Source organism: Simochromis diagramma, unplaced genomic scaffold, assembly GCF_900408965.1.
Source record: "Simochromis diagramma unplaced genomic scaffold, fSimDia1.1 OVJJ01000343.1, whole genome shotgun sequence".
NCBI classification, from domain to species: domain Eukaryota; kingdom Metazoa; phylum Chordata; class Actinopteri; order Cichliformes; family Cichlidae; genus Simochromis; species Simochromis diagramma.
Genome location: NW_024386831.1, coordinates 635,917 through 780,095, shown reverse-complemented (window position 1 = coordinate 780,095; position 144,179 = coordinate 635,917). Strand labels below are relative to the sequence as shown.

Below are 144,179 nucleotides of genomic sequence, written 5' to 3'. Positions count from 1 at the left end.
AAATGCTGCACTGAGGTCTAACAGGACAAGCACAGAGATGAGTCTACTGTCAGAGGCCGAAGATCATTGGTACTTACTGGTTGTAACACTTCACTACCACTGCTTTGGTGCTATGCTGAAAAATACATCTTGACTGAAATTCTTCAAATAAAAATGAGACTAATAATGTAAACAAAACAGCAATGAGAAACTTTTTAGCAAGTTTGACATAAGAAAGCATTCCTGTATTTAATACTCAGTTCACGAAATCCCTGCTTTTTGCAGCGCACAAATTCTGACAGGATAATGTCTGCAAACTGTTAACAGAACGCAGCTGACCTGTAACTACAGTATCTGCTCATATCTTACTTATGTATTTTTGTTTGTTTTGCTGGATTACAACATAATTATAATACCATACAGGAGACAAGAAGGAACAAATCTTCTTATCAAAATAACTGTGCAGTCAAACATGACATACAGATGGAAAATATGCTTCTATAAATATGGCAGTTTATCTAATCAGGTGACGGTGACATGATAGCTCATAACAAACTGAACATAAATACGGGTGTTTTCAAATTATATCATGCTAACTTGAAATCAAATAAGTCGGAAAAGATGAAGCGCAATCTTTGGTTTTGTTATAAAAAACAAATACTTTTGAACTTCGTTTTAAGAAATCACAGAACTTTTCCCACCTTTTGTAGTGAATGTGTTATGTGATATATGGGAAAAGCATTGAGGATAGAACTACAAAGAAACTTTGAAATGGGAATTCACAGAAAAGAAAATACTTTTAGAAATTCCCGTTGTGTAGCTCTTCTTTCATGTTCACCACAATACCCTTATCAAGTCTTCCTTCAAGCTCACACAGAAGTATCTCAGGGAATCAAGGGAAATTCTATTTGCCACCCAAAACTGCCAGGTGTGGCTGTATGCTGCTGGGAATGCACTACATACAGTTAGGTGCATAAATATTTGGACAGAGCCCATTGGTTCTGTACATCACCACAATGAATTTTAAATGAAACAGCTCAGATGCAGTTGAAATACAGACTTTCAACTTTAATTTTGTTCGCTGAACAAAAAGATTGCATAAAAACGTGAGGAACTAAAGCATTTTAAACACACACACAATCCATTCATTTCAGGGGCTCAAAAAAAATTAAATAAGTGAAAAAAATGTTCATTTCTATTACTTGGTTGGAAACCCTTTGCTTGCAATGACAGCCTGAAGTCTTGAATGTCACCAGAAGCTGGGTTTCTTCCTTTTGAATGCTGTGCCAGGCCTTTACTGCAGTGGCTTTCAGTTGCTGTTTGTTTGTGAGCCTTTTCTGTCCAAAGTTTAGTCTTCAGCAAGTGAAATGCATGCTCAATTGCATTCAGATCAAGAATATTCCACCTCTTTGCTTTAATAAACTTATGGCTTGTTTTGGCTGTGTGTTTTGAGACATTGTTCAACTGTATTATGAAACGCCGCCAGATCAATTTGACTGCTTTTAGCTGGATTTGAAGAGACATTATGTCTCCCAACACCTCAGGATTTATTCAGCTGCTTCTGTTCTGTGCCACATTATCAATAAATACTAGTGTTCCAGTGCCACTGGCAGGCATACATACGCAATCCATCACACTGCCTCCGCCGTGTTTTCCAGATGATGTGGTATGATGCGGATCATGAGCTGTTCCACGCCTCCAGGTCTTTTTGCGTTGCCGAGTTCACCAGTGCTTTCTCGCTTTCTTTCTCAGGATGTACCAAACTGTAGATTTTGCCACTCTTAATATTGCAGCAATTTATTTTATGTTTTTCTGTTTTCGCAGCTTAAGGGTGGCCTGTTTCACCTGGATTGAGAGCTCCTTTGACCGTAAATCTTCCAAATGAAAGCACCACACCTCACATCAACTCCAGGCCTTCTATCTGCTTAATTGATAATGACATAACAAAGGAATTGCCCATACCCATGAAATACCCCTTGAATCATTTGTCCAATTACTTTCAGTCTCTTTCAAAAAAAGGACTGCACATGTTAAGGACCTGAAACTCCCAAATCCTTTATCCAATTTGAATGTGGATACCCACAAAAGGTGAGTCTACACATTACTTTTTTATATAACTGTAATCAAAATATGTTTCAGTAAACAGGAAAAAAAAAAAAAGCTTGTGTCAGTGTCCAAATATATATGGTTGAGGAGGAACAATATATGGACTGTAGTGCTCTGAACATGTGTTTGACTATGAAACTCTTGATCTTGTAAGTGAGCCATGGATCTAAAGAACCTTGGTACTCTATCAAGTTTGCCATTAAACTTTATATGATAACAACTACTGAATCATGAGTTGGTTATCGTGGTTACAGTCTGAGGTAACCCATCACTATAACCCCATTTTGTAACACTCACTCATAACTCCACACACGGCATTAAAATTCTACTGAGGCAACATGTTAACTTTGTTACCTGTGGTGTTAATACAAAATCCTTGACCCAGAGTGTATGCCAATTCTAGCCAAACAGCCAAAGCTTGATATTCAAAAGCTATCAAAACAGATGAACATCCATTTATTCGGTCACAATAATTTCAGTTAAGATCACAAACTGAAAAAATAGTCAAAATCAAGTTAATTTATATGGCACGAAGTCAAAACTACAGTCAATTCAAGGAGCTAAAGTGACTTCATCAAAGTTTATTAAAAAAGAAACATGTCTTTTTATTTGATTTGATTTTATATATTTAATTTTAATCACAATTCAACTAATCATTCAATCAATACACTGAATGAAAATGAAGTGAATTGAGATACACTGTCTTTCAAGGAAAAGTGGAGGAAAACAGAATGCAGCAGCATGGCAAAGGACACCTATGAAAGCAGCTTTGGTGAAACTGTAGTAGTTTATGTCCAGTCCCAGGATTGGACCAGTTTTATATAAATTAAAAACAAACAATATTTGCACTGAAGTCTTTCAGATTTGGTTGTTATTAGCTTTGATTTGTTCTCGTATATGTGGACTTAATTCAGCTCAGGGAAAAGTCCTGTACTGTCACATTATGCTGTCTATTCAGCTCGTGGCAGGCCTTTGAACAGCACCTGGGATGAGGCTACACTCAGAGCTATAAAGAAAACACCTGGCATGCCTCTGTCCTGAATAACATCACACACGTAGATGTTGTCATTGGACTGCATCAGGCCAGCTGGTACAATAGTACTGTTGTCACCATATAAAAGGCAGCTTATCTTCTTTCACTTTATTCAATCACAGCAACAAATCTCAGCTGAACCTTAGCTGAACAATCACACCAACAAAGTGGATTAGAGCTGGTCCAGAAACAGTGTGATGGCATTTGAATTAAAGCGCATTTCATCTACTCTTTAGTGTTATACAAACATCTTTACACTCCAGAAGAACAAGTGCAAACATCTGCGTGGAAACAGAGAATTTATTGCTCCTTTATTTACACTGTTGCTCATTACATCGACATGTATAGTTTTACAGTACATGGATGTGAGTCACGTGTTTGTCCATGAGGACATCACCTGGTAGCTTGCTTTTCTCTGACAGGACGTGTTCTCACTTGCCGGCTATCCCCTGAGTTTTGGTTACGCCCTTGCAGATCTATCTGGAAGGGTTTCCTCGCTTTGAGCCCTCTGGAAGTAAACACACAAATATGCAGTTTGTGAAAAAATAGAGAGAGAGGGGACATCCAAACACAGCACTGGGAGCTTAATCATATGATGAAAAAAAGAGATGTCAGCCCTTGGGCCTCTCACTCTGGAATATTCAAAAATAGCAAATGCTGCTGCTTGACTACAGAAAATCACACTAAATAGAACATGCTTCTACCTAGCAACAGTGAAAGATGAGCATTTTTTATTATGCACACAGTGTTGGACGTAAGCATTATGTACATACAGCTGGACTTTAGTTGGCTAAAGTAGCCTCGGGCAGCAGATGGTATAAGGGAAATGTAGACGTTTGGCCTTAAACTGTAATCCTCGTCTCTTTCATCACATGCACGTGAACACACTGAATACTTGGTTTCTGCTTTATTCTGTGTCTGGGCCACTTGTCAGATGTAAAGCTGTCATATAACACGAGAAATAGGCAAAAACAAGGAAAGAACAGATCCCTCTCAGCTGCACCATCAGTTACAAAATCCGACACTCGCTGCTGTTGTTATTGTGACCTTAGTTCAGTTCTTAACTGAGTATCCAAAAATCTATATTTAACAGATTTAAGGATGTTTTTAGTTCTTTTGGTCTGCAAATCCCGTGAAAACACAGACTTAAAACCAATGAATGTGACCCACAAAAAAAACCCATCCCATGATTCTGTTTTAAAAATAAAAGAACATCCGATTTTAACCCTGTGAGGTCTTAGTCATGATTCAAACTTCAAATCAAAAGGTATTTTGTGGAAGAAAATGTAAATGTTTTAATGTGATTCATTTTTTGCAGAAAAACTGCATGTTTTGATAGTCAAGGGTGAGGTTAAGCACAGATAGTGATAGAGAACTCAAAAAGTCCTTAATCTCCTTTTCTGATGCTTGACTTGGTGTATACGTGCACCAAGTGGCGACAAAATTGAGAGCTAGAGAATGTCAGTGTAATGGTGGAAAAAACTGTAGATGCTGTATTGTCCACTTGAGGCTGTCTCAATCGTCAATCCAGGTCATCGGCGGCCAAATTAGAGTTAGACTGATTAACATCCAGCTTCGTGGAAAGGTGGATGCCAATATTTGTGTGACTTCATTTGAAATCTTTCTTTTAGTTACTGAAAATTGTTTATTTTATCTTTAAATGCCCAACTTGCATAGAGATATTAGATATCAGTCTCTGTACCTGTACTGAGTTTTAAAGCAGATTAGTATTTATGGTCACAAAGAAACATTTAATTTTAAATGATCTTAAAGCTTAAAAATAGCCAGGAGGACTTTAAATCAGAGACTCTTTCATCACTGAAACTGCAGAAGTATTTCTTTGTGTTAAAGTGTAATGGAAAAGTAGGAATAAAAATCCCTGTCCATAGATGACATTTTCCTAAGAGAAAAGCATCTGTGTTGGATCAAGTTTTTACATACAGAGGATTTTTTCTGTTCATTTTTATGCCTCAGTGGTAATTGAGATTTAACCATAACCAAGCTAACGTCAAAGAAAAATGTATTTTGGATGAACCATTTAATCCAAGAAGTGCTCTGTCCAAGTCCAGGTGGAGGTCAAAGCACCCGGGATGGCTTTAAAGTTCCTGCCCAAATCCAGCTATAACATTATCTCAAACCACTGAAACACCCTACTGGACTGATTGTAGGGCACATAATGTCCTCTTCCTGACATTGTACAAAGGTATATCCCCAGGTCTGCTGTGCAAACACTGCTTTTGTGTAACATTTCCCTCAACCTTTGCTTTTAGGAGGAAATGTTATCCTGTTAAAAGCAATCTGCAAAAACAATAACATTGGGACAATTATATTGTTTTTAAGATTGTGTGTTTAAGATTCAACTTTATTAATAGGAAGAAATCCCAGTTTCCCAAGAAAAGAGATATGGATTCAAAATAATAATGTTTTAAATGTTTGGAAACATTCCCTCAGACCTTTGAGACAGCAAATAAATGATTGCTGGGATACTTCCTGTATAAAAGTCTAATGGGCTAACAGTTCAAAATGAGAACATAAAGACACCAAAGGCTATGCTGTAGAATCTAAGAAGTACTGTTTCTATGAAATGTGTACATGCTCGTTAAAATAGCCACAGTGGAAAGCAAATAGAAGAACCAGCTGTCAGAGAGAGCAGGGAGGTGCGGTTAGGTTTATAAAGAGAGCCCAGTGGGTACATATTGAGGAAGACAAAAACCACAGAAACTATTGTGAGCTCCACCACATTTATTCTCAACAGCAACCTCAATCCATCGTGTAACATGGAAGTGTCACATATTGCATTTCCTCTGATGTCCACTTTAGATTGTGGCAGTGAGTCACTCCCCTTAGGCTACCTTTTTAGACTGCCACAAAAAAGTACCAAACAAGTTTTTTTTTATTTTCAACACATGCAACTCAATTATTTGGATACTCGTAAAGCTCAGAGACTGCAGTACTAATGGCGGTGGCCTCTTTGACTGACAGGTGGATTTTGACAAAGGCAGCTGTAGCTGCTAACTGTTTCCTAGGCTTCACCTCAACACAGCTTTGCCTTGATGTAATTATCTGACCATTAATATGGCTGCTGTGGTGCATTGTACTAACATTATATATATTTTATTTATTGCAAATATAAACAGCAGTCTCCTCAAGCTAGCGTAGCTTAACTGTAGATATTTTTTACTTCCCTTAATGAGAATGATCAGAGGGGATTTTCACATTAATCTGTCATTTAGGTGTTAATACATTTCAGCCATTATGGAGGTGACTGAAAGTAGAGATGCATGTTTTTCATTTTGCATGACATCAAAGTTTTAGTTCTGCTGTGGTAGCTTTGCAAACACTGTTTAAACAGCAGGTAGGTATATACTGGGCATCATATCCAAGAGTAAAAAAAAGTTTGAATCACTAATACTCAAAAGCTCAGTTCGTGTTGAATTGTCAAAGCTGCTGTTTTGCTCTTGTAACTACAAGGTGTCAGATGATCAATGATCAGGTTTGATACTAAAGCTTAAACCCAAGTCACAATCTTTTCTTAATCCTAACCAAGTTATTTTTAGTGCTTAAACCTAACTAGCCAATAAAAGCAAAGACAAAAAAACATGTTATATACTACTTTTGTAGTATATTTGATTTTTAAATTTAGATGCTTTCAATGGAAACATCCCCACTGTAAGGTAAGGTAATGTAAGGTTTGCATAACTAGCCATTATATTATGTAGTATTTATAGTAATGTTCCCTGCTTTAAGTTTTAATATGACTCAGGAGGCTGTGACAACATTCAAGCCTGGTCTGAAGGTCACCGTATGCTGCCATGTGGGCACAGGTAGCACTCTCAAAAATGTATGAAGTAAAGCATGGTGCATTCCCAAACTAAATCTCTTTCTTCTTTTTTTCCTTTTTCCTTTTTTTAACAGCCAAACTCATAAACAAAGTCAGCTCACAGGCATAAATGCCACTGCTGCTGTTCTTCTCACTCAAAGCTCGCATTTATGAGCATGCAGTTAATTTCCTCAGAGCAGATTTTCCCTCCGCTTTGAAGTGGAAACAATATAATTTTTTGTGCATTCCTAATAACATCACTTCTAGTTTGGTGACTTTACATAAAAGGTGTTTGTGTACACAGCACCGTGCGGCAGGAGGCCCTTTTTATGGCAGAATAAAACAGGCTCGGCCCTCATGGGTTTTTTTTACAGCTGATGGCTGATCCCGAAACCCCGTGTTTCAAAGCTTCTTGAGCCCCCCCCCCCCCCCACCTCAACTACTTCTCCTCTACAGGGCTGATTACAACAGGGCCCCATTTGTGCTATCTTCTTTTAAACACCACTAAAATCTTTTACATTTCCTCAGCAGGTTCTTGAAATTCAGCTGAGTACAGTGCATTCCCCCAGAGTCTCCTTCTGTCAGGTTTTCAGATGGTGACCTCTCTGCTTTCACTTTTTTAGCCTTGCTTTAACGCTAGCTAACCTTGAGGAGATAACCAAAGAGAAAATAAGCTTTGGTTACCTTGTTTGTTTTCCTGGGTTCCCTTTTGGCTGTTTTTGACATATAATAAGGGTGCCTTTATGTAGAAACTGTTACGAGCACACGTCCCAGTTGCCTGAAAGTATGTTGAACTCCCTCCATCCTATTTCCAACCTCTTATTACCTCCATGTGCCTTCTTCAACATCCCTACATTGCTTCTCTTCTTGCCACTTATAACTCCATACCACCCTCTCATTCCTTTTCTCAGTCCGTTCCTTCCCTCTCTACTTATTTCCTCCTCTTTTCTACCCTTCACTCATTCCCTACATTCTTCCCTTCTGCCTCTCCCTCTTTCACTCTCTTTTTGCAATTCAGTCAATCTTCAGTCCCCTCCACCCCACAGTACACCACCCTCTTCTGACATACTCCCTCCCCTGCCCTCTGTCCCATTTTCTATATTTTCTCCTCCAGTTCTGGCCTCCGCACCCACATGACCAACATCATGAGAAAACCCTCATGACAGTACACTCTGCCAACTCTGCCATCCTGTTACACCCCAGGAGCAAAGAACACTTTTTGCACAAAGCTTCTCTGGTGAGTATTGTCTAACCTCAGTTCACTCTGAAAGAAAATACAGCTTGCTTCCAGCAGGATCTTTTCAAAGATCATTTTATGGGGATCCAGATCTTCAGCTGCACGTTTTTCCCAAGGAGCTAGAATTCAGTTTCTCAACTACAGGTCAATGAACTGTCCAAAAATTCGCTATTTACTACGACAAATAAAGAGTTTACTGAGCCAGTCTACTGTGTATCAGTTGTGAACAAGGCGTCCATTGCAGCAATGTGCGATGATGTCACTCCCAACTTGTCATTTTTCAGTATGAACAGCCAGCTTTGTGGAAGGGCATATTTTAAGCCAAACTCCAGTCCTTTCCTAACCCTAACCAACTACTTTAGGTCCTTAGTCTTAGTATGAGAACAACACAAAAATCAAAGGCAAGGGAAACCTGGCTAATAATCTTAGCTCATGCTGTCACAATCATTCAACTTCCTACCACAGACTTTGTAGGTCTGTAACACGGACCGTTATCCCTCAGTGGCTAATATGGACACAGCTGGTACTAAGGCACAGACACCAGAATATACCTTGTACACAATGGTGAGATGCCCTGTGTTGAAAAAATGTTGTTTGACTTGATTTGCAGGATATAGATCAGACAGGCAGCAGTACAGTAGTTAGCAACAAGGTTCCAGGTTCAAACCCTGGGTTCAGATCCAGCCTGGGGCCATTGTGTGCAGAGTTTGCATGATCTGAGATCTGTGTGAGTTCTCTCTTGGTACTGTCATGTCAAGACATGTATGGAGTTATGTTAGCTGGTGAATTTTAAATTGACCGTAGGTTTGAATGTTTATAGATTTGTGTCCAGATATACCGGTTATATTCCAATATAAAGGTTCTGGTTAGAATCTGAATGTAACTAGTTAATGTGAATTACTGTGCTCGTAGATAGCAAGAAATTTGCAAGTTTCACAGATTTATCACAGTTAACTGTTGTATTATCACAAACAGATTGTGTGTAAATGCCTGCTTGCCCTATTTAATCACAAACTGATAGTGTAGCAATATAAGAATTGCTACATGAAGTGTGAATTTTAAACTCCATAGAAATAGATAGATAGATAGATAGATAGATAGATAAACAGATGAAAAACTTCAAAATGCAATCAAATTACTCAATACTACACCACACAGAGCTAAAAATAAATCGCCTTTTTTATAGTATTCATCATGATAATAAAAGGCCACCATTTACACATTTTATTGCCTTTTCAGCCCAGTTATTATCATCAGTATTAAGAGTGTTAAGTGCTCCAAGTACAAGGGTGCAAGTTCTGACAACGGTCTCTCAAAAGGTGTGACAGAATTTGATACAGCAGTGTTCAGAGGCGTGGGTGTTAACCACTGCACACTGTGAGGCATTTCTAGCATGAATGCAGCCTACCATTAGCCTAGCAGTGAAGATAATACAACTTCCTCTATCCACATGTTAGAACCTGACAGCCAATTGGAGTCATAAAAGTCCAGAAGGTTCCCATAGCCAACAGTTCACACCAGGAAGACTGTTGTTAATGTTAATGAGGTGTGATGGCAGGCTGCTTGGTTGTCAAGGTCAAGGCTAGCGCTGCTAACAACACACAGCAGCAGTAGTATCAGGGTATGAGACAATACACCTCGATATAACAGAGGTCAAACTGATTCCGCTAATGATGACTTTAATAAAAACAATAAAAAGACCAGAAAAAAATGACTGAAGACTATTTTAAATCACTTTCTTTGGTCTTTTATTGTATCAAATGAATGCTTCAAATGACCTGTTTACACCGGCTGTTGCTCACCTTTCTAGATTTCCTTCTTTCTACAACGAGATTAAAATCAGGTTTTTCTTGTAGGACTTGCACAACTTCTGCAGTAAAGGATGAAAGGTCTACATGCACGTCTTTATTGCTCAGAAGCAGCTTATACCTATATAAATTACTGTATATATACTGTATATAGTATGTATACTGTAAATGTGACTGTGTACTTACTATCCTGCATGTTTCTATTAGAGTTTTCAACAACTTTAAGATGAGCTTGTTTATTTTGTCTGTGTTATAAAATCCAAATCTCACACTTTCACTCTATCATATCATATATGGCAAAGAAATAGTAAGAAAAAAGTAGAGGCAGTCACTGCCTATTTTTTGTAGCATATTTAACGCATCTGTATCCTGGTACATTCTATATTTTTATCCAGTTAATTATTACTGTATTTTGTGGGATTTTTTTGTTTTTGTAACTGAACATCATAAAGTTGTATTTGTGTTTTGTCACTATAAACATTTAAATGAGGGATAAGATTTGGGAATGATCAAAAGCAATAAACTCTCTGTGCAGCAGATCATTTTCATGCTCTGTCTAAGACCCAGAAATGATCGGTCTTCTCAACACATCTCCCATGGGGGAGACTTGTTTATGGAAGAACGTTACTAGCGGCTGATGGCCAACAAGAGTTTCATGCATTGAGTTTGCAGGAAGGTTGCAGTATTGACCAAAAGAGGAAACAGAAGGGACAAGAGTAACTACCCTAAAACCATATGGAGAAAGCTAACTGTGGTTTACATGCTTTTAGACAGACATGTATTCACATATTATCTATATATATATGTATATACACTGTGGAGATAAGTGCTGTGGGAGTTCCATAGCAGACTGATGATATTTATATAAATACTCAGGAGGCCAACACAGTCCAGGTTCCTGATGTGGCTTCAGAAAAATCACAGGGCCTGGGCAGCAGTGTAGTCTTATCTTTCGTCACGGCAACCCCACGACACATCCTGACAAGGTCAGGTCACATATTTAACCTCTGACCCCTCCACTACTGTTGAGTTTTGCTGAGAACCACTCCAGAAAGGATAGAGGGATACCCAGAGCGGATAGCACAGAGGCAGAGAGTGTGTTTATGTCCGTCCCAGTCCAGTGTAAACTGCTTGGATGCTGTCTGTCACTACAGCCCAGTAACACGGTTGTCCTGTTTTTACTGTGCCATTTGTAGCTGTTATGAAACTGCTTTTAGAGGACGGGGCTATGAAAACTTCCCATATACTGAAGCAGGACCCGGGAGATTTACGGTGCTCTGAAGAGATGGAGGTAGCTTGTGAAATTACATCTGTTTGTAGGAGGAAACAACACTGCATGTTTACTAGAGGCCAGAGATTCTCCAGACTGATAGAACTGATAGGAAGTGTTCTCCTTGCTGACAATGAAGATATCTCTGGTTCTTCCAGATGGACAGTGGAGGCTGCTCTCTAGCAGGTGCTGAAAGGCCAAAACCCTCCTTTTAAGCACTATACAGCCTTGGATTTCAAACCATTAAAAACTTCATTTATCAGTGCCTTACTCACTGCTAAAACTAGAGTGGTTAATTGATTCAGAGTGCCTTTAAGTAGGCCATCAAGTTTTACAATTAATAGATTGAAATTCTGTAAATCAGCATAAATAATGAGAGCTGAAGAAAAACTATAATGAATCCTGAAAGGGAAAAGTTTATTTGAAAGTAAGTGGACAATATAAAGCAATGTTGGATACATGCTCAAAGGTTCAAAAGGTCAAAAATAAAATATCCAAGTAGGTGAGTAAGTTGGACACTACCTGAAAGGTCATGACCTCAGGATCAAAAACAAAGCTCTGCTAGTCAGCTGTTTGAAATAAATATTTTATGTATTAAAATGTGCAACAGAGTGTGAAGAAAAGAAAACATAAACTGAATTCAATTTATTAAACTTGCACATTAACATTATTTTTCATTTCACACTAAAAGCTAATCATTTAAAATCAAGTATTTATATGATCTAAGAGTTAGGAAAAGTCAGTCTGCCATCTGTAGTTTTTTTTTTTTTTAAATCCTTTTTTTTGACTGTCTCTTAAAATGAATCCACTGAATACAAGCGATTTTACTCGTGCATAGAATGAAGTAAAGGTATGAGCAAAAATTGACAGGTATCCTCATCATCGGTACAACAGCTGTATCGCTCCTCAGACTGCACCACTAAATGTGTCAGGATCATGTCCTATTTTACGCTCCAAACGTCCTCATTGAGCTTGAGAAAATGTTTCATCTAGTTTAGTCTGCTGCTGCGCTGCTTATTGCCGTACGCACATTGTATAAATAAAGTGAAATATCGCTCACGATATCACTTGAGCCTGTCAAAGGTAAAGATTATAAAAGCAATGGGTTTAGCAGACGTCTGTAGCCCACCCCTCATATCTGTGTCCTTGTCAGAGGCCTGAGTCCTGACGTCAAATATCATTGCTTTACATATCTGTAGTTTTTGCAGCCACAATATTATCCATCCCACGAGCTGGCTGACTGAGATAACCCTGCTGACATAATCAGTTATTTTCCCATGCTCAAAGTTGTCCCAAAGCCTCACAAGATATTTACATTAGTTTCCAAAAGCTAAATACTTCTGTGAGTTACAACTTATCACACATTTATGAGTAAAATCTGAAACATTAGAATTGCTTATGCAAACCGTTACAGTAAGAAACAGTAACAGTATGATTCCTTCGGTCTTTTCCTCAAACAGTATTAGATGTCATCTCAACTGGAGTCTGAAACTGACTCCTGATATTAGAGACATTTACAAGAGTGAGAATCAAGGAACTTGAATGGACTGGTGCACTAAAATTCCAGTTTGTATGCCCACATGCACAGCAACATGAGTTTACAATGACCAACAATAGTGAGAGTGACTGATGGGGAAAGTGAATTCTTTGATGATGCATAGCTGTGTACCATGTGCAGAGCAGTGAAAGTGACTGACAGAGCACTAGTGACCTGTTTAACATTAAAGTTAGGTTCATATGCTGTTGTCACCTATTTGGCATAAATACCTGAAGTCTTAAAACACACAAAAACATTTAAAAAATCACATGAAAGTTCATTTGGAACGTAGCATCTTGAGCATTTGGTGAAAATACAACCTAACCCTAACCATGGCTAAGCCCTTATGCAACTGCAAGACTATACAACAAGTTCCACTCATCACAGAGAGAGTAATCGATTAAGAGGCACTGAGGTTTATTTTGCACATTATCTGTGTGGAGAGGTGTGTAGATAATAAACATGATTGTCTGACAGAGGTTTGGTGGAGAGGATCTAATATTGATGGTAATGTTGGTAATGGTTTTCTGCTATAAAGGCATCTCTGGAACTGAAAAAAAAAGATTTTTTTTTTTTAAATAAAATCATCTTATGAATGTTTTTCTTAGATTTACTTTAGGAAATAATTCAAGTCTGACTTAAAAGACTTGAATCGTGGCGATCGTGGCTCAAGAGTTGGGAGTTCACCTTGTAATTGGAAGGTTGCTGGTTCGAGCCCCGGCTCGGACAGTCTCGGTCGTTGTGTCCTTGGGCAAGACATTTCACCCTGTTGCCTACTGGTGGCCTTCAGAGGGTCTGGTGGCGCCAGTGTCCGGCAGCCTCGCCTCTGTCAGTGCGCCCCAGGGTGGCTGTGGCTACAATGTAGCTTGCCATCACCAGTGTGTGAGTGTGTGTGTGAATGGGTGGATGACTGAACGTGTAAAGCGCTTTGGGGTCCTTAGGGACTAATAAGGCGCTATACAAATACAGGCCATTTACCATTTAAAAGAAGCCCCATAAAAACATTAACTACACGTTCAAACTACAAGTATCCCCCCAAAACATCATATGTTCTAATTTTACAATCTTAATGTTAAGAATGATCTGCTGTGGATTTCTACAGTGGACTGAATTCAATTACTGACACTGTGTCGAGTGACTTTCTGTCCACCCTTCAGATGTCCTCAGATTTTCTTTCTCTGAAACACACTTCATGTGTTTCTCATTTCCAAATCACCTCACAGTATACACAGTGCATACCTTCCAACTTACCACAGTCGGTTGCATCATTCATATCCTATGTGTTTTTGCATTCATGTCATCCTGTAACCAGTTTTATTCAGACCTCTGCTACCTACACCTGTCAGCATGTCCAGCTGCCTGGAAGCTTACAACTGCTTATTTCTCCATTTTTTTATTCTATTTTTTTAATATATGTATCATACGCTCCCACTCTCACAAAAGTTAAGATGCTCTGTAAAATTTAAATAACAACATAATGCAGTGGTTTACATTGCAAGTCTTTTTTTAAATTCAGAACATAAGAAACACATCAAATGTTTAAACTGAGAAAATGTACCACTTTAACAAAAATATGAGCTAATTTTGTACTTGATGCTAGACATTTTTCCCACTGTCTAGCATCCTTCCGTTAACCACGTCTGGGAACTGAGGAGACCAGCTGCTGGACTTTTGGGAGAAGAATGTTTTCTTATTCCTTTTGAAAATTCCCAACGGAGAATTCAAGCTGCTCAATAGTCTTGGGTCTTCTTTGTCATACGTTTAATTCCATGGTGTTCCAAATGTTTTCCGTTGGTGAAAGGTCTGGACTGCAGGCGGGCCCATTCATGAGCCTTGAGTCTTCTACTATGAAGGTATGCTGTTGCAATAGGTCCAGTATGTGATTTAGCATTGTCCTGCTGAAATATCCGAGCTCTTCCCTGAAAAAGACTTCATCTGGATCGGAGGATATGATGCTCTAAAACCTTTGTATGCCTTTCAGCACTGATGATGCCCTTCCAGAAGCACAATGTGCGGTTCTCTACTGCATATGGAATTGGTAGGGAACAGTTCTCTACTTTACTCATGAGGTTTAGCACAGAGAAAATGGCAGTTTCATTTTTGCGTGATAGTATGGTGGCCCTGAAGGGCCAAACGGACTACAACGCAAGAAAACACCAGCAATAAGAAAAATGCTGCAAAAGCACACAACACACAGAAATAGGAAAAACAAAAACAGAAAAAAGAAAACAGAAATAGGAAAAAACAGATTTCCAAAAGCACAAGGGAAGTGTTTCTGGCGAGACAATAACATGACGGACCAGTTGCAGGAACCAAAATATGCTAAGAATTGCGCTAGGAGACACTTAAATGAAGTGGAGGATCAATGGGTTTTGTGAGGAAAGATAAGATGAGAGGTAAGTGTGTTAGATTAACTATTAGCCTAAAAATCAGTATTATATGAATCATGAGATTAAAACACACTTACCTAGCATGTTTTGGTTCCTGCAACTGGTCCGTCGGGTTATTGTCTCCCCAGAAACACTTCCCTTGTGCTTTTGGAAATCTGTTTTTTCCTATTTCCATTTTTGTTTTTTCTATTTCTCATTTCTTTTTCTCTATTTACATTTTCTTTTGTCCCATTTCCGTTGTGTTTTGTGTGCTTTTGCAGCGTTTTCCTTATTGCTGGTGTTTTCTTAAGTTGCAGTCCGTTTGGCCTCTCAGGGCCACCGTATGATAGAGCTTTAAACTGTATTTGTGGATAGCAACAGTGTTCACAGACAGTGATTTCATAAGTGTTTCTGGGCCCATGCAATGATTTCCATAACAGAATCATGCCTGTTTTTAATGGAGCGCAGCATTATTCTGAAAATGTTGCACAATTTGTAGACTTGCAAGTCATTGCATTCTGTGTTCATATATATTTTAAACAGCATCTCAACTTATTGGAGTTGGGGTTATACTAGTTCTCTATATTTGACTCCTAATACTTCTACTCTTGATGCAACATTGACTTGAATCTGGGCTGTCTTGTTGATTAGTAGTGCATTACATACATGTGGTTTATAGATGAGCTTCACTTTCTCCCTTTTTAGCACCAGGTTTTCTTCAGCATCACCTCAAATTTTCATTGTTTGTATCTGCAGCCAGTAGATTTTCCCCCCATTCAATATTTTTATATCTGACAGCTGCCAAAGCCTTTCTAGAACCAAACCCAAAAAAATGAAGTAAAGCAGAGAAACGTCTGAAAACACAAGGTCCGTGCCCATGTCATTCTTCTGAACTCCAGATTAATCGTCCAAAGAAAACACGTTCCACTTCTCTCTTCATCATCTCAAATCTCACAGCCAAAGAATGTCCAGTTGTTTATATCATCATTTCTAAGTGATGAAACTTGTAAACTGGAGCACATTCTTTGCTAACACACTCACATTCAGAAATAATATTATGAGAAGAAATATGCTCTAGGTACTCTCATAACCAAGTACTGGTAGAAAGTAAATTCTTTTGTAGCTTCAAAGGTTCTATGATATGCTGCCTGACAAATAAATTCCCTGTGGTATGCTTCACTTGTTAATCTTTTCAATGATACTCATGAATATTTATTACAGGCATTAGTGCAAAGTGAGACATGTGCTATGATATTATACATAGAGTCAGATTTCTCTATCATGTCTCTCTCACTCTGCGGTAAACTGAGTTTGAGTTTGCAGGCTGTGGGAACAGAAATGAATGGCTGTCTCTATGTGTGTTAGCCATGCTCCACAATACAACCACTTGGCAACCATTTGTTTTGAGTCTTCCTATCACAGACGAGTTATGCTCATTGGTGCAGAATGATTAAGACTGACTGTGACATGTTGACAATTTGTTTGTGTTTATAAATTAGACGGCAACTACTTGCAAACCTTCACCAACACCAATCTGTCTACAAATGACCCCAGTTTGTAGACAGTGGTCTGAGGTGGACCACAATTGTTTGGAGACTAGTTACCTTCAACCAGGCACCTTCTGCATTTGCCTTCAGGTTAAAAGCGGTTGAGGGTGTTGCATGCTCCACCTCTGAGCAACCAGGTTGTGACTGCAACTACTTGCAATCGGTTGCTGAATCCAGAAGGATAGTTACAGGGTGGTTGCTGTCCTTGTATTACTTTAGTGTGAAAGAGCAAAAAGTGGGAGAAAATTGAAGGTAGGTAAATTTGCTTGAGTTTATAGTTATTTAACATAAATATGAAATTACTCCCAGCTCTGCACTGCAACCTTTTCCCAAAAAAGTTCCCTTAGAACTAAAAAGTAAAACAGGTTTCTCTGTCAGCACAGAGTGTTTGTGTCTTGGTGCACTTCTAGCAACAATAGTGAGACTGGTGTCACTTTCAAGTCACATACAGAAACTTGACATCACAGTGTATCACACCGGGTACACCTATAAGCATGCTTTTACTGCCTGAATCTAACCACAAACAGCAAGTGAAAGTTAAGTAGCAAAGCATGGCATAAACCGCAGTCTGCAGGTTCTCACTATCAGTTATAATTATTATAATTATCAGTTGCAACTTCATAGTATTCATAGAATATTCATGGATGGTTTTCAAATTAAGTAAACCTACCAGATCATTGGCTTGGTTAATGTCAAGCTTTTTGAAGAAGAAGAAGAAGAATTTTCTACTGAAAAGACGAATGAGACTTTATTTGAAATGTAACACCTTGTGTTTTATGAAAATGTGTCTATTTAGTATGTCCTAACCCTGACCTAATCTGGGTTGCTTAAGAGGTTAAGGAAATTGGCATGCTATTCACGATCGCAGCCTGAGTTAGGTGGGTTTTGTACTTCCTTTTTTACTTCGGTACCATGCAGCACCATCTTCCACATTTTCCTAAAGGGACTTCCAATGTGTCCAAGTGTAACACTATGGGTTCCTTACCAGGCAAAAGAGTTGAAAGATGGTGTGAGTAAGAATGCGTTGGCTCAACATGTCTTGCTCTTCTCTGAAGACATCAGTCTTTCAGCTATGCTAGCCCCCCAAGTCAGGTGCCAGGCAGACTGTTCATCCAGGCCAAGTTACACTCATTGCTCCTCTACTAACACATTCCAGTTTAAAGTCCGGGCAACGTTCAAAGGAACCAAGCAATTACAGTGCAGCCGCCTGCGTCACTTTTTTGTTTACTTCCAAAATGTTCTGAAGTCTTTAAGCCTTTTGAAGTATTTTCCTTGTGCTAGGGGCTCCTCTTTCTCTCAGGGTAGGAAACTAGCTGTGAGCAATGTGCAAAGGTCCAGATGTGTGCCATATTACCAACTCACTCCTGACTGGGCTGCAGTTTCCATTACAGTCACCTTGACAGAGGGATCATACAATGGTCACATGTGTTGAGCGTGTGAGAACTGTTGAAATCTGTTTTCACACAGATTTTATCCCCCCAAAATCACAAAGGTAAGAAAAAAACAATAAAAAGAAAATGCAATTAAGCTGCTGGAGTACTATAGTGATTTATGGTAAGTATAAAAAACAGTGATGTTTGCACTACAAATGTTTCTGTCCTGCAGAGGTGTTTGGCAGTCTACTGAGGTTACCCTACTGTGGATTATTATGTGATCAAACAGTTCTGGGAACAAGTCCATAAAAATAAAAAGCCTTGCCCGATTTAAATTTGGCCAGTCTCCTGTTCAAAGGTCATCTTTATGGAATGTCCAGACAGCTTCCAGCACATCTGTACCTTTAGATCTCTCCCTGGCAGTCCTGTCCTGACCACATGCACCGTGGCCTCTGAGATTTCACCACAGACCTCAAAGTTGTGCAGAAATCAACCAACTTTTCTCTAAGACTAGTCTGAATTTCATGTAGTGGATCATTACTGATGGTGAGAGTTTGCAAATTTTGCAGGTGGTCAACCAAGCAGTCTTTAGATAAGGATTTTTCAAGCCAGAACACAGCATGTCACAGGGAAGACTGAGACCAGAAGTATACTCTTCATTATTTTCTTCTCAACGTATATTGGTTGGCACACTGTGAATCCTTCCTCTTAGGGTCAGGCAGTGCCAAGCTTTCCCACCAACCTAATACATCAGATTTGCTTCTCAGTGACTTTTTTAAACTTTCTCAAAATCAAATTCAAGTTGAAGAACACAAAAGAAGAGATTCACTGCAATATAACACCAGAGAGCAGGACAACCACTACAAATATAAAAATTGTCCAGAGGTCAATGTGAAGATGAGCTTGAATTAGAACGTTAAGTTTTTTTTATTTTTATGGGTTTATTCTTCAAATACTTGTGGAAATGAAATATGAGTCTGTATGAGTTGATTTAGTTGAACTAGATATTTTATTAATTTATTATAAATGAGGTCGGTATACCCAGATAAATCAGCAGATGTATTTTGCAAATTATTACAATTTCAGATTTTTCAGGAATCATTGAGTTACTTCTATTGAATACACATAAAAACTTGCATTTTGCTCCAGCACAGCTATATACTCAAATACAAGTATAACCAATTTTCTTCTGAATCTCAAATACAGTGCTTTAAGGCTAATAAAGGTAGCCTGAATGTTCCTCCAAATGGCACTATGCATTTATTGGTTTAAGCTTCCCCCCAGCTGGACATGCTTGCGCTACTTCCTCATCAAGGCTGCCAGGAAGGATGCTAATAAGGTGCCCATCCAAACTCAACAGGTTGCTTATTGTAAAAGCAGCATATATTCCTTCCTTCCTCACAACCTTTCCTGTTCTCGGGACAGGCAGACAGTCTGTGAATAAACATCATGATCGAATTCTCACTCCCTAGACCTCATCACCATGACAAAGCTGGAACATACTGTAGATCTGGTGATAAACTAAAGAGGAGCTATTCTACTTTTCTCGATTCTCTTCATAGATCTATTGTTCAAATGATCATATTACACATGATCAAAGTTTTCAGTAAGTTAACAGACTGCTCCAAACATTCAGTTTATCTCAGTTTTTTCTAGTTTTGGATGCATGTGATGTCATAGATAGAGAATATTCCTCGTATGGCCATTTCAGCCACATAAGCAACACCTTCCTGCAATTCTTTTTTTCTTGAGAAAGAGAAAAATATTCACATAGAGCACAGTTCATAGATTGTCTTGAGGCAGAAATTACTAAACACTGAAGGCCACAATCACATCATTTACAAGAGGCAGTCACATCTCTGGTGTTTCTGGTTGTGGGTAACAGTATCAGCAGGCTATGCAAGATAGCCCAGATGCCTTTGTCTGTTATGGGAATGCTTTAGGAACTTATGGCAAATTATATAATCTAGCTATTGTGTTCCACTCCTGTCCCAGGGTCCACAGCTAGTTCCTTTCACGTTAGGTATCTACAGTGGTTGCTACAAGTATGTTTACCAAATCAAGCATAACATTAGTTCAGACATGCCACAAAGTGAAACTCAACTGTAATTTCAGCAAATCAGCCGATACCCTCCTACACATAAAGTTGTCGCATCTCATTCAGTGTGCGCCATTTAACTTTCCATACCTGCAGTTTCTACACCCCAGGTCATATACAGAGGTCTCAACGATTCTGTCTTGGCCTTAAAAACAAAAACAAAAACTAATTTTATGTTCCTTTTACATATTTCATGCCCTGCAAAAAAACGAAATAAACAAAAGTGATATGGCTTCTTTGAGTAATTTGATCTAGACGATTACTTTTTGGAAAAACATTGCTATGTCACTTTTTTCCACCAGACACTATTTGTTGTTTGTTTTTTGGTCTGCACATAATTGCTGAACATTATGTGCAGCAACCCATCCCCACCCTAGCTCTTCCTTTCATCTTGTGTCTGAATCGGTGTCATATCTGTTATCACTGATGCCTGCACATGGAAGGGTGCAGAGGTGTGGTCTGCTCTCCTTTGCTTTCCATGTCTGCACGTGACAAGGTGGAGAGGTCACCAGAACTGAGTCATAATATCAAACATGAATTACTGCAGAGGGTTTTTTTTTTTACTTTTGATCTCAGATATGAAGAAGACAGATGCTTCTTCTGCTGATAAGCAACACAAGCACAAAAGGTTTTACTCTGCTTACAGGTCACTTCAGCTGAAAGAATTATTCTCTCCCATGATAACTCTTCTTTCTCCTGTGAGGTGACAGACATTTGCTCATAAACACTTTGTTAGCCTATAGGAGGCCCCCCGCCCCTGGCCAGTTCAGGCTAGCTGCTCTCAGTGAATGAAACCAGAGAAATGGCAATGCTCATGGGAGCAGGGTTAGTGACTCAAAGACAACCATTCACGAAGAACACACTCCTCTCAAGGGTGTAAGTCATACAAGTAGCACACATTCTCTGTTGTTACCTACATGGAGTTATTACTATGGACACTTTGATTGATTATTTTAGAAAGCTTAGTACACAATACCTGACTTTTATTGACTTTTGAGAGGCTGCAGTTTGTTTAAAATGTCATGCATTCATCGTTTTTGGACATTGGCTGCATTTTCCCTCATATTCAATCCAGTCCATTCCTGACCATTTTCAAAGGAATGTTTTTTTGTTCATTAAGCCACTTAACACTGACCTATGAATCATTCATGTATAAAAAAGCCTCGTAACTCAATAGATGAACAAGATAAACTTTTAAATAGCTGCTATCAGCCTGTCCTAAAAACACATCATTTGTTCTATTATTTATTTTATTTATTTATATAGCGCCAAACCACAACAACAGTCGCCTCAAGGCACTTAATCCTATAAGGTAGACCCTACAGTAATACATACAGAGAAAAACACAACAATCATATGACCCCCCATGAGCAAGCACTTTGGCGACAATGGGAAGGAAAAACTCCCTTTTAACAGGAAGAAACCTCCAGTAGAACCAGGTTCAGAGAGGGGCGGCCACCTGCACTCATTACTTTAGTTGAATGGTACCTAAGACTAAACAGTTTGACAGGAATAAAATAATATTTTTGCGCTTACAAGGTGATTCCCAAAGAGCTATTGGCGCAAAACTTGACATATATCAACATGGTGTGCAGTGAGTGCTTGGAAAAATATAAGTAAACTGGAGAAGTGGAGAACAAAAGCTTCAGGTTTTAAGTTTTCAGCATGACGATGATCCCAAACACACTTCCAATGCTATAAAAGTAACTGTAAACAACACTATCAGTCATGGATTGGCCTCCCCAGAGCCTGGACCTCGACATTATTGAAGCGGTGTGAGATCGTCTTGGCAGAGAACAGATCAAAATGCAGCCAGCATCCACAGAAAAGCTTTAAATTTCCTTTAAGACACCTGGAGAACTATTCCTGAAGACTACTTACAAAAATTACAGGCTTGGCTGAGAGAGTTCAGTTCATGTTTCAATAAATCACTGCACCCATTTCCCATTTCCTAGGGTATATCAAGACTTTTAAACTGTAATGCATAAACTTCTGTTATATACCGTTTGAGTACCACACACACATATTAGTGAAATACTTAAATCCAATAATTGTATAAAAATAAAAATTATATAGTTAACCATCAGCTGTTCCATAAAATAATTTATTAAAACTGCAAGTCTAAATTTTCCTTTTAAAATCCTCTTTATCGCCTGTCTATTCAGATAATGGCTCAGCTATTGTTGTGGCTACAGCAAATCATGTAAAGGCCTTAATCTAGCTATTATCATAATCTGGATTTTCACCGCAATCAAGTTGTTTGTGAATGTCCCGTGTGAATACTGCTTTTAAGCAATATTCTCATGTTCGACTGAAATAACCCCGCCGCCTGCTGCCTGTCCCCTGCTGCCCTTCCAAAATAACATCACACACTAATCAATATGAATGCTAAAACACCATAATCTCCACCACCACCCCCTCCCTCCCTCTCTCTCTCTGAGTGCTTTCTCTGGGCATCCAGTGCCCACTTGTCAGTGTCCTGCACCTCACGTGGTCGTTTAGCACACATTTAACACATTAAACAATTAGGCTCTAACAGAGGCTGACACCCCCTCACTCCCCCTCCACCCATGTTCAACAGTGGAAAAGCACATATGTCAGAGTGCACGCGGACAGAAAAGGAAGCAACAGCATGCTGAACATAACCATGGTAGATGGTTAAAGGCAAACATACATGCACAATGCCCACAGTTTATGAGCATTAAATTTACCAAACAAAGTGGGAACAGGCAGGCCCGGGGACAGGTGCAAAGGGGGTGGGGGGTGGGTTGGTGGAGGAGAGGGAGGATGAAGAGAAGGGAATAAGCTCTCAAAAAATATTTAAATTGTACATTAGCTTCAAGTCTAGTCACTATAATGAGTGGAATTAATTATAGCTGTCATAAAAACACACACTAGCTTCAATAAAATTAGCCAAAGCACAATGTGTGTCGTAAAATGCCAGAGATGTACTGTTTCTGCATATTTTAAACACACAAAAATAAAGTCTTAATGCTTTCATGATACAGTTTCTCATTAATATGCTCCTCTTTTGCAGTGCGGATGGCGTCCGAGCTTCTGGTCCCACCAGCTGCCAGCAGTGTCACAGGGTTAGTGGGCCCTTGAGCCACACAGATAATCAGCTTTATTAGTGCTGCCGCTAAAACCAATTTAAGAGCAGACTAGAGGGATCAGACGGGCCAGCTGTCCACACCAGCGCCTCGGCAGGCACCCTGGCCCCGGCCCACACAAAACACCAAAACAACAACAACTGCGAGCGCTGCCAATTCAACTGTGTGAGCAGGCTTATTACCATATTTGCAACCCTGGCCCAGAGCATGAAAATAAAGCCACACACATGACAAATTCTGTTATTCTCGATACATTTTGGTCAATGCTTATTTAAAGTGTGATTATTTTGGTTGATTTTTTTATATTCCAGGTTTTTCTGGTTTCAGTTTGGCCACAATTCAACCTATTTTATTCTCTCACACATCGAGTCAGTGTTCCTGGTATTTCCACACGGCACCTGAGTCATCAACACAGCAAAACATCCTCACCTCATTAACGACCCTCTGACCCCTACAGGGACCAGCCTCATTACCTCATTGCGTTTCCTGTCTACCTACAGTCTATCTCCCAACTTGCCTTCACTGCTAATTACAGAGTGGCGAAAGGAGGCTAACTCCATATTAGTCAGGCCAACACGCTTTACAACACGCTCCAGGCACGATTTTAGCCTTACGTCACGTTTGTGTCTGGGTTGACGAAGAGACAGAGGACGTTAATCTGGCCTGGTCACAGTTTTAGTCACAGTTGCATCCTTTACACAGCCCCAGATCTCGTTCTTCAAGACCAGATTAGCCGCAAAATAACAAGTGAAAACAGGAAGAAGAAATAGATGGTCTTGCCAATAGCAGGGCACCAGGACAGTAGAGAGATTCTCTCACAAGTGCCTCGGTAATCTGTTTCAGTCAAAATCAATCATGAAAAATCTCACATTCTTGGTAAATCTGGGATATTAACAGGTTGTCTAGTGTTTAGAAACCTGTGTTGTCTTTCTTGAGTTTGTCTTTAGAAATTACCGTAACATCACCATTAAACATTAGGTTAAGTGCTTTAGGTTTCAGATTGTGTGTCATAGAAGATGTTCACTAGCTTAAATGAATTCTGTACACTCAGGCAATTAACATTACTTGTGTTTCTATTCATGAATGAAGCAAGCCCTCCCCAGCTAAGCTGAAGGTGACACCTAATTCCTAGTCCTGAAAAGATCTGTTTTGCCAAATGTAAGTGTGTATGGTAAAAAATGTTCTAATGTTTTAATCAGTGGACAGATGCTTTACAATTAATGCTACTCCTGCTTTTGTTAAGGATCTGCAGAAAATAAATGTGAAATTTGCATCTCGGTTCAATGGTAATATAAGCTGCTTTGATATTAGAGTTGAAATTACAATTGATATAAGAGCTGATGTCAGTTTAAAGGCAGTAAAATGTAGGTTTTTTTCCAAAGATTTTTGAAAAGGTGTGAAAAATACAGACAATTCCACACCCACTATACACCGTAAAAAAAAAAAAAACCCCCAAAAAACCAGTAATATTCCGGCAGCTGGGGCGCCAAAATAATACCAGAAAATACCAGAAAATAACTTTCTCATGAAAATACGGTTATTTTCAGTAATGACAATACAGTTTGTTGCCCTAATTTTACATGGGATTTTGCCTTTTTCAAGTGCTTTTAAACATTAAATTAGGAACATTTTAATGTGATTAAACAATGAAATTACCTATAAACAAGGTCAATGAATGCGGCAATATGAATAATAATACTTAAATGTACAGAAATATACAGTTAACAATTGGTTTAAATGATAATGGATTGCATTCATATAGCACTTTTCGAGACCCTCAAAGCGCTTTACAATTCCACTTCATAATTCCCCTCTGGCCATCACCAGTAGGTGGTAGGTGAAGTGTCTTGCCCAAGGACACAACGACTGAGAGTGTCCGAGCCGGGGCTCAAACCGGCAACCTTCTGATTACAAGGCGAACTGCCAACTCTTGAGCTACGATCGCCCTAAATAACAATAATAATTATTATTATTTGATGTAAAAAAAAGTTATATATTTTTTCCATAGCATTACGTTTGAATTTAACAGTTCAATCTTTCAAATAATGGACAAATATTTGTGAAATTATGATACATTTGTGAATGTATTTTAACAATCTAAATATGCATATGTACAGACAAATACATTTAAAAAACAAGAAAATTATGTTTTATTACATTTACAGTGATTTTACATTAATTTACATTTGAAATTTAAAATCACATTCTATTGATGTAAATTTAATGATATTCTAGAAGAACAGTACAAAACTGTAAAATTCACAGTAAAATACTTTTATATTACAATTTTTTTTTACAGTGTACCTGAAATCATGCATTTAAACAAAGGAGGAAGAACAAGAATCATTTTTTCCTTCTCTCTCTCTCTAAGTAGGAAGAAATATACTCATGCTTACTATAATAGGTATATCTTATCAACTGCTCATAACTGCAAATATTTAATCGGCCAATCAAATGTCAGCAAGTCAGTGGGATAGGCATGTAGACATAATTATAATGTGGCATGGTTGTTGGTGCTGGATGGGCTGGTCTGAGCATTTCAGTAAATGCTGATATGCTCAGATTTTCCCCAAACGACCATCTCTAAGCTTTGAATGGTCTGAAAGACAGAAAATATCCAGTGAGCAGCAGTTTTCTCGGAGAAATGCCGTGAAAAAAAGTCAGAGAAGAGCGGCCAGACTGCTTCAAGCTAATAGGAAGGCAACGATAATTTCAGTAACTACTTATCACAACGAATGTATGCAGAAAAACACCTCTGAATGCAGAACACATCAAACCTTGAAGCAGATGCAGCAGCAGAAGACCAATCCTGGTGACACCCCTAAATCGTAACTAAGAACAAGAATGAGGCTCCAGTTGACACAAGCTCACCAAAACTGGACAACAGAAGCTTGGAAAAATGTTGTCTGGTCTGATTAGTCTGTAGTCTCTAAGCAGCTAAAAAATTCTGATGCTATCATGTCAACATGGATGAAAGTTTCTTAGGAATTTTTCCAGCACCTTGTTGAATTTTTGCCATTAAAAGAATTAAGTTCTGAAAGCCAAAGTGACTCCATCCTGGTACTAGCAAATTGTACTTAATAAAGTAAGTGTAGCTGGCATTTTACTTTGTTTACTTTGCTTTGTGACAATCCTTCAATATCTGCCAAAGTAAGCACTATGTTATATGCATATCTGTCAGGAACCCACAGGAATCTACAACTTCAGTTACATATGAACACCTGATAAGTCCCAGGAGGAATGCAGCATTGCATGGCATCATGTGAATGATCTACGTGTGGGTCCATGCACACACACAGAGAAGCCTGTTTTTCAGTGTGTGTCTGTGTGGATGTGTAATTCTGCATGTCCAAGCATGCGGACTTTTCTTCAGCTGCAAGTGTGCATGGCATATATTTAAATATATATATATATATATATATATCTACATATATATATCTACATATAGATAGATAGATAGATAGATAGATAGATAGATAGATAGATAGATAGATAGATAGATAGATAGATAGACAGACAGATAGGTGTGTGTGTGTGTGTGTGTGTGTGTGAGTGAGAGAGAGAGAGAGAGAGAGAGAGAGAGAGAGAGAGATCTGTGTGTGATCAAGACTGGGAGCATAGATCGCACTTAATGTGCAATTAACGGCTGTTTAAACAGCCTCCGTAAATGTTTAATGGTGCAGCCTGTACCCGATTGAAAGAGAAGCATTGAAAGAGAATGCAAAAAGAGGCCACCAGGGGCCTCAAGGGCCCCCCCTTGACTTGCATTTAATGTATGGAAGAAGGCAGTCATTATCAGCCTTACAATGACACAATTCACTCTGGTTGTGTGTCCAATATCCCATTTGGATTGTATCAGGGCCCCAGTCCTGCCGATGGCTATCTAATTGGAAGAGTTAATCAAGAGTTAATGTCAGAAGAATTGAAGTGTTTGTGCCTTTTCTTTCAAAGACTGATTCCTCTACAAATCCAGTGGAGCAGAGCCAGAAGAAAGGTTATGTTCAGACTGGATCTAACAGAAAAAACAGAAGATGGGGTTTTTGGTTAAATCTTTGGTATGACTCTTTCCATTTTGAGCTAATATTTCTGTGCTTTAGCTTTTCCTCCCCATCATAGCTCAGAAGTAGTCTGATAAATTGTTTCCAGAAAAATTAAGAGAATGCATGTATGATGTGTTTTTTTATTTATTTTATTTTTGTTATTTTAATGATCTTGACCTGCAAAGTGTGAAGCACAATGTGTCAAATTTTTATGTTCAGATAAGCTAAGGCTAGAAACAGCTTTAAATGCTTTAAATGTTTAACTTTAAACATGGTTTTGAGGTCAAGACAACTTCTTTCCATATGAATGTTTTAGACAATTTTCTGAAATAATCTTCATGTATCTTAATACATCAGTAAACATGTAACATTTGTGTTTACTATTTTGTAATCATTTAGTCTATCTAGTAGCCCTTAAATATTTACTGCCAAAAGCTACTAAGAGAACCTGCTTGTCCAAGGCACTACTGATAGCTGGAATTCAAGAAAAGCATGATATTTTTGGAAGTAACCAAGAAGCACTGAGATTTCTCTCCCTTCTCTCCCAGCTCTCTCCTCTCTTCCTGTGTCTAAATAAAGGTGAACTTGAATCATACAACTTCGGCTGCATGCAAACAGCAATAACCTTGTCCTTCATTTGTCATTATCACTGGGAATTTGTGTGGCTGTTAAGTCTGACATCATTAGCCATTTACAGCTCCAAACGCTCTTTCAGTTCCCAAAGGTAAACACTGAGGTACCATGCATCCATCTATTGACTTTCTTAACTGCTTGGGCAGGAACCTACCCCAGCTGACATAGGGAGAAAGGTAGCTGCACCCTGAACAGTTTGCCAGTCTACCGCAGACCCAATACACAAGGACAAATCCCCATTCACACCTACAGCACATTTCACATCAACAGTTAACCTAAGAAGCATGGATTCATATTGTGCAAGGAAGTAAACATACCTGGAGATAACACAAGTGTTTGAGTCACGAGTTTGAGCCACTATACTGCCATCCCATTAAAATAATTTCTGTTCCAATTAAATGATCACTGAGGTCTAAACAAAGACACAAAAGCTAAATAGCAAAGTTGTTTTGTGAAGTTGGGTTGGTTTACAGTATAATGATGTGCTATATTGCTATAAAGGTTACTTTCTGCTGCTCCCTTGACACTAGGGGTCACCACAGCAGGTAGCCCTGCATGTTTATGCTGGAAGACTTTTACATCAGCTAGCCTTGCCGACATGACCCCATGTTTCTGTTTGGAGCAAACCACCAACATTTCACTTGCCACTTCACTATGGAGCACCATCTACCAAACATACACTTAAGGAAATCGCTATGGTAACTCTAATATAAACACATTAGCACAGTTATAAAGGGAATGAGGGTTAAATGCTGAGGATCCCTGATGAACAGAGACAAACGGCATCATGTAACAGAAAGAAGATTCTGAAGAACTGAACAAACTTCAGCCAAGAAAACATCTGATAGTGAGTAATTTCAGCCACAGAGTGTGACTCAAAATCCTGATGCTAATTTTAATTTTCACAATGAAGCCTTGGTCTGTGGAAGATTTATTTATTTATTTAAAACTGAGCTTAAATACTATGCACATGAACAGTGCTGATAGAAAGCTGGTGATGCTGAAAATGACCAATCAATAGTTTTAGGGGTATCAAAAAAAGATGAGAGTGCGATCCAACACAGGAGACTGTCAGACTGTAAATGGGTCAATACATCAGAGTGCAGAAACCTTGCTGTGTGCTCAACACGCCACAACTTTCTTATAAGCTGTGAATGCAAATTAAATTAAACTGTCTTGTCATTATTGTCAGATATAGTACAAAAATGTATTTTAATTCAGATTCCCACAGGTGCCAGTGTTCACTCTATGTAAACTTTGTCATCAATACAGGGATACTATTTATACTTCTTAATACCAGTTGTTTCGTACAACATGAAAGTAAAAATAGGCCCTCTGGCCATTGCTTCTGAGCATAAACACACACAGGGCCAGTAGTGTGTGGAGCACAGTGACTGGTGCATTTAAGAGGGCAGGACTCCCTCCACTCAGCGCTCTAGGGGAGCACAGTGATTTACTGTTCCTCTCAGCGGTGCTATAAACGCTGCTCCATTCCTTAATGAGCCACTGACATGCCGCATGTTTCCAGCGTGTTTTCCTTTGGCTCAGTGGGGACGGCTGCCTGATTGCTGGCCCCATTAAGAGGGCATTCCCACTGACACCAGCGCATGCTTTCAGCCATACGCACTCAGGCATTACAAGCAATCAACTAAGGCTGGGTAATAAGGGGTGTCTATACAGCACCTGCTGTGCCACTGGTTGAAAACAGAGCCAGGAGGTGATGCATGCATTCAGACAACTTAGCATTATTAACAGTGTACTCCAGTCATAAGAGGCCAGAAAGGCACTTAGTCTAGCAACAGAAACCAACTTATATCTCCTATAATGACATGATTTGATGGCTCGTTTTAATTTTTTTTATTTATTTTTTTCTGTAGAATCAATGCAGTGGCTCAGGTATGCATTGGTCAAACCAGCACTTAACACACTATGCATACTGTTATGAAAAGTATTCCACTCACCAGGTATGTGTTGAAACCCTAAGTGCTGCTGCTCCAGTGTTTTTTATAATCCGGTGGAGTTGAAAAATAGCTAAAGGAAAAGAAAAAATCTTCCTTGTGAAACCTGCCTCCAAACACACACAGTCCAAGAACTTGCCACACAGCCACTCTAGAAGCCAATCCAACAGAAAGACAGGTGGTGACTGACTAGCAGCTGCCAACACAACAGCTGATACCCAATATCTGCTCACCGCAAGTTGCAGCTGGACCAATGGGATGTAGCAACAACCGTTGCTGGGTCAGCTCAGGTTTATGCTAAAGCCCAAGACTTCACTCTGAGGACCACAGATCCCAGTGTGCTCCAGTTTGTCACTCCTGCGTGACCAAATCCTCTCTCTAGGTCTGTCTGGACCTGCCATGCAGAGCCGCCAGTCCCAAGGATGCTGTCCAGACAGCATACGACTCTCGCTCACGCTCTCCTCATAAGGCTGGATTACTCTTTAACCACCTGGCCAGAAGCAAAGCACACTGAGCAAGTTTAAAATCTGTCTGCTGTGAATGTAGTATTCGGGAAACACATTTTCTATAAATCTGAAAACGAAAGAGCATTCCCTATAAATATATTATGTGTACAGTAATTTGTGTTATATTTATATGTGAATATCTCAGGTTTTCTTAGTATCACACTTGTATCCACTTTATGTATATCAGCTTTTTCTAGCCTATGCAAATAAAACAGTGTAATTAAATAAAGCTATTAAAAGCAATAACTAAAAAAAGGAACACAGGGCACATGAATTGTTGTTTACTATGATGCAGAATTGGTAAAATGTAAAAATCAACTGAACAAGCATTAAGAGACAGAGAGCAGGGTTTTTGCCTTTGCTCTCACAGTACATGAGCTAATCCACCCTTTTACAGACGGGCTGCTGCTTTGTCTATTTTACCTTCACATATTTTAGAGTTAAACAGGTCACCACGCAAGCCTGTGACACCTTTTCAGAAATTCTGAAGCTACATTTTTGTCCCTCAGAGAGATTTAATCACACTTATGATGTCTCTCCCCCAGAGGGACAGATGTTGGATCTCTTCCCACTGTGCATCTTTAGGAACCACATGGAAATTAATAAAACCCAGCAGGAAAACATCTACTGACTCTGGTCAACAAAATATGATGTGCAGCTGTTTACACTGAAACAAGTACTGTTCAGGTTCAGTAGAAAGCAATAGCAATAATCAGCTGCAACTGGGCATCTGTCACAGACGTTTTAACAAAGTAAACTTTTGTTTGCAACTTGAAATCTTCTGCCCGGTTTGTGTAAATGTAGTTAGTAACATACTCAAAAAGTCAGACTTCACAGAAGTTTTAGATTTTTCCTCTATTAAACATTTTTTTATGTTTAAATTGGTTAGAATGTGAAATGTTAACCAGATGTTAATGTGAACGACTCAAGATGAATTAATTAAAAAGAAAAAAGAAAGAAAGCAAAGAAATCAAAGAATGTGAAGTTGGTGCTCCAAATGCTTCAGTGTCTCCTATCAAGAAAACCGCCAGTATATCACAAACTACACATACAGACAAATAAGGAAGACTGATATGGCTTCACATATGATTTAAATAGAGACCACATTAGAGAGGAAGCAAAACAAATAATGTGTCTCAATTCGCATGCTTCCGTTGGTATGCTTTCATGTTGTACAGTACATGGCTTTTGGTAGTGTTGCCTTTCATCCAACATTGTCAAGACGACCTGCTGAAGTTCAAAGCAAGCATCAGAATGGGGAATAATGGCGATTTAAGTTACTTTGAACATGGCATGGTTGTTGGAGCCAGATGGACTGGTTTGAGTATTTCAGAAACTGCTGATCTGCTGTGATTTTCCCACACAATCATTTCTACATACATACCTTCTGATGGCTGCTTCCACCAGGATAACATATTTGCTTGGTCTCCCCTGTCTTTCTGCTATGTAGTTAAGATGGCAACCACTGGGAGTGCAAAACGTGTACAGTACTACAGTGTCAGCGTTTTGTGTACACAATCTGGGTGCTTGTAGATCACTTCATGTTATCTTATTTAATAGTGTGAATGTACAGGGTGGGCCATTTATATGGATACACCGTAATAAAATGGGAATGTTTGGTGATATTAAAGTCCTGTTTGTGGCACATTAGTATATGTGAGGGGGCAAACTCCTCAAAATGGGTGGTGACCATGGTGGCCATTTAGAAGTTGGCCATCTTGGATACAACTTTTGTTTTTTCAATAGGAAGAGGGCCATGTGACACATCAAACTTATTGGTAATGTCACAAGAAAAACAATGGTGTGCTTGGTTTCAACATAACTTTATTCTTTCATGAGTTATTTACAAGTTTCTGACCACTTATAAAATGTGTTCAATATGCTGCCCATTGTGTTGGATTGTCAATGCAACCCTTTTCTCCAACTCTTCACACACTGATAGCAACACCGCAGGAGAAATGCCAGCACAGGCATCCAGTATCCGTAATTTCAGGTGCTGCACATCTCGTATCGTCACACCATAGACAATTGCCTTCAGATGACCCCAAAGATAAAAGTCTAAGGGGGTCAAATCGGGAGACCTTGGGGGCCATTCAACTGGCCCATGACGACCAATCCACTTTCCAGGAAACTGTTCATCTAGGAATGCTCGGACCTGGCACCCATAATGTGGTGGTCCACCATCTTGCTGGAAAAACTCAGGGAACGTGCCAGCTTCAGTGCATAAAGAGGGAAACACATCATCATGTAGCAATTTCAAATGTCCAGTGGCCTTGAGGTTACCATTGATGAAGAATGGACCCACTATCGTTGTACCCCATATACCACACCAAACCATCACTTTTGTTGTTCCAACAGTCTTGGAGGGATCCATCCAATGTGGGTTAGTGTCAGACCAATAGCGGTGGTTTTGTTTGTTAACTTCACCATTCACATAAAAGTTTGCCTCGTCACTGAACAAAATCTTGTGCGTTGAACTGAGGGTCCTGTTCCAATTTTTGTTTTGCCCATTCTGCAAATTCTGTGCGCTGATCTGGGTCATCCTCATTGAGATGCTGCAGTAGCTGGAGTTTGTAAGGGTGCCATTTGTGAGTAGCTAATATCCGCCGAAGGGATGTTCGACTAATGCCACTCTCCAGTGACATGCGGCGAGTGCTACACTGTGGGCTCTTGCTACACTGTGGGCTCTTGCTGAATGAAGCTGGGACAGCCACTGATGTTTCTTCATTAGTGACAGTTTTCTTGTGTCCACATTTTGGCAAATCCAACACTGAACCAGTTTCACGAAACTTAGCAAGCAGTTTGCTAACTGTAGTATGGGAGATGGGTGGTCTCGTAGAGTGTCTTGCATTGAAATCTGCTGCAATGACCCGGTTACTGCATTCACCAGATATCAACACAATTTCGATCCGCTCCTCACGTGTTAACTAGGGGTGCAACGATATTCGTATCGATATTGAACCGTTCGATACAGTGCTTTCGGTTCGGTACGCATATGTATCGAACAATACAACATTTGTAATTTATTTTATCAATTTTCCTTCTGACGATGCTGTCTGTGTTGAGCGCTCAGTGAATCTGTGTTCGACTACTCCGCCTAGGCTGCACTGTCGAGCGCAGATCCACTGAGCGCTCAACACAGACAGCATAGTCAGAAGGAAGAGCGCAGGGCAAGCTAGCGAGACAGAAGTTAAGCTCTACTTGCAACAGGCAAATTGAACCTCATTCAGATCTGGCGTTTGGAATTATTTTGGTTTTCATGTGACGTATGACCCTGAAGGTAAGCGAGTCATGGACTAAAGTAAAACAGTATGTTGGATGTGCCATGCAATGCTCAGTTACATTGGTGTGAACTTGTGTGTTAGCGCAGTTAGCTCGTTAACGTGTTTGCCGTCTAGCCCCATGCACGGAGCGATCGGCGGTAGCTCGTTAACGGAGATTTGCCGTGTTGTGGCGTTAAGGTCATTTCAACGAGATTAACCTGAAAGCACTAGTGGGAACACAACGAATATGACTGCACATTTACGCCGACATCATCCTAGTGCAAAGACAAGTGGAAGCAGACAAAAAAAAGCAAGCATGCTACTAACTTTAGCCGAGTCATTTAGACAGCTGTTAGCACATGATTCTCCTTATGCTGCTGAGAATATAGCCCAGAAGAAGCGGATAGTATAGCTTTTATTTTGGAAAGAGACATTTCTCTGTAACAAACTCTCTTTTCCAAAGATGAGTGATTCCTCAATCAGATACAGGGCTCGCAATATCGCTAGCCCGACGTCCCGGAGCTAGCGATTTTTTCAGTCGGGCTACCAAAATCTATCTCTTCCCTGCCTGTCGGGCTATTGTAGGAAAAATATATGTCAATGCTTTTGCATTCTTTCAGAAATGTAGCTGGGCAATTATGTCATTGGCATCGGTGAGCCACTGTCAATATGTGACATATTGAAGTCGCGTTTGAATTTGCGCTTGTTTTTTTGCTTTCACTTTGCAATCGTGCGAACTGTGTATAGAGAGCGACAGCACTGATCTGTGAGTGATGATAATTTGTGCACCAATTCCTCTGACATCGTCTTATTAATCGTTAGCTTACTATGCAAACATGACAAGTGAAATCTCCCGCAGCAAGCTTAAACATGTGAGAGGTTGATCGCGCAGAGAATCGCTGAGCTTATGTGAGTGAGCGTGTAAAAGCATTTCAGTTCTGCTGAGCCAAATAAGACAGGTCAGGGTGAAGAAGTGACAGCCAAAGAAAAGCTTACCACAAAACGGAGAAGTTATGACAAATCAGACTATAAGGCAAAAAGAAAGTGCAGCTTTATGGTTTCATGGACAAAAGAATTTCTGTGGCTGCAATATGATGAGCTAAATAACCAGGGCTGCACATAAGTGGTCCGCAGGTGCGCATTCGCTGTCAAAATAAAAAACACGCACAAGAGTTAGGGTTAAATTTAAAAACTGTACTTTTGAGTTAAAATATATATTTATAATTTTAATAAATGACAAATTAAAAATGCATGAACATTTTTTTGTATCGAAAAAATATCAAACCGTGACACCAAAGTATCGAACCGAACCGAACCGTGAATTTTGTGTATCGTTGCACCCCTAGTGTTAACCTCTTCGACATGTCAATGGCTGTGAACAAAGAGAAACTTGTAAATAACTCATGAAAGAATAAAGTTATGTTGAAACCAAGCACACCATTGTTTTTCTTGTGACATTACCAATAAGTTTGATGTGTCACATGGCCCTCTTCCTATTGAAAAAACAAAAGTTGTGTCCAAGATGGCCAACTTCTAAATGGCCACCATGGTCACCACCCATTTTGAGGAGTTTGCCCCCTCACATATACTAATGTGCCACAAACAGGACTTTAATATCACCAACCATTCCCATTTTATTACCGTGTATCCATATAAATGGCCCACCCTGTATTTATGCTTTCAAATAAGCAAGTATGCAAACTGAGACACAGGAGATGGTTAGCTAGCGAGCTAGCAGCTTTGCTGGATGGCCAGCAACTGGTCTGCATTAAGGATGAGTACCGGTATCGGTTCTGACATAAACGGTAGTAACCAGACCGAAAAGCAGCACACATTTCGGTGCTTTATTTCTGTGCTTTTTTTTTCTTGAGATGTCATACACTTTGGATTCTAGCCAATCATTTTACCTTTCCAAGGATAGTAGGCAGGCCCAGGTACGTACGTTCTTTTAGAGCAGAGCTAAAGATTAAAAATGCCCAAGGCGAAGCAGTCAAAAGTCTGGCTGTACTTCACAGCAAAAGATGTAAACTCAGCAGCCTGCAACAAGTGCTTAAATGTGATACTGTGCAAAGGAGGTAACACCTCATATTTGATGAAACACCTGGCGACGCATAGTGTTTTTTTAAAAGCAGAGGAATGCACTGTATTTGATAGCTTGCTGCAAGAGCTCATACCGAGCACATCTACTGCAGGTGTGGTGCCTGTTATCGGACCCGGAGTTAGCAACATACCCCAAGAACCCGAAGAGGAGAGTCTTGGCCCCTAGCCCTGCCAGTGTAGCAGAAATGATGACGGATAATGATGGCAGCAGCAGCCGTTCTTCTCGGTGTGAGTAGCTTAATGTTGTTTGTGTGTAATTTACATTGAGTAGGCTAACCACATTATTAAATTAATGCATGTAAGGTGAACTAGCAAACACCGTCGTAGTTACATGCGGCTGTCTTCTTGTTTGATGGCAGATGCTCCCTTCACCCTGGCCAAAAAAGCTAAAATGACCAAAGGAAAAGTGGAAAACAGCTAAACATGAGAGGTTTTTGGACAAAGTTTGTGTCTTTTCCATTGTTTAAGCACTACTTCCAGCCAAGAGTGATACCATATATGCCCTATAGCTGCAGAAAAGGCTAACATTGTTATCTTTTTACAAAAAAACAGCTAAACATGAGAGGTTTTTGGACAAAGTTTGTGTTCTCCATTCTTTAAGCACCGGTTCAAGCACCGTTTAAGCACCGGCACCGTTTCAAAAGTAACAGTTTGGCACCGGTATCGGATAAAACCTAAACGATATCCATCCCTAGTCTGCATTAGCAGGATAATGTTAGCAGGCTAATGTTAGCGGAATATGCCTTTTTTATTTTATTGAAACTCAAATTTATTTTGATTTTCAACAAAATAAACCACCTTCTGTTTAAAGAATATTTTTTAATCACAGCCCGAGTGATTTTTTTTATTAACCTGAGGACGACAAACTCAATTTTATCTAGTCTGGGCAAACATTAGGTTGACCGATGTTGCAAGTGTAAGACTAGTGTTAAGATTAGCAGTCAGGGACCTTTGTTTGGTTTGGGGATCTTATACGAGGTACCACAATTTCATCCTAACCTCTAAACTCTAATTAAATCCGAACCTCTATGAGACAACGAGAAAATAGACACTTATAATGTTATAGTGTGTGTGTGTGTGTGTGTGTGCATGAGTGCATGTGACCATCCATAAATGTAGTTATATGTGTTTGTACATAATAAAAGTGTGCATGGACTCTCCGTGTGACTGTGTGTGAAAGCTTACACCTGCTGGTCCTCAGGGGGGTAATAAACACTACCATGACACATGAGGAGTTACTGTGTATTGAAATCTGAAATATGTGTCACATCATAACCAAAACACAGAACAATGCCTTTATAATTCACATGTTATGGATACTACAGGGACACAAAGGAACAAGAAGCCAAATAATCACAATATAGGCGATATAAGCTGAGTTCCATTTCACAGCAAGGACCTCTCTGGCCTCTCACACGATTGGAACAAAGAGACAGAATGTATTAAATGAAAAGCACTGTACTCCAAAAAAGGCTGAAAAAATAAGGCCTACATTCATGTTGGATGACATACGTATTTTATTTTTATCAGAGGTGTCACTGACTGTGGAAAGATTAAGAAATTACTGTATAATCTGTAACTACAACAAGTGAGTTTTTCCATGACACCACTGATACCGGGAGGGCCCCCACTCTAATTTTCAACCAAACATCCCAAGGTCCAACACAGTGAAACCAGCCCCAGGCAAAAATGACTGTAGGAGAAACTATTTTCTGTTGCCCTGGTATCACCAGCACAGAGCTAATAGATAGCAGGTGAAGGATGAGAATGAGCAATGTCAACACTGCAATCGGAGCTCCCCTTTGGCATGCCTCCAGACCTGCTTAGCTCTTTAAATCAAGTGGTACTTTAGGGCTCAGCAATGCCAACATGTGCACGTGGGGAGGGACCACTGCAAGATATCCAACTCCATCATTTAGTTTTCATTTAAGCCTCCTCATGTGGAACAGATTGTCGTGTGTATGCGGAATATCTAGAGAAACTCCCTGCAAAGATACACCAAACTCAGCTCAGCAAAGATTGAAGAGTGCGGACCATACTGGATTAGCTGGATGCTGGGACACTACTGGAGGTTAAACAGCAGAAACAGAGCACAAGTGATTATGGGAGAATTTATGCATTAGTGAATGTTACACTGCAGGCATGCTTGAAAATGACCCATGTCTTTTCCTAATCACTTTTTCCCTATCTCAGTTGAAAACAAAGTGAAGAAAAAGTAGGAAGGAGAATCGGACTTCATTTCATTCAGCTATTTATGACGCAGGAGCAGCTGTATTTGACGTGAGTCTGTCGTGACTAAATTACAATCCTCCAAAGACTGACTACATTTGGGCTACTGCATGAAGAGTCTAGCTCCATGTTTGAAGAGTCTTTCAGATACATACAAAGGCAAGCCAGTGATAAAGTCACTGGGAGCATGGTGAATGGTAACATTAATTACCACACTGTATGTCCTAGAGCATTTAAAAATAGAATGGGAGGGAGAGCCTTCAGTTTTCAGGCCCCTCTTCTGTGGAACCAGCTTCCAGTTTGGATTCGGGAGACAGACACTATCTCTACTTTTAAGATTAGGCTTAAAACTTTCCTTTTTAGTTAGGGCTGGATCAGGTGACCCTGAATCCTCCCTTAGTTATGCTGCAATAGACGTAGGCTGCCGGGGGATTCCCATGATGCATTGAGTTTTTCCTTTGCAGTCACCTTTCTCACTCACTATGTATTAACAGACCTCTCTGCATTGAATCATATCTGTTATTAACCTCTGTCTCTCTTCCACAGCATGTCTTTATCCTGTTTTCCTTCTCTCACCCCAACCGGTTGCAGCAGATGGCCCCGCCCCTCCCTGAGCCTGGTTCTGCCAGAGGTTTCTTACTGTCAAAAGGGAGTTTTTCCTTCCCACTGTCGCCAAAGTGCTTGCTCATAGAGGGTCATATGATTGTTGGGTTTTTCTCTGTATCTATTATTATAGCATATACGGTACAATATAAAGCGCCTTGAGGCAACTGTTTTTGTGATTTGGCGCTATATAAATAAAATTGAATTCAAGTTGAATTTGTATTCTATTTTTATCTTATTGTATATTTATTTTATTTTATTCTACTGTATATAGTATTTTATTTTATTTATTTTATTCTACTGTATATAGTATTTTATTTTATATAGTATAGTATTTTATTCTATTCTGTACAGTTGTGTACTGTATTTATTCTTATTGTATTCTAATTTTTGCCTCATAACTTTTGCACTGTCCACTTCCTGCTGTGACAAAACAAATTTCCCACGTGTGGGACTAATAAAGGTTATCTTATCTTATCTTATCTTAAGTCAATTCAATTGAAATTGAATATCTACATTTGGACAACTGGCCTGTTTATAAACAGAACACACCATGACATGAAATCTAATTATTTGCAGATATTAAATATTTCACAGTTAAGTAGCTAAGGTGCTGCTTCATGCTGCCTGAAGGCTATTTACATGTGGAAACATAGCCTGCTGCAGAGTCTGCACTTAGTAAAAAAAACAAAAAACATTCCACTTCATTATCAGTGCTGGAATAAAAAAAACAATACAGCAGTTATGCTCCAACCTTCACTTAACTTAGGTGATTTTATTATAGGTTATTATCTTTTTTGTAGTATTTCTGAATCCAAGTTAAAAGCATGTATAAGGTATAAAAGACAGTCATTTTTTCATGGTCTGAGAAGTGAAGGCGATGCGGAAGTGCCCAAAGCTTGTATTCTTTTTAACAACCACCAGGGGGTGACTCCAGGCGTACAGAAGTCCAGGGTTACTTGTACAGAAGTCTATTTGGAATCCTCAGCTCATTTGCTCTGTGACCACACTCGATACTTTACTGATGAATTTACAGCCTCAGCTGCTAGTTTCAGTTCATAATGATTAAAAGATGAAGTTGATTTTCTAAATTATTATCCAGAAGATGCACATGAGCATGCACATTGTGGTGGTTTTTGTGGAGCCATTTCCCACTGTGCTGCGTTTTGCACATTTGAATTTTGTGAAGGAGACACTCTCATGACTCATCAATTGACGCCAATGACTAGTCAACTGACACATTTTCGGATCGACTCAGATCGCTTGAAACCCCGGTCAAGTAGGTCTTATAAAAGTACCTGGAATCAGGTCCTCCCACCTACTGGCAAACCCTAAAAACTGAGTCAAGCCAAGCCAAACCAAACCAAGTAGATACTAAAGGAAAAGGGCTAAAAGATGGTCTCCATGCTCACACTGAAGTTTCATAACAGGACTTCAATAATTCATTAGCTAATGGGTGATGTCACAGTGGCCACATCCACCCCCTACTCTGTCAGCAGCAAAAAAAAAAAAAAGTAGTTATGAGAAGAAAGTGTTACAAAGTAATGCTTGTGAATTTTACAAACTATTTAACATTCAGATCAGGATGTTCTAGTGCAGCGGTCCCCAACCTTTTTTGCGCCACGGACCGGTTTATGCCCGACAATATTTTCATGGACCGGCCTTTAAGGTGTCGCGGATAAATACAACAAAATAAAACTAGTACCGGTACTGAAAAAAAGAAAATTTATTCATAACACACGTGAAAAGACCCAGGAAAACTGAGTAAACGATAAAAACGATAACAAAATAACACTGAAAAACGATAAAAAACCCTGAAATCTATACATTTCACACCTGAGCCTCAACTCTCGCGGCCCGGTACCAAACGACTCACGGATCGGTACCGGTCCGAGGCCCGGGGGTTGGGGACCGCTGTTCTAGTGTATCCCAGATTTAAGGAGTTAATAAGGGTACCACTGAAGCACTTTCATGTAGTGTAACAGATTTCAACCAGCTCCAGCTATGGCTGCAGATACCTATGGGTCACTCCATTCAGTTTTCAGTCAACTGTAACCCTAGTGTTTGTTAAAGGACTTTCAAAAATACAAAGGATGCCAAGAAGTATCATCATGCGGCATTCAGGGAAACATTCAAAAGATCTTGGCATATGACGCGAATCCAAATAGTTTAGACTTTAAAAAGCTCTCAAATTTCTTAGAGGTGAAGCTAGTGTAATCTGAAAACATGCCAAGGAGACTAGAATGAATAAGAATCACTAAGGAAAGATTTTATATAATAAAAGGCCCTCTAGCAGAGGCATACATATTCATGCTGGCTCAAACAGATGATTTAGAGGAACAAAAAGCCTCTTCTGCAGAAGGCTCATGACTGACCTTTAACATCCAGCTTTAGCAGAAAGCAGCTTTGTAGAAAGACTGCAGTTATGACAAGGTGTTTGTTCTGAGTAATATATCACTGTAGCGTGTGATATAAGCTGGATCTTCTCCAATATGTCAAAACTGATAACTGATACTTCAGTTTGAATTTCATTTTAGGGAAAAAAGAAGGGAAGCACAGGCAGCCCAGTGTGGAGGGTTGAACAGGTGATGAACAACAAACGTGCTTGTGTGTTCTGTAAACTACTAATTAATAATTAATATTCATATAATATCCAGTATTCACTAATTAGAGGTATGTCTTGTGGATTTTTTTTTTAAATAGTAGCAGCTACACAGATTGTCTGGTAAAGTTTCAGCCCATTTTATGACACACAAGAAAAATGAGCACAGCTCTTCATGAATCGTGGCACCTTTGAGCTTTTGATACAACTCCAACTGTAAACTGCTCTTTGGTTGCTGGCTTGTAGCTGGAGACCCAGGTCTTCATGAGTGATGATGGTCAGAAAGCAACATAATTTTGGACAACCTTTTGTTAAAAAGGTTGCGTCTTTGCAAAGTTTTTGCAAAGATGCAAGTTTGGTCTTGTTTATTTGAATTAAGGTGCAGAGATGACAATGTTTCAGTTAAGCAGCAATTTGTTTTATCCAATAACTGAAGAAAGACAAAGCAACAGACAGCAACTCCTGGAATTAGTCATAAGGTGATATAAGAAACAAAACAAATCATCCATTTAATTATACTTAATTGGTAGTGCGAGCTTGTTGTTAGTCCAGTGTTTCTGGTACAGCTGGCATGATGAACATGACAGGATCGCCAGTGGCGACAGGCAGACAAAGAGAGAGACACACACGTTAAGACTAAGCAAGCTTGAATGTAGAAAGAAATGTAGAAGGGAAACTGAGACGTGAGTTTATTTTGGATGATGAGTGATTGGTGTTTTTTTCATTTTTTTTAATATAACATCAGAAGTGATAGCAGTCAGGAGATCACCTGATCAAATTTCATGGAGCCGGGCCACACTGTTCAGGCAGGCTCATGTGTTTCATACATCTTCCATTCATTTCTGTCCAAGACCTCCCTCATAATAAGCGGTCCATAATCACCGGGCATAAAGTCACACTGTGAGACAATAAGACTGTGCTATACGTGCTTGCTACACTACACTACACTGCTGCCTGTATTTAGCAAGGGATTATTAATTTTCTTTAAATTCCTCAAGCTTCAGACTGCTCTAAGTGCTGGGTTGGGTTTTTTTTTGTTTGTTTGTTTGTTTTACTCTGGCTTAACATGATGTCAAAGAGATGGGATGACCCACGTTTGGTGATCTCAAGCACAGAAACTCCACCCACTGGTTTGACAATGAAGGGCAGCTAGCCAGGAGAAAGTTGCCTAAAAGTGGAAGGAGGTTCCTTCAAACAGGATGAACAGGATAATAGATGGCATCAAGATCTAAAATAAATTATCATTATTTTTGAGCTGTGAATCATACAAAGTTAGAGTTCTAGAATAAAAATATGGAAAGAATAGTGAGCAGTAAAAGTCTGTTTCAAATGTTGTGTTTAACAGTGTCCACTAAGCTTATCTTAGATTTGTTCCAGATGAACACCTGATGAATTTCACTCACCAAATTAAAATACAGATTTCAATAAAAAATTGTAATCTTCAAAAATAGAAACTGGCTGCTACATTTAGCTAGAATCACAAACCTTGGTGTTCTTTTCCATCCACTATCAGGGCTTCACATCTAAATTTTCATTTCCATCTTAAAATATGGCTGCTGCACTGCCATTCCTCTCTCTGAGCACAGTTAGACCCAAGTATGTGATACACTGAACATTCCAAGATGAAACAATTTGCTTTAGTGCGTTACATGATGCATATTAAGGACTGGAATAGTTAACAATTGTTTCTCATGGAGTTTCGAATGTGGGAGAAGTGGTTTAAAGACCTGAACTACCTGAAGCAAAACCCGGCAAACAAGACTGCTGACTCAGAGCCTTTCTGATCTGGACTGGTGCAGCATCTGCAGTGATGTGGGTGCTGTACTGATCTGTGGAAGCTGTGGATTATGGTCCATCTATTGCCCTGCTGTATGTCTTTTCCTATGACCACGAGCTAGTGGCTGAAAGAATACATTTGTGTATCTAAGTAGTTGAAATCAGCTTCTCCGGATCCAGACAAGAGGCAAAAAAATTGATGGATGTGTGGATAACTGGAATGGTTAAATCTGAATGGGAGTGTGACTAGGCCAAAGTGTTTGCCGGATGCATTTTTTGACCTTATGACATCACCTGAATTACTATGGATTAGGGATCAACACAGACATTCAATCTGCAGTATTACAGCAGCATTATAAAAGAGTAGCTGAGTCCTGAAATGGACTTAGTCAGATCACATATTTGAACTTCCTTCTGAGGACATTCAACACTCGTCATCGTCAGGGTGGTGATGCCCTCAATATAAGAACAGCATCACTGTCATCATCATCATCATTAGTGAAAACAGAAGGCCGTGTTCATGAGGACAGTTAACTTCAGCTCGGCGGAGGAAATCCAAAACAACATTTCCATCTGCCTGTGCTCGGGTTACAATGTGTCCTTGTGCTCTCTAATCCACGTGTTTGTCTGGAACATGTCCCGCCTCATAAATCAGACTGTTCAGGCACAATCATTCTACTTTGCTGAAAAAAACAGAAAGCAAAGTGAGAGAAGATGGAAGGTGAAAAGCTGAAGAAAGAAAACAGAGTTGGCAAAATGAAGGCAAAGCATGATAACAGACAAAAGTATAATACAGCTTAGTGCGATGGATTCCCCTCATTCAGCTCAATATTTTTAGAAAGACTGTAAATCCTCTGTCCCCTCTGAATGATATCAGGCAGGGTTACTCTGCAGTTTGATTTAGGTGGATTACTGGACTGGGAGTTGGCGGTGGGTGTGCTGATGGAGGGCCGTCTGTTTGGAAGTGTGTGAGAGATGGTACAGTATTCACTGATGCCATTATGACTGCAGAGTTTAGGACACTGCAGAGATCATGCTGTCTAGACTGGTAGTGCTATAATGGGATTCAGGCAGATTACTGTGATTACACTTGTAGTTGTAAAGCAGGGCAGCTTTCTGGGTAGCCAGAAGGTTCCAGTTTCATTCACTGATGAGCCAGGTTGAATTCCTCAATGGCGAAGGCACATACTACAAGGAGGACTTCCCTTAAACAATGAAAAAGGTGTTTCTTCAGATAATCAGACTTGTTAGAAAACATTTGATGCATCTTGGCATCTGGTGCCAATGTTTACAGCCTGCTACATAAAACTGTTGTAGCCCCTATAGCTAATCTGCCCCTTCATAATAATTGTACAGTGGGAGAGTATTTTTATTACTCACCTGTATAAACTGTGTTAACACTTAAAGTTTGCATTATTAGGGCTGTAACCTCTTTGAATGGTTCATGGCTGTAGCTACTAGCTATCTGTTAGGCTTCACCTCAGATAATTAGGACCATGTTTATGCTGTTGGAGCCTTTTGGTGGTGGTTAATTGTTCTAACAGGCCATCAAAATTCTGAGTTCCAGTTTTGCTTAATGAAATTCAAAGATTTTATTTGTATGTTACTTACCAAGTATCTTTGTCTACATGATGCTCTCATACAGTGAATGGATGCACCTTGAAAAATTCATCCAGTTTGCAATTCTAAAATCGTCTATCTTTGATATCATTTATGGTTGCTCCACTTGTGAAAAAATATCAGAATGTCTTCGAAATTGAACTTCTTTAAGCTTCAAATTGTGCTTGTTAAACTTTAATCTTTTTCCTGCATCCTCTATTAGCTGCACATGAATTTTAAGTTCCATGATTGGATCCATAACCACGCCTCCAATATGTTTGAATGTAGATGTTCATTTTTAATACTGCGGTGACCCCTCCCACTCTGTCTACCTTTAATCTTACACCACTGTTTGTTTTCCAGGCACTAGAACTTGAGTTGGAGCTGGGAGGGTCCTCTGCTCACACATCTGAGCAGGGTTCCATAAAGGCATGAAGGACTAAATCTCTCTCTCTGTCTCTCTCAGCCAGGCCTCCTGGATTCCCCTCATTTTATTTTCCATGGTTTGGTTTCCTGCCACAGTCAACGAGCAGCTTGAGGTGGCTCGTGTTTAGATGAATATTCCTACGCAACTAATATTGAGTCAATGTGTTGACATTTTGACTTGCCTCTACGTGTTCTACTGTAACACAATATTCAGTTCCAGCCGGAAAACACAGTGGAAAATATGAGCTCTGGTGAAATATGCTAAGTGTCAATCCAGTCTTCTAAAGCTGTAGGGGGAAAAAGTGTCATATAGTTACTTAGGAAACATTTAACAAAGCAATGCAAAAACTTCTTCAGATTATCCACAAAACTTGCTATCAATATCCATTTCATTTGAAATTGTTTCAAAGAGCACCACAGAGGTCCAGTTCCTCAGCGACCCTGAGTCGTTGAGAGGAAGCCTAGCAAACAGCTAGCCGCTATAGCTGCCTCTGCCATCATCCAGCTGTTAGCTAAACTTTAAGCTTTAGCAATATCCACAAATAAACTGAGCTGTTATGTCCATAAGCACTAAGTCACTTCTGGACACTGGAGTAATGTCACTGAATTTTCCAGCCCTGGAGGTTGCTGCTTGGATACCATAAGAGGTAAGTGAGAAATACCCTCTGACCCTTTAAGGCTAAAGTAAACGCAACAGCTAAAGCTAGCGTGAAGCCACTTTCTCACAAACACACACAGACACATGACACTCAGGTGAGCGACTTACAATGACTCTTGCCAAGCAACGGTCTTAAGATTCCTAAATGAGGTCGTCCAGCTTCCCGTGGCCCTCGTGCATGCTGATTGGACAGCCTGTCGGCAACTACGGCGATGAGGTAAATAGGGTTAGGACAGTGGAAACGGTTAAGTCAGAAATTACATGAAGTTCCAGACGATGCCCCAGACAATGCTCCTGGTCTTAAAGATGTCTGCGGCCCACATGTCAAGTTGTCTGAGGATTTCAAAACTGCCCCTTCACTCTGGCTTCTTGCTTTAAGGGGAATAACTTGCTTGCTTCAAAGCAACTGATTTCTCACTATAAAAGATCTTTTGTTAAAAGAAATACCTGGTAACACACAAAATGCCACATGTAGGTAATGTGATCAGGGGCTTGTGTTTGCTTTGTGTATTCGTATCAGACACCAATACCGCATGCTTAAGTCACTGCAGGCTGATCTCTCTGCCATCACTCAAAATAATCCCTCAAGATATTTTTTCACCTACATACTTCAAATGGAAATGTTCCCCAAACATCATTAGTTGAATGGCTGTCTGCACAGGTGTACATAAGACTCAAAGCATGGTCATTTGGGCTTTGACTCAGGAGGTTTTAAGTGCGCTCTTGAAGCAAATCCCATTTGTTACTCCATCAGATGCTAAAGGGTGTTTTTACAGTAGACCTGCAACTGTTGACAATACAAGGCCTGTTGTCTGTCATCATCACTCGCCCGTCTGAGAATGATACCAGTCACCCAATACTCTGTCACTTTTAAGCTCATCTAATGGTACTTCAAAGCACCTTTACTTAATCACCAAACCTAAAGCGAGATCCCACAACAAAAGCAGGAAACAGTGGGGAAACTCCCCAACCTCTGACCTTTTCCCTTATGAGACTCCATATGAGGAATTAAAGCTCTCAGATGTGGCACACATGAACCCCTTATTTCTGTCCCCATCCCCCAAACCCAAGCCTGTGAGCTTTTCTTGAATTTAACTGTAACCTCCCTATATGACAAGGGCTGCAGATGGAACCAAGGAGGGGGCAGTCATGGCAACTGGATCATATCTGAGAGAGAACAAGTGGACCTCTGGAGACCACAAGGCACAGATTTCAGAGAGAAGTCAAAGGCATTAAGGCCAAGTCCAATTTCCTTGTCTGTCTGGACACTCGAGGTTCCCAGACGGTTTGGTCATATGGAAAAAGCATACGGGTCTTTGATTTGAGAGGAAGCACCAAGCTAGCTACTCATAGAGGTTTACTATGTAATATATCACAAGCTGGTTATAATAAAGGGGGAAAGACATGTCAAAAAGAATAGCCTTGATCATACGTCTGCAGAGTGTTTAGGTACCGCCATTCGGACAGGTGTCTGAGAGCTCTTGCATGAAGTTCAGATTGGAAAAGTAGAAAACTAACAGCACAACTACAGTTTAATGTCAAAGGCTAGCAGTCCCTGTAACAGGAAGATTTTTCTGTAATATGCACAACTCACAAAACAAATTGAAAATATTATCATGAATGTTGTGTAAAGATACTGTTTAACATTTTCTAATATAAATATAATTGATTACAGAGGCCTTTCCAGCAGTGTGTGATGCTTCTATTGCATCAGAAGTGGCTAGTGTCACAGAGATACAGACAAGGTGTGTGTAGGTATCAGTGCTTCGAAATACTGGGCACAACAATTTTCAGTGCCTAGGTCCTGCCTAGGTTCCACTAGAAGTTGCCTAATTCAACAGACATATGGACATGAATCACCACAGTACTCTCACTTATGGTGAACCTTTGTTATAACAGATTATAACAGATTCTTCACCATTTAAGGACGCCAAGAGCAATTTGAAGTGCTTGGCATCTCCTCAGCCAACAGAATGAATTGGATGACTAAAAAAACAATCTAATTTTAAGTAGTCAAAATATGAAATATCTGGGACAAATCATAAAGATGGGCAGAAGAAGAAAAGTCACGAGGCAACCAGAGAACTGAAAGAGTTACAAAAAGGAAGTCAAAAAGCAGGCCGATATGGGAGAGCGATGTAGAGATGAGGGAGAGTTTATTCCTCTCCCCTCCTCTGCTGTCCTTTTATTCTCTGAGGCTCAGACCACAGATGTGTATCTGGATCTGATCTGCATCTTTTTGGACTGATCCCTCGCCGGAGTTCCTCAAACCAACCCTCTGTGTTTGGGCAAGCTTGAAAGAGCGCTGATAGTATTCAAAGTGTCATGACAAGAGAGTGACGCACACAGCCACAGAGCGTTATCTCGTCATCGGCAGCTGCAAGTGGAGTCCCAACGCATGCCCGCCGTCTCACATTTCTTCAGCAGCGATCCCAAATGCAAGACAGACCATGAAAGGCCCTTCATAGGTCAATGGCTAGGTGATTTATGAGACAGTGAAGTACCGCACAATGACAACACAGTGTGCATGTCACCTGAACAGATGCCTTAGAGGTCCTGAAATATTATCAGTTGCATCTCAGTCATACCCCTGAGCCATGGATACATAGAGAGATAAAATCCCCAAGTCTTGCAGAAAGCTTTAAGAAGCAACCAGCTGATAAATTCATTATGCTAATGTGAGCGTGTGGTTGGTCTAATTTCAAGCAGACTGCTCTAGTCGGAGAACAACAGGATGCAAGTTTAGACCAACCAGGACGTTTTCCTGCTTTATTGTTAGCACAACTATCACCACACAGAATGGAAAAACTCAGCGGATATCTCTGAAAAAAAAGGCCTCTGGTAAAGATGTGCCTCACTCATATCAGCACCACAGATCAGTAAGAACTGCGGGGAGGTCTTTCACATACAAGGCAGATGATTGTTCCTTTTACTGCAGTTTTTCTAAGCAGTGTTTGCGCTGGTTAGATACGCACAGAAGTGATTCAACAATATTAACATTTATTTTGTGATGTTCTATATGTTACTTCTACTTGTTTCTACTTGTATTCTTGGTCATTGTGTATTTTTTAGTTCATTTTGATTCCCTTTTAAATCATTTTTAATTTATCACATTTTAATCACTTTGAATCACTTGGACACTCTGTTTGTTTTTGGCTTTTTTTGTTTGGTTGGGGTTTTTTTTGTTATTTCATGTATTTTTAGCCACTCGATGCAATCATTTTCCATCTCTGCACTTGTTTATTGTCTCTTTGAGCTTATTTTCATCCCCTTTGGGCTGAAAGTGAAGCTGAGCGATCATGTAAGCATTTAGAAATCCATCCATATTAACTTGGGTGCACTCAAAACTAACTTGTTCATACATGTGTACTCTGACCGTGCCTTAAGGGGGTCAGTGCTGATACCTGTTATGAACAGATGAACAGCCACACTTGACCTCTGTGAGATCAAAGCCATCATTGGTAATAGCTCTTACCCAAACCTAACACTGAAAAAAGACAAGGATCTTTTTGGAAAAACTGTAAAAAGTCATTCAGGGATGTCAGTTACAATTATCATTATGATTAATGCAATCTATCCATCTTTTTTGGCTTATCCAATTCCAGCTGTCCTAAGTCAAGAGGAAGGGTGCATCCTGGACAGGTCACCAGTCAGATGAAGAGAGACATGCTATCCTTCACTGTCATATTCACACCTATACCCACTTTAAACCTAACATGCATGTCTTTAGACTGTGGGAGGAAGTTCAAGTGCCTGCGGAGAACCTACACAGGCACAGGGAGAACATACAAACTCCACAAAGAAAGACCCCAGGGGACACTTGGACTCAAACCCAAGATCTTCTTGTTGTGAGACACCAATATTATTATATTTTTTTGTCCCTGGGATAGCATGTCTTAGGGGAATAATTTCTAAAGATGAAAAAATACATATTTTTTTTATTTAGACAATTTTCATTTTCATTTTTTATAGCTAATTTATTATTTTTGTAATTTTAATACATTTGTCTGACACAGATTTCTCTTGTAAACTAGACATTGAGTCTCAATGGGAGTAGCTGTATAAGTAAAAGTTAAATAAATAAAAAAAATATTCTGTATAACACAGGGTTAGGGTCAGAACCAGTAAAGGCTTAGATCTCACAGAGGTAAAATCAACCAGGTTATTGATGCCCATCTGAGTTAGGGTTGGGTTTAGTTTTAGCTATCTAATGAATCGGCCAATTTTTCAAAACTAGGACATTTTAAATGAAATCTAATAAAGTTTGGCATTACAGTTATTCTGATAAAAGCTTTTTAATTTACAAAGTATGGAAAAATTCTATAAAAAGGGGGAAAAGTTCAAACTACAGAGGCATGCTGGTCTGGTTGTGGATCTTGGAGAGTTGCAGCAGTGCGTCTCAAACTTTCCATGTATGCCCCACTTCAGAACCTAAAAGATGTCAACCGCCCACACCTCATTAATAACAAAAAAGGAGCAAATACCTTCCAAAAATAAAAAGTTTTACTTCATATTTCTCTCCCGATTGTCTACAGCCAAAATTTTGGCAACGACTGAGAATAAAAACACTTATGTGTGTGCATAGAGCAGCAACACAGTTCCAAGATTGGAAAAACAGAAAGTTTTCACACATTCAGAGATGGTGTATAAAAATACTTTTTTAGTAGTTTTATAATTATCTGTTAAAAACCAATCGTATAATGTTTTTTATGGGCTACAACTATCAAAACATAAAAATCAACTGGCAGATAATTTTCTGAATCAGTGACTGAAACAGCTATTGCAAAAACTGATCACCGATGCCTCCTTGTGTTGACCGCTCATAGTGCAGCTCACACTTGAACACAACCCTTAAGTGAGAACCTAAACCAAGCTACAGCAGTAAAATGACGTTTATTACTTCTATAAAAAACTCTGGCTCCAGCTGTAAACCCTCCTCTAATGTGTGATTTTCCTCTTTACCGTAACAGCAGTGGGACTTTTTACTGGATCATTTGGCGACATCACAGAACTCCCTCACCGATTCCTCCCATGAGAGTGACTGTTCATGTGTGATTAGTGGTCAGCGTGTATGTTGGTGCTCTTTCACAGGCTCTGCACTGCACGCTACCGTGACTCGGGTGGCCAGACCGGGTCGTGATTCACAGAATTAGCTCCACTTACAGTTACAGCTACTGTATCAGCGGCAATCTGTGGTTACCGGTCTGGACCTCAAGTGGCCAGAACTACTTTCTCATGGTGCTCAAAGGGGATGTGAAGGAAAGTCCCAGACAGAGTCATATCCGAAAGTGATTGTTCCTGTGGCAGCTCGCTTAGCATTTGAAGTCTTAAAACATAAAGATGACTTGTCTCCACCTGCTGAACTTGCATGGCCTGAAACAATGACATCTTCTTCACCACTTCTCCCAGTTGAGCCAACAAAATGCCTGGGCCGGATGTTAGAGACCGGGTCCTTTGAGGTTGACCGTGACTCACTGAAATGGGGCAACACCCTCCCTCCCCCGTCTCTCGCTCCCCTCCCACAGCTTTGAAGTGGTGGCAGATTGTGCACAAACAACATAAACCTCCCTGCGACAAACCCTGCGATTTACCACCCAAGGCAAGGAAATGGCCACTAAGACAGATCCATTCAGTTTATAGGGTTGTTTTGTAGCTTTCGTACCTCCGGACGGACTCTCCTTTGTCACAGCCACTTTGAGATCTGTGGTAATGAGGATTCCCAAAGAGGGACTGCGAGAAATGACCTCTCCAGGTGCCTCAATGTAGCTTTGGGACAGTTTTGTCACAGATAAATACACACACTCTCACCGCTGTGCTTGACACCTCCAAAATATTGCAGTTAACTGCTGCTTCTTCAGGTTCAAGGTTCACCCACATGTGAAATCCAGAGCTGATTTACTAACAGTCCTGATAAAGGCTGCAAAGAACTAGATATATTTTTACACCACAATTTTCACTTAAAATTGAGTCAGAAGTATAAACAATTGTGTACCTCTATCAGAAGTATAAGGTGTACTTTGTACTCCACAACAGTTAGTTAACTAACTAAACACTATGGAGTACACCCAAAATAACAAGGACAACATAAACGCTCTAAACTTTACTTCAGCGAAGGAACTGAGTACAGGTAGCGCGTTCCGTCGATTATGCCGTGGCACTGGAAGATTACCAGGGCTCCGATCCACCTGCGGGTGGGCAATCATTAAGCTCCTGTCTATGCATTCAGGTTTGTGCTTATTGTTTTTTTTTTAAAACAAAAGGAAGAAACACTGACTCGCAAAACTGAAAACATCAGATTTACTTCAAATTTTACAGTGATGATGTATCTCCTGTGCTGGATGACGCACTTGTCTTTTCAGTGTGTTACAGTTCTTTGTTTCTTGTATCTTGCCATGATTCTCAGACCCACTTTTTATCAGCTCTGTTCATGTGCAGCAAGTCTTCAAGCTCAGGTTTTAGAAACCCTCAGTTTAACTACAGCCCATGGGCTCACAAAATATATCAACAATTAGGAAAAGACTATTTTCAGTCTGAATCAGTTGAGACATAGGTTTTGTTTCCAGTCTGATGTCAAGCTCTTCAAAGATTTCTACTGATTTTTAACCGAAAACATTGCAACACTTTGGAGGACCACTAGAGGGAAGCACTTTCCTAATTATTCAAGGCACAGTTTCCCTACATCTATTGTGACTCACTGAATGCATTACACATTGTGTGTGTGTGTGTGTGTGTGTGTGTGTGTGTGTGTGTGTGTGTGTGTGTGTGTGTGTGTGTGTGTGTGTGTGTGTGTGTAATACTGGCCAGCTCTTTTTGCTTCTAAAAACCCATCAAATGTTCCAGTAAAAGAAAGAAAACTACACATCCACATTAAGGGCTGAATATTTAAACATAGGTCAAAAGGTCAAGGTCATGTGATACTGTGTTATATGGTTTTAAAACAGTATTATTTTAATTTAGTCCTACTAATCTAATCAAATTTCTTCTATCATAAGCAAAATGATCAGAGTAAGAAACTATTTTAAAACGTGTTATTTTTAATTTCTTTTTCTCAGCTTATTTGCATCATTAGTGTGTTTATAATAACCTGAACCTTCCGACTGTGCACAGATGACGCTGGAGGAGGTCCAGTGACTGAAGGAGGAGCTCAGCGATGGCAGATAAGAGGACAAAGCGGCCCCTGTACTCCAGCAGAGGGCTGCCTCACTTAAAGCCAGTACCTCATGAAGTCCACCTTGTTTTATGGAGCTGGGAGGATTGAACATGTCACATGTTGCACAGATTTTAATGCCCTCTCTGTTAGTGAAGGCAATAAACTGATTTTAAATGCAACATTAAACTCTGTTCAAAGCAAACCTTTCTATTTGCTTTCATTTTCGTGAACTATGCTGAATATTCTGTACAGATGTGTCTGTTGAAAATGGGCTTCAGTGATAACAGAAAAGTGAGGAGACCACACTTTAAATATCTGAACAATTACACTTTTTCTGTTCTTCAGACTGCATGTAACACACTTAGTTTGGATGAGACAAATAAGAGACACTTTTGTTATCCCGAAATTTGATAAATTCATTGTTAAAGGAGACAAAACCCCATGTGAAGCAGGATAAAGTAGAAGAGTTAAATAAATTAAAACACAATATGACAAAACAAAAGAGCTCATTAACGTAAAATGACTCATTTTATTCTAAAATAAAAGGTGAACAACAAATAAATGCAATAAAATGATTCAGAATAATGTAATATAAAACAATATAGTCTAGCCCTATTGGGATTCGATTTTTTAGTATTTTGCCCATGAACTAAAACCAGTTTAGCTCATTGGTTCAGCTACCAGTTTTATCAACTATCAATAAGAAGAGACAACACCTATGATGTTATGTAAAGGTAAGATTTGTGCATTTGGGCTGAATACAGCCCACAAAACAAGAAACAGACATAAAAAGTGAGTCTATTTGTTCATGTTCAGTGACACAAATTGTCCATGGACAGATACTTTCTAACTGATGCATTTCAACAACATATAATGTGCTGTCCAGAGAAAGCACCATGGTTCACGTAACCACGGTAGCCAAGAAAACAGACCTTTAAAAGGAGTGGCAACTGTGATGAATCTCTAAACCTAACTACATTGTTACAGCGCGTAATCCGAACCAAGTAATTTTTAAAGGCTACACCAAGCAACATATGTTTACCATTAAAAAAGTTATTCATTTTTCAAAATTAATAACATATTAAAAAAATAATAATAAAGGATGAATGAAAATTGGTCAAATGTGTGACTCAACCCCCTACGAACTTTTGGCCATTAAAAAGTGAAAAATATTTTGGGCACATAAACACAAAATAGTTCATATGTGACTGAATAGATGAGAAGTCATGTTCAGGGAGATGAAAAAATGTATGTTCAGAGATACAAATCAATAGATTTAACTATAACTATTTGAAAACTGCTGTGAGACTGCGCTGGTTTGTTGTGTTGCAGAGATGTACTCCCTGTGTAATGCCACTTGGAACCACAGGGTGGTGCAGTGAGTCATGGCAGTGTTAGTCAAGCATCCTTTATCTCAGCACTGGGACAGAATTTATGCTGCTTTAATACTGAGCTGACGGGTAACCATTAGAAACCTTCTTTCAAATAATAATTTTAAAACAATTATTATTATTCTTTAATAATGAAATTTTAACTTTGATACGACATAGATTTCTAAATATTTGTATATTTATCAGACAATGTGTTTTAGCCACAACTTTTACTGTGTATTTAAAAAACATTAACTTGACTTGTTTCACAGATCTTAGGCTTATTACTTTTTTCTTCATTATGTAAAACAATGCAGAAAAGTTGACGTAATGATGAATAATCTTAAATATATAATGCTGCAAAACATCTCGGAGTGATTTTTTTCTAACAGTGAAATCAAAATAGCAGCATGATTGAGCAATGGATCACCGACCTGCCAAGTTATCAGTAAGAAGTAAAGACAAACGCTGAGTTTCTATTACGCAGACACTGACCTTCAGATCAAACTGAAATCCACCAGATTGGCCAACAATTTCATTTAAAGCAACATGTGACCTATAAACACGGGCAAATAATAAGCTGAACCATCACGGGCTGCAGGGGTCATCACTAAAGAATGCATGAGCTAATACGATCAAACTATGATCTTGTGGTCAGACTTTGAATCCTTTGCATGTCTTCACCTCACCTCCTTCCTTTTATACTTGTTCCCTCTTTGATTCTCTGTCCAAAAGCTTTGGTGTTCGATCTCTGCCGTTACATTCTTCTGCTGTAATCAGGGGAAAAAAACACTCATTAAAATTCCTGCCTGTGAGAGTGTAGTAGCACGGGAGAGAGGCCTGACACTGGCATTCACCCTCTTTTGAGGACACATACAGGCACAGAGGACGCTCATGTGCACAGGCTGGTTTTCACAGTGGCCACTCAGGCATGATGCAGGCGCAAAGAGAGAATGCCACAAAAGGTGGCACCTTGAGCCCCAAAACTAGCTAGGCCTGACAGCCCTCCTGTGACTCCGTCTCTCCTGGTTCTCTTTGCTCTGGAGCTGAACATGTGCGGTCAGGGTTACCTGGGATGTCCATGTTAGTGCTTGTTTCTCCCACACATGAATGGCAGGGCAGGATCACGAAAACATGCTAAAAGGCCTCTTTTATGGACTGCGTGTGTGTGTGTGTGTGTGTGTGTGTGTGTGTGTGTGTGTGTGTGTGTGTGTGTGTGTGTGTGTGTGTGGGGGCTCTGTGATTGACAGGTCCCCAAAAAACAAGAAAGCCTCGCAGGGATGAAAAGCCGATGAAGAATGAATGCATCTGTGAGTCGGTGTCTAACATCACCAGTCATTCAGCTTTGAGTCTCTGTTTACTCAACTGCTATATAGTTATAAAACTGAGTTTGTGGCTTATTGTTGGGCAGCACTGCAAGTTTCAGTCATTATGCAGCTGTACTGTTTATAAGGCTGCAGAAACCTGCAGTCAGCTCACAGTCAAGAAGTCACCACGATGAGTGATTGCATCCAGGTATTTAGTTGTTTTTTAATACACAGCAATGGCGGCTCAAAAATCTTGCAATGGCTCCCAGAAGTTAGCACCATATGCAACCCATGCCATAGAGATAGTGACACAGAAGTTTAAAATGCACTTTTAAAAAATGTTTAATGTTAATGTTTAATTAATGAAATCAAATTCACTTGTAGATTTTGGGCATGATAGTTGATGACAGACTAGGTTAGCAAACATAATAATAACCAGGAACATATAATTAATTGTGAATTAATTTATGTAAATATTATTTCATCTAACATTATGGAATCAGTAAAAAAAAAAAAAAGCTTCAAAATCTGACCTTGTTTTGTTGACCAAGTTAAATATTAGCTTGTAGACACACTTATCGTAATGTTAGTTATCACAGGATTACTTGAACCACCATGAAAAAAACTGGCAGCTAGGTAATAAATCATTTTTAAATATTTATTCTGTTACATTAATGAAAGCAGCCGGATTTCTCACTGTAATGATCAGCTCAACTATGTCAAAACTGCAGTTAAAGGTTTGTTAACACTTGCAGTTAATGTTAGAGCTTTAATATTTTATTAATTTATATACAGAGATCTAACTACATGCACTTCACTTTGGCATTACCAACTATTGTATTGCAATGTTTTTATTCACAACTAATTCCTGAAAGAAGAGCTCTGCCTCCCTATATTCACATATTCCAAATCCCTGCACAGCACTTCCGGGAACTATCTGAAGTCTATATGAACCACATGACAATCCCGCATTCTGGACCCCACTGAAGCAACTCTTCTCATTTGAGGGTCTCTGTGTGGAACCATTTTGACAGAAAACAGAATAAAAGACAGTCAACACTGAGATAAAATCACTTTAGATTTTCTTCAAGAAAACTAGACAACCATTCCTGAAGAAATTGCAAGAAAGCTACCTAAGAGAGTTCAGGCTGTGTTGTAAAGGCGGTCATACTAAATATTGACTTTCAGGCTCATTAGGATTGTACACACTCTGTTTTTGCCTCGTATGCTGTGTTTGCACACGTTTCAAAGTGGAAACACATACAAACATATAAGCATGCGATAAACTGCTGGACTTATTTTCCATTTTCTGAGTGAAATATGAAGAAATGAGTGACAGCTCAAGACATTTGTGCAGTGTTGTATGTGACTGTGTCATGAGTGGGGACAGCTCATTGGTAAACTGGTATTTATGTAACACTTTTCTACTCTTACTATCCACTCAGACTTCACACACGCGCTGCACTTCAAGTACTTTTTAACTGCCACTCACATTCTGACGCAAAGCATGCATCAGGAGCTTTGGGGTTCAGTATCTTGCTTGGGGACATTTCCAAATGCAGACTGGTGGAGACAGGGAACAACCCACTTGATGGTCTGCACAGACTGCAGAGAGGACATGAAAACTCAGTTATTATCATATTTTATTTGAAAGGGAAAACTGATGAGTTTATATATATAATTTCTGTTTTTTGTTTTCACACATTCACTGCAACACCCAGCTTTTTAAAAACAGGACTTTTAGAAATGTTGACAAGGCCGATGCTGATGGATCGAGTGTTCTTCAGACTTTAACCTGCAAGATACCTGGTACAAAGTCTGTGCACTGATGTGCGAATAAAGCAGCTAATAACCTGTTTCATTAAGCGCTCCATCAGGCAGCTTCACCTAAACCACACAGGCACTTACTGTACTAAGACTATGTCCTGCCTGTGAAAAAGGACTACTGATTCTCCTGAAATTGTCCATGCTCCATGTGTGAAAGAGTCAGAATGCACAGAGCTCTGCAGCTTCTGGTAAGCCTGTGTTAAACGCAAATTCACTTAAGACCGGAAGGTGAGGAGGCGAGCTGGAGCACGGTTCTCATTTTCTTTTGCATTATGTGGATGGTCAGGTGCTGCATGGTGTGAACTTGGGGAAAGGATGCCACGTTGGCATCCTTTCCCCAAGTTCCCACTGGGAAGTCCCACTGGGAAGCACTAGGTCCTGCATTCATGTTTCTGTAAATCTAAAATTTTTAGAGACCTTGTGACACCTTCATGGGAGCCATGTTCCTCTTTTTTTTAACAAATAAGATGCTGCCTTGGCATTTTGTGGCTGATAAAGTCAGTAAATCAGCTTCACCATGAGGCACTTCAGCATTAAAGTGGTGCTCACATGGAAAAACATCTGCTGGGGTATATATTCTAAGATTGAGGCCTTCAACTTTGGTTACTATGGGTATTTTTTATTTATTTATTTTATCATGAATCTGTACTTAAGCAGGATTTAGAGTTCAGTCTTTTTACTCTTCAGCTAAATTCAGATTTGATTAAAAGTAAACTTCGCGCACTTGTGCAGAGTGGACCTGGCTTCCCTCAGTTTCTGTCTCCTCTTTCCACATCGTCACTTTCCTTAAAAAAGAACATCTAATATTTTGAAAAAAGAACCACAAAATGAGCCTTTGAACGCTCTGCCACTGCCTGGGTTATGTGAGGTGAAATCTACTGTACATGCATCACATCATAAATGCCGTTTGTCCGCACCGTGCTGCCCCTGCTGCACCGCTCAATAAAAGGTTCCAACCAAGATGAAAAAGCCTACATGGAAGTAAACAAAGCATGAATTATGAAGATTGCCTGTTGTCTACTTTTTAAATCAACAAGCTGTGACTGGAACTACAGGCTGTGGATGTATCTGTTGCTGAATGCGCCTTTGGTTTGTTCATGATAAAAGAGCGCTTTGATAATGTGTCCACCCACTCAAAGAAATCACTGCTCCCAAAAGGGAAAATTACCAGGCGCTTATTTCTTTTCCAACATCAGCGCTTCAGCTGATGCAGATTTGCGCATTTTAAGCGTGAAGTCTAAACCCGGCTCAGATAGACACGCTTAAAGATGAAGCCTGTGAAAAACCGGGCAATAACTGAAACTTAAGCTAACTTTTCCCCCCTGCTTTCTGCAACTGCTGGATTGAGTTAGCCCGGCCCATCTGGTGCAGCAAATGGCCCAACTCACCAGGGAGCACGGGGAGTGAGAGGAGGGATGGTGAGGGGGGGAAGAGAGACAGAGAGAGAGAGAGAGAGAGAAGGAGGGGGGTCGGATTGAAAACAGATCAGCAGTCTGAAGATCTCAACAGCACCGCATGTCTCTGCAACAACTGCCGTGAGACGCACACAAACCGCGTTTGCTTCCAAACTTTTACGCGCATCAAGGAAGAAACTTAAGCATGAGGTTAGTTAGCTGAGAGCGCGCACAGCACAGCACAGCACGCACAAGCGCACCTCTTCAGGAAGATGGATTGTAAGAAAAAGTTAGACACTGCGCTCTGAATCGGGAGACGAAAGAGAGAGAGCGATCGAGAGAGAGAGAGGGGTGTAATGTCGCGCAAACTTTGCGGCTTTCCAAACTTTTCTTAACTCGGTTCATGGAGTTTTGCGTCCAGCCTGGAGAGCGTCGCTCAGTGCTGGTGCCAGCTCGGTTCTAGTTTACGGGAATCTCGACTCCTGGCACAGTCCCCAACCCCCCACCCCCGGCAAAAACACGGAGCTGGAAGAGCTTCGAGGAGAAAAAGAGACGTCAGTGAAGGTAGGAGAAGTTCGTGCAGATGCTAACTGGAGTCGCTTTAATGTTGCTGGGTTTTTTTCCCTCTCTTGTGTTAGAAAGTGTTTCACTGCTGTTCCTCCTCCTCCTCCTCTTCTTCCTCTGTTTCGGCTGCCTTGCGTGTCAGCGGCAGATGAAGCTTTTAGGGCAGCTTCACATCTCATTTGCACTTTGAACTTATCTGACACAGGAATCCAAAAAATTTTTGCTCCTGCAACTTGATCCATATGGGAAGAGATGTGATCAGAATACCCGGCGCCAATCCTCCTGCTTCACTTTTCACAGTTTAGCACTAACGTACCCAAAGTCGACTGTATTTTTTATCTTCTTTTCATTTGTTTCATTTCAAGCAAAAATAACCTTTGATATATATTTTTTTCCTGCTTCATTGTAGTTATTCTGATGTCAGCCACACGCTCCACTTTTTTAATCCTGTAATGGTACAAAGGAGCAAAAATCAAACAGTGAGCTGAGGAATGGTGGACACATCAGTGCCTTGGACTGTGGGAGATGTGTACTTATTGTTGAAAGATTCAAAGTTTACTGTTTGCTCTGCAGCCTGAGCAGTCAACAAACACTTCACGCCTTTGTGGGGCCCTTTAGCAGCTATATTTGCTGTTGGCTTTCCCTCCTATCTAACAGGCGCTGCTAATGATCTCCAAAGTCATGGGTGGACTTTTATGAGTCCCCCTTTTTTCTTACTTGCTTTGGCCTAAATGTTAGTGGGAAAGAAGCCCCGTCTTTGGTGGGAATTTTTCTAAGTCACATTTGAAAATCTGCTTTATTATTATTATTTATTTATTTGTATGTTAATGAGACACAGATTTAGGAAAATTGGGATTTTTTTGGACTTTAAGGCCAAAATGAAGCTTTTTCTAAAGAATTTTTAGATTTTTTTAAAGGTTCAGATGATGGCAGCATTTGTGATCCTTTTTTTAAAAACTGAGAAGGTTCATGTGTGTTTTTTTTGCTGCACATGATGACACTGGTGGTCAGGGCTGAGGTGATTTGCATGAGAAGAAAAAAGAAAAAGTTTTAGTGCGTTTGGCCATTGTGAGGAATGAAGAGTTCCAACAGTTCAGGCCTATGGAGAGTGAAAGGAGGGAAGAATGGATGAGCCTATTCAGCTCATTCAGCCTCAGTTTGGGGGCTCCGCTCTGTGCCGTTCATAGACCCTATAGTGGCCATGTCACTTTCATCTCTGCAGCCCCCGTGTGCTGCTGAAGCCCCCCGTTTCACACAGGCCCTATTTTATTGATCTGCTTCTTGTTTTTTGTTTTGTTTTGTTTTGTTTTGTTTTGTTTTGTTTTGTTTTGTGTGTGTGTGTGTGTGTGTGTGTGTGTGTGTGTGTGTGTGTGTGTCTTTTTTGGAAGTCTGCAGAAAATTTAATGAACCACATACTGGTAAAGGAGTCAATGTGTGTGTGTGTGCGTAGGTGTGTGTGTGTTGGAAGAAGAAGAAGAGGAGGAGGGGGTACTTTTCTTTTTTCTTTTTTTTTTTTTTAAAGCAAATACCGATGAAGTCTAGCGTACAGGGGCAGAAAGGAGGGTTTGGAGGGTGAAGTGACTCTGAGGAGGGGGAGGAGCACCCCTATACCACCACCACCCTCCTCCTCCTCCTTCTCCAACACCACAACCACTCACTCCTGCTGAGTAAACTCAAAAGTTGAAAGACAGAGAGAGAATGCCTCTCACAGTCTGCACTGTACCAATGAAGCCATTCAGCGGCCTGTCACCTCGTGATGGCACAAAGTGCAGCCAGCGTCGGGATGCAGTAGCTGTGGGGTGTGTGTGTGTGTGTGGGGCTTCTGAGGCCTCTGTGGTTGAGCGGAAAAATGTTTGCACTGGAATTTAGCTGCTGTGGATGAAGGATAGCTGCTGCTTGCTCCCTTAAGTGCCGTGTAAACCCCTGAACTGCTGCAGGGAGCGTCAGACAACACTTTGCAGACGTACTGATGAGCACTTGGCCATCAAATCTTTGAATATGTGCCTTCAATCACTTCAGTTAGTTGATTGTAATCCAGATTATAATCCAGAAAGTGTACAGAACCTCCAGAAGATGAATGCGTGGATGCTTGGCTGTTGGTGGTAGATCGGCAGAAGAAAAATAAATAATGAAAAAGCAATTTAGGCTGACAATCTGACTCCATTTAGGCTACAATTTTTAGAATAGCCATGGGAATTGGGACATGGAAAAAAAATAGGTGTCCAATTAATCTTTATGTTTATTATGCCTTTTGTTCCCCCCCCGATCTGCACTGAAAAAAAACAAGTGCAGGGAGTTCCAGGGAAAGGCTGTATTGTGAGTGTTAATAAATCAATACTTCAATACATGTTACATTTTCTAAAATGACAATATTTCAAAAATGTTGTTTTTCGCTGTTACAGCATATGATATGTAATAACAGTATGCTGATCGAACAGGCACTAGACACCTCTTTTGGAAAGTTATGTGGATTAGAAAACTCAATTCCAAGGCTGTGGAGGCACCAATAAAAAGAGTCAAGAGGAATCTGGCGATATTAGCTAATCGACACAAAACAATTACTTGATTTTATTTTATTTTTAAAAGCAGATGAAAATACAAAAGTGAGCTAAATGATTATATTAAAGGATTATGAAAAATAGTTGAGAACGACACCCATATATTCAGAGTGTGTGTGTGTTTTTGCTCCCGTTTTCACTGAGCTGGCCTCAGACTGTCATTTCAGTCTGTAACTGCATCTTTGGGCCTTTTTCATCTTCTTCTTCTTTTCTCTCTCTCCTCCGCCTCCCTTCATTTTCTTTTGAAAAACTTAAACATTACTGGCAGAGGAGCAGAAGCATGTGCACGCCTGAGCGTCGTGGACATGGTAGTGAGAGAGTCTGTGTGCGAGAGCGGGAGTCGATCTTGATGAGTCGGTCATGAAAGGCCTGTTAACTCCTGCCTGCCTGTTGCTTTATTACCGTTCGAGTTTGTAGCGAGCCAAAATGAGCCTCGGGCTACCGGGAAATGTCCTCCAGGCTCCTGACAGGCAGTCCGTCACCAGCTGCAGCTCTTTTCCCTGACTGATGAACTAAATGTAAATAGAAAACCGTGAGTCATGTTGTCCCTGCTCAGCTTTGCAAAGTTGTTTTACAGACATTAATTTTGGACCGAGTCAGGGTGAGATATTTTCAGTTCAAGTTCAAATTTTTAAATTGAACTTTAGGCCCAAGAACCTAAAATTTAAGAGCTGAAGCTAAAACCTAATCTGCTGCAGACAACATCCTTCCTTCTAAAACTTTTATTTCTTGTTGATCTCATTGACCAAAGGGTGTTTTAAACCATCTTGGCTTGAGCTGAACTAAACAGTGATTAGATTTAAGCTTTTAGGGAGAGGTGAAAGCGCACTACTGTAGGTGCACTAAGGTGCACAAAAAAGATTGAATCTTTAAAGAGAAAATTGGTTTGATTGATTGATTTTCATTATGATTGGAAGACAAATCTAAGTGAAATTTTAATATTTGAATAATCGACCAGTCTGAGCGTAAAGCAGGAAATACTCAGCTTCAGATGCATTCACACTCCATGTGCTTTAGGTGAGTGATCTGCCTGAACAGAGCGTGGAGGAGGCAGCACGCATGATGCTCTGTAAGGTTCTGGAGAAGCTCGGTTTGAAACCAGCTTTTAGTTATCCCGCTAAAATCTTCTCTGAGCACACCTTAAAACCTGAAGCGACCGTCTCTGTGAGAGTCCCATAACTGACAACTTAAGATTACTTTCTGTTTTAATTTGTTTTCACTTCAGGCTGTGGTGTCTCAGGATTTTTGTCCATTCTGAGTCTTTAATGGGTTTTTTTAATGCCATTTCCACTTATATATTTTCTTTGAGTTCTTCTGCTTATCATATCGACGTGGCCGTTATGGTTTTATTTCTCCCTCTTTTTCACGCCGTGTGGTGTGCTTTTTAAAAAAAGGGTTTTGACTTGAAATTTGAGGGGTCAAAAAGATCAGGAAACTCACAATTCTGTCTTCACGTCTGTCACGGCCATTGTGCTTTTTTAAAAATATAGAAAACGTGATATCATCAGTTTCATTATCAGTTTCTCTTTCTCTTTTAAAAGACAAAAAAAACATAATTGTTAAATATTCACATTATTGAGGGGATGATAAGTGCGATCACACACCTCTTACAGAGCAAGATGTGTGTTTGTGTGTTAGTATAGGTTTGTATGCAGGGATTAAATATATAACGACTGATTTTCACCATCACAAAAAAATGCTGTAAAATAATTAATTTGGTTTGTTTTATTTCAATTTGCTGAACCCGAAGTTAATGATTATGATTTAGAAAATAAAACATTATGAAATATGTAGTTCAAAGCTGACATGTGGACCAAGTGAGAAATATCTGATATTGTATTAATGAAATCTGTTAGACACTCTGATTTGGTGATGATGAGACTCACTGTGAGACCCGCAGCACACAGACAGACGGGGTGGGGAGGTGTGCTGAGGACTAAAATGTGCAGGGATGAATTGATGAGACTTTAATGGGCGTTTAGAGCGGCAGTAAAAGGCGGCGTGCAACCGCCATCTTTCACAGTCAGCCTGCACTTCAGACGGAGGGGAAAGTGTGCGAGCGAAAGAGAGAGATGGCCGCTTACATTCATGTGTAGAGCCCTTCACTCAATCCCGTCTCCTTTGCTTCTGGCATGGCGGGCGGCGCAGGACAATCCCCGCTTGTTTTAACACTTGTTGTTTCTCTCCCCTCGAGGCGTCCCGTTCAATTCTGACTCAAGTGCGTGAGGTTAAAGAGGCTCACATCATATCCGGGCTGGGCTCCGTCCTCTTTACACTAGAGCGGGTACGAGTGGCCACTCGAATCCCGGCACAGAAACAGAGGTCACGCCACATTCAAAAGGAGCACACATGGCCTGTGAGAACACATGTGAAAATGCAGGATAATGTAGTTTTAACAAGCCGTTTTAAGGGCTGTGCAGTAAAATAACTGACAAGCTCATTACAGGCCGATTGACCTCGTCAATCACTGCAGCCTTTCTCCTTCATCTTCAACACGATTGCGGCGGAAATAAGTTGTTTCAGGGAAACTGAGCCAAACTGAGGGTCTAACGATCGCCTTCCTCTGTCATGTAATTCTACCTCAGCCAGCTCGAGACTCTCCAAAGAGGGAGGAAAACTTAAACACATCCACTCTTGTATACATTGTACTTGGTGTGATGCACGATGTGTCATCAGCAGCAGCGGTGGACAAACACACAGCCCGGTCAAACTCTTCACAGACGCTTCTCCACTGACTCATCTCAAGCCTGGTTTCCCAAAAGTGTTTCAGGTCTAACATCATCATTGTCTATCAGCTTACAAAGGAACAATGGTGGTCACAGAGCGGGGGTCTTGCGGGGAAACCCTACCCAGGTCACCACAGGTCAGTTCATTTGCAGGAAGGGAGGGAGGGGGGGTGGGGTGGTGAAACTTATTCTATTATCTCACCGCAAGATAAACTCTGTGGACAAAGGAAAGTGACAGGTTGGATGTTTTTTTTTAAGCCGAACACTGAATATTTTAAATTTAGTCCTGTGACTAAGTGATGAAGTGTTTGTCTCTGGCTTGGATCGTTAGAAAAATGGTAGATTACCAGACATTATTAGCCTGTATCAGCTACAAGCAGTAACCTCAAGAGCTGAAAAATAAAACCAACACGGAAACATCAACAGGTGCAGTTCCTTTAACATCCACTTGAGGCTCCAGCAGTCTGTTAGTGCCCATAGACGTCCATGTGATGTCCAACTTCACATGAGAGCAGCAAGTTATTTTCCGTCTCTATAGCTAATTTTCCCCTTCGCAACAGCTTTAATTGTGTGATATTTTTAACTCACCTGTTTAAATTGTTTTGCATATTTTGCATCATTAGGGGGTGTGGCCTCTTTGACTGACAGATGGCTGTAGTTGATAGCTGTCTGCTAGGCTTCACCTCGTCCCTGACCTGGACCTCTGGATTGTGTTTATGCTGCCTGAGCCTTTTGAAGCATTTTTAATGAAATTATCGGACCAATAATATGGCTGCTGTGCGGTTATTTGTACTAACTGATATCAAAGAAGTCCAAGCTCCAGTGAAATTCTAGAATTTTATTAAACTGTGTCTGTATGCTCCCATACAGTCTACAGAGGCAGACTGCAAAGCATTTCAGCGATGATCAGGTGAAAACTTACCACTTCATTCAGATATGGTCACTTCCTGTTGTAGCTAGCATTTATAGATGTAAACAGAAAGTTTGCACCTAAACTACACTGCACTCTTCTGCACATGTAGCCCTTACAGAGAATCAGCTTCAGATATTGTCCACAGTTGCTTTTTATTAAATGTAGCACACAGCACAGAGAAATAGTCTGCCTTTGACCTGTTCACACTTTAGGAAATAGCTTTTTTTACACGGGCACAATCAAATGTTGTCAAGGTGTTTAATATCCAGACTAAAATTAGACATTTGCATTCTCATATTGTGCGTATTGTAAATAAAAAAAGGTTAAAGATTGAACTTCACATCTTTAGACTAAGTCGAACTGTCTTCCTAAAATATTTGAGTCTGTAGAAAGTGATGATGGTGTCCTGTTTATTGTGAACAAATGGAAACCACATGGGAAGGCAGAGTAATGTTTCCAAGCTCATGCATGCTTTCTTCAGTCCATGTTGCCCCCCTGACTGGCTGTGGAATCAGCTGTTAGTGCCATTGATGAGGAGGATTTCTGATTTCCCTTCACTGTATCATTGTCACTTCCTCATTAAACACCCAGCAGGCTTTTTCTGTGTGGTTGAGAGCTGTGAGATAGACTGACACAGGCTAACAGACAATGCAGTATTGTCTGTGATGTTTGCCGTTGGCCCTAATCTGATGCAGAGGCAGAGATCGGGGTTTGCGCAGAGGCCACTCGCAGCAAAATGCAGCCATCGTGCTCAAAGAGAGAGAGGAGGGGGATCTGTTTGTGCTCCTAACTCTGGGGTTTGTGTTGGGAAGGGGAGAGGGCAGGGAGTTTGTAAGTTGTGATTTACACCAGGCCCTCCCATAGCTACAAAGTCAACGCAGCCTTAAGGGCAGGGCAGCTGGGCTCCTTTTCTTACATTTCCATATGATGGGAAATATTAGATTCCACATCACGCTGAGTCAGTGCCAGGCCACAGTCTCCTCTCAGATAGAAGCCGGAGACAAGAGTCGGAGCTCAGAGTTGAGCTAGGATATAGAGACATGTGGTTGTCTTCAGCAAGTTCCTCCAAACCTTCCCCCTCCTCCCTCATTGCATTTCTGTTGCTGCCATCCTCTCCTCTCTCTCTGTGGCTTGGGTCCAAAAAGAGGTCTGCTTGTGTTTTGTAATCAGCTCATTAGAGAGAAAGTAGGATGAAAACCTCGCCGTGTTATCTTCAGGGCCCATTTTTGTTCTAATTTGTTTCACATGCAAAACTTCTGTAATGTCAGGCTGCTCTGAGCGTGAACTCGGTAATGCCAAAACATGGTTGCAGGGCAGCAGTGGATTCCAGGGTGAAAAAATTCAGGTGAAGAGGGCAGAAAAAGGTTGTTTAACAGCAAAGCGCATGTTACTGTTCATACGGGCCTGACATAAGAAGGTCACGCTCTAGGTTAAAGAATGCAGCTTCATTAAAGTGGTTTTTCTAACACTAAATCTAATCCTTGCATTTAGAGGACAGTGCCATTTGGCTCACCTTGAGCTACACATTTAGTACTTTTAGAGTTTGAAGCAGCCACATAAAAGCACACGGGAAAAGGGACGGTCCACCATTTCTACACATAAGGATCAATCGAGAACCACAGCTCAGCTTCTCAGCTTCTTGGAAAGTTTTGAGGCTCTTTCTGGAGCAGAAGAGATGTCTGAGTAATTAACTGAAAGTCTGCAATACAAACTGGGAGTGTGGAAATTAGCAGCTAATGGTGTAATTATTAGTTTTAGTGAAAATATTTAAAATAAAAAATTAAAATGCACTTTAGGTCCTGATAACTGTTACCGGTCAACTAGGATCGCATCTGAAGATGCGCTTTGACAGCTGCTTTGGATGCCTGCATAAACACACATACACAGCAAACTTCAATGGGAGTCCCTCTGCTGTGACTAAAGCTTTGACTGTGAATTGGCAGCAGCTGGCATGAGTGGCCGATGCAGACACATGCAGACTGTCAGCTATCAGACACTTCTACTAAACTCACCACAACGGCGTGGAAGCCGCACCACAGTGAAACCTGAGTGTAGCAAATGCCAACATTGGCTCGTTGGAGCGTCCGAACACAGACGTGCAGAGTGGCAGTTTAGCTGATGTCGTGGTCGAGGTCAGTGACAGCTGGAGTGGCCGAGAGTGAGTGCTAACAGCACGTTTAGGATGAATGACCCCCGGCCAAATGCTTCAGAGAGGGAGGCACGACTCAGCAGTGTGCATGGTGGCACCAGTGACAGCTGGGACTTAAAACACACATTACATGGATACAGACTCAGCTCAGCTTCATTCAGCTGAGATATGTAAGCAATGAGAACTTTCTAACTCGTCAGCTTATCAGTTAATGGTTTGATTAATGATTTGCATGCTTGTTGTAGACCAGTGTGGTGGGGCCACACTGGCTAAAATAACTTGAAAATGTTAAAAAAAAATAACTTGCTGTGAAGTTTGGCGCGGGCATAGTTGTTCCGTGAATTGTGATAAATTCAGCAGTCCTGTGACATTTCTTCTTGCAAAAAAGTGAATACTTGCAAAAATAAAAGCATTCCCACTTTGCAGCTAAGGTGTAAGGTTACACAGCAGAAGAATGCGTGGCAGATATTTTTTTGTCCCTTTTTCATGTAATCATTTAATAGAGATCAAAACAATTCAATTCAGTTTTTTAATATAGCGCCAAATCACAACAGCAGTCACCTCAAGGTGTTTTACATACTATATATTTTATAAAATAATATGGTGAAAACCCCAGCGATCAAAGGCTGACTTTGGGAATGCATTTGGTGACAGTGGGAAAGAAAAACTCTCTTTTAACAGGAAGAAAATGTAAGAATGTGAGTGACACCTAAATTTGCGCCAAACTCGTTTTTTTTTGTTTTGGTTTTTTTTTGCCTTTGACAGTGTTAGGACCATTACAAAAAAAATCACATTCATGTATCTTCCCCTCCAGCTGGTGACCGTGTACTATATAGGCCACGAGCTCCACATCTGTTTTCTGTTGGTTGAGAGAGACAAAGAGATCAACCACAGGATATTGCCTTTACTAGAAGGAAAGGTCAGGTTCAGGGGTGGAGTAAGAACTCATCCACAGGGCTTTTTTCTCTCTGCTGTTTTAGATGCCTTTTATATTACATCAGTTGTTAGCTTCTCATTACTCTGTATGATCTGCAATCCACTGGATACTTGGTCTTTGGTGAGGGATTTGGTTCCCCCAGTGTGTTGTGCACATTGTAAACATTTGGAATGGATAGTAGATTCATACAAACATGGAATGCAATAGAGAAAATAGTTCAGTAATCCCCGATTTACATGCCTGTGATTGAAAACAGGGCTCACACATATGAGCCATAGTGGTTTTAATTGATATAAGAAATTATTTGCAGGCTTCCTTTGATTCACTGCACATTAAATTGCTCTTAAAGCAAAGATCTTAAAGTAGCTCAGCCAAGTTAAGTGCTTAACCCTTAAAACAACCTTCACTCTGGCAATGAGAGAGCATATTGTGGCAATCGTCTCCTTTCTGCTTGGCTGACCTGAAGCTATACATGTGAGGCAGCCTGTGGTAATTTCAACCTCTGAATCAAACTACTGGATAACGTGCTGCTGTCAGGCCTCTCACGTCTCAACTGCTTTCATGATCCTTCAGACCTGAGCTTCAAATCCTCAAAGGGAGACATTTCTCCACACAGAAGTGATTCACCCATGGAGAATGTGTCCTGTCCTAGTCTAAACTTGTCTTTTCCCAAAGGTCTTTGTAGTCGCCGTCCATTTTGGCATATCATCTGTCAACAAAAACATTCCTAGTCTGATACAGACTGTTTTGCACTGATGGGGTACAGATTTTGCCACAACAGCATCAACCACATGAAGTAGTTTTATGGTGTTATGAAAGGAGTTGAGGGTTTGTTTAAAGGTGCCAAGGTCACATCTTCCGTTTTACAAGACATCTGCATTTTGCATGATGTCAAATATTTGTAATATTGTATCCCAAGAGTTTTTTTTTTTTCCGTTTGTAACAGATTTGTAGCTACATAGGGGAAGAATAAAGAAAAAAACAACTCTGACATGTTTTTATGTTTTTAATTTTATATGGTGGACTACAGTTGCCTTCTTATACAGATAACAGATTGAGCCACGTTGCCATTCAGTGGTCATCCCAAAGTTCAGTCTTATCCTGTTTACCTTTGATCTTCGGTCTCCACCAACTTTTAAGGGAAATGTTGGATTTTTAGTTCTTAAATGATGAACTGTTGTTGGGTTTTTAGAGATTTATCACTGAAAATAGCATGCTGCCATGGCTGCAAACCCAGCCAAAACTATAAATTCAAGTGAAATAAACTCTTGGGAGAAAGAGGGCCAACGCAGTTGAGTGACCCGTTTTATTGGTATTGGTTATTATGACTATAAAGGTATAATACTTGGTCAAAAAACTCTAAGTTTTCCACATAATCTCAAGATTTAGTACCTAACAAGCATATCTACGGTGGGTCATTACCCCATGACTTTACTTTTACATGACCATGACCTATGTTCTTTACTCTGGCACCGAAAACAACATGCAGAAATCAAAAAGTTAAAACATTTAAGTAATGGACATTTGCCTGAATACAGTCTCAAATGTGGTGAACCAAAGGTGAAAGTTTTAGAGTGTGGTTTAAAAAGTACTGCCATTTTACTGTTAGGTAGTGTTGCAGCCAAGACCAAAAATGAGCTGAATAGTCTCAGGAAGGAAGCATTTGGTAAGTGAAAAATGCTCTCATGGAGAGAACATCTGGGAAGTTAAATTAAAGGTTACTTATGAAACTGTCACAGAGTCAAGGAGAAAGTCCAGCCAAGGTGGTTAGAGCTGGCCATGAGAGGGGGAAACCATATGTTTTTATGTCCACATTTTGCCGTGAGCTCTCTGAATACGCAGGGGATGCAACAAAAGCACAGTAAAAAAAAAGAAACTTGCGGTGAACCTGTCACCAGCACTTCCCCTCCGTGCACCGTACACCTGTCTACCTGTAAATTAGATCTGACAGCTGAAGAATTCCTACGTAACCTAAAAATAACATGAAACTAATTCCGTTCCTACGGAGAGTAAATAAGTAAAAATATAAATTATACAATTATCAAGGCATCAGTTAGATGGTTTAGTGGTCATTGTGTGTCACTGCATTTTAAAAGATTGTGAGTTCGATCCAAGCTAGCCAGCTTTATTGAAGCATGCTAGCATACGGTGTGTGGTGATCAGATTCCAACAAACCAAATGTGGGTGGGACAATGTGAAACACCCTAATATGGTAAGAGGTTATATGTAATGTAATTAACAAACTATGCAGAATATAGATTGGTCAAAAAGGTCATAACTAAAAAACAAATGGATTCTTTTTTTCCCCCCAGATTGACTATTAAGTAAATACAGTAAGCATACGTGAAAGATTCTTATAAAATAGTCTTCCTTCACCCATGTTTTCCCATTTTGTGTCTCAGTAGTTGTTCAGCCGTTATTTGAGCTGCTGTTCTGTCTGGTAACCATCTTTAGGTTTCAATAGGAATGCATCCGTACATCTGCAGGTCTCTTTTTGAGCGGCTTGTTTCTTGTTAGAGCCAAGTATTCTGACTTCTGTAAAGTAGAGCAAATACAAATGTGGGACACCGTCCCGGTAACAAGAAATAAAAGTGCTATCCACCGCTGGTCACGCTATAGAGCTGACTTTTAGTTAAGCAAACTTAAAATGGTTTAGCAGTTTTTTCAGCTTATGTGAATTATCCCTGTCATAGGACAACTTTAATCTAACAGGCTTAGTCACCTAAATGTAACCAAATCTGAACCAAAAAGATGGCAGATCAGGAGGTACTCATAAGGGTTAAAGATGTTAAAGGTGACAAATAAGAAAATATGAAGAGCAGTATACAATCCAAAGTCTACAATACCTCAAAAAAAAGATCAAAAGTCTTTCATCTTAACCATGGCTCCAAAACAAAATGTGTGATGAAGATCCAAAAATATGTAAAACAAAACCATATTTTGGCTCATTTGAGTTGTTTTGTTAACCTGCATGAGTGTCACCGTCAGAAACCTGAGCAGAGAGGTCTGCAGGTGGCATAGGGGCTGGAGACCTCACTTATCCGTCTGTCCCTTGTTTGCCAAGTGAGCAGAGTGTGGGACAGCAGTTGGTGTGAGAAACTGACTGTGTGTGTGTGCGCGCTGCCAGGAAAGAGAGCCTACCAGCATACGGATCGCATTCACTGAAAGATAGGAAGGAAGAAAGTAAGAAGAGCAAAGCCTGGAAATCTTCAAAATGAGAGGGCCTCTTTTGATGTGTGTTTGCATTCCTTTCAGTGTTGGTGAAAGGGGAGCTGTTGAACGGTAGTGGAGGAGAGGAACACTTGAAACTGAACGAGGCGCTAAGAAAAACACACACCGGGTCTCATAACAAAAGTCCTGCAAGTCTGAGACGAAGGGGGCAGAAGGTAAATTAACAGAGAGCGGAAGAGGAGTTCAGACAAAAGCAGGCGAGACCAGGGGAAAATCAATCCTGACGTGAAGAGCAAATTCATTAAGCAGGCGATTTTTCTCACTACTGCTTTCATCGTTGCTCCCACAACAAATGATTTTGCTCAGAAATAAATGGAATGATATGGCTCTCCTATGATCTTAGGTCACTGGCAGCTCATCTAGGGCTTGGTTTGGTTTTAGCCACATGCTGAATAGCCTTTTTTTAAATATATAAAGTAGAAGATGATACATTTCAAATGAGGTGTTAGACATTTTGGGGTTAGTTTTTTTGTGTTAAAGTTTTCCATTTGATCTTCCAAACAGGCAAAACGTCAATGAAAATGGGGGGACATCAACTGAACACTAATCCTAGGTGACCTGATGGATCTTAAGAGGTTAAGCCTCGAAGCAGAAAACATATCAGTGACAACTCCCCATTACCTCAGTCTTTTTCCGGTGCCTTGTGCGGTTACTGGCACGCCTGGACCGTCCATCATAGCAAAGTCCTGGGGAAGGAAAATCAAGATGTGCAATCTCTCCTATAAACTACTCCTTTTCTATGAATCATCAAATACAATAATTTATTATAAATCTAGAATATGTTCAGCAGACTGCGTGTGACAGGAAAGGAAGGATTTGGGTAATTAAATAAATATAAGATGTTTCTTCGTGTCTGTGCTCACTTCTAAATAGCAGTTTTGAATGTTTGAAAGATAATTCACTAAAGTGGGGAAAATCATCCAGTTTTTTGTGGCAGGAAGGAGCAAGAACAAAGATGAAAGTGAAGCTGTGAAGCTTAAGGTTTCGGATATGGTTAGTCTGGCCTTAACCACAGGCAAAGAAAAGCAGCTTTGCATTCAGATGAACAAAATAAATCATTTAGAACTGCAATCTGCGCAAGTCTTGTTTTGGGATTTTGTTGTTAGACTGACATTGCTGTGGTGTTTTTAGTTCTGCACATCCAGGAAATCACTCGATCATCAGAATTTTGAGGCCGTCTGTAGAGCATCGCCTCCAGTGACCGTCCTGTAAGAGACCAGATAAATTTAAAAGCCTGGGTTCTGCTCAGGTGTAACATAAAAAAAGAAGACTCAATCAGATGCCTGCTCTGCCCTCTGAAGTCTCTGAGCCTGTGGTCACATGACACCAGAGGGTGGATGGGGGGGGGGGGACGCTGCTCGTCCTGCGACAGGCTGCCCAGCCAACCAGAAGATGAGTAAAGAAGTGCACCCTTGTTGTTTGTTCGCCTTTGGCCCCTGCCATCTGTCCGCTTAGTTCCTGACACCTGTACCAGCCCGTCAGAACTGGGCTCCCCTGTCATCGGGGGCAACAGGGTCTTGCCTGTAGGGAGAGATTGGTTAAGGGGGGTGGAGGGTGTAATGTAACAGCTCCAAGGTATTAAGGAAGGATGAGTGAGGGTGAAGTTGGGGCCACTTTTTCAAAAATGTGCTCACATTTTCCAGTTATTGACAGTTTTTGCACCTGTTTTTTTATTTATTCATTTCTTGCTAAACGACCTTTAAAGGTGTTTGCACCCCCAAACCCCTCTTAATCTAAGTATTGGCTCGAGGTTCAGAGGCAACTGGAAACCAAATAGTTGGCTTGCTGTAAAAGCATGGAAACGGCCATTAATGCGATGCCAGATGTTCATCAGGCGGCAATGTTAAGGGGAGGATTCTCAGTCAGGCTGCTTGAAAGGCGAACACGGTTGCTCCGAGCTCTGGTCTGTTCATGGGCACATCTTATCCGAGCCAACAGGGATCACCACCAAAAACTAGTCGGCTTTTTGGCCAAGTCTAAATACGATAAAGGCCCATGAAAGAGCAAATTAGATTCTATCACTAAGGTGATGTCAGAGTGACGGACTTCTCAGAGACGAGATGGCTCGCTGGCGAGCTCAGCGACATTTTTGGCAGCAGAAAAAAAGAAACAGATGTAGCCTAAACCTGTTAGTCGCCCACCTCTAATCGGCTTACATTGGCTCACTGACAGGCGACTGGCACCTCCGAAGGGTAACAGACATGGCTGCTAGTACGCACACCTCACAATAAAGCATGACATGTTGGAAATCCACATGAAACCGAAAACAACGCTTCACACGTTTGCCTGGTAGGAACCAGATCACTGAGGTTTCCATTTGAATGACAGTATCATTCTCCACATTCCTAATTGTGTATTTACCTGGTGTCACACCATCCCGTGTTTTAATATGTTACAACGTCTAGGCTCCACTAATGTAATTTATTATCATCAGGCTGCTCTGAAAGCTCCCTGAAAAGCCTTCAGTCGATCCAAAATACACAATGAGACAACTAACTGGGACTAGAAAGAGAGATCCGTGTTCTTCTATATTAACGTCTCTTTTTTGGCGCAATTTAAAATCCAGAATTGAATTTTAAAATACTTCTCCTCTTGATTAGGCCCCATCTTATCTTGAAGACCTCACAGTATCATATAATCCCAACAGAGCACTGGCTTAGTTGTGGTTCCTTGAGATTCTAAAAGTAGAATGGGAGTTAGAGACTTCAGCTATCAGGCCTCTCTTCTGTTGAACCAGCTCCCAGTTTGGATTCAGGAGACAGACACCCTCTCTGCTTTTAAGATTAGACTTCAAACTTTAAGATATAAGCTTTCTAAAAAATCTTATAGTTTGGGATGGATCAGGTGACCCTCCCTAACACAAAGTGAGCCGGGTGTTGTTGTGGATAGGTGCTGTATAACTGAATTATTTTGTGGTTTCTTTGCAGCCAAAAATCACATTTGTTTCTCGTATATAAGCAACAATTAATATCCTCTGGATGTTGTTTGTGTTCTTTGGGCACATATTAGGTCATAAACACATTTGGTTTATAAGATCTGAGGTTGTTTTAATCAGCTAGCTGCAAACAGGTGTGAGGAGAGGACAGAAATCTGCAGACCCAACACCCCCCTGTGATTACATGCAGTTGTTCATTCTCTCGTCTTTCCAGCATTGTGACAAACGTTTTCTCACCAGTGTCTGAAAGCATGTGGAAGAGCAACGACCACAAGCTAGCCAGAGCGCGGAGAATGACTTTTCCCTTCTAGGCCAGCCCGGTGGTGGGGGGCTGGTGGGGGAGGTGGATGGTGAGACTGGGTCTTATTTGCTCTCAGCAGAGGATGATCTTGTAGGTCCCACCAAGTCAAACAAGTGGCAGGTTGCCAAGTCATCGAGCCTTTCACACAGACATGAGGAGGTATTGACACAGTGCGTGAGGCTAAAACCTCAGCGCTGAGGGCCACTCACATTTACAATTGGAACAGAAGGGGCTCCATGAACTCATTACATCAAACTGAGAAACCTGAGGGTGTGTGTGTGTGTGTGTGTTCAAGGCTTTTCGGTTACACTGGCCCAATAAACACATATGCACACCTATGGAGATATGCTACAAACACACTATAGCAAGACAGTTTTTGTTAGTTCAGTAAAAAAAAAAAATTCATCTCTCTTGCTTCCTGTGCCGTCTGTTATGTCAGCAGTAATTGCTGAGAGTAATTTACTTATTTAATGTTTGGCTTCCTGAAAGCCCAACTGTGCAATTCTACAATCTCCAGATTTTAATGTTGGGTCTTTTTCCAACTTAAATTCTATTTTGTAGCTTAAAGATTGTTGAAATTTGTTTGGCTTGTGAATGGAAACATTTGTGCTCTGTTAAACTTAGCTCTGTTTTTGTTAGTCTAGTGGTTCTCAAACTGTGGGGTGGGCCCCTCTGTTGGGGTATTTGACCCACTGTAAGGGGTCAGTTTTTTGTTCTTTGCTTTTATTTTTTTGTTACTATTCATGTTAATAATTGAAGATAAATGTGGACTGTAAAGTGGGAATTAGTCTGAGTTTCTGAAGAGGGGCATGCAAGAAAAAGTTTGAGAACTGGTGTGCTAGATGTGAGAATGATGAGTATCTTTTTCGCTCGTTAGAAGAAAAGGACAATGTTTAAATATTTTTCAATGCAAGAAAAAAAAAATTTTGAGTTGATTTCCCAGAATGACAGAACACTAATACATTACTACAATACATTAATACAACTGTCTGACTTTTCTGTATTATTATTATTATTATTATTATTATTATTATTATTACGCTGTTTTTGCTTCTGCAGGACTTTGAGTTCAGCGCAGTACTTCCTTCACCACATGATGTTTTCCTTGATCAGTTTTTTGACCTTATGTTCTTATGTGTGTCTTGCCTCTGCAGCTTGTGACAGAAATTGAAGAGCAGCATGGAAACTTCAGCTCCAACAGCAACTGACAAGAAGGAGTGTAAGAGTTCTGGTCTGGATGGAAGCAGCTTCTCAGAACTCCCGAAGAAACCCTCGCCCACCACTCTGACCAGAGGTACATCCGTATCCGTTTGCTCTTTCCTCATTGTAAGGTGGAAGTACAGCAGAAGACATGACAGATTAGAGCTTTGACATAATACTTGTCAAAGTAATTTGTTAAAAAAAAAAAAAAATCAGCTTCTCTTTGGCGCCTTCAAACACCAGAATCTGGACCTTTGTCTTTAGGTTTCTGCACTCTGCACTGCAGTGAACTGCTGCTCACTAAGTAGTTGGGTGGCACATGAAAATGCTCAAAGATGGGGGCTGCGTGTTTCAGAGATGTCAGAGAATGAGTGATGAAAAAATGTTATAATGAGGTCGAAAGACCTTGTTCTCACCTCCCGAGTGTAAATTTCATGAATTACTAAAAAAGGCTGGCACAGCAGTGGACGACATGGTGTATCAGAGGCCGTGGATAAAGAGGAGGGAGGAGGGAAGCACCTTTGAAATGCTAACAAGATGTCGTATGACATTGTGGCGTTAGCGCTATTTCTGCTTAATGATGGGCTTGGTGGCCTGCCACGAGAGGAGCCATGAGCATTAATTGTTTAGGGATGCGTGGTGAGAAACTAGGGCGTTTCAGTGCGTCCTCTCTGGCACCTCCACAAAGGGTCCAAAAGTTTTTCAAACCAGCGATAAGAAAATATTGCACTTGCCATAACATGAATTATTCAGTCGTTTACACAGTTGTGACCATTGTGTGTCACGGAGGCTGTGGGGGTTGAATTTTCATAACCTTGCCCCATTGAAAAGCAGCAGGCTGCAACCATCAGGGGTTATTTGTACTTGTGAGGTAACAGTGAGGGTGCTGGGTGTCCAAGACTTCGTCTCATAATTAAAAGATGAGAGCTCATGTTTTCATTAGTGAGTGTGTGATGAAAACTCATCATAACGAGGTTGGAGGACCTTGTTGGGGCCTCTGAGGTACAAGTGTTATAAATTACTAACGCCGGCTGGTGGACACTGAACCCCCTCAGAAAGATGCTCTGGCATCAAGTGAGAGGCCACTGCAGCGAATTCAAGTTGTTTTACTGTTTAATGAAGTGCCTGATGCCCTGCCATCACAAAGCTCACTTTGTCACACAGGGGAACCTTTAAAGTAGGACATTAGTATGTCATTAGATAGTTTTAAGGCTTTTGCTTTCAATTTGGATTATGCCTCCTTTTCGTTTCTTATATTAGTATGCAGATTCAAACAAAAAATATAGGACGATTGTGAATACATCAAGTAGTTTTGTACTGGTAAACTTTTAGGGCCTTGTTTGTTCTGCTTAGTCGTATTTGAAATGGAATTTTTAAGTACTCAAACTACATTTAAAAGTACCCGCGTCCTACTCCTAACCCTAACCCCAGATGGATTTCCGTTGACCAAGTGGGTGTAAGGTTTAGGTTTAGGTTCAGATCCACTCTTCTTAAAGAATTTCTCCCTCTTAGGAAGACCAAAATGGAAATGCTTTTTAAAGAAAAATTACCGATGTGGTCTCATTACAGGACATAAAATGCTGCCAGTCTTCCACAATACCATGACAGCACATGGTGTGTTTTAGAGTGAGTAGCTTCACTCACTGCCTGTGACACTATTGGATGCACAAGGATAATAGTTCAATTTTAAAAGAGCTATAGGTTTCTTGTTGTGATAAGTCGCAGGTTTATCAGCCTTCAGACTGTTTAGGAGCCTTGTTTCACTTTAAAACCAATTATCAGAATTGGTTACCTTGGGAGAGTTTAAGTCTGACTTAAAGGAACGAGAGAATAACTCTTTTACTCAGTGTGATTGTTTTAATGTACTTTTAATTTGATCTGTTATTGTATATTTTACACATGTTGGTATGGGATATTGTATTTGTTTTAAATGTTATATACTTATGTGGTATGCGTATTTTGACTTTTGTTGCCATGATGCCAGGTCTCTCTTGAAAATGAGATTTTTAATCTCAATGAGATTTTTTACCTGGATAAAGGACTAATAAAAAAAAAAAAAAAACAGTATCCCTGCAAGTTGAAAAAGGATGATTACTCTGAGCTTTAACGGTGACACCAAATGGTCCCCTGTATAGTTCATATGCAGTGAGGTTATTTTTGAAAATATAACTCCACAATGGAATAGTGTAACTCAAGGAGAAACAACCCGTGAACATCTTGTTCTCCATAATCCCTTCTGTCAGCTGGTCACGAATCTCATCACTTTGCTTATGTTTCATGGAGACTTGCATTGCCTTGTTGAACTTGTCTGTGTCTCTGAGTGTGGAAACATAATGGAAGTTTGTGTCTGGTTTCTAATAAAGAGAGTGTGTTAGGATCCAAGGGGAAAGAAGAAGTAGGATGAGGATAAAGGGAAAGGGGAATGCTGGCACAAATGCCCAGATCAGATTGAGTCCATATGATAAGAATCAGACTTGTTTCTCAGGGTCTTGTTAATGGTTTTAAATGGGCACCCACATTCTGTGTGACAGCCTGCATCTGTCTCGGTGCAGGGCGTGCTTCCACAGGCTCGCCTCCCGCAACCTGATTCCCAGGCCCAGGGATTTACGAGTGCTTCAGCATGTCAGAATAACATGTGTTCAGATTAGGTGCCCACTTCCAGGACTGTAAAACATCTCACAATTTCAAAGGGAAACCTGTGATTGATACACCCCCCCTCCCCACTTTGCACCAAAGTGTACATGCGCTCAGATGTGCTACTCTCCTCTGACCTCGACTGACGAAGAGTGACGGTTTCAAACACAGACCTGCCAGTGTTCTTTTACGACTCCCGTTATATTCAGAAAAAGTTTGCCAGAGAGAATTTTTCCATCATCGCTCATTTTTGTGTTGACTGTACGAGGCCAGTGGAGCAGACAAGCTGGGTAATGCTGATTATTTCTGCCTAACCACAGTGTTGTCTTCATCTTTCTTAGAATTTGCCAGAGGCTTGTGAAGCCTTTGCAAAGATCGATGATCCTCAGCATATAAAACGTAATGTCCACAGATAGTTATTCTCAGCACTGATGTATCTAAGGAGAGTGCCAATAGAAGAAAAATGACCTCACTTTCGAGAGCCCTTACTGCAAAAGCATTAAATCACTTCTTCAAGTCTTTCCTCATGAAAATAGATCAGAAATAAGTCTTACTACTCTAACTCGAAATATCTCTGAAACAGAAATCCAAAAAACGTCTGTTTCTGTTCCTACGGGTATTTGAATGTAACTCCTTGGGGCCTTTTATTAGGGTAACTATGAGTAACTTTCTGAAGGCTAAAAATGGATCATATATTACAATAAGCAGAAAACAAATTGCATCTGCAACTTTTCTTCTAGATTTAAAATGCTGGAATTATCTGATTACTAAGTTTGAGTCCATTTTATTGGACTAAGAAAATTTTATTCTGAATCAGGTACCTGTCAGCAGGTGAATCTCTTGCTTTTTAGCCCTATGCTGAACACAGTTTCAGAAACTAGAAGATACAAAGATCTTTAATGTCAAGATCTTTGTATCTTGACATTAAAGTCCAAAATTGTCACCAAAGGTTCAAGACTGGTTTCTGGTCTCCACAAGGGTACAGCTGTAGTACCATAGAGGTTACCACCCATGAGATAAGCTGTTTTACACGTAAAGGTACCGAAAGCGTAGCATAGATGGATGAAGACATGGTGTGTAGTATAATTGGTCTTTCTGGGAGTGGAGGGTGGATTTGCGATAAGGAACTGGGTGTTAATTATGGTTATCATTGGGTAAGTCTCAGAACTTGAGTCTGAGGGTCTCTGCTGAGGTCTCTGCCTTATGCACGGGGCCTTTCTCTGGATGGTGCTCTGGAGTGGGTCACGGCCCTCCCTGGCAGAGAAAAATGTCCCAGAGAAAAATAGACCTCCCCCCATCCCTCCCCGTCCACAGGGCTACTCCAAAGGGACAGCCACTAATCTTCCTGAGAAAGAGATTTCTGCTTTTCTTTCTGTGCTCCTAAATGAGGCTCTTACACTGCTGTGGTTCCACCGAACAGTTCAGAGGTGGAGGAGGGGGTGGGGGCACTCACTGGCCAGAGTTATGCAGGGATGACTCCATTCATGTTATACCCCTGTGCCCCCCTTGGGGTTCAACTCCTTGGCCCTCCACCTTGGTTGAAAGAATCACAGAATTCATCTTGTGATGCCTGAAGTACTCAACTAAAAAAAGAAAAATGCAGTTCCTCACAATTCTTCCTGAATTATTCTTTGAAGGAGGCAAGTTAAGTTGGCAGTAAAAATTCAACCTTATGTTATGTGTCCTGTTTAAAGAGGTGCTGTAGATTGAATTACATGGCTACACATACAAAAAACAACCCACCTCCCCTGGGTCTGAAAGCCACCAAACATGTCACGGGTTTCATTTTTAACAGTATATATCCCCACTGAGGAGAGGGAATCGACTCTTATCAGTTGTCATTTACAGTAACATTTTGTAACATATCAATAATGCTTCCCTGATACTTGAGAAGACTTGCAAGCAACAAGCTTACAGGAAGGCCTATTGACCAAGTCCCAGTGTTTATTTTCCTGTCAGGGTCTATAGCAGCACACTATCAGGAACTCACTGCTGTCCTCCAAGGATGACTTCAAGAGATGCCGATATTGTTTCTGTCCCGGAAAGACTTTCAATTTACAGCTTTTATTTCCAGATTTATAGCTTCGTTGTCTGCAGGATCGGCTTATACCTGTTTAGATTTCATACCTGATAGCTCCAGTATGTGTTTCAACCAAGTGACTACAGGCAGAAACAAGTTAAATTCAAGACTTCTGATGCTACTTTACCAAAAGTGCAATGGAAATAGATGAAATTTAAAAAAATGTACATTTTTCAAGTAAACAGACTGATGTCAGTTCAAGATCAAAACAAGTGATCTGATTGTCTGGAGAGGTCAAAAACACTAGCACTGTGTGCTTTACGTGAAATGACATAAAGCATTTAAACTGAATTTAACATCACTTAGAATCTTTCAAGGCACATTAGAAAGTGTGTATTAAAGAAATATTAGGTTTCATTCCCCCTGTCCTATTTATTAAAAAAAAAAAAAAAAAAAAAAAATGACAAAGGATGAACTGAAGCTCTGCCATCACGTAATGTCGCATACTGCTGTTTCTGATGTCATTTAAAAAAAAAAAAAAAAAAAAAAAAAAGAAATATTAGGTTAAGAACCTGTCTTAAGTCTGCGCAAGCTCAGGCTGGAAACATTGAATTTGTCTTTTTACACATGGACATGGACATGAACAGCATCTTCAGAAAGAAGCAAGTCAAAATCTATTTTGCCAATTTCCAGTTCAAGTCATTGATAATATGATATGATCTCATGGTAAACACATTAGAGCGTTACCTAGGCAATGAAGATGTTGGAATGGCCAGAAGCTTCTAGGTGTAAGCTTCAAAGCAATGCGTGACAAGTGGATTGCAACATTTTGAGCCATGAACTCATCCCCTAAGTTGAGACTGTTAGCAGAGCTTTAGACTATGTTGTTTCTAAAAATAAAAATTTGCAGAGGTCATAAAATGATTTCTGTGAAGCGATCTAAACATAGCAGCCACACTGAAAAGGGTCCAGAGGTCGGTGTGAAGATGATCTTGAGCTGGTGATCAGCCAAATTTAAATTTGGTTTATCTTTTGATTTTTAGCAACTTTTTTCAGTAGCTTCTTTGATCGCATCTCATATTCACATCTTCCCACCAGCTAGCATTCTTACAATACTTGAACGGTTGACTGGCTTTCTGGGCGCTTAAGTTAATTCATGTGGCTCTTATGAACAGTTAAGTAATCCTGATGTCTATGTCTGCCTCTCTGGCTTATCTAGTGTTTCACTTTAGGCCTCTGGCTGGCTAAGACAGAATTCAAAGATTAGATATGCTAAGTGAAAGCAGAAGGAGGACATCTTGTTTTGTTTTTTGGCCTTGCTGATTGCTGTGCTGTAGCCAAAAACACTCATTTCTGATCCCTGAGCTTTTGCTGAAGCCTTTATCATTAGTTATTGTAGGCAGTTCTCATCACAAAGTGGCTGGCCTACAAAATAAGTACAAGAGGAGGCAATAAGAAGCAATGGTGTGGCTGTCCTCCAGAGACTGGGATCAATTGGCTACAAGGGTTTCCAGTCTAATTTATGGTATATAATCAAACATTTGGGTATTTTATGTAAAACTGAATTATGAATACATTCCCAGTATTCTTTTTTATGTTTATAGCAAAGAAACCCCAACTTGAGTCCAACCAAGGAGTTCAGAGGAATTCCTAACGAGCTCCAAGCACCACAGAGACATTTCTTTCTACTTTTGAAAAAGAATATCACAAGACAAATGTTTATTTTACAGATTGCTTAGAAGACAGCCGGAGAGAAAAATATTAAACAGCCCAATGTTAACACTGTATTTTCTGAATCTATTGTATGCCAACTCAATGGAGGGCTAACAGCCTTTGGCAGCTCTCTAATGTGGTTAGGAAACATAAATCAGGCTCAAATGAGAGGACAATTCTGATACTGGTTGTTTCTTTGGAGCTCCGCCTCTGCTTCAAAGCCTCCAGAATTAAAAAAGCAATGTGGTATGCTTTGGGCAATGTCTGTGGATATAAATCTCTCTGTACCAGAGGCGTCTACACGCACAAGAACCAAAGACAACATGCTACATTCCTCGCAGTTTACAAGTAGAGAGAGAGGAGGTGGAGGCAATATATGGATGCTTTAGGGGATTAGCCAACACCCCGTCAACCAGCTTTCTCTCCCTATCCTTCAAGTCCCTTCCTTGCACTTCCCTTTTTCTTTTTGTGCTTCATCCTCTCTTAAGCAGAAAGCCCTTTCCCAGCATGCAGAGTGTAATCCATGCCCCCACCTCTCAGACACTTCCTGCCTGTTTTGTTTGTGGACTCATGGAAATCTGCCCAAGAAGGTGCCTATAACTCTTCTCTAAGGTGTCGGCTCAAGCAACTGCTTTTTTTTTTTTTTTGCCATGGGAAGATGCTCCATGTTATCAAAAAACTTGTTGAAAGTCAGCGACTGCGCTTTTCGACCTCTCCGCCCCAGCGTAATCCTCAGTATCCTTCAGACTAGAGTTCCCAGTCTGCCAGCCTCAGCTACTTTCATCCGCTAATGTAGCCCTAACACTCACAGTTCAAGTGAAGCCAAATAAACGTCCGAGGAGTTTAGACGTGGTAAAACAAAAATGTGTGCTAGCTGTAAACACAGGCGGGAGGTGCTTATATAAACAGGCCCAGTTCATATGGCTGAGTTGGTCTCGGGGCGGACAGTTTGTGGTCAGGCTCTTCCGGTTCTTATCCCCTAACCTCCCCCTTGACTGCAGGCACAGCTGTGGTCCGCCCTCGTAGAAACACTGCTGGAGGAAAAGGATTAAGGGGGAAGAAAGCCCACTGACCCATGATGAGACAAGCATGTCTGTGGTTAAGAGAATATAGGACCTCAGAACGTCTGCATCCACATAACAGCTCTCTGGGGATAATGTTCTCAAATGTTTCACACAAGACCCCCTCGACTCCGGCCGCCCAACAGATAAGGTATGTGCCAGCCACAGTAAGCCGCTGGACAAAAGGTGTCTTTAAAATTAATGCCTGGTGTAATTGTGTTGTAGCTGAAAGCAAGAGGAGGAAATTGATTTTTGCCATCAGTGAAATTCCTCCTGGGGGACACACTGGTTCTTTTAATTACAGCTATAAGGTTTCAACACCTCAGTCTCTCGCCTCTGGTAGCGTTTAGCAATTAGCCTAATCACCCACAGCTCTGGGGAACAGTCACACTTGTTCATACACATCACCTGCCAGCCTTTGGTTCAAACTTTTAAATAAAACAGTCATGGATGGAAACAATCTCAGACCATCCTGCCCTGTCAGCAGCAGCTGGGTTTGCAGCGGAGGCGGAGGAATTCCATAAACATTTATGAAAAAATAAACTTTTACAATATTTTTCGTAGTCACATCCCCAGGAGGGAGAAATCTTCCTCCAGACGGAGCGTCCAGCCATGAGTCCGGCTGCCCCCAGTGGCCTCGTTTGGGCAACCAGCAAAATAAGTAGATATCTGAGTCAAGAGTGGATACAATTTTCATAAAAAATTTATTTTCACTGATGAATATTCACTGTGTGTGGGATTCAAAGTTCAGAATAAAGACAAGTTTCTAAAGCTATATACCATAAAAACAATTTCTTACTTCTGGGCCTGGAAGTAGTAGTCCCATTTTATTTTATTTTATTTTTACCATAGTGCTTTTAACTGTTAACGCTTTCTAAGCTTCTATTACTTTACCAGCAGGAAAAACTTGCGCACTAAACCTTAAACACTCAAGAGAATTATTGGCAGAATTAGTTTTTAATTGATGAAGTTTTCAACTCTAGTGAGAAGTGGATGGGGATTGTCTTCACACTGTATATTACTACCAAACAGACAGCTGTTGAGGTACACATGCACATTTTTGGGGAGGTGTCTGTGAGGCCACAGCATAGATTTAACACAGTGTTATAAATTTAATGACTTTCATATTTTTCTAATTACATAAAAAACAGAGTATCTTGTAATTACATTACATCCAAAGGATACAAGTAATGCCCAAGTCATGAAACCAGCCCATTAGCTTTCAAGTGGAAGTTGTGCCTTACAGCTGAAACCAACATGTCTCAAAAGGCACAACTTTTTCTCTCAAGCCAAAGGATCTCCATTTTTGGTTTGAGCCACTCTCCTCACAGCTTGTTGTTTGGCAAATAGTTGTTGAGAGTTTTCATCCAGTCGGCATCTTACGTACAAACTACAGGGGACTGGTGCAGTGCTGTATTCCTCTTTGCAAACAGTTTCATCTAGTAACAGCAAGAAATGTCCAGCATTCACCAACCAGTCGAGGAGTAAATCTTTTTCCATATTTTTCCATCCAAGCTAGGATACACTTAAAAATCTATCCCCAGTTCCTCACTACCTTCTGTTTTTAAGCTAAGCTAAGCTAAGTTAAGCAAAACAAGTCTCAACTTGAGCCATGAGCTCCATCTTTTCATCCCACACAGGGGAACAAAGCAAAAGTTTCCCAATTGCCCACCTACTTCTGTAAGATCACTCCACTGATATATCACCATATATCATATGGAATCATATATAGCCACCTGCTATCATAACATTTGAGTTGTCTTGTCATATGAAACAAAAAAGGCAATAAGCTGAATCTCATACAATTTTTTCATATGTAGAATAGAAGATAAATTCCAGTTGGGGACTGGTTTTCCTGTACAGTTCTTTATGTCGCCTTCTTTACTCCAGGATTAAAAAAAAACACAACAACAACAACAACAACAACAAAAGAAAACAACAAAAAAAAAAAAACGCTATAATTTGGAAATATATTCTACCAGCTATAAGTATCCATTTGCTACATCCTCTTATTCTTTGTGAGAAAATTCTATTGTTTCTATTAGTTACACTGCTCTGTAATCACAGCTAAGCCTGTCATGAGACCCCTGGATGGTTGTCATGGCCCTTCGAAAAGAAAAAAAGCAAACAAAATGCTGCCATATGGAAAACTAATTTGTAATGTCATTCATCATCCAGCTGCAAGAAAAATGCAGGAATAAAGTCAGTCGTTCTAACAGCTGGGTAGCAACACATGATTGAGTGGTATTCCTGGCTAAAAGCATCCACCCTGTTTCTAGAAACAGGATGTCTGAGATCTGAATCGTAAATTCTCCTCATTTTGACTCATCCTAACACGACACATGTCCCTGCTTTTGGTCTGTTAACCTATCACTTTACGCTTGAATTGCCTTAGTGTTCATATGTATAGCAAACAGATCTTAGCTAAGCTGCCATTGTATTGTTTATTGGGTTTCTGAATACACTACACACCAGCGAGGCAGCTGTGCAGATTAGGAATGCAACCTGAGACTCACAAGATATTAAATCTCATTTGGCAAACTCAGAGAACCTAAAGAAATGACCACTACTAAGTTGCACATGAACTTAAAATTGATGGAAAAAGTAGAAAAGTATCTTCCCAAGGCAACACAAGCAGCAAGGACTAAGCAGTATATAGATATTTTAAAATACACTCATATATTTTCAAAAGTGGTTCGAAATTATCCTTCATAATGTTTCTGCTTTCAGTGTTTTGTCAGTAAAGTCGTGCTGGTGGTTTCATTTAATGTTTTGCATTTTATGTGAAGAGCATGGAGGGGGACACAGTGCCAATACATCACTGAATAACACGCGGCTCATAATAACTTAATGTTAAAATTTAGATTTGTCAATGAAATTTGTTCATTTGGGGAAAATAACGCCCTCTTTGTAAAGCCTTTAGACTTTGCTGACAAAAAAAAGAGTAGCTTTTCTACTTTGTGAGCATTGGTGTTTACTGGGTCCATTTGGGTCTGAACTGAAACACTTAAGACACAAAACTAACCAGCATTCATGTTCTGTGAGGCAGAATTGCCACTTTTGTGAGTGGAGTCTGGTGGAGTGTAATGGCAGAGGTGCTAGTTGGAGAAAGTAAAGTGAACAGTTCCCCAGTATCTTTGGTCTTCAAAGCTAAGCTAAGCTAAACAAGTCTCGACTTGAGCCATGAGCTCAATCTGTGTATCCTGCACAGGGCAAGAAAGCAAATATGCTTCTCAGTGTGTCCACCGAGATATCTCCTCTCATATATAGCCAGCTGTTATCATAAAAGCTAACATGTCTTGTTACATAAAGTGCAATGAAGTGTAAATATAATGGCTTCACTTCCTGTCTGACATCAGGTAAAAACTGTGATATATGTCTAGAGTCTCTGTCCAAGCAGTCCATGGCTTTAGTTTGTGTTTCTGCTTTTTATTACACGTAACATACTGAAAGAAACTCGATCCTCAACCGAGTGAAATTAATCACTGCTGTGACTTCTCACTTGTTGCTTTAGTAGAAAGTACAGAGATAAATGCATCATGTAAATCATCCTAAAAATATTAAGATAGAATTTCTTTCTATACTGTCCAGCCCTATAAGCTGCTTGGGATGCTTTGGTACATGTACAACACATGAATGGTGTTCAAATTCAGCTTTTACATTCTTAGAAAATACCAAGCATATTCCCAGACTTACCTCTGCCAAGTAAAGATCATGTTTTCTTATGCAAAGCTATAATTACACTTGTACAGTGAAGTTTCCCACTTTTTTTCCCCCTACATCTAATCAATAGTCTGCAAATGAGCGTTTATTTAGCTGAAGGCTGTGTGTGTTAGGCATTTGTGTTAGTATAGTATGTAAGCTTGTTGTGTTTTGCTTGCCAGGTGATTTCCCCTGATGGTGTCAGCTAAGCCTGAGAATTCCTGGTTTGGGCTTCAAAGGATACCGGGGTCATCCCCTGACAGCAACAAATACAGACATGTTCAGGGCAGACACAGATCTGAAAAATATCCCGTCTGTCTGTTTGACCGCTTTCATCGCACTTTGCACGGGCCTGAAGATTTGTATAAACTATTTCACAAAGAAACTGCAATGCTTCAACTGAAAACCAGTCACGAGTCCAGTGCTGCCTCACAAACACAGACTCAGATATTTGCCAAGACCATTTGTTTACACTGGATAATTTTATTCTTTCCTCCTGCTTTAACTTTAGAAATTCATTACTCTTTGAAATCAAACAAACGAGAGAGAGAGGGCTTTTTTTGAAGAGGTCATTCAGTAAATATAGCACATCCACTCTAAACCGGTCTAAACTTTAGCAACACTGCAGAATTACAAAGTAGCACTTTTTGTTTCCATGATCCAGACATCCAGACTTTTATTGTCAAAATCAGAAAATTCACACAGTCAAAGAATTGGGCTTGGTATGTGATGCTTAACTGTTAGCAAAAGAGAAAAACAAAGACATTTAAGAAAGTATAAAGAAGTGTAAACATGAATGGAAAACATTATGTAAAATGTAAAAATGGTATATAAGGTAGTGTTTGGAAGTGTTCATAGTGGTAAGAATTTAGTATACGTTCTGGGGTTTTTGCAGGAATTATAAGCAAGAACTTAATATTCCTGCAGAACAACAGCACATATACTGGCTGCTCAGCTCTGCAACATGTGCTGCACACAGTACTGACACGATTAAACAGAGGAGTTGGAACTGCACTGCTGGGCAAGCTGTGTAATTATAAAATTAAAGTGCCTCAGTCATCTTTTCCTTTGTATTATGTTCTGTAAAAGACAAGCTTCCATAACTGGACAGTTATCAGTCGTTGATATCCCACATCATTTTTATGTTCTAGTATTAACTCATCTTTGGTAGCTTCTTTACAGTTCTGTGCGTTTGTGTTGTTGTTGGTCCGTTAGCTTAGCCCTTGGTTTCACAACTGCATCTTCTTTGTATTGCTTCAGTTTAGGTTGCTTTTAAATCAGTGGATTTTGTGACAATCTTATGTTTTTACTGAAATATACACATGCACAAAAAAGCTATGTTTGAATTGTATGATACTGAGTAGAGGTTTGGCTCTGCTCTTCGTTTGTCCTTGGGTACAAGCTGTCTTGCTGAAAGGCTGTGTGATATTGTTGTGCAGACTGAGGCACTTTCTTTCCAGGTGCACAGCAGAAAATACGCACGGCTTTTTGAATGCATACATGATTTAAACTGTTCATTTTGGAATCATGACTATCTTCCTGTCTTTATTAGAAGTGGAAAAGAAGTTTTGGAGAAGATCTAGTTAACCTCAGATAGTTTAAACTGTGTCTATGCTCTTTGCATGAGTGCTGTGCACATTCTTTAAGTGTTAGCTTTGGCGAAACAGGTTTGAGATGCTTAAGCGATAAAGGTACTGTAAATCCTCTTTATTCAACAGAGTTGTAGTCTTAGGGAGAATCTGGCCCATCTGAAATTCCCACGGAACAAAGAAGGAGGGAAGGGGGGAAGGGGTGAGGGGGGCGACTGACAGGAAGAGAGAAAGAGAGAGGGAGAGGGTACTCAGCTGAAGAGGGGGTATTGTTTACATATCAAGACACTTCCTCTAACGCCGAGGAAAAGCTGTAATTTGCCTTGCAAGGTTTTACACTTTAATTTCTCCATTGTGCAGGGGGATAACCCCTTATTATAGAGGAGGAAGTAGCCGTAAGCCTCGGACAGAGGCTGAGGGCTCACAGAGAGCCTCAGTGAGTTTTTGACCCCCTCTTCTTCCCTTGCTCTCAATCTGGATTTTTTACTTTTTCATTTCTGTGGCCATTTTGGCTGTTCATTAGCACTCAACGGCGTCTGGGCACTTTCCAATTAACGCTCCGCTCCAGGTAATATTTCCTTCCTGTGAGGCCAGGCAAGCTACATTGGTGCAGACTCATAGGCGTCGTGGCCCAAAGAATGGAGGGGGGGGGATGGTTCAGGTTGCCAAAACCATGGGGTCCCTTACCATTTACAGACTGGAAATCACTTAATAAAATCATCCCAACTTTTGGAAAATTGAATGCAAAAGCCATTACATGACAAGCAAGCCAATTAACATCCAGACTGGGTGCTTGAACCTTAAGCTGTAATGACAGACGTGAGCAAATATTGACCTAACCTATAAATGTTCCAAGAAGGGTAAAATATATGGATACTGCAGAGCTATCCATCAACACGTCATTAAGTTGTGTATTTAGTCTGAAAAAATCTGCACATGGTTTATGTTTTCATATATTTTCAGTGCTGTTTAAGTTGAAGTGACAAGTGTCCAAACTTTTTATGGAAGCTGATTAATCTCAACACATTTTCACACAAGTTCCAAAGTCCCTGAAAGACAGCAGGGATCACAGTACCTCAACAGACTGGAGCTGAAATAATTAGAACATGACTTAATCAATTGTGTACATCAGTTGAAGTTGGAGTTTCAGGATGGGTTGATTTTAAACTATTAGTTGCAAAGGCTAGCTAGCTGAAAAGTGCACTTATAGGCTAGCTCATCCCCTGCTTTAGCATTTTAATTTACGTTTATTTCAACACGACTTCAAAAGAGATCATAAACTCGTCAGAAAAGAAATCACTGACGTTATGAAGAAATCAGATTTCAGGCTTTTTCCATCCCTCTCATATAAACTGAGGTTTTGATCGCTGAAACCAAATGAAGCTCCCTCCATGACTAAAACCCGCAGCTGATGCAGACCCTAGTTTTTCCAGTACATCATTCATATTCATGTTTGGGAAAAGGGTTTCACTAATTAACACTGGCTTTCTTTTGATTAACATCAGCTAACATTTTCCTACTGTTAAGATATATACGACTTTCTAGATGTCAAACATAGCACCAAGCTGGCATACTTAGCTAGCCTCCTCACTAGCAAAATCAATTATGAATCCACATTGTTATTTTAGTCCTGACATGTAGTTTAGTCTAGTGTTTGTGATCTGGTTGTTACTGCTACTGATTAGTGGATGAGATTTTTAAGCTACTAGCTAGTGCTGCTAATCAGGCCATGTTAAACCCATTTGTAAAAGCTTTTCTTAGTATATTTCAAGGTAAATTATGACTTTGTTAGGATACGCTGACTAGCTCATTCAACAGCAGCGAAGCTGTTTGTGCAGGTGTGCATTAATGTACCAGGCTGTTGCTGATTCTGTTCAATGGGTCTTGTGGAAAATTGTGTGTGTATGTGTGTGTTGTCCTGACTGGTTAAAGTTTAGCTTTGGCAGTTTGTCACAGTAATCGAGACGGTGTAATTGCCCCTGAACTTCTCCACGGGGCAGATGGAGAAAAAACAATAATACACAGCTTTTATTTTGGGTGACTCTCACGCTCATATAAGGACAGGATATCAGAGCAGCTCACCATACTAACCTGAATATTTATGAATTATTTTCTGTAATTTTAAAGAATTTGTGAGAGAGTATGGAGCACATTAGCTCAACTCTTCACACTAGAAATTTCATACCTATTACATACAGTGGTTTTTGTTGGCCTCGCTGGGTGTTTTTGTAGTCTCATGTTCACCAAAAATGCTCTGAAAAATATTTTCCTTCAAAAAGTTACAGATAAAAGTAACAACTCAAACCACGCTGAACATCCTCAATGACATGTCAAACACTGACATTTAAGATATTCTTGATGTTCAAAATCTTATTAATATCAAAACTTCTAAACACATACAGGCTTTATTTCTTTAAGCACCACTAAACTGTTTTTTATGAAGACCAACATCTGCATGCACATTAACCTTCATCCTTCTCGTCCACTGTCTAACTAACTTTCTCTCTTTCACTCGACTGCCACATAGTGACTAGCACTATTAGCCTGTCATAACACGGCACATATAACCGGAGGTGATCCGAGGTCTCACTGAACCAAGTGTCCCTGGGGGCCTAGAGCTGTAGCAGTTGAACCCGATCACTACCTCGTGGTCTGGGGTGATGGGTACCACATGTAAGCAGAGGCAACCGCTAGCTCTAATAGTAGCTGACAAGTGGCGGTCTGATGGGGGGGGGAGATCGCTATAGAAACATAACCCTGTTTCAATAAGACCTGCGGTGGCGGGCTTGCTTAAAATAAAGTCTTTGTATGGTAGAAAAACTGAGCTTATGGATTGCTTGGTCTCCCCAGGTTTGGCAGACAGTGTAAATAAAATGTGTTCCACAACCTGTTGGGTCAGTCAAAATTGAAGTTTATTTGTTCCACTAGTTATCAAAACTATGAGCCCAGTCTCACTGCCAAAGTAGCACATATAGGTGCTTGCTGAGGCTCCATCATATTTTAATTGGTACTCTTTAGCATCCTTAGACTAGATAGAATAAATATAGTGAACGTATATTCTAACCTCTTAAAGTCCACCAAGTCGTCAGGTGCATTCAGGTTAATAGCAGGGTTTGAGTTCAGATAAAATACCCAGAGACTTGTGCTTTTTTTTTGCAGGACATTACCTTGAAACACAGTCTGTCTTTCTTACCAGGCTGTGTTGTGTACTGAAAAGTTATCTTCATGCTAACTCTAGTAAATGTTCCTCCTTGTCTGCTGTGTGACTCACAACACCGCACAAGAAGAAGAGCTATCACCAATTCATGGGGGAATATACAAAATTCACAGCTCTGCTGGAGTGTCAAATGGTACTAATGCTAGATGGACAGAAATAGGACAGTGGTGTTTTTCGTGACACGGTACGTCTCAGGAATGAATGCATGCCTCAGCGCCACTGGTGTGCGGGCTCACACTGAAAAAAGCAGAATGGATTTTAGATATAATGAATACTGTATGCCCCGCAAAGCTGTGAGTGTTTGCTGTAAGACTAACCCTTTAGCTACCAGTCTGGGAGAAGATGACAGAGAAAAACCTAACTAGCTACCTGAGACATACATAAAAGTCTAGAAACATTAATGGGTTTAGAGAGAACATGGACAGGAGACAGATTTGTGCTACTTATACCACTGAGAAGAGTTGTACGGTCAAGATATGCCCCCAAAATTCTCTGTTACCCAAATCCAGCAACACAGCTGGCATTTGGCCCATATGAGGTGGATGTATGGCTGAGTTGAAACAGTGAGTCTCTGACTTAGCAGTAAAAACCAAATGTGGTCCAAAAAACTGCAAATATAGGCAACATTTGGGCCAAACACAATCCGGGGTGTGAACTAGTAGGCACTGGAAAGAAAAACACTGGATATTAGTGGAGCTGCCAAATTCACCATCGTCTTTATGGTTTTTTGCCGCAGTCATGATTCATTCCCCAGCACCCAAACCTCAGCATATGGCGTCACTTCTCACAGTGTTTGTTGTGAACTTTAATGTGGAGCCTATAAAAGTAGATTAAGAATAATACAGTGGCAGCATGTGGCACCCTTTTCTCCACAGAAAGAGCATGGGTTGGTTGTTGAACATCACAACTGTACCACATGTGGATCATTACGAGAGCCAGGCAGGGATTGTTAAAACTTCAATGTGCTTTTATATTAGTGCTTTGAAGCAGAGCAAAGGAAAAATACTTTCTAATCAAGGGCCCGGAAAAACAAATGCCACAGTAATCAAACTGTAGAAAGACCCATCTCCTGCTCAAGACGCCAGTCATGTTTACTGAAGGAAAACCCAAACTAAATAGTAAAAGATTGATAAAATAGGTCCATCTGTATTTACTATTTGTTTTTTTCAGTAACTCGTTCTGGAAAATTCTTTAAGAAGGCATCAAATAACACTTTCTCATTACGATAAATGGAATTCATATCTGGAAACAGACGGTAAATACAATTTAGCAGGCCCTCCCTTTTTGGATCGAGTCAAGATAAGCATACAAGAGTTTGCCCTACATTAGGTCTGGAGTTTGGCATGAGTCCACACTGTAATTGTTTCACTATGTCGCTAGTCAGTTGCACAATCACTAAGACATTAGGGCGTCTTATTTTAGCCCTCCAAAACATCAAGGTCTGATGAAATGCCACTGTTATCACCACGTTGTGCTCTCAGTAAAAACATTTGACTGCCAGACTCTTAAATTTGTTCTCCAAATGTTTCATTTTCTATGTTGATGGAAGCTCTCCAGCACTGATTCAGTCTACATGTGGGCTCAATGACAGAGTGCGCATACAGTCCAGTCAAGTATGGCTAACCCAATGTTTGTATGCAAAAACATTTGGTTTGCAATTTAACAATGCAGTAGAGATTTTAAATTACAGTATAAAAATGACAGAGTTTTACGATATGATGACACAACTTCAAACATCTGTGTCACAAATAATGATGTCAGGCTTCAACATGGTACACCCAGAATGAAGTATTCCTTCTCAAGAAAAAACACAACAAAAAGTGTCAAAAATTCAAGAAGCGGAGGCCAAGTTGTCCTGACTTTGAATCGCCAATAGTAATAGGGTGTCTACCAATAAAAGACTGACGATCTTAGTATGTGTAAAAGTATCACCTAGGAAAACTATTAACTATTAATAAAGCAAAAAGATGGAGCATGGTTTGCAGCCTCCAAGTGATTACACAGTTGGAGATATGATCAGGTCTGCTGTAGCACTGATGATAAAACTAGCAATGTGCACCCAGCTTAGTGGCATAGGATAGCTTGTTAGCTTGAAAAAATACATGAATGGAGACTTCTGCATTTTGTTGTATGGCACTCAACATTCAGCGCAAAATGCCAGGTTTCCACAGCACGACATGCCCAAATCATACTGCTGAGAATCTCTGGAAATTTGTGTGTACAGCTGTTAACTCGGACACTCCACTTCATGGCATTATTAACTTTATAAGTTACCAGCTCGTTGATGAACAAGTAAAGTTTGGGTATTTTTCTCAGGAGCTTGTGGTGGAGACAGTCTTAGAGCTTAAACAAGATCTAAAAACGTTGTATTTTAAATATGTCAGTATTGTGAAGTGCTTGTTTATGAGGTTCATTCCACCAAATTAGCAACGTTAAAAAATGCACACACAGAAAATGAAAATTAGCCAAAAGACATCATATTCTTCCAAATGCCCATCCTCAATCTCTTATATGGGTAAGAGTCCTATAAGAATACATAAAAGTGTACTTTATAGCCGTCCTGATCGCATGCTCTGTGCACAAATTCTGATGAGTATGACATCGGGGATTAATGTCATAATGAAGTCATTATGCTAACACTGGAAGACGAGTTCTTACCACAACCATGAGCTGAAAGAAATGACAAATATGTTATAGACATGGGATCCTTTAAGAGAAAAAAATAGTTTAAAACAGAATTTTAAATTAAATGCAGCTCTTTAATTTGGTCCTTTATCCTCAGAATGTAAGGTCTGTCACTCTGAGATGAATTTCCTATACGAGACAAATTTCTGCAATCACTGCTCTGCTGCCTGGATCTCTTGTAGTTTCAAGTTACACACATCAGGACTTTAGAAAGTTCAGAACACACATGCTTTTTCTTCATTGTCAACTAGCTGATTGTATGGCTGTCGTCGCCAGTTCTCCACCAAAGCAGCCTTGAAGTTTCCACTCACTGTGAAAATGCTTATTTTATTTTGACATTTGCATGTTTTGACATATTCACTGAAACACTGTAAGGCTACATATGTCGAGTGTAGAGTCAATGAAACCACAATGGAGTCCAGATGCTGGGTGAAGAATGCCAATAGGAATCTGGTGGATCAATTTAGAAGTCAATTCCTTTTTCCTAGATGGTGCAAACTAGATATCCCCCTTTAAATCTACTTTCCCTTTAAGCCACTCGTGTTCTGAAAGTAATCTGAAGGCTTGAACAGCAAATCAGTGGTATTCTTAGCCTGAGATGACCATATTAAGAAGTTCCTCTCTCGATGACATCATATAGAGTCAAAAATAGGACATTTTATGACATTTTATATATACAGATCTATATAGTATTTTATGATACAGTCTGTGTCATATTAAAGTTCTGTCAAGTTATAAGTTCAGGTGGTGCAAAAGTGTTTCAGACCCATGCGTGATGTTTGTCCAGCCTGCCTTGAATCAATATTTCTCTTTGCCACCATGGCGTTGTGTTTAAAGGAGGTGAGCTGAAGACACGTGTACAGCCCGCTTTGACCCCCTGACATGTTTACTATGCTGTTACGATTGCTTTGAGGAGTGTGTGAGCAGAATTTAGCGATGGAGTCACAGTTGGCTGTGCTCCAAAAATAGCACGCAAAGGCCTCGGTGTGCAGTCCTATTGGCAGTTGCAGCTGGGCTTCGGGTGTGGCCGTTGCTTTTCTTATGACGTATTTTTTGTAGAAATACAAATTAACAGGATTATCCCCTATTTTCATATTTGAGTTCTGGGAAAATCTGTTGCAAAGTAAGTCCTCATTCAGCAGCTGGTACTGAAGTGGGTTTGAGCAAGGCATCAGCTGAAGGCTGGTCGCTCGGGTCAGGCGGCTCAGTGGAGGTCTGTGGTTAAACTGGGCAGATTCTCAGTGTTACTATAAACAAGGAAGTGTGAAAAACATTTTTTACACATGCAAAAAAATCTTTAAACGGCACAAAATAAGTGGTCAATTTATCTTCCTGTTTGTTACATTTCATCATTTATTATCATTATCATTATTATTATTGTTCCATCAAAATAATTTAGACTGAAATAGAATTGATACTTCCCATTCCAAAGGAAAGCTCCTAGTATGTAAAAGTTACAAAACTCTAGAGCCACTTCCTCATGATTGAGAGCCCTTCCTGTCTGTATCCATAAAGGTGTTTGTCAGATAAAGGAGATTCCCCTGCAGGCTCACCCCGCCGTGACTCAACTCTCAGAGTGTCACACAAGGGAAGTATCGTGTTAGCTAATTTTATCACACAATGCACGCTGCTGTCATTGCAGCTCCGGTGACAAATCACGCCTTATCTTGAGGGCTGTTGTTTGTTGTTGCTGAGTAATGTCCTAGCCACTCGCTCCCGTCTCTGGAGCTTTCATCTGCTCGCCTGTCAATTGTCACAAACCGCAGTCACGTGCGCGCACACACACAAACAGCGACACAATCGAAAATGCTCAAGTAGCGCTCTGCAGAAACAACGCAAACTTTCTTTGATATGTACACAAACTCAAGTGTCATTTCCCCCATGGGAGGATTGCTTTCTATGTTCGCTTTTTCCTCTCTGATTTAAGCTTTCCACCGCTCGGCTTCATGCCCTTCACATTTGCCCGTGTATAATCTACTGAAGACAGACTTGTAGTGTAACACGCATCAACCTCCTCCTCTTTCCTTTGTAAATGGTTCGACCCCGTTGGCAGCGAGGCCCTGATGAAAGGGACATGTGTTACTCATAGGGATTCTTGTTTATTTGGCTTCCATACTTGCATTAAGGCCAAGTAAACTGGCCTTTAGGCTGAAGAACAACTGGAGAGACGTCAAGCACTGTTACGCTGTTTGATCACTTTCACTATGGGGAGGAGATCTGAACCACTGATTGATATCTAACACTGATAGCGTAATGCCTCTTGTGCACTTCTAAAATCCAAAAGTGTTTGCACATGGAGAATGGTTTGCACAAAGAAATGCTTAAGGAAACAAAACACACACACACACATCAGATCTCTAACAGTGCCTGAGGAATGAGGAGGCACCTGCAGGCCCCTTGTCATACAAAGGCAGGTAACCAGTGGCTCATTCTGGGGATGGGGTTGGGTTTTGTTGTAGCCACATGTTAACTGGGCAAATATTCAGAAAGTAGAAGATGTCTAATATTTTAGCATTTCAATTTTCCTTGTAACAGCTTTTTAATTTAGAGGTTCCCAATAGGCATAAACCCCTAACCCTAGCAGGGTTCACTGCTGACCTGATGATTGTTCATTTGATTCTGAGTGTTTATGCTTCGCTGATAAGCCTATCCGGTTACACTTTTTGAGAAATACAATGAATAATCTGCTAAACTCTGTCTGCTACATTTTTATGTAAGACTGAAACAAGAGCCGCATCACAAAAAGAGGATGAGAAGGGCAGCATTATCAGACTGTGGATCACCTGCGAGCCGATCCGTTTAGTTGGAGGCCCTCTGACCTCCTTCACAGCTGTTTCTTGTTAGTGCTTTAAAACCAATTCACAGAGTTTCCACGCTGAATCCTGCCCCGAAGAAAGAGGCCAGACAAGAGAGGGGTTTGTGAGATCCGGCTTGTCTGTGTGTATATAAACAGCGCAGTCTTAATGTTTTATCTTATCAGGATAGCTGACCTGAGAGTGCAGGGGCTAGCACTTAAGATGCTCATCCCTGTGTTATGAACCACCAGCAGTCAGCTGTTGCTTTTGAGCTCTTCAAAATCTTTTTGTTTAAACCCTTTAGCATCCACCAGCGACTCATCTAAGGTTAGGTACTGAGGGTTTAAGTTAACATCCTGCCTCTTTGGAACATCTGTGAGACTTCATTTGAAGGAAAACGCCTTACGGCTTCATGAAATTTGTCTATTTAAACATGTGACTAAAACAAAACTTAACCCTAACAAATAAGTACAGTACAGTGAATTCTTTATACTGTGTAGCTTTCTAATGCAAACATGCATTTAAGCAAAGTGGAAGGATGTTGGCTGTGTCCTGCAGTCGAGGCTGAAATGGCCCACCTGCTTTTAGAGTTGTTGTAAACTTTGCTGCTATTAATGTCTCAATGAAACTAATGGACATCAGTCGTTTATTTAATATAACTTCCACGCTGATGGATATAAACATTTTCAGCAGTGTAAATTATTCTAAACATAAATTATTTTTCCTCTGAAACAATTTACCTCTGGCCTTTCTAAGCCTATGTCTTCAGTAAGGGGAAGTGTGTATCCTTCTGGAAGACCAAAGACAGGCAATCTGATGGAGACCAGGTCCGTCCAAGAGATACTCCCCAGCCGAGTCCTCCCGGGACCTGGGGAGCAGCTTACCCATGGGGGACACCTCACCTCGGGGTGAACCCCAGCTGGGACAGCTTTAGATTGATGTCGCTGCCTCCTTCTCCCACACATTGTATGCCATTTTGGGCACTTCCTCTGTCTTTCCCCTTCTTTCCTTTAAAGAAAAAAGCCCAGTTTATAATTCAGGGGGGTCGGATGGCTGCTTTTGGGTAAAGGATGCTGTCATAGAACCGCTGAGGACGCTCTTTGTGTGAACTGGCAGCCTCTTCATCAGCTGTGTATGAGAGGTTAAAGGGCTCATGGGAGACAGACAAAGCTTTCCTGCCAGCTCTTACCATTTGAGGTTACTTGGCTTGATTGGTGCTTGCTAACACTGTTTGGACCGGACAGAGGTCGTGCATAAACCCAGTTTTTGATAAGTAGGAAAAGCAGAAAATGTGGTCGCGACACCTCATTATGTCAAGTATCACTCCATTGGATGTTAAACACATTTACAAGGGGGCCTTCCGGTTTTTCCTTACATCCTCCTGACCTACAGAACGGTGACAAACCCAGTGTGTTAATTACCTGATCTGCCTCACACCTGTGCTCTAAAGTGACCAGGCAATAAATCAGAAGTCTGTACAGGAAGCTGATTATCCCGACACCCCATCAGTCTTCAGAGAGAGGCCTGCTGTAGGCTACCTGAATGTTAGCACAGGATACACCAAATCCTGCTAAATCTCACGATTCAGGCTTAGTGGTGCATATCATATTTGTGTTTTTAGTCCATTATAAGTCTCAGTGGGTGGAGAGCCAAAAATGTAGCCAGTGTTCTTTAGAAAAAGAGCTAAAAATGGAAATTTGGAAAAAGTCTGGAGGTAAAACTGACAAAATTGCTCCCGTTTCCCCTCAGCACCTCTTTTACACCAAAGAGAGATATTAGCTCAGTAGCTAATGGCAACCCAGGTGAGGTAAGGTCTTGGTAGAGCTCAGTCTTTAGAACAATTAGGGGAGGCGGTGCAGCACCTTGTAGCCCAGGTGATGGATCATACTGGTGGTGGGTTCGTGGGGTTAAAGCTAAGACTGAGGAGTGATTGGCCGAAGCAGACGTGCTGAACTGACAGAGACTAATCACAGCAGAGAGGAGCCAGCTGGGCCTGAGAGGGATCTGTAAACACGCCGGGACAGGATCGGAGGCAGCAGAGGTCTGGGCGAGTAGATTCAACATATGTGGGGGTGGGGGTGTCATGGCAATGAGACATAAACACAGGATCAGCAACAGACTTGTTAAGATTTTAATCACTCACTGACATGCACACAGTATATCATAAAAAAAAAATAATATCAATAGATGTCAGCCTATTTACAGAAATTTTAATATAAACAATTATCCAACTGTCTATTGTTTATCTTGGTTTGGGTCATGGGGGCAACAGTATCAACACCGTACCTACACATCTCTCTCCTCAGACACTTCCTCCAGTTCTTCTTCTGGTGGGATGGACACTGAGGTATTACCAAGGCAGCTGAGAGACATAATCGCCCAGTATGCTTCAGGCCTCCTCCCAGTACCACTGAAATTCCTAGGAGCCATCTAGGAATCATCCTGCTCAGATGCTGCACCACCTCAGTTGGCTCCGTTTGTAGCAGCTCTTCGCTGAGCCTCACCAGCTTTTTCTTGTGTCACTATCCTGATCAGCAAAGTTTAGGACCCAGCTCAACAGTTTTTGTCAAGTCTACCTAAGGATCCTTCAGCTTCAACTTTAGAGATTTCTGATGGATGCGCATGATTCATATGTAGAGCAGTTCTAGCTGTGGTGGTCAGTACTGCAGTTCCCCTGATTCGGTTCAGTTTCAGTTCAACAAACAGGAACCTACTATAAAAGCCTTGCTATATTTTTAGGACTTGGAGACCCAAACAGAGCTGAAAGCTGATAATGTAATTTGACCAACCTATTATTACATCCCTCCTCTTTTTTTTCTAACCAGCTTTAGGGGTTACAAACAAACCATACGATTAGCAGAAGTTTTTAAATGCTGCATATTATCTGATCCCAAGAATCAAAACTGACTAAATTGTCCAACCAAAAAAACTTTAGTCTACAGTACAGAAGTATTAGGATCCAGCAACAAATCTAACCTGTACTGGACATTATTATGTTTGAAATATCCAATATCCTGATGTTCCATAACATAGTTACACTGATGATTCAAAACCTCTGGAAAACAATTGTGTCAGTGCTTCCAGGCTGCGAGCGTTTTGGTGTGTACACCATAACATCTACAGACTTAGCAGGAGTTCACAGGGACTAATGAATTTCCGCTCAAACCATCTTGTGTCATTACGGAGACCACTGGCCTAATCCACTTACCTTCTGCCCAGAATCCCCCTATCAATAAAAAAGGTATCATTTTACCTTCCCTGAGGGTAGTTAAAAGTAAAGAGCCACCCTGTTAAGACTTCCTTTCAAACATGGCAGTGGTTTTCGTGCTCTCCTGTAAGCCTCTAATCCTTCTGTCGCCATCACTCGCCCATGTACTGCCCTAGAGGAAGCGAAGTCTTGCAAATTAAACCTGCAGGTTTCATGTTGTGTGTGTACTGCAGGATTCCCGGATTAGGCTAAACACACACTTTTTTATTAACCTTGAGCATAGCACTTGCTGCAGTGTGTGTGTTTGAAAAGGGCAGTTCTGTTGAAGCTCCGAGCGGCACGTTTGTCTCAGTCACTTTCTGGACGTCTGCTTACGGAGACCGAACTGCAGAACAAATCAGTGTCTGTCTGTGTAATTGTGAATGTGAGTGTGTATGCAAGCACATGAGCGTTTGTGTATAGCCGTTGGCACGGTGCTGTGTAGTTAGGACTCGGGCCAACTTTTTCTAGTGGAATTTCCTGTCTGAATCGCGCACCCCCACCGCTCCTACTCCTCTGCTTTCTCCCCCCCATCTTTCTCCCCGCCTCTTTCTATCAAAGCACAACAGAAGCCTTTTTCCTGAAAATTATTCCTGGCCTGCTCTGGCCTTTCAGGGTATTATTATTATTATTATTATCATTGAGTACTTCCTCAAAGATATGAACCCACTCCGCTCTCCACTTCAGCGTAGTCCTGATCTGGGACTTCATAATGCAAAAGTGCTTTTCCTTCTTCCTCCCCTGAGTCATGAGACTCGAAGTAGCCTTTGTTGACATCGAACACCTGCCATTGTCTTTAGTGAGAGATCAAACCGAGGATTCAAGATGCAAACTAAAAAGAAGGGACTGATGTGGGGCTCTTCCTGCTGCTTGGCAGGATGTTTAGCATGTCTGGAGCCTTCTTATGGGGGTCATGGGGGAGCAAAGATTTGTTCAGTTTTAAAACAAACATGTTACCAGAGTTCAGAGCAGATGTGAAGACTGAAAACGACTCCAGGTCAAAAGTCCCTGTGGCCGGGTTTGATTCATGAGATAAGACAGCCGGGTCTCACGGCATGAAAATGGATGTTTGTTCACGATAGTTTGTAACTTTAGTATTTTAATAGGAAGTTTGTTTAGTGTTTGTTTGTGAGGGGTTCAGTGGGACATGTAAATCCTGGCAAACAACTCTAAACTGGCAACGATTGCATTTTAACACACATGATCTTTTTGAAACTCAATCATACAATTCTATTAATAAATCATGTGGTCACTCGTGTTACTGTTATATCCTTAACAGTGGAAAACTGTTAAACGGTGAATAAGTAGATATGAGACCGATCTGATAAAAGATCATATTGAGGTGAGTAAAAATAAAAAGGGGAACACAACTTAATATTCCAAATGTCCTAACTATTTTCCAGTCTCCAGTGGGACTGTGTTGCATAAGACTGTGCCAAAACAAAAGTCCCTCAGTGCTCCGTGCACGACACGCTTAACTGCATATTGAGAATGATAATGAATGCTATAATAAAAATAGCTGACTCACAATCCTACGGCTATTCCATGGTACGTACTTTTAGATATAATGTTAGATGCTGAGTTCTAAACTGTTTGCAATGACACAGCAGAAGCAAAACACTTGTGATGTCAGAGATCCACTAAATGTGTGTTTGTGCAAACACTCAGAAACCACAATGCAGTTAAAATACACAAAGGCTTCTATCTGAATAAATAAATGTGAATAAATCACATTTTAAGCAGTAAATCCATGGTACAATCTTGCTGTGTAAGCAAATCTCAAGTTGTCACTGTGATTATTTTATCCTCCATGTCTCTGGCACACTGATTGCTTTTGGGACACTGTGCTAATGCCATCCACACAGTTTTGGCTATATGAAGCCCAGGGTGGAGTAACCCCACATGCCAGCACGCCCAAAGGGGACAGACGGACGGTAAATCAAGAAGCTGAGGCGTGTGAATCGTCCCAGCCGTGTACCTGTCGGTAGTTGTCCCTGCAGCCCAGCAAACAATGCAGCTGTCTGGGTGATGGAAGGTCCTGCTCAGCCCTTATAACCCCCACATCCAGCAGCACCATCCTGGGAGGGGGTGGGGAGAGGCTTCATGCAGCCTCTGGAGCTTCTGCTTGGTGCTGGTTCTTTTAGTGTTTGTGCATGTATTTTCTCTAATGTCCTGGGCATTAGTCCTTACAGAAGAAACACCAAGACTTCTTCCTGTAGAATGTGATACATTATCCAAAAAGACTTAATCACCGTACATTAGCTTTGCAGAACCGCACAAAATATAATAAGTAAAGAAAAAGTAAGCTTCATCATCCTCTTCACCAGAGATGTGCCAGGAAGCACAAGCAGGGGGCACCCCTCACACAAATCACCAACTTCTGGCTCCACTTGTGAAACAAAGCTCAAACTTCTTTTCCCCAGCTCTACGTTTCTCTCTCTTACTGGGTGCCTGTTTTGGCTTGGTCACCAGAAGCTGACTTGGATTTGTCTGACCGTCTTGCTCAAAAATAAATAAATAAATAAAATGAGGGCAGGTCAGTGGCTGAGAACCAGCAACTTAGGTCTCAATAGAAACAACAAGCCCTTGGCCTTTACAGTTCAAGGAGGAGAAGAGGCACCAGACAAATTTTTACAACTCAATTTGTCTTCTAGATCAGGTCTCACTGTTCTGGGCACATTCAGCGATTAATAAAACCTACAGGGGTTTTTTTCACTGCTCTCTGAACTAATAATTTTTATTATTTGCTAATTTTTTACAAATGAAAATCTTGTAGCACAGTATAGAACATGTGTATATGTGTGGCTGCTTTATTTTGACTACATTATTACAATGGCATAGACATCAGGACATTAAAATGTCAGTTGGAACCAGAGGGTAAAGTCTCGTTAGCTTTACTGACTGCCACCATGTTGGTTTCTGGGAGCCAGACTAACTATATTTGGATGACAGATGAGATGAGTTCTGTGTTATCAACTGCTAGCTAGCCTGGATATTAAGCCATATCCATAGACCGTATGGGAGAGATACATATACATGCTAATTGGTGCAAAGTAAGAGCCAAATAAAATCCAAGAATTTAATTCACCAAAAATTGAGCATTTTTTAAAACAATTTCTGAGCTGTAAAATTAGAGATATGGGTGTGCTGCACTGCAGTTAAAAATCTATTTAAATTGTTTTGTACAATTCTTCTCTTAATCTCATGGTTTCAACAGCGTCACTAGGGCAACGCCTCAGTAAAACCGGGCCTGTCTAAAGTCTGTTTTCAAAGGGTAAAATAATCGCCGAGCGTTAATGCGTGGTCTTAAAAAAATTCCACTCCTGTCAAATGTTATACAGTTCAGAGCTGCCTTCAGGGAACCTGTCCTCCACCGGTCATGTGTGAGCCAATCCAAATTAACCAAGAACAAGATGGTGCAACATCACAATGATTGCCTCAGTCACACTAACAAAAGGCTCTATTAGGGTTAATGTCTGTCTTTGTAACTGCCGTCACCTAAAAACAACATCCAGTATTTAGCCATAGCCTGCAGGCACAGAGTCCTGTTACACACCTTGTTTTCACAGTGCTGGCTAAAGTGAATTAGCACACCTGAGGCACATCTCATAGAGAAAGGTGTTGTTAACAATGCAAACACTGAATGAAATGATATTATATTTATACACTATACATACAACTGTTGCTCTTTTTCTTAAAAATACAAAAAAACAAAACCCATAAATACTAATTATTCCCAGCTGCTCTCACAGCAAGTTAAAAAAAAACATTTTTCACTAACAGGTGAAACTGCAGAACTAAAAATAAAAAGTTTAGTAAGTTTAAGAAGTGAAACAAAGTGAGGAAGACGTTCTTGCACTGGTTAAATTTGGGCTGAACATGTGTGAATATTGCTTTGCATCCCATTGGTGCTACACCAGTTTCCTCCTGACACTTGATGCCAGTGTTTTTCTTAGGCTGAGATAATGATCTGCTTTGACCTTTAACCCTTCTGGTCTTGGGCTTACTTGTCCTTGTGAGAACAGAACTCTGCTGCACAGCTCTTTGTCTTTTTCCTCTTATAGTGAACAAACAACTGGATTTGCCAGTCAGATTCACAAAAAGTCCCGCTGAGATACGGCATATTTTTCTCCATCAAAGATCTGAGATGTAAACATTTTAAAGTGGAGAGAATTAGCCAGCCTTTATGTGTGATTAGACCTCTCCTCCTCCTTAAATCATGACGGTAAAGTTTCCTATGATCTGCTGCTCTAATGACAGTAATTAATGAAAAACGGCTGTTCTAATGAGACTTCCCTTGAGCCATCAGAGCATTTATGGCAGGAAATGGCAGATTCGTGCATTTTTGGTCTGACACATAAAGCAGCATTCATTGTTGTGTAAAACTTGCTTTGGTCTTATTGGGCGGAGAGGGAGCAGTTAATGAAGGTTCTTCAGGCACATATGGGTCGGTTTTAATTACTCCTGCATTATGGGAACTGTAAAATGGAGCGGCCACTAATCAGTAACTGTATTCCAGTTTTTCGGCGAGCGTTAAGAAATGCTGTTCTCTAACATTTTTCTGTCTTTTGTGTTTGCAGGGGCGCACCACCTTTTCCCCACTTTTCACACACCTATACCGATTGACATGCGACACCACGAGGGGCGGTACCATTATGAGCCACACCCACTCCATTCAATGCACGGGTAAGTATCTATTGATGTCCTCTGAAACACTTTATTTCCAGCCAACTATGGGGGTTGGGAGAAATTTAATGTTTAATTCAATGTCTAATATCCAACACATTCTGTGTGGCATTAGTAGCGGAGTCTTAGTAAGTGAATATCAGCTAAACAGGTAAAATGGGGTAAAGTCATAACATTTTTCTGGCTCTTAATGGTTCACAGTTACAGCTTATGTCCCTGGGCTTGTCATAAAGTTTGGGAATCATGCTGTGTAACAAACCCAAATTAAAAGGACTTGTATTCTATTTATATTCTTTTTAAAAAAGAGAAAAATACAAGACATACATACTATTAAGGAGGGCTGAAAATAAGCAGAGAACAAAAAGAAACAAACACAAACGCTTGCTCATAACAAGGCTCGTTATCTTAGATCACATGAATCATCAAGCCGTAATAACTCTTCACACAGTGCAACTACATTAGCTCAGTAAGTCATCAGCTGTGGATGGGGTTCAACATGGAAAACTCACATTCAGAGTTTTCCATGTTGTAAAAGGCTACCAGTCTAAACAAACAACTAGTGTGATTTAGTTGGAGGACTTGGTGATATGTAAAGTTGTCTCAGTGTGACATGTCAGTTGGTTTATCTCACCACCACTCCATCCAGCACTCTAGCTGTGGCAGTAAAAAATATACCGTAGGTATCTTGTTGTTATGTATGCGTAACACGTGGGACGTCACGAGCAATTTGAAAGTAAAGCCAGCTGCCACTGCAGACACGGTCAAGAGAATCACCCCATCAAAGAATCTAATCCAGTCTACTAGATGGCTTTCAAAATTGTGAATGTGTCATTCTGTGTCTGCCCTCGTGGACCATGGTTTAGGACTTAGGAAGCTTTCTGGTGCTGGCATCACATAAATGTGGGCTCTACCGAGAAAGTGGTCCAAACATTGAAAGAAAGTGTTTCTGCAACACTGCAACATCTTTTTTGTATCCTTTAAATGAAAATAAGAGCACTGACTGATTGAATGGTTTGTTATAACAGGGTGGAAGTTTTTTTTCCCCTCACTTTTACCACATGTATTCTAACCTGACCTAAAAACAAAGATTCATTTATTTTGTGACTTATGAGTGTAGCGTACCATAAAACTCTGGCCTGCTTAACATTACCACGCCTTCATCCTTATCTAAAATATTCGAACCCTAGAAGGGAACCCAGGAATAAGATCAATAGAGGTTTTGTGGGAATTGTGCTGTTACATTTAAATTCAGCCAGATCAGGTGATACACAGTGCAGGCAGAGCTATTCATCACCAGCAAAGCGAGAGAAAGGAGGGGGGGCAAGAGTGTGGCTCTGCACCCGGTTTGTTGTGATTAATGTGATGTGACTCTGACAGACTGCTCCCACTAATTCATCAAGGCCTTGATCTAGCTGTCTTTGCCCCTGGCCCGCACCAAATTCACCTAATTACCGCGTGTCGTACTGGAGAAATGGAGCAGGCCGTCGGCGCAGGGCACCTGGTGGTGGAACTTCGTCGGTCACGATGGTTCCCGAATGTCAGCGTTGCACATCCTTTTTGATGGATCCTTCATTACTGTTTGCATATAACATAATGAGGTCTGAAGGCCTTTCTATAAAAGCTGCCATCCTGCAGTACTTCTTCCATCCTGTGATTCTGTAGGTATCGCAGGGCTGAACACGTTACACTGCCTGCTCCTTGCTGCAGTCATTTAGGATATTTGTGCAAGCTGGTATTGTGATCTACATTGGCTACATTGGAATCACACAAGTGATCCTTTGCTCGAATCTCCGGAGAACAAAAGACTGTTATAAAACAGTATCTAGGCCAAGTATGTATCAACTTTCTATGAATTATGCAGGCTTTCAATGTCATGTGCATTTTTCAGCAAATTTCTAAAGGCTTGGTCCAAAAATTTAAAAGTAGCAACCGTCACACTGTGGTCTCCGTGCCATATCCGAGCTGGCTCTGAAACACATTAGGAAGAGCTTCTGGTGGGCGGACAGTAGAACTTGGACTTTGATACAGTACTTGTGTGCTGTTTGCTGCATATGTGCATCTTCTGTGCAAACCCACAAGCCAGGAGAGCCAGCCACCGTGCCAGTACGTTTGACCGAGTAATTAGCATCTGAAATCCAGCCTTCCGTTCCCAGAACCTCAATGACAACGCCGTGGATGAGAAAAACAGATCCCCCGCTCATTCCACAGCCTGTATTTATGCTTTTTGGGAAGCAGTTGGGGGCAAATTGCAGCACTGAAAAGTTGAAATATGCCCAAGGTTTTTGTGTGGCAGAGCTGTGGCCTACACCGCCCCTGTACACAAACAGATGTGGTGCTGCTCACCAGGCAATCAGCCTGCTGACGGCCCGCAGCCCCGCAGCTCGGAATGTGTTGATTAAATACAGTTTATGCATGAGCCATTTGGGCTGCTGTTGTTTTTTTTTTTTGCCCTTCATTGTTTTGGTTTGGGTAACATGGAGCGAGGCGGGGTAGGATGGACTTTGGAGTTTCGACTCCGTCGATTAGTTTTCGGTGGTTTTGACAGACATGTTGGTATCTTGTGTTGTTTTTTGTTGGCTCCAGGACCCACTCATTGTCACGGCTCATGTTTGAATTCGGAGGCTCCCCTGAGTTGCAGCCAGGAATGTGCGGCTGAAAAGACAAGAGAGCCATCAATCAAAAGAGCGGGATGCTGCGAATCAATAGGCTGAAATTTGCACGGTTTATCGCATGGTTTCAGTGTAATTTTCTTACACTCAGAAAAAACTAAATGGTATGTGACAGTAGCGGAGACGAATAATGGATAATTACCCACTCTAAAATCCCATCTCGTTTTAGTTTATTATCCAATCGTCTGACATAGTTCCACAAGGCCTCTCCTTTGTGTGCACAGTGCATGCTTCTCAGGGAGTGCAGTATCACATCAGCTCCAAATCCTCAGCATCCTGATCAGGGCCCCAAAAACATCCAAGGCAGGATCTCACCACATCCCCTGTGGGGCAGCATGGTGATTTATCTTGATCGCCTTGGCTGCCCAGAAGTACAGAAGGGAGTGTGGTGCATCATAATTCATCCCACCCTGAGCCAGTAGGGAAAATGCCAGAGAGGCAAACACTAACTTGTTGGGCAGCTAAAAGGGCAGGGAGTCAGAAGGGGAGCTGACTCTATGTGACCTCCCCGGGAACACAGAAAGCATCCTTTGGTAAAGAAAACTGATCATTTTCAGAATCTTTATTTGCTCAGACGGTCCAGATGGAGACATTCATTCTTGTTCGAGATTTATCAGATTGGTTGAATGGCTCTTTTTGAGTTCTGGGTCCTCTTAATTAAACAGGGTTTCCCTCAAATCCTTTAACAGGCAGAACAAGTATATTTCTGTTCAGTTTAATCTTTTCACTTTTTACCTCCACACACTTGACCAATCAGCGCCTGTTGGGTTGTTGGTTTGTGAAAGTCTGACATAATAAATTCATCTGACCCCACAGTCTTAATAAAAACTATAAATTTTTCACATTTGTGTTTAAAGGCTGAAATTGAAGGGAGACCAAAGCAAAAAGAGCATGTTTGCTTAACTTATTGTTTCTGTATGATATTGGACTGGAACTGTTCTGGCCCGTAAAAACGATCCACTTTTCTTTACCTCCTAACTAATCGTAGTGAAATCTGCCACCACCGGCGCTGTAATGTACATGCTCTGTGGTATGCACTTACTCATATGCTCAACAAGCCGTACCTTGTCCAAATCACTTTTTCTCACAGCAGCGTTTTAACAATGGAACAACAGAGAGCATGTAATCACACAGTACAGAACACAGAGACAAATAGCAATTACCTGCTTGAAAGCATGTCATCTACCGGCTCACACTGGCTTCCTATCCCTCTGTCTCTTTTTCTCCTCAAGTATCATCATCACCAGGACAAATGACAAGACATCTATATTAGGTCTGTTTTCCATTTCTTAGTCTATTTCCACTGGGTAGCCACCCATAGTGTTCAGGTATGATGGAAATCTCTTTAAGTGGCAGCTCCTGATTAAGACGCAGGGCTCCTCCAGAGCTCAGAGCTCCTCGGAGAGCTTGCTATTAAGCCTCTGTGATTGGAGCCTCGGGAAAACACACAGACTTCAAGTAACATCTTGTCAGAAAAAGGGTGGACCGACAAGGCTTCAATAATGGTACCTGCCAAGCAAGACTATTATTTGCAACCACCTGACAGGCAGGGGCAGTAAATTTCACCTTATTATCATGGCCTCATACACACTCTTTGGCTGTTTGAGTGATTTACTGCAGTTCGAGTATTGTGTGTCAGCACGCGGGTTTGCTGTCAGCCAAGAAACAAATAACTTTGCTGATGGATAAAGGTTTAAAGTAAAATGTGGGAAAATAGGTGAGAATAAAGAGTTTGGCATTTTTATTATAACCGGAATTAAATACATTTATTTTCAAATCAAGTTTGAACTGGATAAGTGGAAGAGGATGGGTTGAAGTTCACACTTGAAACTTTGATTTTGCATTCAGTGAACAACAGTGAAAACACACTGTGGTTACAATTAAAGGCAGCTCATTTGACCTTATGTCTATAAACATAAAGACACACCTACAAATGACTGTGCAGCATCAGTGGCTGAGATATTTAGTACTAAAAAGCTTTGTGCTTTAACTTTATTCGTGTTCTGATCATGTTTGCATTCTTTGGTTGCAGGTAAGTAGGTAAAACAAGTGCTTGAAACCATCAGCTATCATCTTTATGTAGTTTTTAATTTAATGCATTTGTATCCATAAACAAAAACTGTCAGATATCTGCAGATTTTGGCTTGGATATCTGCCCTCTATTGCAGATAGAATATAAACTATTATATTTTAAGATTTAATGAGACCTAAATGAAATTGACTATGTTTCATTATGGACTCAGCTTCGATCCAGGATGGAGTTACAGATGCAACATGCTCAGCAGAGTCCTGTGTTGCATTGAGGCAGGTATTTTTACTGTTCTGTCCATTCAGGACACATTGGATTGCCTTTTTATTTAGCTAAACACTGGGATTCCCAGTTACTATGATGGGCTTTGAGTCCGCTCTGAGACAGCACCAGTGCCAGCTTACCCAGGTAGTCCTTCAGTGAAGCACCCAGGCACTAATCTGAGGAGGCAGTGCCAGCCTCTCTGTATGCTGTTTACAGGCAGATCGGGCAAAGCATGTTTTTGTGTATGGAGCGTCTGTTTCTTCTCACTTCTCCCCTCCCGTCCAGAACAGAGGGCTCTTTATGGTTGTTTGAAGGGGACGGCAGAAAGTTGGCCCTCATACAAGGCCGGCAGTCTGCAGGCGCTTACTGGAAATGGAGCGAGGGCCTGGGCAGGGCTGGGCCCGGGTGCAGGTTGGCGGCCGCACAGATACATTGAAAGAAAGACTGAGCAGGGAAATTCTGAAGGGAGGATGGGGTGAGGGGGACGTCTCAGCCTTACCAGGTCCTTGACCCACCTTTCATAGCCACAGAAAGGAGTTTCAAACGGGAGCAGTCACATTCATTTCATCAAATCCTGCCTGATTTTTGATTTTTTTCCCTCATTAACTTTGATTTATGCCATAAACTTTTGATAAATTAGGTTATACCTCTATAAAAGATTAACCATTCCTAACACACACACACACACACACACACACACACGATGTGTACCCAGCCTGCAGTCAATGCTGCCAAAAGTCAAAACCACACATATAAACACTCACTTGTTCACACAACAGCCATGGAGATGCTGAAGTGTCAGAGTTTGCTTGGCGTCACTCGTAAAGAGAGCATTTCTGTTATTTTTATTACTTCGAATTGTTCTAGTGAGTGCTGCTGACAGATGCATTTAACTGAAAACGAGAAGATTATGTGAACGAGAGAGCTAACTCGAGGCATTTAGCGTGTAATGTTTGACAGATTTGAACAAGGCCAGCATAAAATCACTTCAATCACACACTTGAACATGTAAAGTAAGGCCTAATATGGGAACAAAATGACCAAATGGGAACATTTCAACATTCAGTTTGAACCTCTTAACATCCAACAGGTCATTGGCAACTCATCTGGGGTTAGTGTTCAGTTACACACCACTCCTTTTTATACACTTGCTTAATCGGACCACCCAAATGGAAAATCTTATATAACATTGTATAGTTTATAGCCAACAAAATTTGCTTATTTAGCATGTGGCTAAAACAACAGCAACAAAAAAGCCCAACTCTAACCACAGATAGGTTGCTGAAGACCTGCGGGATGTTAGAAGGTTAAAAGCAGCCTTACGGTGGCCAAAACTTTAATCATTTCTTGCTCCGACTCATTGTGCAAGGCCCTCCTCAAACTCGCTGACAGTTTTAGTGAGTCATTAGTCTGGTCATTTCTAAGAAAGGGAGGACCCCGCTGTCTTCAGGGCTGTCTTACAGTTATTACCCACATCTTCCTCCCAGTGCCTGTTTCTGTCCTGACTGTAGTATGAATGACTGATGACCTATGGCTGCGATGCTCCCACGTGATCACAGAGAATGAAACTTTTCGAATGCCTTCTTCGGCGTTCACGAAAACAAGTGGATACAGGGTCTCACTTTGATTTCTGCAACATACTGATGGACAATTTACTAGCTAGTAACATAACCACCCTCTTTTATTTAGCATTTTAGTAATCATTGCTTAGGCTTAAGTGTGTTTCTGAGGGCTGGATCTGTGCCAGGTTTTTGTACCACACACTCAGGGGAAAAACAAGCCACTTGTCATGCCTAAAGCAAACTTGGCCGACATAAATACTAGTGCCCCTTCAAAGGGCTGTGTCGTACTGCCAGCGGCTATCAGACAGTTTTATCTAGCTCAGGATTACAACACCTACTTGTCTGCGTTCTTGCTAGCACAGCTGCCAATTACCTGCCACAGGTAACAAATTTACTGTATAGGCCAATTTGACCGGCAGGCTGACGGAGAACTTTAGACAAACTTCGAGCCGAATGTGGCTACAGGGAACCACTTAAGGTTTTAAGCATCTGCTTGTGTCCTCTTATCACACTCCTTGTAATACTTGATTTGAGACACCCAGCAGTTTTGCCCACCCGAACAGATACAACACACTTCATCGTAGCGTTGCAGTTGAAGTCCTGGTCTCAACTTGTCTGTAGCTTTAGGGCTTAATGGGAGAAGGTGAACAAATGGGGATTATTATGTATTAGCTGTGTGACTGGGGAGGGGAAAGGGTGTAAATGGATTTGGACTGAAGACACAAAAGTTAAGGCATGTCTATGAACATACCACTGGAGATCATTCAGGAGATAACAACAATGCTAATATTCAAATGAACGCACTCTATTTTCTCTCCCTTGATCTCTCGCAGTCTGTCTTGCGCCTTCCCTTAATCCACTCTGCCTCTAAATCTTTCTACCGCTATTTATATTTGTCCAATTTTTACTTCCTTTCCACAGGCCTCCTGGACTGACGGGCAGTCCAGTCATCTCAGATATTTCGCTGATTCGCCTGTCTCCTCACGCGGCAGCCGGGACCGGCGAGTCACCATTCAGCCCTCCACATCCGTATGTCAGCCCTCACATGGAGCACTACCTACGCTCAGTACACAGCAGTCCCACCCTCTCTATGATCTCAGCGGCCCGAGGACTGAGCCCTGCTGACGGTAAGATTTTCCCCCCTCAGTGGATCTGATGCACCACCACAAAAATGTCAGTGAGCAGTGGAGCTTAAACCATGTTGGTATATTTGAATAGAACTTGTGCTTTAAAGTTTATCAGAGTACATTTTTCTCAGCATTACCTTGTGAAGCTGTTAAACGGGATTCCGACAAAGTCTGTGTGATACTTTTTATAACTTGAAGAATATGTGCGAGTAATCAGCCTGCAGACTCAAAGTGGTGCGCTCATCCCGTGCCCTCCATCACAATCTAACCAGAGTTCTTATAATAGTCAGATTTTTGCTGCTGTGTTTGTAAGAAAGGACACGTTGGACATTGTTTAGAGTTTGTGTCTGAAAATGGCTCAGGTTTCACTGATTGTCCTTCTTGCATTCTGGTACAATTCAGAATTAAGTTTATGGTCCATTTAGAATAAACTTGCATGAGATGTTTGCTCACCAAGTCAAAAATCTAAAGCACTTATAGTTGTTTCAAGCCATAAAAATCATCATATTGTAGTTTTCTGCACAATTAGACAGTATGTGTGGTAGGAGAGGGAAAGGATGAGAGCATGTGTGCATCCAAGTGTGTGCGAACACGAAAGGAGGCACGTACACACTTTCTCAAATTAAGATTTGTAACAATAAATATTACCACAATAATAACTTCATTATCCCATGGATGAACTGCACCTCCACTATCTTGCACTGCATCTTGTTAACTTTGTTTTGATCTGCAGCCTTAGCGAGCTACAAGGGGAGCAGCGTCAGCCACTTTGTGCAGGTTCTGGTTAAAGTGGACTTCCAACATTTAGAGTCTCCAGAGCAGAAAAAGGACTACTCGTACAAGAGATTTGTTTGAAAGTCTCCAGTCACTCTTCTATGTAAATTCAGCGTCTAAGAGTGCAAGCTATAATTCTGGCAACTTAAATCAGAAGCTTATAACAATTTCTTTGCACCTTTATTACATTTATATCTAAAATCTGCTCAAGTAAAATAAGATGAGACTGCCTTCTGTTGGATTACAGTCACCACCATGCATCTGCAAGATTTAAACACTCAGTCTTCTTTGCTGTATGTAATGACCACAGACTGAAGAGTAAACTGGAAACTCGGCTTTAAGGAGGTGAGACAAGAGTTGAGCGGGTTTAGAATTTATGTATCCTGTGAACTATAAACCAAGTGTTTCTGCTCGGCTGCAGTTTACACAGCTGATTATTTCACCAGCAGTGATAATTAGTCTTACACCTTATACACTCCCCTACATAAGTCCTGACCCACACCTTTCATCAAGCATGCTCTGGTGTTTCTGCATGTGTGCGCATGCTGGTAATTTGTGGTTGTATCAGGCACATGCTTTGCGGTGCCCGCTCGTTTGTATGTGTGTTTGGAAAGGGGGGGACCGTGGAAAATTAGCACAGACACAAACGCTCCGTGCGCCTGAACTATTGAGTTCACACAGTGACAGAGCCATCCTCCACAACCGATCGGAGAGGAGAGGAGCCCAAGGCCTGCAACGAGCTCCAATAAATCACAGAGCACACGCTGCTGGCAAAGCAAAGCCTCCCCACCTTTCAGGAGAAGCAATGCGGAAGAGATGCTGTCACTGATAAACAGGCGGGGAAGTATGGCACCAAATGGAGGGCACTCTGCAGCTCAGCAGAACATAAATAAAGCCTGTGGAAGCATGGAGCTCAGTGGAGCATGTGTAAACTCCAGATACAGTTACCTAGGTGTAATGCATGTGTTAAAGACTGTTTGTAAAACTGCTTTTGGTGTGATACAAAGTCTGTGCTCATAATGCCAAACGCAAATGTAATTAGTAGCTGGTAGTTGCACTGATATGTATCTCTGACATTTCTACAGTATGTGTGGAGAGGTAAAAGGAAGGACGTCCTAACGTCTGACTGCATGTAAAATAGCCTCAGCCGTGTTAGCAGCATTCCTCTAGTATTGGTTGGTCTCCAGAGAATAAAGTAAACTGCCTGTAGACATCCATGGATGTTTGCTCAGCACTGAACTGGAAGACTTTTGCTTTTCACCAGAATATTTCTGAATGTCTGTTGGATATATAGATGGGAAACATGGCAGCTATGTGACAATGACTCGCTGAGCTTTGGAGCGGTTTCCAAAATGACTTTCCACCTTTGACACCTTCTTGAAGTCTGGTTTATTGTAGGGTTTTTACTTGACAATATTGGATTGAACTGGTTATGTGCAGGAAATGTATGATGCCTTTAAAAATTACCAGAATAAATGATTCATTTGTTTATTTCAGCTGATAATAGTTTGAGTGGTAGCTTTAGTTTTTTTCTGTAGTATTATTATAATTTTCTGTATTATTTGTCAAAAGAAATATATGCGTTTGCAATTTATTCATATAGCACTTTCAGAAAGCTTTCTTAGCACTTTCAACAACAACACAAACAGGTGACTCACACTCATGTAGACACTCAATAAAATCCTCTCACGCTGATCTGTTGACAAAGACTAAAACAGCAGAATTACAGTTCTTTGTTTTCTACTTTTTCACTTAACTGAAGCTGGAGAAAGCCTGGGTCTGCACGGGTAGAAGCTGAGTTTGGAAAACATTTCAACTTTTGACCAGCCTAACTTTCTGTCTGCTTTCTCTGGGGCCGTGGAGCGTAGCCGCTACCCCTCATCCCTCTGTGTTCATATGTGAGGTCACACACATACACCCAGACACAAAATGCTTCTGTGCGGCGGTGGTAACGTGATCTGGCAGCCATGGAGAAACCAGGACTATGCTTGCAGCAGCCCAAACATGCTGCCTGTGCGCTGTTACCACAGCTATGGCCTAATAGTTTCTGATGGACCCACAGTTTTGCTTTATGCGTCTGTGCGTGCAGAGGGTACAACCCCAGCTTCCCCCGTGTTTCCATTAGGGTGCATATTAATCCACTTTCAGCCCACACCCCTGTCTCCTCCAAATACCCACACCCACTGGAGGAATAGGGAAAAAGTAAAAGCAATCTGTCCCTCACTCTTATAGTTTATGACATTTTTAAACATTGCTTTACTGGATGCAGGTGTTAACACTTTTTACGTCAATATTACTTTTGCTCATGCAGCGTTTAAGGCTTCCTCAGCATTGCACGGGTCCGTGAGCACCTGCACTCTGTGTATGACTTCAGCCTGTCAGACACAAGAGGTGCAGGAATGTGGTCCCCCCCCCTTCCCCCATTTGCCCTGCTCCCCTTCTTCTTCTGCTTCCCTTTAGGCCCCAGAGATTCTTCCCCAAACCCTTCAAGCCTCAAAGACATCAGACTTGTTTCATCAAAAAAAAAAAAAAAAAAAAAAAAAAAAAAAAAAAAAAAGCAAAGCAAGCCTCATGCCCTGGGGCGAACATGCAGGAACGAATCTTGAGTCTGTGAAGCAGGGCACTCGATTCCTTTGCTGTTCTCCTGTTTGTTTTTGTCATTCTGTCGAGGGATATGTCAAACACTGTCTGTGAACATATCACTTCATTACAGGAAATCCATTTTGCTCAGCCCTTCTGACTTGTCAGAATTAATTTAGCATCACTTCACAGGTTTACAACGACCTCTGCGCTGAGGGATGAGAGGGAATTCTAACAATTTCTCTTACTGGTTGCGAGTATTTGCTTTGATCTTTATTTCCAGAAAGAGAAGCTGATCTATTCTCCATTTGTCTCTTTTCTCTGCCGCAGTAACCCACGAACACTTGAAGGACCGCGCCCTATTCAGTCTCCCGCCACCGCCTCCGGGAGCGAACCCTGCAGAGTACTACCTGATGGCCAGCGCCAGCCAGAGAAGCCCCTACGGTGACCTGCTGATGCAAAGTGGTGCGGCGGCGGCAGCTGCAGCGGCCGCAGCTCACCTTCCCGATTACATCAGCCCTGTGGATGGTGAGGAGAGAAATGCTGAGTGTACTGACACATTTACTGTACCCATCAATGTATGCATTAATAGTTTAGCTGAGAAAGAATACTTTGAGTTTAAGACAGGGTCATTTTAAGGAAGCTAAATGGTATGTTCAAAAAATATAATATTTTATTTCAAGTTTCCATAGTGGAAAAAAGTCTAAAAAGGAAAAATGGGGTAAAAAAGAAACCAAACTGTGTAAACCAGTAGACTCAACAGAGACAGGAAGCCACATGAGGAAATAACCTTCAAAATAAAACAGGAGGAAAACTGAAAAGAAAAGACACTGACACATGATCAGAGCCTATTGTCATATATGTACCACTTTAAGGTCATTGTCTAGCATCCAGGGCTGTCATAAATGGACATGATGAGGAAATGAAAGGATGCATGCAAGAATAGGTATACCTGTAACTCAGGAAATGTTGGAGAAGCTTATTATAGATGGTACTAGACTTTTAACAAATTTTACATAAAGGTGTATTTTATATCAACCCAGGGTTTCTTCTAATTGTAACTAGAGATGGCACGATACCACTTTTTTATGTCCGATACCGATATCATAAATTTGGATATCTGCCAATACCGATATGAAGCCGATATAGTGTTTTTTAATCAATAAAACAGGTTTTTTTAAATATCTTGCTGCATTTTGTATAAGTTCATACTCAAGTTTAAAACAACAACTACACTAAAGCTATTCTGTTATACCTGTATGCAAAAAAAATATTTCATAGTTCAGCAATACTGATCAATCTAATAAACTTAAACCTACACCATCCTCCCTATTCTGGTATTTTAAAGAGTACTTAGCGTAAATATTAAGCAACCTAACTAATAGAGTTCCAACTCCCAGCAACAACAAAAATAAATAAATAAAAAATAGGGAACCACCCCTCACACTCCACCTCATGATGCTTAATCGACGTAATCAACCTTAATTTGATGCAGTGTGAAAAAAAAAAATGCACAGAAATCAATTATTTTTCAAGAAATATTAAATAGATTCAGCATCTTTCTTCAACAAAATTGCAGACTGCACAGATGGTACTTTCCCAAAGGAAAAAGTACTATAGCTTACTAGGGTATATATATTAGACTTAATAGTCACTATATACAGTAATGGACTTCTATTCATTTTACATCAAATTAAAACTTTGGGTGTCAGATAATTATTTATTAAAAGCTAGACATTTTAAATGAGAATAAGAAAGAAAAGTATGTCTTTGTGCCCCCTTTCCCCTGTTAATGCCCTATCGGCCCCCCTGGCTAAACTTTGCTAGATCCGCCCCTGCACAGTTACCAGCGTCAGCTATGTAGAAAAGGATCCTGGTGTAGAAAGTAGTATTAAATAAATTCTAACAACAGCTTATCAAGCTTAAACGTGCTGCTGTTGTTTATCCACTGGTTTCCTCTTTCTGGTGCAAAGTGGGCCAAAAACAAACAAGAGAGACGGACTCCCGACAGAAAAGCCGATCAGCTGATCATTAAGCAGTTTCATGATTGAAGTAGCAGCAAGAAGAGGCAGTCGCTCCATATATCGTTTGTTAAGCTTAACGCAGGAATGCTTTACAAACATTCAGAGATGGACTTACACACTTGCTTTACTTCTCTCGGGGATAACTTTGTCGGGGATGAAATGCCGGGTTGCTAGCGAAGCTCCAAATGCTGAACCAGACCACCGACAGGTCCCGCATGCCACAGCCGCTCCATCACGTGATGCATACTGCTCCGACGTGCTAACGTTCTGAGGCGAGTTACAGCGTGTTGCAAGTTTTGTGAGGTGATTTCGTCCAGTAATTTAGGCCAGTATCGGACGGATACCGATACGTAATATCGGATCGGTCCATCTCTAATTGTAACTAAGTCATTTTAGTGCCTAAACTGCTTAATTTAGTGTGTTGACCTAATCAGACATCAATGGAAAAAGGCAAAGACATGTTCAGGACTGGACTTTTGGAGCTCTGTGTGAGCCTCACATTGGAAAGTGACACCATGGGGGTAGCATGGAGAGAAGAAAAAAACCATGATTCCCACTGTGAGGTCAAATTTCAACAGCAATTCGTCAAATTATTGTCCAGATTTTATCTAACAGAATGTTTGGGTTCACTGGGAGATTCTGACATGAAAATCAGTCACTGGAGAAGATAGATCATTCTGTTTGGTTCAGCTGAAAATCAGCCTGCAGACTTTTATTTCATAATTAGGCATTTTTGAAAACCTCAAACCAAATCAAAACCAGAACCTGTGGAAGCTCACGGCGCTTCCAGCATGATATGTCAAAATATTATCAACCATCTTGATACGGAAACCCAAGCTTGTCTTTTATCACCACTTTAACACTAAGAGCCAAATTTAACAGCCACGTTGTCCTTTGTTCTCAGCACCAGACATGTTGATACGGTCCTCTTGTTCTTCCTCTTGAGGCTTTTTCATGGCAGTGCTTTCAACATCAAAGCTAGTGGTTTTTAGACTTACACGTATGGGGGCCGAGGCTAGTTGAGGGTGTGTAAACACTGAAAGCCCAGAGGCCAGGATCTCATAAAACCACATTACCTTAAAGTCTCTAATTCTGATTGTGTTTCAGGTGTGTTTGTGATGTCGTTATGAGTAACAGCCGACAAAAAAGAAAAACGTCCGGGGTAGCCAATAAAGAGGCAGCATGGAGGTGTACCTTCATCTCTGCTCTGTATCAGGCAGGGCTCAATCCTGCATATACTGCTATGTAATAGCAGGGAGGTTATTGCTGACACACACACTCACACTCAGTGGCAGGCAGAAATTTAACCGCCAGGCTAATGCTCACAAACTCGTACACGTGTTTGCACACAAACTCACAGAGGCCAGCCTGTTCTTTGATGCCAGCCAGAACCTCGGCCCTCTATCAAAGTGACAGTCAGGCACCAGAACAGACGTTTGACTTCAGCAAGGAAACGCTTCCAAGAAACCTTCAGCCCTCATGAATGAGAAAGAGAAAGCTCACAGAGAGGAAAGTCGGCCTTTTCGATGCCTGATAATCAAACACCCTGCTTGGCACTGACCCCCTTCAGGAGCCCTCATTCTTCCTTTCATCCCATCCAACCACCCACCCAGAAAAAAAGAAAAAAAAACCTGCTGCACTGTCACGCTTCCAGAAGACACTAAAGCTGCCATCCTCACACACAGGTAGGAAAACTCAGCAGAGAGGAGAAAATCAGGTACAGGATGGCTTGAACATTAATCTTTTAAATTACCTCAATCACTTAGTCAAACAGAGCTGAGCTGAGCTGAGCTGCAGGCTGAGGCGGGGTTTCAGAAACTGTAGACCACCGCTTTCTCCCGCCCTCCTCCTTCCTCTTCCTTCTCCCACCACCTCAGTGACCGCCGCTGTGCTGCCATGCCCACACTTGTTTGGGTGGTTGTTTACTCGTGTAGCCACAACCCCCACCCCAACACCCCCACCGCCTGCTTCACTGCAACGTCCACACTAGCTACCAGCTTTTATTTAGTGTTCTACCATCCTCGGAGTGATGTGGTCAGGTTTGGGTCACTCTGCCAGTCTCGAGGCACAGGGACCACATTGACCGAGGCGGCCAACTAATGGTCATTGCGGGCAGCCTCAGCCTGAATCAATAGCCTTATTTACTGCTAGAACATGGGAGAAGGAGGAGGAGGAGGACGTGGCAAATATGTGCTTCACCCCTGCCGTTAGTTTTGGAAGGCAGCACAGATAAAATCCATATTAAAAATCAATTTATGCACTAATATTCAGCAGACCCACCGCAAGAACTGGGAGCACTCAGTGACCCTATAGTATGGCTCGTCCAGCCCATGTTTTCCCTCTGGATGAGTGAACAGCAAGGCTCAGAGTAGAGCCCCAAACACTGGGTGCTGCTGTGAGAAGGGTGCTGCTGGAAAAGTTGTGAGCACACGGGATTTCTGGCAGGTCTGCAGGTCTTGCTGGTCCACTTAAGAATTTTTAGGATTTGCTGTCGGGTATACCTCAGACGAGAAACTTAAACACACCAATTTCTCCCCGATGAGGATGACAGCATTTGAAAGACACTGCTGTGGCGCTGACTGAAGTGGCACAGACTGTTAAAAACACAAACCTAACCAGCAAAATGATTGCTTTTTTTCCACTGTTAAGACTCTCCCTTCCCTCAGGACTGCCATATGACAGGGTGATGGACAGGTCTCCTAAGCAAACAGTGTTAGCAGTGGCCGCGAAGGCCTCGCTGCAACGCTTAACTGCTTCTGTAAGTTAGTATCGGTGCTTGCGGTATGTTTTTCACGCATCAATCACTGTCGTTATCTGGTGAGAAATCGACTGGGCTGAAATAACAAAAGTACATTCAAGTCCAAAGACACATTCATGAAAAATGTGCATGTTTGGCAGCTTGTTTAATTTAGCATTGTTTCCTAGAGTTTCTTTAATTAAAATAGCTCGGCTGGTTTAGAGTTAAAGAAAAGTTCCTTCAGTTGCTTCTTTAAGTGACAGCTAATCCCACGACTAACCTACTTTCAGTAGATTTTTACACCAGCTCATAAGCCAAAAAGGAAAAAAATGAATAAATCAGAAAACATTTTTGTTGTTACGCTGAGCTACACCTGCCAACCTAAAGATGTGTGCAGCTAATTGTCACATCCCATCAGCAGTATGACCTATGTGAGTCAACATAACTGGAAAACTCAGGTAATCATGGTGCTTCTTTCTTTCTCGTTCTTTCTTGTTATATTCAGTGTAATATTTGTAAGGAAGCTATTTTATTGCATAATAGTAATATACAGTTTTATCAGCTTCCACAAGAACTATTTTCCTTCTCCTGTGTCTTTGTGCTCCACTCTGTGTGTGTGTGGAGGTCCACTTGCAGTGAGGCTGAGACCTGGGAAAGAAGAAACTAATATGAATATGAAGTAATGTGTAACAGTAGGGAAGTAAAGGAGACCAGGGGGACATTAAAATAAAAATAGTAGTACATTTAGCATTTTTTAATCTGTACAGATCTGTACAGATGCATCTAGTTGTGTTTGAGGCCTAAGCTTGAATGAGGTTTAAGTGATACTGGGTATATGAATATTATTTTAAATGCCCTTTGCGTATTTTAAGGGTTTGATAATGGTAAAAAATAATAACAACAATAATAATAATAACAACAACTTAGATCTGTATAACACCTTTCAATAAACCTAAAGACAGTTACAAATAAATATACCAAAAAATAAATACTAATAAATAGGGCAGGACAATATGGCCAAAAATATTTATCATGATATATATTTGCAAATTTGCGATAACAATAGAACTGATTACATAATTGATGCGAGACAAAATACTTTACAACTCCACAACTTTATCAGTGCAAAAAAAACCATCAATTTATTTTCACTTAAACAAGCAGCTGTTGCTGAATTCTCTCGCAGCTGCTCTGTTCCCATGTTCTACTGTGTGACTGATAGCCTTGAGTTTAAAATCCGCTTCATACGCATGTCTCTTAACAGGTGTCATTTTGGGGTCCTTATACACACACACAATACGGTAATATTATGTTGAAGCACAGTACGTATTACTCTGCGAGGCTCCAGACTACGGTAGCTGTAATGCTCCGACAATCCATCAAGCGGTGCGGATTCATAGATTACCAAAGTCAAACTAGACACTTTTTTTGCAGATTTTCGAGCACCGTGTACCACATGAAATCGGTCCGAGGTCAGTAAGCGCAACCAGAATTCATACATAAGGCACACTGGATTATAAGGTGTGCTGTCAATTTTTGAGAAAATTAAAGGCTTTTAAGAGCGCCTTAGCGTCCGAAAAATACAGTAATAACGACGGCCCGCTTGCATGTTCTACAAAGAAACTGTGCTTTGGTGCCTATCTGACGGACAAAAACCAAACCAGTTTCACGTCACTGAAGTTGCACCATTTTTACAAACCAATTCTGGTTCATCCGTTTCATTCAACGATCTGCTTTTGCCCTTCTCATTCGCCGCCATGTCCGTATGAAAACAAAGGCACTGCGCATGCACATTTTACCCATATTCTATCGCGATATTTGATTTTCTTATCATTGCCTAACATTGTACCAGTATTACTGTGAATGGTATAATATGGCCCAGCCCTACTAATAAATAAATAAATATACAAAATAATAAATATATTAAAATTACAAAAGATAAGCTAGGGCCCATAAAACCAGTTGCCCGAGCTGGTCTTAGTCTCTTTAATCCCAGTAGAATGAAGACTAAGGAAAGTAAAGTTAGTTAGTGAATAGACTTTAAAGTGTTATTAGCATTGGTACACCGCCACTGCTATGGATGCAAATAAAGTCACATTATGGTATCACATTGGGAGGCTTTCAGAAGGCTGTTTGTATATGAATGCACAGGTATGTGAGGGGTGGGTGGGCAGAGAAATATCAGAGTAGTTTGCGGGAAAACCTTGAAGCTCCCATGACAAAAGCAGCAGCCAAAGTAAATGTCTGCCATCCTGAGGAAAAAGATTTCAGTGTTGATGTAGCGGGGTGGGGGGTGGGGGCCATAGATTTGTGTACCGATGTGGTGGTGAGGGGAGAAGGAGTTGATGGGGTGGGGGAGGGGGGGGGCTTCCCCTGAGACTGCTTACACAAACACTTAACTATATGTTAGTTCATGAGCACATGGGTTGGAAGTGTGTGCATAAACACGATGGCAAACACAACGCTGGCTTTGGGCTGGACACCAGGGGCTCGTAGAAGATACAGTGCGAACCCTCTCGCTAATAAAATTCACAGTGTTCGTATTAGTGCGATTTAACAGGAAAAATAAACAGTCCCCGTCTCAGGCTCGACTGGGGGGTGGATGGAGATGAGGAGGCCGACTGGCAAAACCTTAGCTTTGGTGTAATGGTGGTGAGGGTGGTGTGGTTATATCTCTATTCAAGGTCAAGGTGGGTAAGCTCAAGATTATCTGCTCATTTAAAAGCGCTTGTCAAAGCACAGAAACATTATTAGAAACTCTTATTTGGAAAAACTAGCATGCTTTGGTTCGCAGATTTGTGTTACTTTTGTATCTAGATGTTACTGTTTATACACATTAAATATTGAAAAGTTAAGCCACTCTGCACTGAACGCATTTTATTTTACCAATAACCATTAAAATCCAAGTTTTTACATTGATCTATTTCCCCCCATTTTCCCTAGAAACATAAATATTTACTTGATATTTTCCCCTTGTGTATGTGAATAGATCTTTGCTCTACTTCCATATTCATATGATGGTGCTCACTGTCCAAAGCTGAATATCTCCAGAATACTATGCAAACTAAAATCCCTTAAGAATTGTTTAGAGAACATAAATGTTATTTCTTAATGAAAACCTTTGACCCACAGAGTTAGTTGCAGTAAAACACAGTGAAGTATGCATGTTCTTGGCTTAGCTTTGCTGTCCTGTACTCAAAACAGATGCTAACCCTTTTTTTCGAAAGCAGAGACAGTTTGTTCACACGTTCAAGGATGTTAGAAGGTTTGCATTTCTTACTACGTGTTTGAGGATTTATTGGCACTGAGCTGAATTTCTTGGCAGTCTTTGTGGGTCCAACTCAGCTGCAATCCTCACCACTCCTCGTTCTGCTGTTGGCTAACTCTGCATTAGCTTAACTGTCTCCATGAACTTATCAAGAGGCCAGTGGATTCTCAGAGAACTGTTTTCACTCACATATTGGCCATGAATACAAATATTTTTCAAAACACTGCTGTTTTGTTATCAGTGTTACACGAGGAAAAGCTGCAGACCTATTCTTTGCAGGGCTGCAAAGTGACCCTCCATTGGCTCCGGCTGCAGCGACACCGAGTGCTAGCAACTTCTGGAGATCAGCACAACCCTCCAATTAGAGCATTTTCATTTTCCACAAAACTATTTCGGCAGAAGCAAATGCTTAAAATAATCACGCACACTCCTCACTCGGGTTCTTTTTTAATATTCCTTTTCTTTACTGTATCAGTGTGTGCCTGTAATTATGCCGCTATATAAATCCAGATCCCACAATTACAACCAGCCCGGGATTCAGGCCCGCAAAGCACCGATGCACATGCAGACACTCGCATATATGTACACACAAACACACTCACACACGTTACCACACACTGCTGCGTCGCCACGGCCTGCGCAACATCTGTTTTCTCACTCCCTGCCGGAACCTGTTCACCCTTTCAGTCATAACCACCACCTATAAAACGCTCCTTTACCAAGTGGTGAGAGTTTCAGAGTGAATGAAAGTTGTTCCAGGTAAAATTAGGAAAGATTACTGAGCTAAACAAGAGCTTGCTGACCAAACATTGTTGAAAATTTGTTGCTGGAGGCACTGAGAATTCTTTTGAGCTGAATTAGATGTACAGATTGAAGGCGGCGGTTTAAAGATGGGGGTAGAGGGCGGCACTGTGGGCGCCGTGCCCAGAAGGGTGAGGCTGGCGCCAACCTACCAGGGCACCAGGCTGTGAGGCCTGTTTCCTGCTTTATAAAGGGGAATATTAATACCTGTATCTCCCATTAAATCTGTTGGCAAGGGTGCAAGTTCACCTTAAAAAAAAAAAAAAAGTCCCTGTTCATGATCCCAGTTTTGCTTCAATCCTCCCGCCTCCCTCCTTTACTCCACTCCCACCCCTCTGTGTGGCTGGGAGATGATGACATGTTTATTTATTAACCCTACGGAGTCGCATTCCTGAGCAGCGTTTGTTGTTTTTGCCAACTCTTTGATACATGTCTATATCATCTCCACCAGCCTTTTTTCTCCTTTTCCAGGCCCCCAACTTCTGTTGTCTGCCATCTGAAGCTCCTGGGAGCCTTTTAACTGAGTGCATATGCCTCTGCTTTACGACTCGCCACCTCCAAACATAATAGCTTTGGAAGTAAGCCCCTTCTTTATGGCTGCAGGTCTGGTGCGGTGATTATGGCGGTGCCTGGATTAATTTGGCTGGAGGGGTTGTGAGTTGTACCAGCAAAGAGTCGGGATTGGCAACATATTGGCAGCAGTGTAGCTGACATGCAGGAAATGTGTGTGTGTGTCAGGTCACTATGCACGTGCTTAGGTGAGCCGTGATGGGGCTATTATGAGTTTCCTGCCTCTCACACCTCTGATGATGCCTGTTGTAAGTTGTAATTGAACGCACTCAACTCAGCTCTGTCCCCTCACACTGGGACCAGCACCTGTTGGTCCCCACCAGTGATTTGTCTCCATCTTATGTGGGAGTGAGAGTTGCATGCCTTTAAAAGAAATAAATACACATCAGTATGTGTGGAAAAACAAATTGCCTTCTTTAAGTTCATGGGAAAGTAGTGAACCCCGTCATTTTCTTGTGCTCTTTTTGAAAAGAATGAGAAAACGGTACAAGAAGCAGGTCTAACAGGAGGCCATGAACTCTACCTTTGTGAGTCAGCCTTGTTCTTTTTTAATGGGATTCTGAAATCAATTTGTTCAAATTGCCTCTATTTAACTTCCCCAAGTACAGCGGCTGAAAGAGATTCCTATCAGAGTAATTACGGAGAATGATTAGGCCCAGATTCATTATGCATAAGAGGATGCGAATGTTAAATAGGGGAGCTGTGTGTGAGAGAGATGCAGGAGATAGAGTTTAGCTTAGCATGGCTGTGACCTCCACTAGAATGCCCGCGGCTCAGCATTTCCTCGAACATGGTCCAGGATAACTGCTGGTTTCTATTGAGGCCGTGCATAGTTTTTACACAAGGAATTTGCACATTAAAGGCATTCAACGTGAAATCCAAAAAAAACATATTGGGACAATATGTGTGGAGTGTTAGATACCGTTAGCTAGCTTGGGTGTATTCAGTGCTCTGGCTTTGCAGCATTTATTTTTGCTGCAAAGCCAGAAATTTTAACATTGGCGTGTATGTGGATCCGGTCACTTTTGAACCAGTATATATTAAGGGAATGGCGGTTTTGTCATTTCCTCACAGCAGTTAATTTATTGGTGGCAAAAAACTCAAATATCAAAAGGCAAAATTGGTGACATTTGTGTCTCTTGTTGTCTGTCCCCAGTATCCCGTTTTTCCAGCCCAAGGTTGACACCCCGGCTCAGCAGAAAAAGGGCGCTGTCCATCTCGCCACTGTCAGATGCTAGCATTGACCTGCAGACCATGATTCGTACCTCACCCAACTCCCTGGTGGCCTACATCAACAATTCACGCTCCAGTTCAGCCGCTAGCAGCTCCTATGGGCACCTTTCAGTCGGCGGAATCAGGTATAATTGCGGTTCATACAAGAATACTGTATAAACATTGACAGGCATATTTATAGTTTCCAGCAACTGTAGTCTGCAGGCGTTTGTTGATTCAGATCTACCACAGTTATTAATTAATCACACTTAAAAATAACACCATTCTTTTTCTTGAAATATCCATTATAATCAAGTTCCTTTTTTGGGTGGCTAGTAAATGTATATATTTTCTATTCACAGCTATTAAAAACAAATGGAGCGAATTTATAGTATTCATACTGTTACAACAAACCAGTAGACATGCAGGGTGGCTTCAAGTTAAGCAAGATTGCTTTGAAGAAAAGATGACACATTCTTCTCCAAAAACTATTAAAAATACATCAGTGAGCATTTTACAACTATCACTTAAAGTGTAAGGTTGCACTGGAAGTAAAGGTGCAGTGTAAGTGGGGGCTTGTCCGGGATTTGGACTGAAACCACACAAAAAAACAATCTTTATGAGGCATTTCTGACTTCATTTTAGATTCAGAGTAAAATCGACTTTCCTGCAGTGCCAGGTTACACTACATGGTCCTTGCTTTAAAGGAGAACGCTAGCTTATCTATTTTCACTTGGTAGTGAGGGACAATGCGACCATGATTCCAGTTGCTTTAATGTTAGTAGACAAAAGTCTCCAGCCATGTTAGCCTTAAAATATCTTTTTTCCTCTCACCCCCTCACTCAGCCCGACATTCAGCTTCCCCCATCACATCAACCCCGTTGCCTACCAGCAGCTGTTGTCCCAGCAAAGGAGTCTCAACGCCTTTGGCCACACGCCTCCTCTCATTCAACAGTCGCCATCTTCGTTCTCTGCTCGTCAACACCCCCTCACTGCATCACCTATGTCCTCCCACAACAGCACCAACTCCGAAGCAAACCAGGTAACATTCATGTCTTTATATTTTAAAGTTATACCTCAGATTCCATTATACGGATATGTAAGCTTGGGATGAATACAGATTTTCACTTTTTATGTCATGATTCTAATGTTTTGTGATCACTAGGTCACATAAACATTAATAGAATAAACAAAGTTTAAGTCTTGTGGTTCTCCAACAAGCAAAACCTTTATAACATTCACCGGACACTATCCCCTAGACAGTTGCCAGTCTTCCCAGGGAAGGGAAGTTCACCCTGAGCTCAGAATGTGCAATGCTCTGCAGCTACACCTCAGATTCTGCAGGCCTCAGTTGTTATGCTAATGTTCATGACAGTACAATTAGAAAAAGACTGAACAAATATGACTTGTTTGGAATTTCTGGGCTGTACTTAGTTTTTACGCTGTTACTAATGCCACGGTCTCATTTTTCACATGTTGTTGTTCATCTAATGTTTTGTCTTTAAATAAATTTAAGACCTAATAAGGAGCAAATGATTATTTTAATTTTGTCCTGATACATAAAACATTGCAAAGAGTTTAAGTGTCTCTTGAACTTGACCGTAGATAAAGTTAAGAGAAATTGTAAAATAACACTTTGAAAAGAATTCTTCAAATGTAATAGCATACACATTTTAATTACACATGAAAATAAAATGTAAAAAAAACAAACATAGCAACCATAACAAGTAAAATAAACCAAACACAAGTTGATATCTCTGCAACACGATACGCAGACATCTTGGACAAAATGTCCAAACTGCTGTTTCTCCACATTCTTTTGATATTTTTAGATAATTTTAGAAGCTATAAAACTCCAACAAATAGTCGTAAAAAGAAGATAGTGAACCGAGACATAGATTTGAGGTGCTGGAACAAAGCCTAATTGCACGAGTTATCATGAAGTATTTTTACAAATGATGTCTCAGGTCAGAAAAATGTTTGAGGCTCCTTCCCACTTCCATCTGTCTTACTTCCCACTGTCTCCTCTGCTCCACTTTATCAGCCCACTGTCAACACCGCAGCCCCTCGTAATGTAAACTTCCCACTTGGTGAATCACTCCATCACACACTACACGCCACTGCCTCCAGCTCTGTTTCAGCACTGTGTCTGCTGAATCCAAGTGTGCTGGAGTGTACTGTATATTTGCACCTTTCTGCACACACTCACACACACAGCTTTATTTCTGTAGTGATCAGAACCATATTTCCCTCTTGGTTTCCAGCCAACTGAATGAATCATCGAGGCCCCTAGAACTGCACTGTAGTGTTCTGGGTGGGATTAGAAGACCCCCCTCTCCATTGTTGGACTTCCTCCAACGAACCTCAATAAACGCACACACACTCATATCCATCCTTTCTTTTCTTCTCCATTAGAGCTTTAACAGGCCTTCGTAGTCTTTGTCTTTTCAGAATCAGTCGGCAGATCAAAGCCCTCTCGTCGCCCCCACATACACTCACATACTCCTCTAGCCCCGACCCTGCCTCCTCCCCCAATCTGTAGCGAGGGTAATAACTCCTCTTCTTTCATATTTCCTTGCGGCTTTGGCGATCATAAAGCAGTCTAAACTGTTTAGTCTCGGCGGCGGGTCCTAGTCTGACTTATGAACCGTGGTGCCTGGTGCAACCAGGACTTGTCACATCTCTTTGCAGCAGCACAGCGTAACCTTGTGACTCCCCTCTGCTCCCTGTGGTGTGGAAAGCAGTAGAGTCTGGTGCTCAGTCGTTGGTTTAATTAAAAGGTGAGGGAGTGGGAAGATTAATAGTCCACAAATGAATGAATGGTTAGGGATGGTTTGTATTACGAGTAATGGAATGGTTGGCTGATAAATTATGAATGAGATATTTCCAATGTCAAGGGATGGCTGAATATTTAAAGAGACAAACTCAAAATTTTAAAATCAAAACCTGTAAAAATAAGGATTTGGGATTTGTGTTTTTTGTTTTGTTTTGTTTAGGCCATGATTTCTGAAATGAAACATTGCTGCTGAGTTTATTTATTAATGTATTTTAAGCACCAAAAAGTAACCTCCATTATATTCAAGAGAAGGCAAACATCAAAACATCAAAAGCTTGATGTAAACTGGGCATTAGGATTGACAAGCAAAACTAGTGGCCCAAGGATAAACGTGTAAAAAAAAAAATAATAATAATTTATATATATATATATACAGTGGGGCAAAAAAGTATTTAGTCAGCCACCGATTGTGCAAGTTCCCCCACCTAAAATGATGACAGAGGTCAGTAATTTGCACCAGAGGTACACTTCAACTGTGAGAGACAGAATGTGAAAAAAAAATCCATGAATCCACATGGTAGGATTTGTAAAGAATTTATTCGTAAATCAGGGTGGAAAATAAGTATTTGGTCAATAACAAAAATACAACTCAATACTTTGTTATTGCCAACAAAGGTTATTTTACAGAGGTCAAACGTTTACTATAGGTCTTTACCAGGTTTGCACACACAGTAGCTGGTATTTTGGCCCATTCCTCCATGCAGATCTTCTCGAGAGCAGTGATGTTTTGGGGCTGTCGCCGAGCAACACGGACTTTCAACTCCCGCCACAGATTTTCTATGGGGTTGAGGTCTGGAGACTGGCTAGGCCACTCCAGGACTTTCAAATGCTTCTTACGGAGCCACTCCTTTGTTGCCCGGCGGTGTGTTTTGGATCATTGTCATGTTGGAAGACCCAGCCTCGTTTCATCTTCAAAGTTCTCACTGATGGAAGGAGGTTTTGGCTCAAAATCTCACGATACATGGCCCCATTCATTCTGTCCTTAACACGGATCAGTCGTCCTGTCCCCTTGGCAGAAAAACAGCCCCATAGCATGATGTTTCCACCCCCATGCTTCACAGTAGGTATGGTGTTCTTGGGATGCAACTCAGTATTCTTCTCCCTCCAAACACGACGAGTTGAGTTTATACCAAAAAGTTCTACTTTGGTTTCATCTGACCACATGACATTCTCCCAATCCTCTGCTGTATCATCCATGTGCTCTCTGGCAAACTTCAGACGGGCCTGGACATGCACTGGCTTCAGCAGCGGAACACGTCTGGCACTGCGGGATTTGATTCCCTGCCGTTGTAGTGTGTTACTGATGGTGACCTTTGTTACTTTGGTCCCAGCTCTCTGCAGGTCATTCACCAGGTCCCCCCGTGTGGTTCTGGGATCTTTGCTCACCGTTCTCATGATCATTTTGACCCCACGGGATGAGATCTTGCGTGGAGCCCCAGATCGAGGGAGATTATCAGTGGTCTTGTATGTCTTCCATTTTCTGATGATTGCTCCCACAGTTGATTTTTTTCACACCAAGCTGCTTGCCTATTGTAGATTCACTCTTCCCAGTCTGGTGCAGGTCTACAATACTTTTCCTGGTGTCCTTCGAAAGCTCTTTGGTCTTGGCCATGGCGGCGTTTGGAGTCTGACTGTTTGAGGCTGTGGACAGGTGTCTTTTATACAGATGATGAGTTCAAACAGGTGCCATTCATACAGGTAACGAGTGGGGGACAGAAAAGCTTCTTACAGAAGACGTTACAGGTCTGTGAGAGCCAGAGATTTTCCTTGTTTGAGGTGACCAAATACTTATTTTCCACACTAATTTACGAATAAATTCTTTACAAATCCTACCATGTGAATTCATGGATTTTTTTTTTCACATTCTGTCTCTCACAGTTGAAGTGTACCTCTGGTGCAAATTACTGACCTCTGTCATCATTTTAAGTGGGGGAACTTGCACAATCGGTGGCTGACTAAATACTTTTTTGCCCCACTGTATGTATGTATGTATGTATGTATGTATGTATGTATGTATATATATATATATATATATATATATATATATATATATATAAAAAATATTTCTAGGTGTACTGTCCCTTTAAGAACGATAATTCTAACTAATTTTCCTTCAATAAAAAGAAATGTAGGTAATGACAACCAGTTAAAAACACAGTCCTCTGTTCCTTCATGTCTTTCAGAACGCCAGTGGAGATCCAGCAGTCAGCAGCACTGTCAACCCACTGACCACGAAGAGGTCAAAGGTGAAGACCGAAGCAGAGGGTCCACTGCCCATTTCACCATCGTCTCAGGTGAGAAAATAATAAGCTCCTTAAAGTGGGAGAGTGGTGCACCTTAAAGTTAGGTTGCTAATTAGTCTCTAATTGATTATAAGTAATGGATAAAAATGCAGCTTTAATGTGTGACAAGAGGTGTGTTTTTTTACAACTCTTCCTCTGTAATAAAGAGGTTGATAAGATAAGAGAAATGCAAAATAGTGCAGAATGCTTCTTAATGACTTGTGAAAGCTGAAGTCTTGTTTTTTGTTTTGTTTTTTTAACTCATTTAAATTGGATGCACGTATTTGATATCTGAAGTATCATACACTTTGTCTCCAGGACCACGGTGGGGGGATCCTGGACCTGAGTGAAGATCTGGATAAAGATGAGTGTAAACAGGAGCCAGAGGCCATCTATGAAACCAACTGCCACTGGGATGGCTGCTCCAAAGAGTACGATACCCAGGACCAACTCGTTCATGTGAGTTTTTGAGTACTCAGTTGGATTTTTTTGTTTGTTTGTTTTTTAATGACAGCCAGCTAGCAGACAGAGGACATAAATCCAGCAATTCCCACAGGATTAGATTATATTGCAGTGGTGGACGGGGATGTGCAAGCTTTCTTAATTAGATTAATAAGTAATATAGACTTCAGGAACCGGCCCTGCAGCCTCAGTCAGTTTAAACCAGTTGCACCTGCTGCAGGTTCTGGACTGCTCATCCAGAAACAGATTTTAAAAGCAGAACAGGAACTCCAAAGATGGAGTTAGAGTCTGTCCCAATACGAGACATCACAGACCACAACAAGAACGACCTTGTTAGCATGTCTTAATGCATCCTCAATCATCAAGGAAAGGAAATCCTAAAAAGCTGATTCTGTTCTCACACTGAAAACACTGTCTAGATGGACAGAATCAACTTTTGGGGACCTTGTTAGCAGTAACCAACTTTTTCAAAATAAGAGCATGGGGCTTGTCTATGAATTTAAAATATATTCTAAAATGGTTGAGAGTTGCAAAAAAAATACTCAGTTAACGTTGGGAAACACCAAAACTGCTAAACTAGAAATTCCTTTAAAGAAATACATACTACCCTCCTTCATCCCTGGTGGTTGTTAGGGTTCTATGTTGTGTTGCTCATTATGTTGTCAGTATCTGCTGTTTTGTTTGCAATGACAGTGGATAGACTACTGTTGTTGTGTAAAAACTTAAAAGTTCAGATTCCTCTTCTGCTCCTAATTAAATCCATGCTGATTGGGTCCACTCAGAAAGCTGAGTAGTGACCGGTCTCTTTCTGTTGGGTCGACACGCGTAATGTTAATGAGCCTGCTGGCTCTCGCCAAATTCAAGCCCAAGCCCTGCAGCTGTGCCCACCCCTCCACAAGCCCAGAGACCCCTAACCCCTAACCTCTTACTCCCAGCAACACCCCCAACCCCCGAAGCCCAAAGGGCCGGCCATAAATCCATCGTCATGCCAGCAACTTTAGGGTTATGCACCCTCGCTTTTTCCAGGCCAACTTCTCTTCTCTACACTTTCTGACTGCCAGTGAGTCACCTCCGAGTAGCAGTAGGAGAGTCATATGTCAGGTCCATAGACCTACAGACCAATGGGAGGAGGTGGACAGGTCGCTATAAGCTGCTACACGCAGGACCAGAGTTACCTTTAACAACTTTGCAAACTCTGTGGACCAGTAGAGGACTGTGCTGATAAACAGTGCCAACAGTGCGTTTATGTTCCTGTTTTCTATAAAGTATAAATTACATGGGTGTGATCTCTAACACCACCTCTCTGAGCACATCTGGGGTTTCACATGAGGTTCAAACATCATCAGCGAAAAGAGACCAAAACAAACACACATACACACCACACACACACACCTGTGGGTTTCTTGTGGTTTCTGTTTGACCAGAGTAATCCTGTTTCAAGAGCCTCCAAATTACGGATTCACAGTAGTGTGTAACCTGAAAATAGAGACCTCTGCGTGGGCCACACGCTTTTTTCCATTCCTCCTCCTCTTCCTCCTTCCTCCCAGAATAGCCCTCAGTAGAATTGCTAACCACAGACCTTTTCTGCTGGTGAAGAAGTGGCCACATAAGTGGAGCATTGTAGGCTTGGATGTCCTCAGGAAATGAGGTGGTTCCTCTGGGTGTGTGGATATTTGAATGCGGTGGACGGGACAAGTGTTTTGAAATGTGTCTGTTCAGAGAAATCATGTTTGACTGCAGCAGAAGTCATGTGACTAAATATGCTGTAGCTGAGGACATTTTACCTTGAAGTGCTCTAGGCTGTATGTATGTTGGACTCCAGCATGCCATTCTTTTTTCTCTTCACGCCTTTGATAATTTAAGCTGAGTACTGTCTAATTTCTCTGAAGACTTTCTGCATATTTAAAGTGCAAGTTAAAAAGTCACACAGAAACTGTTTCGATTGACCTCATGATCCATGGAAATGAAGGAAATGAAGGAATACAGTCGGAAATCCTCTTCTTGATCACTTTTTACAAGGATCCGCTGTAGTTCCTTTTCCGAGAGAAATGTGAACACAAACACAGCCTGAAAAAACACACACACACACACAGCCTTTGTAGCTTTTGTCTACTATTGACAAAGGCATAATAACTGTCAGCTATAATGGATTGCAGAGTGATGTCAGTGAGTCAAGCATGCATGGACACATGAGGCGGGAGCCTATTCTGGTGGGAAAAAGACAAGAATTTGCTGACTCTTCTTTAGCATTTTGTTACATTATTTTCATCTTTAGGGAAAAGTATCATAGAACTGTGACAATTGACTGGAATCAATCTGTATCTACAGCATATCAACAATGACCACATCCACGGTGAGAAGAAAGAGTTTGTGTGTCGCTGGGAGGAGTGTTCACGGGAGCAAAAGCCCTTCAAGGCACAGTACATGCTGGTGGTCCATATGAGGCGACACACGGGGGAGAAGCCCCATAAGTGCACGGTAAGCGCCTCGTATTCTTGGTAATTTGCTGACTGGTATCACAAGCCATCATCTCCCATAATGCAGCCAGCACCATTTTCCAGCTCGGATTGCAATGCAAGCTATTTGGCATAGTTGGTGACATCCAGAGAAATACAGACATACAGAGAAAACCTAACGATCCACTATAAGCAGCAAAAGGCAACAGGGGGGAAGAAGAATTCCTTTCATAACATATATGGCATAGGTTATGGCACCCACCTGTTAAGCAATGATGTATTTCCAAAACCATAAACCTAGGTGTGATCTGCAAAAATGCTTTTTAACAATGTGTGTGTGCATAACAATGAGAAGGCAGACACAAAATCTCCTCTCAGATTCACTAAAGTTCCTGCAGAGCCACAGCAGACATGATACAACTAGTTATACACACTGACTTTAATTCTCACAGTTGGTTCATTGATCTGTGTAAAAACACTGGAGAGGCCCTTTAACCTTCTTGTTAACATGTTAACCAACTAGTTGAAGTTGGAATTTATTCCGCCGCTTTAGCAGTCAAAGAATGTCAGCCCTTTAGTGCGTCAGTTTCGCCTGTGGAAAAAACTCCCTTACAAAAAAACTTGATATGATTTTCTTTGTGCGTACCACCACTATATTTCCCGTGTTTGATAAATCATGGGCTTTCATTGAAGCCTTCATTTGCTGTGTGAAGATCAAATTGAGGGGCCTGTTTGCTTGGCTTCAAAGCTCACTCTGGGCCTCTCATGAATGTATTAAAACAGATGACTTGTGAAGGATAAAGTTAAGAAAGCTGATTGACAGTGTGGGTGTGTAATTAAAATTTGCAGACAAGCAGGGGGCCATGGGTCCTTATTAAGACCAAGCTGTATATTCTGCACACAAATCCCACATGCATCTTCTCCTAACTCCCCTTTAGTCTTTTCTTTTTAAGGATGAGTCTTCGGACTTTTTCATCCCCTTTCTGGGCTGCTCTAATTTGATTCTCTTTTAATTTCAGAGCCAATTACACTCACAATGACTGCTCAGAAGGAATACCAAATTATAGCTTGTACAGTATAAGTGAATACAAAGGCTAAACACAGACTTCTCTTTGTCTCAACAAAGTGCACCAGACAAAGAGCTCTACCACACCTCACACTTAGTTTGGATTTTTTGTGTAATAGCCCTTTTTTTTACCAAAAGTGTAGCAGAGCTTTGCTTTTGTGTGGCACACCACAGTAGGTGGGCAAGAGTCCAAGAGTAAATGACATTTAAAAACTGGAACAAAAAGAGCTTTTTCGTGTTGTTTTTGTTGTTGTGTTCCGGCTCTTTTCTCTGGCCAGCTGCAGACAAAACAACAGCACTCAAGCATCAATCTCATTGTCCGCCTGTCCCATTGTCTGTCTCTCTGCAGTTTGAGGGCTGTTCTAAAGCTTACTCCCGCCTGGAGAATCTCAAGACCCATCTCAGGTCCCACACTGGGGAGAAACCCTATGTATGTGAGCACGAAGGCTGCAACAAGGCTTTCTCAAATGCCTCAGACCGAGCGAAGCACCAGAACCGCACACACTCCAATGAGGTAAGTTCACACATGGATCTCATCTGAGCAGCCGGAAAGGTCAGCTAAGATTTAGATTTGCCACAGTAAAAATCATGTTGAATCCATCTTGGCAGAAACCATATGTGTGTAAAATCCCGGGCTGTACCAAGCGCTACACGGACCCAAGCTCTCTCAGGAAGCACGTCAAGACGGTCCATGGACCCGAAGCTCACGTGACCAAGAAACAACGAAGTGACGCTCCCCCAAGGCTACAGCCACCCAAAGGCAATGGGGAGAACGAGGCAAACTCCAAGCACAGCGCAAGAGCCGTAGATGGCAAGGTGGAGGCCAACAGCACCTCTAGGGGAGGGGAAGACTGCCTACAAGTCAAGTCTATTAAGACAGAGAACTCTATGGTGAGTCCTGTTTATCGGTTACACGGCACAGTGGCTCTGGGTGAGCTTTAAAACAGGGGAACAACAGTTATCTTACATTTTTACTAACATTGTTAGTGAGAGGTTCCCTGCTGGACCTGCATGCGTCCTTTCAAACTCACTCTCTGTTTGTTGTCTGAACCTGCTTCTCTCTTTCCTTTGAAACCCTGCTAATGGACAGACTTCACTGAGGTGAGCACGCAGCCTGTTTCAATGTCTTTTTTTTTTTTCAAATTCCTGTATGGTGGAAATGTATGGTGCATGATCATCCATGTTCATATATTTTCTTGCTCCTTTGCATGTAAGACAGTCTTACGCTGCCATTACACTGGATTTTTATATCTACGAGCTCAATATTCAACCAACGATAAAAGTCATTGTCACATTAATACTGAAAGGCAGGGACTTGTGTAGCATGTGTGCTGCTCACAGAACTTTTCTATTATCCACTTGTTTTCTTAAATAAATAAACCTCCTTTATAATTCACAAGAGTATGAAGCTATAGGGCTACATTAGTTATTACAAAACACCATCACAATCAGAATTTTTTAACTGTGGTAATTATTTAATATTGAAGAATATCTAATGGGATTTTTTTTAGCTTGGCACAAGGCTGTGTTTTAGTTTTCTTTCATTTATATTCATTTTTAAATTTCACTTTTTAATCATTTTATTTTCTTTTTCATTTACTCAAACAGCAAAGTGAATATTTCTATGATCTACTAACCTCTTGGATTTTGATTCATGACACTTTCGTCTGTCCTCCTCCAGACATATCAGTCCAGTCCTGGTGGCCACTCGTCATGTAGCAGCGAGCCATCGCCTCTCAGCAGCGCCAACAACAACGACAGTGGGGTAGAGATGGCCGTGCACAGCGGGGGCAGCTTCGGGGACCTCAGCGCACAGGACGAGTGCCCCATGGTTGACTCCACTGTTCCCACTGGGGGCCAGCAGGCTGGGATGGGGCTTCAGTTGAGGAAAGCCACGGGTCACGGTGGTGCAGTCACCATCAAGCTGGAAAACATCAAGAAGGAAAGGCTGAAGACGGTGAGGGACCCCTGCCCCTGGGTTAACTCTGCGCCACAGCCGCTGCAGGGCCAACGCATTAGCATGAAGCTGCCTCCCATACCTGCAGTTGGTAAGGACTACATGTTGAAGAAACACCTCATATTGGGCTGTACTGTCATAGACTGTGAAGATGGAGATGGAATGAACCATTTATACCCATCTTGAAGCCTAAGCTTTAGTTATATGTGCTGCTTAGTTTTTTCTTAAATAAGTGATCATATTTCAATTAAAGGTTGGAGCAGTAAGCTAATGCTAGCACTAATAAGGAACATCCAAAGACTTGTCTGTCATACAGAAACCTGCTAATAAATGCTCAGTACATTCCAGTAAAATCCCAGAATTTTACTACCCAAACTGGAGCACAGACTTCTTGGACAGTCTGTCAGTACAGTTAACTACACAACAGCCGTATTATTTTTTCCAAAAGTGATGGTGAGTTTAATCAGGTGAGGTTAAGCCTTGCAGACAGCTAGGAGCTACAGCTCCCTGTACATGTAACAAAGCGGACAGTGCTCTAGCTTTCAGTCCCTGTACAGTTGTTATGAAGGTGGACACTAGCTATAAAGACCAAAAACAGCGATGCTGAGAAATGCTTCCTCTGTAATTATAAACTCATGTGCATATATAATGTTATAATATAATAATATTTATTCTAATCTTTCTATCTGCCAGGGTCCCTGCTGGAGAACTCCAACATGAGTAACTTAAGTGGTTCGTACCCTGCCCAACGCATGGATGACCTGTTGTCATGTGAAGTGACGCTATTGAACCAGCTGAACGAGCGCCGTGACAGCACCACCAGCACCATCAGCTCTGCTTACACCCTAAGCCGGCGCTCCTCTGGTATATCCCCGTGCTATTCCAGCCGTCGCTCCAGTGGGACATCCCAGTTTGGCGCTAATCGCCACAACAATATCAGTTCAGCTGACTCCTATGACCCAATCTCTACTGACCTGTCTCGTCGATCCAGTGAGGCCAGCCACTGCGGAGGTGGCGGTGTCAGCGGAGGAGGTGGAGCAGGCCTTCCAAGCCTTCTCAGTCTTACACCAGCACAACATTATCGGCTAAAGGCAAAGTATGCTGCTGCCATTGGTGGAGCACCACCTACTCCTCTTCCCAACATGGAACGAATGAGCCTAAGGACTCGCATGGCACTCTACAGCGACTCCCAAGAAGGCTCATCGCATCCCTTCCATCAGCCACCCTCTGGAACTGTACCAAGACGGTGCAGTGATATTGGATATGGCACGCAGAGCATGATGCCCCACGAAGTACCCACCAATCTGCCACGCCGTGCAAGTGATCCAGTGCGTCGTACGACACTGGACCCTCTCTCCCTTCCAAGGGTCCAGCGCTACAACAGCATGAGCAGCATGAACCCCATGAATGCTCCACCAGCTGCAGAACGTCACCAGACACTGGCTACACAGGGCTATACTCGCTCTGATGGAAGCCTGCAACGCTACCCATTTGCCCCCAGACCACCAAGCATTTCTGAGAATGTAGCCATGGAGAACATGGCGGTAGATGGAATGATGGTTGGGGGTGAGCAGGGTGGAGAGGATGATATGGTGCTTCCAGACGATGTGGTACAGTACCTCAGGTCACAGAATTCTGGCCCCTCTACTCACAACTTGGGACAAACCGACTATAATTCCCACGGTCAGACTCAGGGCTACCAGACAGGCGTGGCTCCACCAGCATCATTTTTTGCGCAGAGGAGGATGGCCATGGTGGATACCATGATGGCTCAGTCCAATCAGGATGTGCAGTCCTGCCAGATGGGTCCGGGAGGTGCTCAGCAGCCTTTTGCAGCACCATCAGAAAACATGAACAAGAATAACATGCCAGTGCAGTGGAATGAGGTGAGTTCAGGAACAGTGGACACCACAGCCAAGCTTCCCAAACAGCAACAGCATCCTCTCAGGGGGAATCTAGCTGTTGTACAGCAGAGGCAGAACTTTGGGTCCTTCCAGACGCAAGGTCAGGGCTTGAGCAACAACCAGCAAGTTGTGCCTATGAGTCAGAATATATCTATGCAGGGGTATGCAAACCACAGCAACCAGAGGCTGATGAACATCTCTCTACAGCAGCATCCACAACAGAGACAATGCAACAGCGTGAACTTTAGTAACCAAATGAGTCCTCAGCAAGGGTTTGGCCAAGAAGCAATCCCAAGTTCTATATCTGGAAGCACTAGCATGAGACCTACGCGCAACAGTATGGCAGATCAAGAGGTCCAAAGTTACAGATCAAGGACACAGACTGATGTCTATTCTTATGTCAGCCAAGTGGATCCTCAGCAAAATTACGTTATCTCCCAACAGCAGCACAATGTCCAAAATGGAGGCAGAGGAATGTTACAACCCAGGCCTCCCACAGAGCCCAGGTCTACTGCCAGACCACACGGAGGGTCTAGCATGACACAACCGAGCCGATTGCTCAAGTCATCGGATGTTAGCCCCGGTCAAGGTAATGATACCTCTGAGGCAAGCCCAAAGAGGCCCAGTGGGTCAGTAGCCCATGACAGCAACTCAGAAAATCCAAACTCCGCTGTGTTCTACACAGGTCAGATTCACGTGTTTGAGCCACCTTCTGTCAGCTTTGATGCTCCCATGTCCCCATGTGCCAGTCAGGCTCCTTCCAGCAACAACACTTCTGCAGCCAACATGGCTTCACCAGGCGTCAACCAGGTCTCCAGCAGCACAGTGGATTCTTCCACCAGTGGATCTGGGGCCACAGAGCACGCCCAGATCGACTTTGATACCATGCTTGATGACGGAGACCACTCAAGCCTAATGTCGGGCACCCTGAGTCCAGGCCTTCTGCAGAGCCTCTCTCAGAGTTCCTCACGTCTCACCACCCCCCGCAACTCTGTCACCCTCGCTTCTGTACCGGCAGGGATTGGCAACATGGCCATCGGTGACATGAACTCTATGCTCACAGCCCTGGCTGAGGAAAGCAAGTTCCTCAACATGATTAGCTGAGAGCAATCAAACACCTCATCATCCATCCATTCTTACCATGAATATCAGGAATATAAAGACTATACAAGAAAGCACTGATTGTACAATGCAAAACTGCTCATTACATAAACTTTTTCTACACTGTTCATAGTAATATGCTTATCCTGTAATATTTGTTTCAGATTATATGTTACATTAAAAGGTTAATAGTAAATATAGATAGGGTTAAGGACCATTTTCTATCATTTGTTAAAAAGCCATACTTTTTAGCTACAAGTCTATGATAGCCCAGGGTATATAAACAGATCAAGAACAATTGCCATTCAGTATTTGCCAGCGTAATAGGCCTTTAAAAAGTGGTGCACTGATAGCAGTTCACATAGTGCCTTGATGAGGTCATCAAGTGTGAGAATCTGAATATGACACAAAAACCGAATTATCAGGAAATGGACACAATATGTGGATAGACTGTTATGTTTGTAGATGATACTGTATGGTACCTGGTCTAAGATATGTTACACACTTGCTGTTTAAGCTAGAGCTGTCAAACAGTTTATAAATGATAAATTCATTTTGTATTGACTTAACTAAACGATAATAGGCAGTTGCAAAAACTGATTATGGAAGCATGGAGCAGTTTCTTCAGCCCATGTTATGGTTCTCTACTACGACTAACTGGCAAACCTCACACAGGGTGATCTGATTAAGTAGCTCTACCCTCTACATTTTCAACATATCTGCAAGTTGCTTTTAACCCACCCCAGTCCCAGCTCCTTGCTTTTAATACTTTGTCTGACTTCATCAGTGTCATGCTCAGTGCCTCTTCCTGTTGCTGACATCCATGAATGCGCATAGATGGGAGGGCATGTTGAGCTACCATAGCACCAAATAGGTGGGGCAGGGTCTAGCCTGCAGTCCTACTTTGACACAGTCACCAAATAAAATTTTAAAAAAAGCCTGAGGCCAAATTATACACCAGGGATGGTCATGATTTTCAATAGTCATTAAATTATTTTTTCTTCTATCATTTTCTTTTCTTTTTTTTAATCAGTTGGTTATGCTAAACTATATTTTCCTTTGGCTTTACCAGAATCTGGGTGGATATATAACACACTAATACTCCCAGAGGTCATAGTAATGTAGCCACAGTAGAAACTGTTTGCTGACAACCATTAAACAACGGAAACAGGTTAAATAAGTTATGAAAAATAACTGGATAACAGAAGCATGTGTAGTACAGCAAGGTTAGACGCTGCTGTAAAAACAGGAGAAACATGCAAAGCCAAAGACAACCACAGAAATCCCAAAATTTAAACAAAATAAAAAATAAAAATGAGGTTTGGTGCAGATGTTGTCAGGTAAAGCTAGCATGTTACTACATGTGCGTGCACTCATTCGAGTATTTGAGTCTGGGAGTCGAATAAGTTCCAGTAAATATCAGCGTATCTCTGCTCCCTAATAAATGCCAGTATTGAAAAAAAAAATAAACTGCCGTTGTAGTTCATATATGCACTTAACCATCCCGCAGCAGAGGAAATAAAAACTGTGTTTGCTGGAGCATGTCGTTATGTAATAAATGTTTACCATCTGAAATGTTTTGAAATGTGTTACCAACATGTGTGTGTGTCATAAAATTTCACTGAATGCAGTTTACAAAGTGAACATATTTGACAGCCCTAGTTTAAACACATGGTTGTTAGGCATTGTGATCCACAGAACTGAAGTGCTTTCTGATCATAATCTGAGATTGTGAGGATGTGAAATGTGATTTCCTTCTTTGCCCTCTGGATCAGAGACGTTCATTCTCCATGGTCCCATCTCACAAGGGTAAATGATTGAAAAGGACAAGGATATGCATCAGTGTTAGTCCATCAGGGCACATGAACCCCTGCGCATCTGATGAGGAGCACTCTCTGAAAGAATATACAAGTACCTCTGTGTGTTCTCAGTAGAGATCCAACTCTAATTAACACATTCATACCCCCGTCAGTGCACCCTGTCTCTCCCCTGGGTTCTCAATGAACTGCAGAGTCCAGGAAAGGACTCAGACTTTGATAATGAAATCCTGTTTTCGGACAGGATCGGCAAACTAGGTCTGCAAATTCCTCTGTTTTATTATGTTTGCTGAAATTGCTGAAAGTAGCCTTTTAAATGTTTGTGTGTATGCTACCATCCACTTTTACTATGCTTGGTATGTGTGTGTGTGTGTTTGTGTGTGTGTGTGCGTGTGTGTGTGTGCGTGCGTGTGCATGTGTATATAGCTTTTGTACATTTCAAATAAACTATCTCCTCTTTTTCTGTTTAAATCTGCTTGCTGTGTCTTCTTTGAAATCACATGATCTGTGTTCCCTGGAGACAGACCATGAAAGTGAGGCTACACTGCATTTGAAATCTCATTTATTGTGTATTTTCTCAGACTGTTCTTGAGAAAAACTGAAACCAAACACTATCACATATTCATCCATACAAGTTACTGAAAACAGATATATCTTAAATTGGGGGGGGGTTAAATAAGTCACCTGTATAACTCATACTAAGATTGAATTATTAGGGGTTGCGGCTTATTTCAAAAACAGGAAGACACTAATAAAGGAAAGAGGAGTGAAGCTTGCTAGCAATTTCAACTCATCTCCTGAAACATGAATAAGTACTGGACCTGAATCTGCCTACAAATCACCCCCAGTGCCATACTTACCCTCAGTGCAAAAAGTAACACACATTAGACTCTAATGTGTCTATTTTCTGCGTCTAATACAGCAAAGTCTGGCTCTAGAAACCAAAGTGGCAGCTATAAAGATGAATTCGATGCTTCAAACACATGCCGATGGGTGACCTCACCATGGCTGCATCTATCTTTTATATACAGACTATATGAGAGCATTTTAATAAATGCCTCACATGGTTATTGGGTTTAAGCTATTTTCA

At 41.1% G+C, this 144,179-nt stretch overlaps 1 protein-coding gene and 1 long non-coding RNA gene across 2 annotated transcripts; one reads left to right on the top strand and one right to left on the bottom strand.

Moving 5' to 3' along the window:
• The first annotated feature begins 58,766 nt into the window (after positions 1 to 58,766).
• On the top strand, positions 58,767 to 143,560 carry gli2a (GLI family zinc finger 2a). The gene is made up of 14 exons (XM_040027424.1): positions 58,767 to 59,292; positions 76,197 to 76,336; positions 105,486 to 105,591; positions 113,037 to 113,242; positions 116,927 to 117,124; positions 127,153 to 127,354; positions 128,055 to 128,250; positions 132,228 to 132,338; positions 132,645 to 132,785; positions 135,117 to 135,266; positions 136,660 to 136,824; positions 136,920 to 137,201; positions 137,992 to 138,358; positions 138,961 to 143,560. Exons 2-14 carry the CDS (start codon positions 76,222 to 76,224, stop codon positions 141,273 to 141,275), a joined length of 4,554 nt encoding a protein of 1,517 aa, XP_039883358.1. The 5' UTR covers positions 58,767 to 59,292; positions 76,197 to 76,221; the 3' UTR covers positions 141,276 to 143,560.
• Positions 99,776 to 110,023, bottom strand: LOC120730856. Its single transcript, XR_005695223.1, has 2 exons — positions 108,403 to 110,023; positions 99,776 to 108,243 (listed from the first exon to the last, which is right to left on the bottom strand). It is a non-coding gene; the product is annotated as an uncharacterized LOC120730856 (long non-coding RNA).
• Positions 143,561 to 144,179: the final 619 nt, after the last annotated feature.

Bases quoted from the DNA above. Each gene is read 5' to 3' on its own strand.
- gli2a (XM_040027424.1), top strand. From the start codon at position 76,222: ATGGAAACTTCAGCTCCAACAGCAACTGACAAGAAGGAGTGTAAGAGT. The intron at 127,355-128,054 runs GTATAATTGCGG...CCCCTCACTCAG, and splicing joins CTTTCAGTCGGCGGAATCAG to CCCGACATTCAGCTTCCCCC. The intron at 128,251-132,227 runs GTAACATTCATG...CATGTCTTTCAG, and splicing joins CCAACTCCGAAGCAAACCAG to AACGCCAGTGGAGATCCAGC.